The 144,179-nt window shown below is 37.3% G+C and overlaps 9 protein-coding genes across 11 annotated transcripts in view; 4 read left to right on the top strand and 5 right to left on the bottom strand.

Annotated features, from left to right (window-relative positions):
* Nucleotides 1-8,298, bottom strand: part of LOC114544411 (low-density lipoprotein receptor-related protein 4-like) — a 20,856-nt gene extending 12,558 nt beyond the window's left edge. Inside the window, exons 1-2 of the mRNA XM_028563064.1 lie at nucleotides 8,218-8,298; nucleotides 3,026-3,406 (exon numbers count right to left, since the gene is read on the bottom strand). Coding sequence (XP_028418865.1) covers nucleotides 3,026-3,371 — 346 coding nt within the window. The 5' untranslated portion in view covers nucleotides 3,372-3,406; nucleotides 8,218-8,298. The remainder of the gene's footprint in view (nucleotides 1-3,025; nucleotides 3,407-8,217) is intronic.
* A 17,286-nt stretch (nucleotides 8,299-25,584) lies between these two features.
* LOC114515528 lies at nucleotides 25,585-52,977 on the top strand. 2 transcript variants are annotated; one of them, XM_028534790.1, is made up of 12 exons: nucleotides 25,585-25,832; nucleotides 25,977-26,047; nucleotides 30,433-30,521; nucleotides 37,205-41,050; nucleotides 41,306-41,483; nucleotides 41,677-41,962; nucleotides 42,643-42,893; nucleotides 43,214-43,442; nucleotides 44,297-45,057; nucleotides 47,013-47,522; nucleotides 47,999-49,644; nucleotides 52,015-52,977. In XM_028534790.1, exons 4-12 carry the CDS (start codon nucleotides 37,254-37,256, stop codon nucleotides 52,490-52,492), a joined length of 8,136 nt encoding a protein of 2,711 aa, XP_028390591.1. In that variant the 5' UTR covers nucleotides 25,585-25,832; nucleotides 25,977-26,047; nucleotides 30,433-30,521; nucleotides 37,205-37,253; the 3' UTR covers nucleotides 52,493-52,977. The 2 variants fall into 2 exon arrangements, with proteins under 2 accessions (XP_028390591.1, XP_028390592.1); XM_028534791.1 differs by lacking the exon at nucleotides 25,977-26,047.
* Nucleotides 52,978-57,581: 4,604 nt separating this feature from the next.
* Nucleotides 57,582-60,890, top strand: LOC114515608 (arginine/serine-rich protein 1-like). 2 transcript variants are annotated; one of them, XM_028534896.1, is made up of 6 exons: nucleotides 57,582-57,862; nucleotides 57,939-57,998; nucleotides 58,108-58,161; nucleotides 58,977-59,036; nucleotides 59,136-59,189; nucleotides 60,112-60,890. In XM_028534896.1, exons 1-6 carry the CDS (start codon nucleotides 57,708-57,710, stop codon nucleotides 60,593-60,595), a joined length of 867 nt encoding a protein of 288 aa, XP_028390697.1. In that variant the 5' UTR covers nucleotides 57,582-57,707; the 3' UTR covers nucleotides 60,596-60,890. The 2 variants fall into 2 exon arrangements, with proteins under 2 accessions (XP_028390697.1, XP_028390696.1); XM_028534895.1 differs by having other exon boundaries at nucleotides 58,974-59,036; nucleotides 60,112-60,888.
* An 11,072-nt stretch (nucleotides 60,891-71,962) lies between these two features.
* On the top strand, nucleotides 71,963-91,960 carry LOC114544403 (adhesion G protein-coupled receptor E1-like). The gene is made up of 21 exons (XM_028563059.1): nucleotides 71,963-72,101; nucleotides 72,671-72,781; nucleotides 72,972-73,094; nucleotides 77,905-78,027; nucleotides 78,411-78,533; nucleotides 79,237-79,362; nucleotides 79,494-79,610; nucleotides 80,134-80,256; nucleotides 80,878-81,000; nucleotides 81,635-81,757; nucleotides 82,385-82,507; nucleotides 85,773-85,895; nucleotides 86,301-86,536; nucleotides 86,926-87,081; nucleotides 87,280-87,374; nucleotides 88,622-88,821; nucleotides 88,957-89,207; nucleotides 89,994-90,118; nucleotides 90,390-90,661; nucleotides 90,972-91,038; nucleotides 91,466-91,960. The coding sequence occupies exons 1-21, from the start codon at nucleotides 71,963-71,965 to the stop codon at nucleotides 91,917-91,919; spliced, it is 3,333 nt and encodes a 1,110-aa protein (XP_028418860.1). The 3' UTR covers nucleotides 91,920-91,960.
* A 1,806-nt stretch (nucleotides 91,961-93,766) lies between these two features.
* On the bottom strand, nucleotides 93,767-100,241 carry LOC114515583 (retinol dehydrogenase 8-like). The gene is made up of 3 exons (XM_028534868.1): nucleotides 99,915-100,241; nucleotides 96,172-96,445; nucleotides 93,767-94,714 (listed from the first exon to the last, which is right to left on the bottom strand). Exons 1-3 carry the CDS (start codon nucleotides 100,177-100,179, stop codon nucleotides 94,381-94,383), a joined length of 873 nt encoding a protein of 290 aa, XP_028390669.1. The 5' UTR covers nucleotides 100,180-100,241; the 3' UTR covers nucleotides 93,767-94,380.
* Nucleotides 100,242-108,178: 7,937 nt separating this feature from the next.
* Nucleotides 108,179-112,321, bottom strand: LOC114515606. The gene is made up of 2 exons (XM_028534893.1): nucleotides 112,256-112,321; nucleotides 108,179-110,273 (listed from the first exon to the last, which is right to left on the bottom strand). The coding sequence occupies exon 2, from the start codon at nucleotides 110,173-110,175 to the stop codon at nucleotides 108,514-108,516; it is 1,662 nt and encodes a 553-aa protein (XP_028390694.1). The 5' UTR covers nucleotides 110,176-110,273; nucleotides 112,256-112,321; the 3' UTR covers nucleotides 108,179-108,513.
* Nucleotides 112,322-115,593: 3,272 nt separating this feature from the next.
* Nucleotides 115,594-135,771, top strand: LOC114544937. Its single transcript, XM_028563415.1, has 3 exons — nucleotides 115,594-115,751; nucleotides 132,992-134,183; nucleotides 134,934-135,771. The coding sequence occupies exons 2-3, from the start codon at nucleotides 133,037-133,039 to the stop codon at nucleotides 134,990-134,992; spliced, it is 1,206 nt and encodes a 401-aa protein (XP_028419216.1). The 5' UTR covers nucleotides 115,594-115,751; nucleotides 132,992-133,036; the 3' UTR covers nucleotides 134,993-135,771.
* Nucleotides 130,394-133,007, bottom strand: LOC114544926. The gene has a single exon (XM_028563412.1). It carries the CDS (start codon nucleotides 132,035-132,037, stop codon nucleotides 130,409-130,411), a length of 1,629 nt encoding a protein of 542 aa, XP_028419213.1. The 5' UTR covers nucleotides 132,038-133,007; the 3' UTR covers nucleotides 130,394-130,408.
* Nucleotides 135,772-138,167: 2,396 nt separating the features above from the next.
* LOC114515662 (tumor necrosis factor receptor superfamily member 16-like) overlaps nucleotides 138,168-144,179 on the bottom strand; it is a 15,201-nt gene continuing 9,189 nt past the window's right edge. Inside the window, exons 6-9 of the mRNA XM_028534959.1 lie at nucleotides 141,851-142,028; nucleotides 140,339-140,542; nucleotides 139,023-139,561; nucleotides 138,168-138,343 (exon numbers count right to left, since the gene is read on the bottom strand). Coding sequence (XP_028390760.1) covers nucleotides 139,263-139,561; nucleotides 140,339-140,542; nucleotides 141,851-142,028 — 681 coding nt within the window. The 3' untranslated portion in view covers nucleotides 138,168-138,343; nucleotides 139,023-139,262. The remainder of the gene's footprint in view (nucleotides 138,344-139,022; nucleotides 139,562-140,338; nucleotides 140,543-141,850; nucleotides 142,029-144,179) is intronic.

Here is a 144,179-nt window from a genome sequence, read left to right as displayed (position 1 = left end):
CACAAAACGACACTGGCCTGTTACCAATTCAAAAGCAGGGTAGTAATAACTATGCACGTAATGCCAAGGCTGTTCAAGATTTGCTCACACATTATTTCATATCAGCTGAAGGAGAAGTGCCATGGCAATATGCTCATGTGCAAAATCTTGGTCAACATGAGGAATAAGAAAAAAACTGCTTACAATATAAAATATAATTTTAATTGTGTGAATCAATAAATAACAAATTTCATTAATGTAAAGAATTAATGTTTATATCAACTGTATAATAACAAAATTGTAAACAATTAACAAAAACACAAAGAATATGTTAAAAACAGATTATTAATTATGTTAAATATATGTGTTTGCTAACAGTACATGCTTGGTTCATACTTATTCATCTTCTTGCCATGATGGGGTTATTAAGACAGGATTGTTATTGTGAGATTGAGTAATCATTGAAGCCTGTGGGATCTGAGCTTGGCACAAGACCTTTTGAATTTCACTCATTGCAACTGCTTTGGCCTCAGGATCCAATAATCGAAGTTGAGCAGATACACTCTTACCAAAGGCATCTTCTGCACTAATTGGTGTTGTGATAACTGATTCTTTTGGATTTTTCGTACCAGATAGATATTCCAAAATTTTAACATCTATGGCTCTATCCACATGCTGTTGAGACATTGATGCATATGATCGTTTTCTAGTGGGCTTTTGAACAGTAGTATCTTCCACAACCATGTTGCTGGGTTTTTTGGATTGAGTAGAACCAGACAAATCTGTATTCTGAGATTCAACTTCCAACTGTTTTTCACATCCAAGTTGTGATGAATCTTCATTTGTCTTGTTTTGATTTAATGTGTCATTGATCTGTACAATTGGTAGTTGGAAATTACTCTCTGCATTCTTAGCTCTTATATTTACATAAGGTTTGAGAAAAGACATGGCATTGAGATAAGGATATTGAGGTGCTTCATCTACCCCCGAACCACTTTTCTTTGCAGTACCACTTAGTGCACGAACATAATTATCACGAATATTCTTCCATATTCTATCTTTATATTCGGATACTACAGATTTAATAAAGTAAAAGCTGGTCAGCTGTTATATTGAACCAAAATGCTCTGCATAATATTGAATTGGCACATATATGTATATATATATATAAAATATATATATATATATATATATATATATATATATATACATATATTGCATGCATTTATAATTACAGTTGAGGACCTTTCCCCTAGAATTTCCAGAGACCTGGTTTTTCATGGGTGTCCCTTGGGATATCCCATGCAACTTTTGGAAACTGCACCCCTTGAAATACATATAGTAAGTTGAATAAGTTTACCCCTTCCTTGGACTTTCCAAACCATTTAAGAGATATGAGCAATTATTGGCAACCCTTGGAAATATTTTTTACCCTTGCACCTAGAATTTCCAAGTGAAAATACATGATACCTGTTTACATGATACGGATACAAATACATATACATGATACGGATTAAAAATGTATGTGATTTATATAAATAGAGAATATTCTCATTACTGAGTGCAATTTTAAAAGCTTGCCTTGATTCTGGACTGTCAAGCAATATTTCAGGCAAAACATGATGCAATTTTTATATTGCATTAATACATTTGCACTCCACAGTAAATCATATAACAACAACAAAGCTCCCTAACATAAAAAAGACAGATTTTAATACCTGTGTAGCTGGTGTCGCTGTCTTTATTTACACATTCTGCGACCTCTTGCCAAGCATTTTCCTTAATGGTTTTGTTTTTGTAGTTATTATCCTTGGTATTCCATAATGCAGGATACTTTTGTACTTCTGAAATAAGTTTTTCTTCCACATTAGAATATTTTCCCATCTCGAACAGTTCAAAAGTCTGGAAACTTTCCAATTTTTAATATTATATTTAGCTATTTCTATATTTTATAAACTAAAAAAACACCGTTCACGTGATCTGACAATCACTTTCCATTGGATAACTGGCTTGCGTGTCTGGAACATTCGCGTAAAAGTTGAACACCGATCAACTCACGCGTTTACGCTTGCGGAGACCACGTACGTAAAACGTGCGTGCACGCACGTAGAAAAACGCAGAACTGGAAAGCAGCCTTAACTATAATATTACAGAGTAAAGTAAAAACGCTAATTCACATTCACTATCGCAATCCCTATTTAATACTCTCAAGTTGAGCGTTACTTCCAATCTGCCTTTAATTATCCGAATTCCTTACTTATTATTGATCCTCATGCAGTATTAATTTATACCTATGACGTTGGCACAATTTCCAACACACTTGTACAATTTTAAAATGTTAAACTCCCAGCCGCGGTGTGGATCGAGCGCCGTGTAAGAACTTGTAAGTCCCGGCCCTGGTAAGGTAGTGTAAACTTGCCGTTGTATTAGGTCGCTGATGTTTATTTTTTAACATAAATCAGATAAATGAATAATTTCTAAATTCTTGTGATGAAGCAAAAGATTCTGGCAATGGGAAATAGCATTAATTTGTTCCACTTTCCACCTGTCTCGAGTTTCTAACATTCCAAGGAACCTTTATGCCGTTGAACCATACATAATTATGTAGGTTAACAATTTGCCCCACAGAAAATGAGCTGATTCGGGTTAGTTTAAAAAAGAGGTGATGAAGAAAAAAGTAGCAAAAGTACCATATACATTAAATGTCTGGAATGCGTAAACATTTAAACGTCATTAGGCTATAACGTTTGTTTTATTAATGGTGAGCTATGTTAAACAACCAAGCTATAACCCATCCATGCACATCAATCATATACCATATGTTTGCAGTACACAAAGCAAATAGGGTTTTTATACTAACTGCACACATGCAGCTTGGATGAGATAAGTCATTCAAAAAGCAAAATCGTTACCGAAAATGAAAAATATACGGGGGGGGGTGACTGAAAGTCCGACAAGTTATAAAATGTTCTAATTTTAAACAAGACTGCATGTATAATTGGTAGGTAAAAACTGATTGACTGATGGCAGTCATTTTTTTGCTTACCATCATAGAAGCACATCTTTGAGTGCATACGCATTCTCTCCTGGAGATATTTTCTTTCTGTCGTACAACCAGGGGAATTATTCTCACGTCGACGTTCATTAAAATATTGTTGAGTTTCAAAGTTATATAGTTGACTTTCAGTAAAATATCGTTCAATATCATCCAAGTTTTTAAGACTTTCATTCACACATCTCTTTTCCCAGTTTTTCACGTCTTCTTTCAGTTTCTTCAATTGCTTGTCACAAATAGGAATATCTTCATTGCAATTAATCAGATTTCCACCAAAATATATCAAGATCTTTAAAGCGAACAACATTTTGGTTGAAACGAAAGCCATCTTATTCATTTCTGTTTATTCTCCCAGTAAAGTACACAGATTATCTGAAGAGAAATATATTAAATATGCAATTTTATTGTGAACAAAATTAATGACAGCTGAGACTCTGCAGAACTATTATACGCGATATCCCTGTAGTAATCAGATTTCTTCTCCAAAAAACTAAATAACCGGCAACTTGAACCTGCGACAGAACAGCGCAAATCGGCGTCATAATTGGCAATCCATTGTTATGCGTATGTGATTGCTTTGAAGTGTTACCAGTTAGTCCCTATTAAATCCATTCTGTATTTTCTGAATGGATATCTTCATCATTATAATTATATGAGTTTGGTATGTCTCAGCAGAGACGATCGAAGGGCTTTCCTTCGATAGTCTATGGTCGCCGACGCAATTTTCCGTTTCGTAAACCGCCAGTGTCACCAGTGACAATCAGTGTCACCACTATTAGCGTACGTCACATCCGATGAGTAACTACGTAAGTGTAATCTGCTATGCTGACAATCTCTGAATGTGTATGTTTTAAAATGGCGGTGGTAAATGATTTTGAAGAACTTTTTAACACGGTTATCAATGATATTGACCGTCAAACTTTGTCTAAGTCGCTATCGAAAGATCAGGAAAAAATCAGGAAGAGAGTGAAAGCGATGAAAAGGTTACCAGAATGCGGCGAATACTCGGTAGAAAGTTTCCATGCATCTGAAGGTAATAAATTCAAATTATATGTTTCCACACGGAATGTATCAGCCAATGATTTCGAAGAATGGATTTTGGAATTTCAGGAGATCAACAGTGTTACTTTAAAAGTTAAAGCTAAAAAGAAACCAAGCAAACCATACAAGTTGCAGAACTACTATCGTTGCCATCACAACATGCGGATTATCAGCCCACAAAAAGACCCCCAACGAAGGCTGCAGAGCAACCCAACAGCCAGAGTCAAGAACACAAATTGCCCCTTTCAGCTGGCTATGAAAATAGATGTATTTGGTAAGTGTTTCATAAGCGTTGAATGAGAACATAATCATTCGACTGAGAATTTGGAGGCTTTTAACTTCAAGGAACTCATCCGCCATGTTCACAAACATGCTAAAAGCGCGCGAGCCTTTGTTATTAATATTCTGTTTCGTATTCACCGGATGTGACGTACGCTAATAGTGGTGACACTGATTGTCAGTGGTGACACTGGCGGTTTACGAAACGGAAAATTGCATCGCCGACATAATTAATTTTCAACATATAACTCACTAATGACTTCAGTGGTGTCAGTTTAAATTTTCATGAACCTAATCCAATCCTAATTAAATCAATCTTAGTTTTGGTTAATCGAAATAAGTTGTGGTAACTGCTCCTTGCTTTTTCATTCTAATTTCAGCGGCGACTTCCTGCTTCTTTGTTTTTAAGAGCACTTTTTTCTGGCATACGTTACGTTAACAAAAAGTGTAATATTAATGCGTTTTATTATCCCTATTCTATAAAAAATATACCAATTTTATCAAACGCATGATGTACTTTCTTTACTTGCTAGCTCCCGTAGATGTTTAATGGAATATTTATCATATTCGCGGGTTAAGGACGCCCAATCAGCAATCGGGCCATCGGGCCTAATAGTGCCATATAAGGGCCCAAACGGGCCTAATAAAATGCCTGACACACGAAACGAGGAACGCAAGAAATGGAGTAAGATAGAAATATGTGTACCTCGACAGAGTAATGAACCAAAGGAATCCAATCTGGAGGAGTGTCTGGAAAATTTATTGAAGCGCCAAGAAGAGATGGAGAGAAACTTTAATGTTTACTTAAGCACTGAAAAATTAAAGCATGTGCAGTCTAGTCGTAAACGAAGAACCTCTCCCCCGTGGAAAACGAAGAAAGTACATAAGGAATGGTTAACGTTTTAGTTTGTGTGCATGTACTGCACTACGAAAAAGTACAGTTGAGCAGATGGGCACATGCTCATAACTGCTCATGAACAGATGCTCATCTGCTCATAAAACTGCATTGCTGCTCAATAACCAGGCATTTCTACACTGCCCGTCCAAAGGGAATGAGCTGCCAATTTTGCGGAAGGCATTTTAGCCGCAGCTATACAATCAGCGCAAACAAGAAACAGGAATACTGTCCACTACGAGAGCAAGAAAGAAACATGTCTCAAACAGACTCTGACAGCGAAGGTGGAGATTTCCTAGACGATGTCTTGACCACTCTCAGTCAGCAGTCCGAAAGTTCGACGACGACTGAATCAGAATCTGAAGAAAAAACGGATCCATGGATGCCGCCTATAGAAGAAGCACAGCAAAGAAGTAATAGAGCTTTCGAAGAAATGCAAGAAAGCCTTATAAACAGTGGTTCTGATGAGCACTTCGCGGAAGGGAAAGCTTTCCGAGCATCATGCCTAACCTTCAGAAAGAATTAGACTATATCGATATATCTATCAAACGTAGAATTGCATTGCAAGTTGCAAGAAAAATTGCACCGTGTAACATGCAGGGCCTTAAGTATAGGCCTAATTTCAAATAGCTCCACGCACATCTCTGACGCCAGCTGGTCATGAGGGAGAGGAAATTGTGTTTTGGACTTGTTTGTAATGTTCAATAAGGATATCTGGGATCTGTGAAACCTTTGGTCAACACTGTCGTTTAATTTAAATACCAGGCAATTTTTCTGATCATGAATATGTCACCCTTGGTAAAAAAGATTCGCGCAATATTTCTAAATGCACTATATTTTGAGATGAAGAATATTTCTATCGCTAAATCCCTGCAATTTGGATATTCAACATTTCGTCTCAATTTTTCGGATGAAGCGTTTTACAAAAACAAAATATTTGTGAGATTATTCAAGCATATTTTTTCTCAAGAAAGCGGGTCAGCTATAAGTATGGGCTTAATGTCAAGTAACTCCCCGCTAGTGAGTTAGAGGAAATTGCGTTTTGAACTTGTTTGTAGAATGTTCTTCAAGGATACCTGGGATTTGTGAAACCCAAACACTGTCGTTTAATTTAAATCCCTTGAAAAGGAAATCCCTTTTTTTGATCATGAGTATGTCACCTTTGGTATAAGAAAAAATCAGCGCGGTTCTGTATATATAAAATATATATATATATATATATATATATATATATATATATATATTTTATATATATATAGAACTTTAATGCACTATATTTTGAAATGAAGAATATTTCTTTTAAAGGGTCTTAATTCGAGTAATTGAAGTTATACACACTTCAAATTCAAGCCAGGAACAGTTGATGGAAAAATGAGTCAACTATAGGTCGTCCGGCAGGAATCCAACTTATATGTATACGCTTTTGCGATGCAGGTGCAATGCTCTTGCCACTGAGCTACAGAGGCAGCTGCATGACATGAGCAGTTTGGATTTACAACATTTCTGCTTAATTTATTTCGCCTAAAGCTTAATTGTTACTAAAACAAAATACTTGTGATATTATTCAAGCGCATTTACTGTTAGGACTTAGGAAAGCGGCTTAATGACAACTAACTCCTCTAAGTCAGAATATACCTGGTGTTCAAATGCTCTGTTTGGTTTCCTGAAGTATCTCGTTTAAATTTCATTGATTTCGATAAAAGATTGATGTGTTTTTTAGTACAGTTATAGACTTATGGTGTTGTCCAGAAATAAACTATAACACTGCGGCTGCGGTTCGGTTGCGTTCGACCGATAGAAACCGCTGACGACCGCAGGGAAAAAATACCTTCGCAGTTGCCGTTCGCTTGCGAACAAAATGCTATGAACAGCTGAGAATGACAACACAGTCGCCAAATCGAAAAACTCTTAAGTAATCTCTGTCAGACCGAGTTAGTCCGTGGTTTAACCTCCGTCTTACCACGGTTCGACCTCGGTCTGACCTATGTTAAACCGCGATTAGACCGAATCTTGACAAAGGTTAACCGCGGTTTTTGTTAGGCTAAATCAAAACCGTTTGTTTAAATATTGACAAGCTATTTCAAAGCGTATTATTTCAAAGAGCTTTCTTTGCCGACTAATCCCTATCCGTTTAAGCATTGTATTACTCCCTTCAGTTCAACACACCTGTCAAGCTATAGTTAAGTCTTATGTAGTCATTGCGTTATAGCATTACTTTCATGAGTTCCACTATCCCCAAAAATTGTCGCGGTTCTTCAGGCAATACTGTAAATATATTAAATATCATCCATGCAAAACAAGCAATACGATATTGCTCTATCGAGCAATACGAAATATTAAATTATTATCAGTATGTTAGCCTAAATGCGATGCATTCGTTTGAATGGAAAGCTACAATATTGAGAGCGTTTTTCAAAAGTTCAACCGTTTTGAAACTACTTATCTATATAATTTATAGCCTGAAAGTTTCAGGCTTTTCTAGTTAATATATATACGATCCAAATGCAGGCATATTGTTTTTATTTGGAAAGGCGAATACAATACATACAGGTTAACATGTAGGGTAACATTTCCTGCGTTGTTGGATGATATACTTTTAATTTTCCTGATAAAACTTTTTGAATATCACCACGAAATACGGCTCAACGGGTGCATGCAAGATTATACGGAATGTATATATTAAACAAACAAACGAAGCCCCTGACGATTTTATGCTGTTTTCTAAAGTATCCTTAAAACAATATATTTGATACGTAAAATACACATTTCTATGGCTTAGAAACGCAATGGAACAACAACTATGTATATACATTCATATATACATAAATATACATTCATGCATGGACTAAATTGACTTATAGCACAGTAAAAATAAAAATTCAATTCGTTAGCTATTCAAAAATAGCATTTCCTTTCGTTTTAAAAAAACTTAAACAGTTAGCTTACGAAAATTTTAAAAATATCCTACCTCAGCTGGCTATGGTGTTGCTTTCTGTGATAATTATATACAGTTTTCCTTCGTCTCTCAAATTTCGATGTCTGTTATGGATGTATATTCAAAAGGCGTATACTGGAATACTGAAGGTATACGTGCAGTTATATTTCATTAACTCCGCTTAATTAGACACGTTCTCAAGAGTAAAAGCGCTTTAATAATTGTAATAAAGATTTTTAAAAACTTTTTTTCGGGAAAACACTTAAACTATAAAGAAACAAAATTTCAAACGTTTTAACCGCCAGCACGCAAGCACCAATGCTTTTCCGTACTACTACATGTAAAGCAACATAAAGCACAAACTTATCGTCAAAGTGATTCAGGTTAGTAATAAGAGCAAAACAAGAATTAGAAATTAAAGATATTAACAACAAGTTTGAAAAGAAGCTTACGAGCAGTTTTCACCTGTCGTAATAACAATAAAGCGGCGCCTCATTTTCTTTAATCCCCGAGCCGGCGCGAAGCGCCGTGCGAGGGTACTAATTCCGCTGGGAGATTTATTACACCCGGGTATTGTGACAGAACATAACGGAATCCAAAGTTGCTCAAATTCTATGTCGTGGATCGTGGACGTTCAATGGTCATGGTACTTGTGCGCATGCGTGAAATGCGAACGAGTGTAGACTGGTAATCAACGAACGCTCTGATTGGCTAAGTCAGAAAGTTTGTAATTCAATGAGAACGTCAGCAATTTAACTGTCATTTCGTAAACATTTTTGTAAAAGCGTTTCATAAACTTTGTGCAAAGAAAGTAAAACGAGAAGAAACAAGATATATGAAGCATGACAGATAGCAAAGATGAACGTGGATACAGTCAAAACAAAGCCGTGTAAGAGGAATAATTCATAATCTGCAAGCTTATAAATGTTTTCAAAGACAAAGGGGACGTGTTTACTTTGTTTATCTTGTACTTGTTTCGCGGTAAGAATGAGCCGTATTTGTATACTTTTCAGCTTTGTATGCCGTTCATTTGTTAAATTTTCAGCTTTTTCTGCAAACGCATAAACCTGTGAAGGGCTATTACACCTTTGCTTTAACTTCAAAAAGTGTTTTTGAAAGTGTAATTTGAATTTTGGTATCAAAAATACACACTATATTTATAAAGTATACTGAAACTTTTAGCCGCCGGCGTTGACTGCAATTACAGAATAAAATAACTGCATTTGAAGTTTTTTCTTTGTCTGTGAAGATTTTGTACTGTCTTAATCGTTTGAAACTTCGATTTTAAACCGTTACTTAATTGCTGGCATGGTATAATGCAGCAAAATTGAACGGGCAATGTTTACACTAGCTTTGTGATTATTTTTGTATTGAATGATGGAAACTTTAAGACTGATTTGAGTTTTGTGTCAGTTTAGGTCAGGTTAACTCAGGAAATTGTGTACTTGGTTTGAAATAACGAGGGGTTGCTGCATGCATGTATTTCTAGTCAATAGGCTTATATTCCAGATGCAGTAATCGAACGTACGCAGTGGTAATGAAAACCCACAACGGGTTATCATTGGTAATATATATTGAGGCTATACTACAATAATCATTATAAATCGACTATAATATTCTTCCATGTTATACAGTTCAGTGGTGTAGACGTGTACTTTGGGCTCCGCTGAAAATATTGTGAATTCGCCAAGTAATTGCTGCTGTTAAAAAATTTCTAACTACAATTGGCTTAGTACATATTACGGTTTTAATTTGCCTACACCATGGCGAGTATAAATCAAAGCGAATCTTCGACTCAACCGACTATCAACAATCAACTCGTAGTCGAGGGATCAAAAATCAAATGGAATGGCTCCTTCGAAGATCTGAAAGCTTTTACCGAGCTGCGCTTGGGTTTAGGAGGCAACTGGACATCACCTGGTGGATCAACTAAGCTCTTTAGCAGCGATGAAATAACAATAAAATACTCGAAGAAATCGTTAGTATTGTCATTCGAAGGCGAAGCCTCTCTGAAAATCAAAGACCTAGTCAAAGACATATATCTAACTAATAAGGCAGCATCTGAGCACATAGCGGACGGTGAACCCTTGACCGAAACGAGAGAGACTGTGGAAAGCGATAGCGAATTACTCGAATCACAAACAGGCGGCGAAGCCATTGCAAAACATCAAAGCTTAAAGATCGGGAATTTGCATTTCATCTCGGAGTCAACAGACAGTAATTTGCATACAAACTCACGAGACTGTAACCTGAACACTGATAAAATACAGCTAAATGATGAAAACTACACAAGTAATTTAAATAGTACAAACTTCAACAAAAACCCAAAAGAACTTTACGAAATTGAATCTAAGCTAGAGAAATATACCCAGAGTGTTACTCAAAAACTAGAGGCTCTTGCTGATGAAATTTCAACAATTAAAGAAACTAAAGAGAACAAAGCATATGCTATCCTGGTCTTAGAGGACGTTGTTAACGAGTTAAGGAAGGAAAAACTGCAACTTAACCGGGAAAATAACGAGCTAAAAGAGAAAAATAGGAACTTGTTCCAATCTCTGTCCGAAGCTAGAGCTAAAGTACTGGACCTCCAGGAAGAGAAATCGAGTCTGATGACCTCACTGAAGCTGGTCCAACGTGAAAAAGTTCTACCGGCGGAGAGGGAGAGAATTAAAGAACTGGAAACTGAGAACGATAGTTTAAGAGCAGCTGCAAGATCCCTACAAGAAGACCTCAATGATGGAAGCAAAACACAGAAACGGGATTATACCAAAGTAAAGAGCTCTAGTAAAGATACATCTGAAAGCGTTTTTGAGTCAAAGAATCGGTACGAAGTCCTCAGCATCAGTGATCAAGAAGACGATGCCAATGATTCTGTGAGCAAAGTATCTTTAGACAAAACCTTGGAAACTGGTCATCGGAATGAGAACACTAACACAACTCATAAAGGCACAAAATCCAAGCGAAACATCCTACTAATTGGAGATTCAATGATCAAGGATATTAATCCTCACAAGATATCAAAAAGCTCAGTTCGAAAGTTAATATACCCTGGGAAAAGAGCTGAGGAAATAGCAAATGAATTCCAAAAAGCTCATGTGCATTCCTCTCCCACAGATGTTATCATACACGCTGGAACGAATAACTTAATACAGAACTCGAGTAAAGAATGCTGCGACAATATTAAGCATCTAAGCTCTACAGTACAAAACAAGTTTAAAGATGCCAGAATCGCAATATCTGGCCTAATATCGAGAGGAGATATTGACGTAGCAACAAAGATTCATGAAACCAATAAATTACTATACAATCTATGCAAGAAAAAAGGATATACATTCATCGCAAATAAGAACATAGACGAATCCTGCCTCAATGGCTCTAAGTTACACCTTAATACAAAGGGATCAGCGCTCCTGGCTGTCCATTTTATCAAATTTCTTCGGCGACTTTCACATCCAACTGTTGAGGATTTTCCGAAGGAACTTCATCATCTGGGGAGCTTCTGAGGATGATCATACCACAGACGCCAAGGAAAAGAATTCATCGTTAGACAAATCGTTATATAACGCGGAAAAGAGTACTTATGCCACAAATAACAATGATCTGGCGAACACGTCAATAATAGGTAGTGTGGACGACCAATCTGCTGTGCGGGAGTCTGAATCGGTGCTACCGAGTGTAAATCGTAAGTGTACTAATATTAATTATAAACCATTTGGCAAAGGTCTAGTTATGGCCTCACTAAATATTAATAGCCTTTTTGCGCATATTGATGAATTTCGAATATTTATGAAAGAATCTGATATTGATGTTATCTCAATTAACGAAACAAAGCTTGATTCTTTAATTGGAGATAACGAAGTCCATATACCCGGCTATGAAATAGTAAGGAAAGATAGGAGAACAAATGGGAGACATGGGGGTGGTGTTTGTTTCTATGTAAGATGCAACCTTAATTACAAAATTTGCGATGATTTAAGCTCTGACGATTTAGAATATTTAACAGTTGAAATAACTAAGCCTCGGTCTAAATCTCTTTTAATTAGCACTTGGTATCGACCTCCAGATCTGCCAACGTATTACTTTGATTATTTTGAGAAAATAATACAGAAGGTAGATTTGACGAATCATGACTACTTTCTATTAGGTGACATAAATGTGGACCTTATGCCGGGAGCAACATCAGCCAATGCTAATAAATTAAATGATATATTTGAAATTTTTGGCCTCACACAACTAATTAAAGAACCCACTAGAACTACACCATATTCCTCAACGCTAATTGATCTTTGCGTTACAAATGCCCCAACAAAGATCATAAACTCAGGTATAATTGATCTTTCCATAAGTGATCATGTTTTAGTTTATATGACACATAAGGTTCATTATAAGAAAGCGGAAGCGCGATTAGTTGAAATAAGGAGTATGAAAAATTTTCATAGAGGAAACTTTATAGGAGATTTAAAACAACAGCAATGGTTAGAATTAAATTTGTGCAATGAACCTAATGAAATGTGGGTAAGATGGAAAGTGGATGTTACTTAATTGCATTGATAAACATGCTCCACTCAGATAAAAAAGAATTGGGAAAAAGAAATCCCCTTGGATAACTAATCAATTAAAACAAAAAATGCGCCAGAGAGATTTTTTGAAAAAGAAAGCAAAAATGACTGGAGACACATTGATTTGGCAACAATATAAATCATTAAGGAACTCTACGAATAATGAAATTAAAAAAGTGAAAAGTCAATACTTTACTGATAACCTTGAGACCAACCAGAACAATCCAAAGTCAACTTGGAAACTTATTAATGAATTAAGCTCTCGTAATAATTCTAGTCATAAGACCATATCTAATATTACAATTGGCGAAGAAACAATAAATGCGCCTAAGGACATAGCCGAAATGTTTAATTCTCACTTTGCAAAAGTAGGTGAGAATTTAGCATCTGATATACCACCATCTGCTGTGGAACCGGAGGTTTATATTGAGCCAACTGAAACCACATTCTCATTGACCCCCCACAATAAATACAGTTTGTAGTAAATTAAGAACGATTAACGAAAAGAAAGCATCAGGTCTGGATAAAATACCCTGCAAACTTTTAAAACTTGCAGCTGAAATCGTTGCCCCATCATTAACTCTAATATTTGATAAGATTATAACTACTGGCATATTCCCAACGGAATGGAAGTTAGCAAGAGTTACGCCGATTTTTAAGAAAGGTAGAAAAGATGATATGGACAACTATCGACCAATATCCGTAATTTCATGTGTTGCTAAGATTTTTGAAAAACTGATTTTTGATCAGCTATATGAGTATTTAAATGCTAATAATTTGATATCCAAAATTCAATCCGGTTTTCGATCATTGCACAGTACATTAACTGCCTTATTAGAAGCAACGGACAAATGGTCAATCAACATAGATAATGGCCTACTCAATGGAGTGGTCTTTATCGACCTCAAAAAAGCATTTGATACCATTGATCACACCATTCTCTTACGGAAGTTAAGAATATATGGTGTTGACCAAAGCGGCATCAAACTCTTTGAATCATATCTAAGCAACCGTGGCCAAAGATGTTGCGTAAATGGTGAATTATCTGAGGCTGTTAAAATAAGTTGTGGTGTGCCTCAAGGTAGCAACTTGGGGCCACTATTGTTTTTAATTTACATTAACGATTTGCCTAATTGTCTGGAAAGAGCCTCTCCGAGAATGTTTGCTGATGATACCAATATAAGTATTGCGGCAAAATCTGTAACAGAGCTTGAATCAATAATTAACTCTGAATTGAAAAATCTTAATCAATGGCTCATAGCTAACAAACTGAGTCTAAATGTCGCTAAAACGGAATTTATGATAATTGGATCTCGTCAACGGTTAATGATACACAATAATGAACAAATAAACATTGAAATTGACGGGAAGATAATCAAGAGAGTTAAAGATACGAAATCATTAGGATTACAAATTGATGAGCACCTAGTATGGGCGCGACACGTTGAAGGCATTTCCAAAAAGGTTGCGTCGGCAATTGGTGCTCTTAAAAGGATACGCCAGTTCATAGATACAAGCACTGCCCTCAAAATTTACGGAGCTTTGATTCAACCGTATTTTGATTATTGTAGTTCAGTTTGGGATGGTTTGAATATCACGTTAAATGATAAATTGCAAAAACTGCAAAATAGAGCAGCGAGGGTAATCACCAAATCTGGATACGATGCAAGTTCCAGCGACCTTTTCACTAAACTAGGTTGGGACAATCTTTCGACACGCCGGAAAAAACACAAGGCTGTAATAATGTTCAAAATTCTTAACGATTTAACACCGAATTATCTCCGTAATTTATTTGAATTCCACAGCACAGGATACAATTTGAGAAACTCTGAAAATGCTTTATTTGTACCAAAACCGCGAACAAATTATGCTAAACGAAGTTTTAGTTATAGTGGCGCGGTGTTGTGGAATGAGTTACCTCAAAATGTACGAGCATTATGCTCTCTTAACCAATTTAAAAGGGAGATTGACAACATTTTTTCCCTATAAAACAGACTCTCGCACGGCAATCTTGTAAATCAGTTTATATATCTGTATTTTAAATTGTATTGTATTGTGTTGTATTTAGTAATTTTGTCCCTAAATATCTAATGAATGTATATAATTATAGCCCACTTTTTATACTGTAGATTTTACCGTGCTTAAATAAAGTTTTGATTGATTGATTGATTGAAGTTCGGGAATTTGAAAAGATTATATAATTTGATCGTAGATCGTATGCATGTCAAACATGTTTTGTTAATTTATGGGGGCATGAAATTCTAATCATCGATCAGGCATCCATCAAAGTCTTTCCTCGTTTTTGGTCTTTTTTACAGCGAATTACAGTTTTTAATCAATCCCAGTTCCAATACGAATGGAGCTAGACACGAGTTCTAAAATGGTTTTAGCACTAGATTTGTTGCCTGGTAGATCCATGCAATTTTGGTGACGCTTAACTTCCCTGTTAACTATCTCAATAAACGGTATCTAACCACCTTATTGAAGGCTAAAAATTTTTTTACAAACACTCCCTTAGTATTCAACACAGGAGCTTTAATTATGTAAAAGTTTCGATTAAAATATTCTGCGGGAAAATTGAAAACGTGTGCTACAACAAAATTATAGCTGTTGATTTAATAGTGCTAAATATATTTGGATTGAGACTGTGAGAGATATGGGATTTATAACGTAATGTCCAGTTAAAGTATGATGCTTATAGATATCACATAATATAGTTAACAGTTATTCTGCGAACTTGAGTCGTATATGAGCTGATAGCCGACGAGGCGCGTAGCGCCGAGTTGGCTATCGGCCATAAATGACGAGAGTGAGCTGCTTTAGAGCAAGTCAACTGCTTCCATCATCTTTAAAGTAAATGAAACACTCGGCTTTTTAAATCTTGTCTGTGATCCGTACGGATCGTGGTTCTCCAATTGATGCGTGTGTACTTGTGCATTTCGATTGCACTAACAGGGGTTTTATATCGCTGAGACGCCGGGTAAAAGCTTGCGCATGCGTGACCCTTGCTTCGCATATTTGTGCCTTAGCTTTATCAAAATAAGTACATAATTGCTCGTCCTTTTCCAAAATATCCCATATTTTTACACGTCTAGTGAGAGATTTAAACCCGTTTTCCACTAAACGAATGTATTCGCACGACGCGAAGCGATAACTGAGATCTGGTGATGTGATTGGCGTGCGAAAAAATTCGCAGCGAAAAAGTAGAATCGCTCGCGCCTTTTCATCTGTTCGCGCGAATACATTCGCCTAGTGGAGAACCGTCTTAAAATCTGAGCGTGTTTTAATTAGCAGAAATTGAACGAGTTATTCAATCTAATCCAGATTAAATGATTCAGTAAATGTTAATATTATAAAACGTTGAGATGCCCAACAGAAGCACCGGAAAGAAACGACAAGAGATCAAATTACTTGATCAGCATGCAAGCAATCGATTATAGGTATTAACAACGCTAGCAAAATGTGTTTAGCTCGAGCACTTGTACTTGCTATAGCAAAGCTTGAAAAGGACACTGAATCGATATCAATCTATTCAAAAATCGAGTATCAATTTTGCGATGCGCCGATGGGCAGTTGTTCATGAGCAGTCATGAGCACTACTCGTCCGCTTAAATGTTGTCACCGACATTACTTTCTAAATTGAACAAAATTAACTATAGGAGTTGGCGCCTAATGAACCGATTACAATTTTATGCGATGAGCAGACGAGCACATGCTCATAACTGCGATGAGCAGATGCGCGTTTGCTGATAAAACTGCATTCCTGTTCGATAGCAAAACATTCTCACACCTCCAGTGGTAAGGGAATGAGCTGTCAATTTTGCGATACTTTAGCAGCGGTTACAATCATCGCAGACACGAACAGGAATACTATACACTACGAGAAGAAGAAAGAAACATGTCTCAAACAGACTCGGATGGTCAAGAAAGAGATTTCCATGTCTTAACAACCTCCACTCTGCGATTTGAAAATTCGAAGGCGGCTGAATCAGAATCTGAAGAAGAAATGGATCCCTTGATACCATTATTAGAAGAAGCAAAACAAAGAAGTAACACAGCTTTTGAAGAAATGGGAAAAAGGTTTATAGGCATTGGTTTCAATGAGCACATGCACTGCTAAAGAGAGAGCTAACTTGAATGTTATGCCTAGACTCCAGAAAGAATTAGAAAATGTTTATTTAGGGCGGCTTTTGCGGATAAGACGAATAAAGGAAGACCCAGCACATAAGAAAATAATGCGTACAAAAGATGCGTTTATCCAAATGATGATTTTGACCCAGAAGAAGCAATAGAAGCTGCAGTTGATAAGAGAAAGTTTCTTATAAAAAGGTTTTTAAATCATCACGTGATTGAAGATGTGAAAGAAAATAAAGGCAGAGACGATGATGACGATGATGATGATGAAGATTAGAATTTAAAGTTAGCCAAATGGTTCACTAAACCTTTCTTAAGGAAACTATGCAAACGAGCGAAAAGCGATAATGGTTTAGAAGTAATTATATTTTATTGCTGCATGTAACTAATTTCCAGACACTTGAAGGACAGATATTGATAGTTAAAATCATCCATGTCTGAAATTTTCTTCTTCCCTATGCTAGTTCATACATTAATTTTAATTTATCATGCAAAATTTTCAATGCTCCAGAAATATCTTATGCAGCGGGAATGTCTTGTTATCGAAAAGTATAATGCAGTTTTATGAGCAGATGAGCATTGCTCGTGAGCAGTTATGAGCATGCGCTCGTCGCCTCATTGCATAAAACTGTACCCGGTTCATTCTCACGCTAGATGTCAACGTATACCACACAACAGAGTCGTATACGTAAGCATTGTTTAATTATCTTTCTACGTATACAATACTCACGCGATATGTTAACGTATACACCACATCAGTATACGTATGCATTGTTTAATTACGTTAATTACGTTACGTCGAATACGTTGACATTGTTTGATTATCCGCATCCTTTATGCGTATACATTGTCTATACCTGTGATATGCTAATAAAAGAAAAATGCATGAAGTGTAAGAAACACAATTAAAGTCTCGTTGTTCCCAAATAAATATCTCTCAAACGTAGAATTGCATTGCAAGTTGCAAGAAAAATTGCACCGTGTGACAGGGCCTTAAGTATGGGCCTAATTTCAACAACTCCACACACATCTCTGACGCCATGAGGTAGAGAAAATTGTGTTTTGAGCTTGTTTGTAATGTTCAATAAGGATATCTGGGATCTGTGAAACCCAATTGAACACTGTCGTTTAATTTCAATACCAGGCAATTTTTCTGATCATGAATATGTCACCTTTGGTAAAAAAGAATCGCGCAATATTTCTATTGCTATTTCTCTGCAGTTTGAATATATATTCAACATTTCGTCTCAATTTTTCGGATGAAGCGTTTTACAAAAACAAAATATTTGTGAGATTATTCAAGCACATTTAAGAAAGCGGTCCGGCTATAAGTATAGGCTTAATGTCAAGTAACTCCACGCTAGTAATAATTTTGAACTTGTTTGTAGAATGTTCTATAAGGATACCTGGGATTTGTGAAACCCAAACACTATCGTTTCATTTAAATCCCTGGAAAATTATTTTTCTGATCATGAGTATATGTCACCCTTGGTAAAAAAGAATCGCGCAATATTTCTTAATACACTATATTTTGAGATGAAGAAAATTTCTATCGCGAATTCTCTGCAATTTGGATATTCAACAATTCGTCTCAATTTTTCGGATAAAGCGTTTTACAAAAACAAAATATTTGTGAGATTATTCAAGTCACCCTTGGTGAGAAAAAATAGTGCGGTTCTGCAGTACATATATATTTCTTTAATGCACTATATTTTGAAATGAAGAATATTTCTATAGCTAATTCTTTGCAGGTTTTAAAGGATCTTAATTTGAGTAATTGCATAGAATTATACACACTTCAAATTCAAGCCAGGAACAGTTGATGGAAATATGAGTCAACTATAAGTCGTCCGGCAGGAATCCAAACTACGCTTTTGCGATGCAGATTATTATTATTATTATAACATATTTACAGAGGATGAAACAATTCAGTATAAATACTGCTATCAACTTGTGTCCTCTCTAACAGGTCTAAAATATATACGTATAAAACTATCTAAGGTATTGCGAATGTTAGAAATAATTTAAAATAATTTAAAAATGAAAAATATCTAATAAATAAAATTTTTGACAATGTATATATTAAACAAACAAACGAAGACCCCGACAATTTTATGATGTTTTCTAAAGTATCCTTAAAACAATATATTCGATACATAAAATACACATCTCTATGACTTAGAAACGCAATGGAACAACAACTATATATAAAATATACATTCATGCATGCACTAAATTGACTTATAGCACAATAAAAATAAAAATCTAATTCGTTAGCTATTTAAAAATAGCAGTTCCTTCCGTTTTAAAGAAACTTAAACAATTAGCCCACAAAAATTTTAAAAATATCCTACCTCAGCTGGCTATGGTGTTGCTTTCTGTGATAATTATAATACAGTTTTCCTTCGTCTCTCAAACTTCGATGTCTGTTATGGATGTATACAAAAGGCGTATTCTAGAATACTGAAGGTATACGTGTAGTTATTTTTCATTAACTACGCTTAATTAGACACGTTCTCAAGAGTAAAAACGCTTTAATAATTGTAATAAAGATTTTAAAAAACTTTTTTTCGGGAAAACACTTAAACTATAAAGAAACAAAATTTCAAACGTTTTAACCGCCAGCACGCAAGCACCAATGCTTTTCCGTAATACTGCATGTAAAGCAACATAAAGCACAAAGCTGTCGTCAAAGAGATTTAGGTTAGTATAAAAGCAAAACAAGAGTTAGAAATTAAAAATATTAACAACAAGTTTGAAAAGAAGCTTACGAGCAGTTTTCACCTGTCGTAATAACAATAATTATTCCTCTTCTTGAAGCGGCGCCTCGTTTTCTTTAATCAATAAGCTTATATTCCACATGCAGTCATCGAACGTACGCAGTGGAAATAAAAACCCACAACGGATTATCATTGGTAATATATATTGAGGCTATACTACAATAATCATTATAAATCAACTATAATATGCATTAGTGCGGGAATTTGAAAAGATTATATAATTTGATCGTAGATTGTATGCATGTCAAACATGTTTTGTTTATTGAGGCATGAAATTTTAATCATCGATCAGGCATCCATCAAAGTCTTTCCTCGTTTTTGGTCTTTTTTACAATATATTTGGATTGAGACTGTGAGAGATATGGGATTTATAACGTAATGTCCAGTTGAAGTATGATGCTTATAGATATCACATAATAATAGAAGTTATTAACGGCCGAAATGAATATTTGGGAGTTTGCTATAGAAAGACTAATTTGCGCTGTAATAAGCAAATTTCAATGTAAAATGTCGCATCAGTAAAAGCATCTCAGTATTTATCTCAGACAAAGGCTTGAAAGCAAGTCAACTGCTTCCATCATCTTGAAAGTAAATGAAACAATCTGCTCTTTAAATCTTGTCTGTGATCCGTACGGATCGTGGTTCTCCAATTGATGCGTGTGTACTTGTGCATTTCGATTGCACTAACACGGAGTTTTATATCGCTGAAACGCCGAGTAAAAGCTTGCGCATGCGTGACCCTTGCTTCGCATATTTGTGCCTGAGCTTTATCAAAATAAGTACATAATTACTCGTCCTTTTCCAAAATATCCCATATCTTTACACTTCTAGTGAGAGATTAAAACCCGTTTTCCACTAAGCGAATGTATTCGTGCGACGCGAAGCAATAACTGAGATCCGGTGATGTGATTGGCTTGCAAAAAATTCGCAGTGGAAAAGTAGAATCGCTCCCTACTTTTTATCTGTTCGCGCGAATACATTCGCCTATAGTGGAGAACCGGCTTAACATCTGAGCGTGTTTTAATTAGCAGAAATTGAAGGAGTTTTAGAAATTGAAGGATAAAGTTTTAATCTATTGTAATTGTGTGACGCCCCTCACGAAAACCATCGACAGATGATGAGAGCAGCGTGGTTAAATAAAGTTTTATTGATTGATTGATTGATTGATTGATTATCGTGTATTCCCACATGATGTTCACCTGGTAACCTCGTGTACCCCAGTATGACGTCATTGGGGGCAGCCCTTTGTTCGCTATATGGGGGGGTAATCTACTACTTCTTATCTCGTTTTAAAGCCCACACAGACCGGACGCGATTTGGCAAAACAGCGATTTTTGAAAGTTTTTCATTTTTCAAAAGCTAATAAAATTTAAACCATCATTATATTCTTGTAGATTACTTAACAATAATACATTTTGACTACTCTGGCGTCCATATATTCCAACTATTGCTTCCAGAAATTAATTTATGAGCTTGCAAAAACTGAAAATTCGCGTTGCGTTGCCGAATCGCGTCCGGTCTGCGTCGACCTTTAGGCATAGCAATATTAATACACGAACCATACGCACAACACGTTGAGTATTTTATGTCATATGAGATAAGAATTTTTATGAATAAATTCAATAAATTTGTACCTATATAGGGTGTATAAAAAAAGTAATTCAACTTCAACGAGATATTGTACGTGAAATTTTTACACATTATGAGAGATCAGGTTTCTATCGAATGACATGTCCTCAATACGAAATGGACATAAAATTAGCGAATACGAGATTGGCACAAGACACAAAATGTTAGTAAGATTAGCATATTTTCACTTCTGGGGTCGGTCATTCAATAGCCGGTTAGCTTAACCCTAGGTTAAAACAAATCATATGTAAAAGTTAAAATATTCAAGTTCAGTTAACATAATTTTGACATTTGGTATTGCTCTGGTCGTTTGGGCCCCGAGTACGTTGGGCCCTTCTCCAGCAGCGAACGCTTTCCTTGTTTTAAGGTGGCTCTGGACAGTTTTCAATAATTCCATTGTTCATCACTTTGACACGTTCAAACAACGCATTTTTGTGATTTATTCCAGAGATATTCGGGGTTTTATATATTTTGATGTCTCTACTTTTGAATCGTATTAGTTTTAGTAACAGATCGTCCGTTTGCTATGGCGACATACGTGTACAAAATTCACTCCAAAATGACCAATTGCCTCGGATAGTTGGAAAAGAAGCACGGTGACCCCCAATTTTTTTTCGTTCATTATTTTACTTGAAAGAAAAACTAACAATTGGCGAAATATAAAAAAATTCTGTAATGCCAAATTTTTGAAAAATGTAAAAATGACATTTTTTTCGATAATTTTTTTGCCATTATAGAATTTTTTTATATTTTGCTAATTGTTAGTTTTTCTTCCAAGTAAAATGATGCACGAAAAAAAAATGGGGGTCACCGTGCTTGTTTTCCAACTATCCGAGGAAATTGGCCATTTTGGAGTGAATTTTGTACACGTATGTCGCCATAGTAACGGGCGATTTGTTACTAAAACTAATACGATTCGAAAACAGAAACTTCAAAATATATAAAAACCTCAATATCTCTAGAATAAATCATAAAAATGCGTTGTTTGAACGTGTCAAAGTGATGAACGATGGAATTTTTAAAACCTGTATCGAGCCACCTTAAAGATTCCGGCTTTTTTCATCCCTTGTTTTAAAGATTCCGGCTTTTGTCGTTCATTGTTTTAAAGATTCCGGCTTTTTCCATTCCTTGTTTTATCGTTCCCCGTTCCCTTCCCCGTTCCCTTCCTCGATTCCCCGTTCCCGGTTTTAAAGATGGCGAAACACTGATGTTATCTTCGGTAGTTTCTCCCTCATGTGTTTCGCTATTGTTTGATGTTTGTTTGAGACAAAGGTGGAAATGCCCAGGCCTTCATCTAGGAGAAAGTTCAAACATCTTTAGAACCCTTCAAATTTCATTGCAGGGCTGCTTCAAACTTCATTTCTCTATAAAAAACTCGAATCAATTATATGAACAAAAAAGAGCACTTGAGTTCTTTTAATTGATATATTACCTGGATCAAACTAAAATCAATTATTTCAGCTGACGTACAACAAAATATTGTGTAAGCACCGTATTTTGCACTATGCCCCATGCTATCATGCCGTCCATCACCAGAAATAACCAAAGATTCCAATGCTTGATTCCGATCCAGAATCTTTCTTCGGTAATCTTCCCAGTGAAATATATACAGGGTGTCTCAAAAAAAAACGCAACCACTTAAATATGCAAGAATATTAATATTGTTCGGGTTTGCCCCACAGTTCAGCTAAAATGAGTTTTAGCATTTTAAATGAAGGATTAAGAGCCATTTTCAATTCCCAGAGGTGCTTATCTATTGCGCTTTAGAGCTGTATTAATGTTTTGCATATTTAAGTGGTTGCGTTTTTTTTGAGACACCATGTATAATTTTATATACATACCCCTTGGTGTCTATAGTAAGATTCATTGCACATTCCAACAAGTCCCATGTGTCGAAACATGTTGAGAACTTTAGTGGGTGATCCTCCAGATACAAGAATAGCGAAACTTAGCAGGAAATCGCAAGCGTTCGGTTTTGTCGTAGGCATCAGTGGTTGACTTCTCCATATATTTTTTTTTGCTATAAACGGAATTAGCACAAGTTGTGCTCACAATTAGCAGGGTTCCATGACTTCCATCCGTTGTGCATGGTTTCAACAAGAGGGTCATCTGCTTTGCAATAATGGCAAAACTTAAAAAGCAACAGCAACTGTGACAGGAAAAGATGTATTTAGGTTGCTGGCGTAGATTCTCAGTGGGATTATTAAACGTGAGGAGATTTATAGTTATATCAATATACGACCAATGCAAAATCACAGGATACTCCAACTTTGTACTAAGCTGACCTGCAAGCCGAATATTCAGTCTGTGCACTCTATATTTAAAATATACCTGGTGTCTTCGTCTCCTAATTCCGATTTTTCAGACTCGCTTTCATCTCCGCATTGGAAATCCTCGTCGCTGGTGTCCATATCATCTCCTGTCTCTTCAATACCCGGTTCGGGTTCTGGAAGTGTTGGGAGCATTTCAGCACGGCTTGGTTCTTCCACTTTAATTTTAGTGTATTGCACTGAACACCTACATAAATTGGAACGTTTGCACTTGATGAATAGATCATTACTTACAGTGCGCAGGGAAAGCCTATATATCCTTTATTTACAAAGGGGTATTACTATAATTGTACACTGATCTATTTCGCTAGAATATTTTTAATTGAATATACATATAGTCACAACATAATGCGTTTTATCAAGATTATTAACATTATATCTAGACTTGCTACATGTCGCCGGTTGTAGTACGTTTGCATAGTAAGTCTTCCGCTTTTCTTTTAGCAAGTACGCACAACCAACACAACCGTCTGTCCCAGTTGAAACGAGTTTGTCTAAAGCAAGAAGCCAAACAAAAATGTAGACACAACGGGGCCCGAAATGTTACACCGAAATATATTTGTTTGTTAAAACTTTATACGTACTTCGTTCGAAGAAGCGTTTTTTGGCAGTTCTTCTACAACATTTTGTGTTCAAATGGGTCTGTTTCGTGGCAAGGTTCATCCGACTCTTCGCCTTGGGTGGTCACAATTCCAGACAACGCGACGTATAATCGTATTTATGTATTCAAGTCGCCGACAGAAGAAAATTGCACTGTGTCTAAGAAACAGCAACCATAAAAATTATTCTTTACAATTAACAATCAACGATGTATGCGAACTTACCATTCTCCTAGCTCTCGCAGATGAAGGTCTGACCTCTGCAGTTACTGCGTGATACTTAGGGACTGCCACTACGCCAATTCATCGGTGGCTAACTGTGGTACTTTTCCAGAGAAACCAGAAAACATTTGTCGGTAAAATTTTTCGTGTCAAAATGCGCTGAGCAAATACTCAAATTGGGAGTCGGATCCCATTTTGGCCGCTTTAACCGCACGAAATAAATCCACTGCTTTCTTTTCTTTTTTGCTTCTTGCCTTTCGTCGCCAGAAAACGGTATAAAATGAAGGGAAATTCCTTTCTCTGCATTAGAGGTATTACGGAAACCCCCGACAATACATCTATGCGGCATATTTTTATTTGCGTGACTCTTTTGCGTCGTCACCTTTCTTACAACAACATCTGAATAATACACGCTAGTGACTTTTGTAATATGAATGAGTCAAACTGGTTCCTATTGTGACGTCACATCAATGATTTTGTACCAATCCTTTTTGCGCGTTTTTTTTTCCAAATTCTCTGTTTAAGTGGCAATAACTTCTAAACTAAAGTCGCAATTGCAATTCGGTTTTCGAACAGCATATACACTGCTAATAAAGATTCTAAAAACTTCCATACTTTTCTTATTTTTTTTCTCGCATAAATTTTCTAATTACAATCATTTGTCTATCAACGCACAGTAACAGACAAATCTGATTGGACGGAGCAGAATGGATAAATCTCGTATCTTTGTGCGCTCCAAAGGTATACGAATTCTAAACGACGCTCATTGGCTAATACAAGCTCTAAAAGGATACGACATTTTAGCCGGCATTTTTTACAAAATGGCGTCGAACAATCTGAGTGTAGATATAATTTCAGACGAAGAATTAGCGCAGAAAAGACAAGATTTGCTAAATAAGAACACGATAAAAAGTGAAAGCAGTGCAAAGAGAAAGTTTGAGGTGTATTTGAAAGCTTGCAAAGTAGAAAAGTCCAATCAGATTTGTCTATTACTGTGCGTTGATAGACAAAATCCTTGTTCCAAAGGTCTATCGGGGTATACGAGATTTATCCCTCTCAGCATGGTGGCAGAATTCGTATCCCTCTCAGCGCTTCGCGCTTCGAGGGATACAAATTCTGTCACCAGGCTTCGAGGGATAAATCTCGTATACCCCTCAGACATTTGGAATAAGTGTTAGTATTCATTGTATTCATGTTACCATCCCTATCGCCGAGGCGAGGGGTTGGTGCATGCATGTATTTCTAGTACCAGGATTATTGATGTGTTTTATATATGGTGAGGAATTAGAGTGCAATATCGTTGTAGTAAAACGCTTCGTGGATCGATATTTGGTACTGCATAAGATGTGAGGGACGATCGTGATGATCAATTCGAGATAGCCAAGGTTTTGATAGGTTTGTATGAATTTTTGAAGTTTTAGATAGCAATTTAGAATTTTGTGTACATGCATATATAATTATACTTATGTCAGCACCATGTCCAAGGTTGCCAGATTTGAGGTGATTGGTTAAGGTAATGTAGTATTGGTTTTTTCACAGGAGTGTGTCACAAGGTTCGCTTGGCATGTGTTGGTTAATTTTTGTTCTCACTTGTAACCCAGTGTGTCCCAGTAAGTTCTTTATATTTGTTATATTTACTTCTTTCATATTTACTCTTCGATGTTCTCAAGGTGGTATTCAGACACAATGTCAATTGTGGGTGTATATGCTTTTTTATATCTCTGTGTTCAGGGTGGTGTTCTCTGACTTCTCTCTGTGTTCAAGATTTGGGTAAAAACTCAGGGTTTCAGTTTATGGTTTGGGTTGTGGGATGTGGGGTTATTATTTTGGATTAGTGTGGTGTCTTGTGTTAAGTTTTGCTGTGATAAGTGTGTCTCTAAGGTTAGTCTTCTGTTGCTAAGCTGCAATTTGAAGTTCTTGCCATAGATTCCTCACCTAGCCTAACTGGGATAACTCGCTCCATGTAAACAGGCTCTAAGTAGGTTATATTATATATGCTTATGATAAATATAAATAAAAAATTCAAATACCAAGTTAACATATAATTTTATAATAATAATGGAAACTTCATTAATTCATTTGAAATCAATACATATACAATTGCATATCTCACTTGAAAAAGGTAACATGCAATTGGCTACTTGAATTGTGGAATATATGTGTACTTATATGTTTATATAAAGGAAAAGAAAAGGAAGATGTATCCTAATAAATTGTATACAAACTATATTTACAAAATTCATGAGAATGCTGATTAGTAATTTAATAACTGTGGATTAATCAGCTAATCCTTGTTTCTACAGCAAAATATATAATACGTAGACCTGGTAGAGATAGCCATAATTAGGTATTTCTTATGTTTCTCGTCAAATCCTAAGTCATCAATACTATTTCTACTACTACTACTAATAATAATAATATTATTAATAATTAAAAAAAACTTTATTTCAAAAGGGTATTTTCTACATTATTTACATCTTGACATGTATTTTACCAAATCGGCTAATGGCCCTCTTTAGTGTTCTCTCCAGAAAATTATAAGACTGCCGGGTTATACATAAGACTGAAAATTATAAGAAACACATGGGCAAATGACTACATGATTGCAAGCAATGCAGCTAAACTTATTTATATGGTCAACTTTACAATTTAAATCAATAAAAAATGATTAAGATTTTTCCTATAGGATATCATTGTAAAGTCTGGTCATGAATTAAATAAACTTGCTCCACTATTAACAGGGGCGTAACTAGAACGATAATTGGGGGGGGGGGTGAATATTCATATATTCAGTTCTGCCCGACGGATTTCTATTGTAAGCTATTGCAATTACAAAAGAAATCCGTAGGGCAGAACTGGATATATGAATATTCACCCCCCCTCCCAATTATCGTTCTAGTTACGCCACTGCCACTATATGATAACTTTGCCTTCACAGTTTCACTTTTAACGACCGAAATTACCAGGCCTGTCGGACATGATCTCGTGTTTATACTGGAAGTAAAATGTCGAAATCAGAACAAACTTCTGATATCACTTGGTTGAGAAGTTTCAAAGCTCTATTAAACCTTTTCTAAAATTAGTCTAGCCGATCTTTTTTGCATAAGCAATAGGTCATGAATTAGTTCGCGTTCCTTGCATTATCCCATATTGTACAACGATACGTCAAGTGGGGATAAATCAAAGAATAATAGAACTGAATTCGAAATTTAAAGGGTAGAATATATCGGATCCGTTTAAGCAAATAAATTCTAGAATTTCTGATATTATATATGAATTGAATTAATCTGATAATCCCAATTTAAGTTACAGTCAATAGTTGCCACAAGAAGTTTAGTCTTAGTGACCTCCTCTATAATCTTATTATCAAGTTAAATTTCAAGTGGAGTGGTGTCCGGAAATTTCCGCTTGCAATATATTTTATTTCATTTTTTCTTTAATTTAAAATCATATTATTTGTATTTGACTAATGGGCAACGTGGTATAAATCTAGGTTTATTTTTTGACTAATCGCATTTTCATCTTCTCCGCAAGAAGAAGAGGCAAATCATCAGCCAATAGAAATGGTGCGCTTACCTCTAAAGTCATAGCCATGTCATTTATAAATATTAAAATTAATAAAGGCCATAGAATAGATCCTTGGGGGATACCTACAACTTTTTGTTTGGGTTGGGATAACGCACCATTTATTTCCACTCTTTGAGTACGATTACATAAATATGATTGGAACCATTTTAAAACAGATAAAGAAATTCAATAATTAAATAACTTCTTTAATAGAAGTATATGATCGACTACATTAAAAGCTTTTGAGACGTCAATTAAAAGCATACCGTTCATACCACCTTTGCTGAGTTGTAGTATAGGAGTGATTCAAATACATACTAGTGTTAGAGTCGTTTCACAGGATTGTTGGTTATACTATTGTCTCTGCATGATTTACTCTCGGACTTAAGAGTTAATATATGTATAAAATCAGCACAAAGCGTTGTCTCAGTGACCCAACATCACCTTATGCGAATAATATGTAATATTATACACATATTATACACAGTTGAATCAGTACTTCTAACTTTTAGGAACGCTACATCGCTATAGAGAAACCAAAAATTTGGGGCCCCGCGCGAAGAAAATTTCGCGGGCCCCTTGGTGTGTAAATGCGACCCTGTTTTACGGCTACAACACGAACGGTCGCATTTATGTACATTCACAGTTGGAACGAGAAGCAAAAGCTGAATTTAGCGCATTAAACTTGGTTGAAGTTGATATTTGAAAATATTGTCAAAATATATGCAGCATGAAAAGATGAATAAATGAATAACAACACTGTTATGTTCAAAGGGTTATCATAAAATAACGTTAAGAATTCAAGCAATTTCATTGGGCGACAGCCATGATCTATATATAAGAGGACAGACGCACGGAATAACGTCACAAAGTCTATAGGACCTGTAAGGCTGTAAAGGAGTTTGTATGCATTTCATTTAGGACAGATTATCTCTACTGTTTTAGGGTAAAATGACCATGGCAGTTAACATGGCATATATGCCAAACTCTGAATCCGGGACGAAAGTTCTGAAAATGACCACACCTAGAAACTGCTTAGTCGACATAGCTCTATATCCTAAATTATCAAAGCTGTGCAGGCATTCTGGTCACTGGAAGGTAAAATTAACCTAAGTTTCATATTTTACAAGAAAATGAATGTTTACCGTCTCAGGTAAACCGCCAAAACACGATTTCAGCCATATTTTGCGAATTTTGTCATTTTTCGCCGTGCATCGCAAGCACTATCCAAATATTGTGCTTTACCACGATTCTAGTTGACTAAAGATCTATTCAACCAATTTAGATGGGTTTTGACGTAATGCCATTTAATATTTTTTTCAATTTTTTTTCGCTTGAAATTTCATCAATATATCTGCACGATAAATGCCACTTCTTCCCCATTTAGAAGTAAAAAACCTCCCCTCGTTCCTCAGGAGTGAAATTTAAGTGCGAATGTTTCAAAATAATTTAAAAGTCTAGCGAAAACTCCACGACAATTCCTAACATTTTCACGAATACGTCTCTGGTTTATTTTTCAAGCTTTAAGAAAGCGAGAACATACGATTTAAACGCGAAGTTTGTTAATTTTGTCATGAGAAATATCAACAGCAAAGCAGACAAACTTCACTTGGGCTGTTGACATTCGTCGTCCCCCCGTAATGCTGCCCCGCGAAAACTAGTCGCGGAGTTTGCAGGATACTCTGCCGTTTCTGTGTGTGGACATTTTCAGGACTTTCGTCCCCGATTCAGATTTTGGCAAATATGCCATGTTGGCTGCCATGTCCTTTTACCCTAAAACAGTTTATATAATTTCTCCTGAATGATATGCATACAAACTCCTTTACAGGTCCTAGACTATAAGAAAATTTAAACGAATTTGATCACTCATCGCTTGTTTATTTTTATCACATTTTAGCACGTGTCTTAGACTATGTGCACACGAGCGTCGTTTTCGAGCGTTTTCAAAATCGTTTTTATCCAGTTTATCGATTTGACGCCCTGTCCACACGATCCAAGGGAAAATATGCTTAATATGTTAAATTAGCTTCAACTTCTATTGTAAATTGACGGTGTTTGAAACCGTTTTGGCGTAAAAACGAAAATGAAAACGCTCGAAAACGTTACCGTGTGCACATAGTCTTAAGCTAGCTAAATAACATTTCTTCAATCCTGTTGAGTAGGTACGCGTGATATAACTAAAATTTGACGTTAAGTCCAAAGCAGCTCTTTGCAATGAGATGGACTTGGAATTACTTCTAGATATTTCACAATAATTGATTTCATTAAACTATTGTGAATAAAAATAATAATTTTAGCTGAAAATTATTTATGCGGGTTACTGTAGTTCAGAATAATTATATGTTATCAAGTGGTTCCAAGAAATCTTCGAAGGTTTCCAGGAATTACAAAGCACAATATTAATTCGGTTTCGCTTCTTTATTCTTAGCGGCTGTCTTAACCACGACGAAATAATCTAAAGGAGTACCGAAGATAGTGTTAAGCAATTGATTATGAAGGAAATACTGCTCTGAAAAGGTGAGCAGCAAAAGTTGAATACTAAAACGTAATATATTATTGGGGGCTTATGTGGCAATATCTAAGCAAATGTACGACATTGTTTTATCGCTCAAATGTATATGAATCTTCATGAAAGAGCACTGATACAACAATTCGAGGATAATTATTCAACTTATATTTAGTTAACATAGTTTTACGGTACGATCACATTTATGTACATACATTCACAGTCGGACCGAGAAGCAAAGGCTGAATTAAGCGCATTAAACTTTGTTGAAGTTGATATTTAAAAATATTCTCTTATTATTCGAACAAATATTTGTAATAAGTACTTTGGAAATCAAGCCGCTTAGCGAAAGAAGGTTCTACCATCGTTGTCTATTAAATATCAACTCAGAGTGAAACGCGCGGCTACGCGAGCCTCTGTGAATGAAGAAAATGACGGAAATAGTGTTGCCGTTTGTTTGAAGTTAAAAAAATTAACGATTCTGACGTGAGAATTAACCGTATTCTCGACGAAAGTCATACAGAAAAAACAAAAAGTAATATAATATCTAAAACTTTAATGTAATTTATTACAAAATTAACTATATACCTATTTAAAAGAATTCTAAGTAAAACTAGACCAAAATGAACTATTCTAATCACCATACATTTTCAGATGGACTGTTTAAACTCTTTTCGAAAGTCATAATGATTGTTGTTCTTCCTAATTTTTATAGAAAAGGAGTACTTTGCACGTTAAAATCTAAAAAACTTTAAAAAACCTCTGCAATCTTAACATTTAGTCCAAAATCGTCTACTATACTTCAAATTCTTTTCTATAAAAAGGTGATCTAGATCCCCTTACACTCGCATGTACCGATCTTAGAATTTCGAAAGAGATTCTGGTTCTCAACCAAGCTATGACAACTGCATAACGTTCATGATCTCTTTCTGCTAATTTCTGCGCCAGCTGAGTAAGAAACTTGTGGCATTCAGACCCCATTCCGCCATTGATTCCGAAAACAAGTGGGGTAAAGGAGCCCATTTCAACATCTAAAACTCTCTGTTGGTATTTTCTCTTCTTTTCGTTCTCATGTTCCTTAAAAATGTTCTGGGTTGGCCGGCCTTGGTTACAACGGGAGTTTACATGCGTTACTCTTACGTCAAAAAATGCAGTAGCTCCACGTAGCAGGAAACCGTCCGTCTTCATGTCCAATCTCGCTTCGGGACTTATATTGGCCGATCTCAGATCAAATCTCTCATTGTCGAGGGGTTGAAAATGAGGCTCAATTTCCACATTTTTACACTCTTTACCCAGTTGCGCTGTTAGCAAATTACGGATTCCATCGTGCCTTTGTGCCACGAACCCACCCTTTTTACAAGAGAGGGCATGATTGATGTTAAAGCGATCTCCACACGCACAATGACTTGGTAAATCGTTCAAAGTTAAATAATTTGTATCTCATTCGTAACGAGTCTCTGAATTCTTGCTTATTGAGGGCTAGACCTTGATCTTTGAGTGGGATCGCATTTAGCCAGGAACTCGCTCCTTTGTCTCGGGTTTGCTTTACCAAGAACAGTAGGTCTGGAGAAGTGTTGCATCAATGTTATCCATTCTTGACTTAAAAATTTCCGCTTTGTTTGCTTGCTGCATTCGCTTCAGATCATCTATAGACTGCTCTATCGGTTCCAGAGCCTCACTCTGCCGTTTAATTGAATTTACATGTTGATTAGTAAATAATTTTGAGGCTGCATACTGCAAGGGAGCTTCTATTCTCAAATTCAGTACGCCAAATCCCCCTTGAGCTGGCGTTAGGGCCACAAGTTCACGAAGTTCACTCGCAAGGGGTTCTTCTTCACCAAAAAACTGTGGTAAGAGAATGTCATTCAATGTTTCATGTATCGGTTCTACGTACTCTTCGAAGGCCTCAATTGTTCGCATGAAGTAGGTAAATTTTGATTTGTATGCTTTCGTAAGGGCAATGTAGGCTGCATGAGGTTGGCTTTTCACGATTTCCGTGAGTGATGAGATCTCTTGTACCCATCCTTGAATTTTTTCTCTACAATACTCATCTTTATATTCTTTTGATCCTATAACAGTACCCAAATGGCGTTTTCCTTCAGTTGTAATGTTAACTTCTTCTCCAAAGATCTGCTCTGCTTCTTTGGCCAGTTCTTGCGTCTTCACTATCAGCCAACACTTTGGACCATTTACTAGATAACCGTATTTCTTTCCTTCCTCTTCCAAGTGCCTATACCAATTATATAAATGTGTCAATCTTCCTCCTCCCGCTGAGTCATCGGCCAGCCATACTTGTTTGATTTCTGGTATGTTCAATCTCAAACTTTGATTCATTATAGCTGTGTTAATTGAGTACCAGGACATAGCTAGAGGATCCCCTTGGGTAGGGTACCTTCTTGCGACAAAATCTCACCTCCCCCACATATGAATAGCCTGGAGGGGCATCTGTTGGTGTTAATGATGTATATGGACATTCTGTTGCAGGTTATTCGAAGACCGCTCTATTCATTTGGTTAAAAGCATTGTTCGCATCAATTAATAGGATTCCATCAGTCCCTTCTTCCTCAAAGACATGGTTCATGGCATGTGTTGCTGCCTCGGCCCCAGCACTGTATCCTGCACAAACTTGCAATGGCCCCGCTGCTTCCTTTATCTCCTCTCTCAAGAATTAAGTTACTGTCTTACCGATTATTCTTCGCAGCACTTCCCCCACTCCAATTGGTCGAATTCCAGGTTGTTTATCTAGTGGAATTAGTCGACAGGATATGTAGCTTTCTAACAGGGATGCATGGTAACATAATTTCAACAGATTTTTGGTCATCGTTGATATTTCTTCTCATAAGATCTTACCTTCGTTACTGAAATTCTTTGAGCATAAAATTCGTCGATATATGTCTGCGTCCATACCAGACAGTCCAGCTGAGCCCTTGGTTTTAAAATCTGCGTCATAAATCATCTGCTCATTGATGAGGTCGAAAATATTGGACGCGATTCGATCTACGGACCATTTAGAAGGCATTTCCTCTACATCACTGGCTGCCGAGTGTTTCTCTTTCAAAGCTTCCAACGTTTCCGGCGAAAGATCTAGTAAACCCGGGGAGCTTTCTTTATCCAGAAATTTAATCGCCGCGGATAGTTTTCCTTGCATTACCAATCTGGCGAAAACTCTAGAGATATCATTCAGTGTGTGGGGTTTTCTTGATGATAAGAATCGATTATGTATAAATCTCACTTCTTTCATTAGTAGATTCAAGTCCCCTTGCTTCCATAGGGTTAATCTTCGTTTTATCGCTGTGCTGTGTTCTTTGCTCTTTGATGTTGCCGAGGGCTTTTGGAGAATCAAAGATGGAAGCACCATAAAGGCTTTTAATGCAATCGAATTGAGATCAAAATTGGAATTGAATTGCTTTAGCCAATAAGTCAACTCTGCAATGAAATCTTTTCCTGCTCTACCGGAGGGTATTTTAAAAATGTTCCTTCTAAAATGGACGATTTCGTCATAGATTTTACTAATCTGATCGCATAAACTTTGTTGACTAATAGAACCCCACATTTTTTCGACGATTTCAAACAAAAAAAGTTGACTAATGTTAAAATACGTTATACGGCAAATTTTTTACGCCTTCATCGAGTACTTTTACTGATTTATAGAAATACTTTTCTGAGCCTTTGTACAGTGTGTTTGGCCTCACAATATTTTTTCGGTGTAATATATCAAAGCCCTCGGAAAATATCATCACTTCGGGAAATATTTCGCCGAATCCCCTTCACTCCAGCTCTATAATTAATAAAGATTACTCAACAACTGAAAGCTATTCGACATATATTCGCAGTTTGCAGCGTGAACGTCCTGACAAAGATCTGTATTGGGCTTTCCAGGAACCTCAAATCGGTGAAATAGAATGCCATTTTGTAAAATAAAAATACAAATTCGTGTAAATGGAGCGATCGAGCCGTAGAATCCAACAGGTTTTTAAAAAAACATCCGTTGTCAAACATCCAGAAATTTTTCAATATTCCTTATTTACTTGAAAAGGATATATTTTCTCCTTTAAGTCAAATAAAGCAAACCAATAAGAAATCTTTATTTGTCTCTCAGAAGCCAATCGGAAAATTTTAAATTCGGCGAATGAGTCAGACCACCGCAAAGATAATCAGGCAATGATGAACCAGTATTAGCCCTCAGCCAGTCAATCGGTAACGCTTAAATGGCGCAGATAAGTCAGTCCCCCGCAAAGGTGAGTCAAAGTCCTTTAAAGCCAATCAAATGCCTAGAATCAGAAGTCAATGAGGCAAAATTCAAATGGGCTACCGCAATTATGACTCGTCGACTATGATTTGCCGAGGGCTCAAAAGTCAGTGACCAGCAACTGCATGAAGCTTAATAACTTATAACTGGACTGTTGACTTATCGCATGACGCCATTTTCCCGCTGACTGAAGTTTAAATATTTCGACCTGGACTTTGTGCAATTTTTACCATACTCCCCGTGACTCATCTGACAACGTCTAGATCCGCCCATAAGGCAACTTCCTACGTGCAGTCTTCCTACGTGCGCGGACACACTTAAAGGCCGGCCTCCACTTGCACGTGCTATCTCTGCGGCTGATTTGACGCATACTCGGTGACTCAAAACTGGTCGCTAAGCCGGTCGTTACGGCTAATTTTTTGTACATCTGACAGTAGAACTGTAGTCTACTTTCCAGGCGGCCGTCAACGCGGCAAGCCGTACGTGCAATTTCGGCGCGTACGTACGTGCAAGTGGAGGCCGGGTTTAAGGCCCTCTACGTGCGCGACCAATAACTGGCCTTGGGCGTAGGCTGACTAACATGGCCGGTACTTTTGTGCTGACGCCAGATATGGTCTCAAAAGGCCATGGTAATGACCAATTACCACCACGATACGTTGCTTTAAACGCGCAAAATGCTTCGCTCTTCGGCTTTTCTTAAGAAACTTTTTTCTCAATGGAATCTATTATCTTTTGACGTTTATGACGTTTAAGGAACAAAACGCTGCTTCTCTCAGTTTGTGCATGCCATTACTCCAATATCGACTGGCGCTTCTAAGATCATATTTGCTTACGGCATTTTTAAATACAAAAAATGTAGTCATAAAACATCTATTTTGCTTGAGCTTCATCTTATAATGACGGATCAGGATTTTATTTACATAAATTGTAAACACAGTCATTACAATGTAACTCATAAGTGGAGTTGTCTTTGGAATTCTTTGAATATTTTGTCCTAAATTACATGATTATTTAAAATTTAGTTCCAAGCATACCCAATTTTGGTGTGCAGTGATAACAGATTTGTCCTGCAATAAAAATAAAATGGCAGTAATAAAATTTATCGTAAATATTTAACTAGAAATACATGCATGCAGCAACCCCTCGCCTCGGTTAAACGAAATTAGTTAATGATTGTTAGAAATTTTATTTGGTTTGGGGGTTTTGGAGGGTACATGGTATGTGAGAAATAGAAATTGAGAAAAGTATGGAAATATTTTTCTGCACGTGGAAACACTTTAGTCATAGCAACTCGCAACGGCCGTATATTTTTAAAGAATCAAAGTTTACCCTCATATCTTTGTGAAAAAATGGCAAAAATACGACAAGATTCTTACCTTTTTCTGGAAGTTAAGTTACTCATCTATAGTCAGTGTTATGGTAAATTATTTTAATTATTAAATACCATGAAATATAACATCAGACGTCTCATACAACGTTTCGACTGGTTTTTGCACGGGAATGTTTTGATTTTGTTTTCTTTTTGTCATTATGAAAACGGACTTTATAAATAAAATTATATTGTCGTTTATCACATAACACATTCAGATTTATAATGAAATACATTTGAGAATATTAAAGTTGTGTTTGCCACAAAAGAATTACTTTTTAAAGCTGTGCCGGATGAAATATCAAGTGTAAAATCTTCCGACTTCATTAATATACACGGTGAATTGGGTCGAAAATTTGGTCTTGTTATTTGTTAAACCGTGAAAAGTGCTGACCTCATTCGAGTTTCCCTCTAATTTAGTAAAAATACATATATTCCATTTTTATAAAAATATAAATTTGTAAATTTCATCAAAATTTTTTTAAATGACAGTTATTCATTGACGTTTGAAAATACAAATTTTTGTCTCGACCAATCAAGAGCTTAGTAGTTCACACTGGCGCATGCGCAAAACGTAGAAGACCGTCCATGGCGTGAGGTCCATTGCATAATGGCGGACGACTTTGATTTCGCATTTGCACATCGTGGGTGTAAATATCCGAGCGGAATTAGTACCCTCGCACGGTGCTCCGCACCGGCTCGGAGATAATTGATAGAATGAGCCAAAATCTGGCAATTTCAAGTTCAAACTCTTTTCAGAGTGTACTCTCTGGTACGGCTTCATATCGCAATGTTCGATATTTTAATAAAGTGTTCACCAATCCTGCGCTTGCGTTTTCATTTTATTGCGTACCATCTCAGCTTTGTGATTTTGTGTTAACTCAAAGTGGATGGTATCTCTAAAAAAGAGGGTGACGAAAAGGAAAACCAAAGTACATTTATGTCCATCAAATTATTTGAATCCAACGAAAAATTATGACATTGAAATTGGCTAACTTGTTTCAAAACTTGTCTTTTGAAATACTCCTATGTACATAGAGAAACGTATTCAATTAATCCAATCTTCTTTTATATAGGATTCTTTCAGGCCCTTATCAGAAGTTTTCATGCGCTTTAACCGAGCTTATGGCATCGTCTTATCGCACAAGAGAGTTCACTCTCAACTGCGAAAAATGTTCAACAAAACTTGCAAAGAAAGAGATTCTAATGCTAGCGACAATGCCACCATCTCAGTATCATCTTTCTGTCAAAGAGGACATGGAGGTCGAAGCTTATAAAAAGGTTAGAAAGGTAGAAAATTCTGGATCGCGAAAAAGTAGGCGATACTGTCCATATTTAATATATTGCCGCGAGTGTGGGACTCATGTTGGTAATGTGACGCACCTGGCTTCAAAATTGTTAATTTGCTACAAAGTGGAAAATATCGATATCTCGAATGGCGTAGAAAACATAAAAATGGGGAAAGTTTCACGCATGATTGATACTTTTCAGTATTTAGGAATCGAAATGATTAAGTATCTCCCAGATGAAGTCACAGGCAAGTCACGGCAGATTTCGGTACCAATGAAATACTGCGACATTACAGGATTGACTGATACCTCAGAAGCGATTAACTGTTTGACAAGTCAGAATCCAAGAGGATACCAGCGTGAATTATTTCTGGCCGTCATGCGTGGGAATACGTTGATCTATCTTCCGACAGGATCCGGCAAGACTTTAGTTGCTGCGATGGTGTTCAGTTGCATGAAACAACTTAATCCCAGCAAGTTGATGGTGTTCCTCGTTGATCGCGTACCGCTAGCTTATCAACAAAGTGCATATTTTAAATCTCAGCTTCCTCATATGGAGGTCCGGACGTTGACAGGTGAAATGATTCCTTTTTTGAAGAAGAATGTGTATCAGGGTTTAGACGAAGGTACTGTCGATATCTTGGTTCTTACCCATCAAATATTACTGGATTCATTGGAAAGCTCCATAATCCTACTTTCCAATATTTCAGTTCTCGCGTTCGACGAAGCGCATCACTGCAATGGCAATCATCCTTACAATAAAATCTTGAATACATTTTACGACAACACACCTGATTCGTTCAAACCTCTTGTATTAGGATTAACCGCTTCTCCTGCTGGCGAAGTTACAAAAGAAAGAACAATTGAGAAGCTCCAAAAGTTAATGAAAAATCTACATTGCAAAATTGCGATGCCTATCAAATCAGGCGATTTGGTTGCCCATGTCCACACTCCAGATACGAAATACGAAGACGTAACTACCACTAACACCCGCCAAGTTATTTTCGAAAAGATCATCAAGGACCACATTGATCACATTGTAAGAAGCCATATCGAATCCAAACAGGGTTTTCAACAGTTACTTAAAGGGCTTCCACCATTTTCTAGTAATTTCAGAGGTGCTCTGAGAAATTTAATAGAAAGATGCCAAGGCGATAGTTCCACGATAACAGTCTTGATTGTAGCGGAGCACATAATGCATCTGCTGGGTGTTATTGAAGTGGGCCAAATACTCTCCTACAGGGACGCATTGACACACCTCAATTATTGCATAAACAACATCGTTCAAGGTATTTCTCCTACCCAAAGTGTCCTAAAAGATTTGTTTGGAACCGAGGGTCCGTTTCATGATCTGAGAAAACACACTGCCGAAAATGTCGATGATGACTGCCTTATGTCAGACCGATTCACACGCCTTGAGAATCAGTTACGTCAGTTCATTTCTCGAGTCAAAGAGGACCCATCTTCCAGGGGAATTATTTTTGTCTGTATGCGCAAAACTGCTTACAAACTCTGCCAGAAAATCCGAGAGAATGCAGAAGTATGCAAAATTTTGAATCCTGCTCCATTAGTTGGTCATGGAGATGGGAGTTATGATGGAATGGCGTGGAAAGACGATCAGGAAGTTTTATTGGAAGAATTTAAATCGGGAGAAGTTAAATTACTTGTCACTACAAGTGTCTTAGAAGAGGGATTAGATGTTCCAATCTGTAATTTTGTCGTCCGCTTTGAAGGGGCTGCAACATTGCGCGCGTTTGTACAGTCTCGCGGACGTGCCTCGCGCAGGCCTGGAAGTCACTTTGTTGTTATTTGCACTGAAAAAGAAAAGGATGAAGCAATACATTTACAAGAAAAAGAAGAAAACATGAGTGACGCAGTTGCGGATATTATGGACAAGGATAACTCTAAATCACAAGCAAGAGAATTCAAATGCGATATAAAACCGCCAGATTTTATCTTACATGGATTAAGTGGAAGCACAGATACTGAAACAAGCCCTAATTTTAAGCGATACTGTCCCGTTATCGACGTAGTTATTCTGATCTTTGAGAAACAGAAAGACAAAGGAAAAGAAATATCAAGCACTCTTACTAAGTTTCTGGAGAGTGAGTTCAATGTCGTCTCAACAAAATCCGATCTAAGATTCCCTGAAGAAGGACAGTCTGCCGAAATATCATTCATGGTACGGGAAAAGGACCACAGCAACCAAGAATTTAGATCAAAGAATGAGTTCATTTGTCATGTCTCGAACGTGTGGTGCAATATCCCAATAGCCTTGCCAATGGTTTGGCTGCATCCTTTACTGCCTCAAACTTCTCGCAAACACATCGAACAGCTTCATGTTCTTCCAGCGATGACTTTTTTTCTCGGTACCTTTGTCACTCGATCTCAGTTCCAATGCGAATGGCCCAATGATCCAGTATTCAAAGATGTAAAATTGCGTTTTGATCATATCTTCAAAATGTTAACGGTGTTCTTCGTATTTGAAAGACTCCATTTCAAGTTGGAAATTAGGTATGAAGAATTTGAAGATTTTCTTTTGGTCGATAGCAGCGGAACTAATGAAGAAATTATAAGAATTTTCTTCACGGTGAGACACCCTCCCAAGTTGTATCGATCTATTCAGAATGACGATGAGATTGACAATGGCAATGACAATGCTATCAATAATAACAATCCTGGAGATGAGGGTATTGATGTTAGCAACATGTCGGATAGCGACCCAGATGGATTTTCTACGGATGACGAGTATCCAGACATGGTAAGAAATTATCATGATCGCTCTGTACCAAGTTTTGCAGATGATGATAATTACTGGGAAAGAGTAGCTGATGTTGCAGTAGGTCAGGATGAAGAGTTTGAAGCGTGGAAACAGTGCTTTACATTCTGTTTCAATATTCCTCCCGAAGAGTACATACTTCTAAGATCATTGCTGAACACGCTTGATGCCAAGTTAGGGAAAAAAGCTTTTTATACCAAAGTAGAGAATTCTTATGGAAGCCTTCCAAGCATCGATATTTCTAACGTCATCAATTTTGATATCCGCTACACATTGGAGAGTATATTTCGATCGTACCCTTCGGTTCGTGGAAGACTCGATGATTGGGATCTTCTTGATGAACTATTACGTAATCGAGATCCGCATGTAGTTGCGACTTGCCTCGATAAGCTACGTAAAGCTCTCGAACGTGACTCTTTTTGTGACGCCCAGCAAACCCTACATAGGCTTCTGACTGAAAATAAGCAAAATGTGTACAGAAAACACCAAAATCAAGTTCCAGGTCATTGTGCTTTAATCAAACGAGTTATTATTACACCAACCAGGATTCTTGTGTATCCACCCGAAGTAATGGTGAAGAATCGCGTTCTGAGGCATTATGAATCGGACGACTTCCTTTGCGTTAGTGTACGAGAGGAGGATCTTTCCAAACTTTCAATGGGACGGGGTAGTATTGATCTATTGTTAGATTCGGTCAACGAAATTCTAAACAACGGCCTGAATATCGCAGGAAAGGCGTTCCAGTTCTTAGCCTCTTCTAACAGTCAGCTACGTAATCATAGTTGTTGGTTTGTTGGGCCCAGTTTTCAATCGGAGGATGTACGACGATGGATGGGAGACTTTAGTCATATAAGGTTAGAAAAAGTATTAAAGCATATAGGAATATGAGTTGTGTCATAAAAATTGATAACAGAGTCGGAGAGCTCGTAAATTATATAGCTGCTTGAGCAGTATTTCAACTGAGAATATGTTTGCATACATATCTTATTCTATATGAGAATGAAAAACTAACTGATAATATTTTTGCATACATATCTTATTCTATAAGAATGAAAAACTAACATGAAAAGAACCAAATATTGAACTATATTCTCAAAACTTGTTTATAGCTGTGTGGCGACTTATATGGCACGAATGGGGCAATGTTTTTCAACATCGGTGGACACCGTAAGTGTACAGACTCCGGAGGAGGAGATGTATGTGGAAGAAGATGACGTGAAGACAGCTGACAAAAAGTATACATTTTCTGATGGAATCGGTAGAATATCAGAAGAGATGGCTGCAGAGGTGTGCAAACAACTTTAATAAGAATATACTTACAGCATAGTTAACGTAACCATAAATTAGCTTTCAGCGGTAATTAGTTTAGACACTCAAATTGATAAACTCAGTCAACTGTATTACATGCAGTATCGGTGACACAATCAAATATATAATATGGTGATTTCAATCAAGTATATGCTTCTGTGATTGGTTTCAGGTTTCAAAAGAGTTGGGAAAAGCGTCTACACCATCTGCGTTTCAAATAAGGTTCGCTGGCTATAAAGGAGTTTTAGCTTGCGATCCTACTTTAGCTGGAAAGAAGGCATCCTTTCGCACTAGTATGAGAAAGTTTGAAAGTCATCACCGAAGACTTGAAGTGACGCACACATCTCGACCACAGGCTGTTTATCTCAACCACCAGATTATTATGCTCCTCTCCAATCTTGGTGTCCCTGATGAGGAATTTCTAGCTTTGCAAAAAGAAATGCTCGATAGACTGGCAGGTAAGTTTGGAGAAAGTGCTGCTTACAGTGTTGCTCATCGCCAGTGATTGTTGTATTTGTAGGAAACAATTAATGGTTTTTTGTAAAAACTCTATGTACGGACAGAAAAAAAAGTCGATAGTGAAATACTTTCTCTCCATTTCTTTAAGAGCGCAATCTTCTTTTAAATACAATATGTCTAAAATCCGTTTTTCGTCGAATGCCAAAGATATAAGAAAATAATTGCCCGAATCGCTATTGAAATTAATATGATTTATAAAATATTTACAAAACCTTCTACATATAATATAAAAATCACACTTTTTGGGTTCATTAAACTACAATTACAATTTGAATTATAGTAAGAATATAATTTTCGGAAATCCGTCCTCACCAATCCATCTTTGTTGCGAAAACAGTCTGGAAAGAATAGATTTAAAATGCTTAGAACTAAGCCAACGTTGTGTCCCCAGGGTGGGAATGAGATTTCCTATAGTCAATACTCGTTAATAAAACATGTTGAGCACAGAGCCCTAGTTGAATACTACATCTACATTTCGAAGCGTCATGTTCCACTTAGGCGCTAAGAAAAGTGCCGGGTATTCAGTCTGAACGCAGCCTGATACATGAACTGTGAGCTACATTATAACAATTAATCAAAATACGTTTTCAATTTTTTCACTCGCTTTTCTAATTTTCAGATATGTTGGTCAATGAAAGCGATGCAATCCCGGTATTAACAAACGGGACGAAAGGGTGTTTATCTTTTCACGCTTTGTCAAATGGTGGAGTCCAGTTGACAACTGAGCCGTTTTTTAAATCCCTCCTCGTGGCTATCTACAGAAATCGCATCCACGATCTCCTTTCCCGTGCTCGAATTCGTTTACCGTCCGATGAAGCACGTTTAATGATGGGTATAATGGATGAAGCAGCTTTATTACAACCAGGACAGGTGCGTTCTCTGAATCCAAACATTTCTTTTACCTATTTTTCATGTAGGTGGTAAGCTCTAGTTTGGAGACTCAGATATTTTAACAAAACAAAAAAAATGAAACCGCTTGGGCAACAAACGAGAATTGCTTTACATAACACTATACCTCACTTTGGCGAAGAGCGTTCTTTTGCCTTTTATTCGCTTGCTCAACAAATATGGGCGGGAAAAAGGAACTGGTAAATCTCATAACTTTACCAGTTTGGTATCAAGTTCTTGGTAGTTTTGTTTTTAGTTTTAGGAATCCCGTAACTTCTAACAGGTGTATAACTATTTTAAAGGTTTTCATTCAGTACTCTGCGGCTTCGGCGGAAGATGATGAAGGGAATGAATTTAATCTAAGCGACAAAAGAATTCTTACAGGCCCGGTTGTGGTCACCCGAAACCCATGTTTGCATCCAGGAGACGTTCGTCAGCTCCAAGCTGTGAATGTTCCAAGGCTTGGTCATCTTGTTGATTGCATCGTTTTCCCGCAACGTGGATCACGTCCTCACCCGAACGAAATGTCAGGTAAAGCAAAAATTATAGCACTGGCGTCAACCAATAATCTTTTAGTCATACAAACGATTTCTTCTAAAACATAACTACAAGGGTTTATACCGTCATCCGGTGCACACTCAAATGCGCGATATATGTCTTTCGGAATTTGGTCGCCAAGTAGTAACATGTACCAAACAATTCAACATCCTATCGGCAATTGTTTTAAATTTTTCGATCGAGAATTTCCATATGCGCGCGGTACGACATTTCCATATGCGGCTCATTAAAATAATGTTGTATTAAGAATTGTTGTCATAAAGGAATTTTTCTCAATTTATAAAAAAAATCGTTATAAAGAAAACAATAATAATTTTTATCAAGTAAATTTCGAGCTCTTTAATGATCGACAGGCGCTTAACAAACAAATGTTGAATAATTATTTTTTGTGACGATTGTCCATCAATTCGTTGGGTGTACATTCAGTTTTTATTAGTCGGATGTCCATTCAGTTTCTCCGGTAGGCAAAAAACTCGGTTCTGAAATAATCCCCCACCCCCCATTCGCCCATAATCAATGTTGCGAAGATTAAACACCTATGACAGAAGGGGGGAGGGGGTTCAATGTTGTGAAGATTAAACACCTATGACAGAAGGGGGGGGTGGCTTGAATAACTGATGATTTCTCGTTAGATAAAGTTTACACATAATTTCGCTTTAAATTACAAGTATCCCAACTACGTTTGAGACTGATTGTATCTCAGAGACAGTGACAAGTATCATCTTGTGTTATTTTTGGCAATCAACTTTGACAATTACATTACCCTACTATAATTAGGGTTGCTATGCTATTCATGGGAGTAACACCACTCTTAAACAAATTTATAGGCGGTGATTTGGACGGGGATCTTTACTTTGTATGCTGGAAACAGGGTCTGTTTCCAAGCAAGCCTGATTTTCCACCCATGGATTATACGGCACCGGAAAAGAAAGAGGAACCAGAAGAAATTACCTCGACTCACATGACAAAGTTTCTTATCGATTACATTCGGTCGGATCAACTAGGAGTAATCGATAACAAACACAAAGCATTAGCTGACCAAGAAGAACTCGGAGTTGAGTCTGACATTTGTCTACATTTGGCGGAGCTTCATTCGTTAGCGGTGGATGCTCCAAAAACTGGCAAGTGGCCTAAAATTCCGCAAACAAATGTGAAAAAGTATCCAGATTTTATGATGAAATCAGATAAACCAAACTATCCTTCCGAAAACGTGCTGGGAAAGCTTTTTAGGCGTTGCCAGAAGTTTAAAGACACAACATCAGAAAACTGCAGCCAAAAAATGCGAATAGATGAGTCTTTTCTACTACCAGGCAACGACAGGTATATCGTCAAAGCAAAGGAAGTGTACCAACAATACCGCGACAAGTTAGAGGCATTGATGCGACTGTACGGCGTTAATTCTGAAGGGGAAATCTTTACGGGTTGTTTCTTAAAGCTTCGAAATCGTCTGCAAAAGGAAAAAACCAATATTGCCGAAGTTGTCAGTAAGTTACTCCTTGAAATACGCTCTGAATTCCGACGTGAATTCTTTGAAGAGTTTGGCATGGATGAGCATCGTCTAACCCCGGATGCGAAATTATCAAATGAGGTATAATTTTTTTTGGAGGGGGGGTTATCAAATGAGGTATAATTTTTTTTTGGAGGAAGGGGGAAGGGGCTACAAATACAAAAAAAGTATACAAAATTTGCAAACTTTGCATTGCTCTATTTTCCTTTTTTTACAAAATTTTGCAAACAAAATTTTGCAATAATTTGTACTAGACTCGGTATATTCTTTCTAGCTGTGATTACTTTCTTGTTACCCAGATCTAAAATTAGTCTATAGAGCGCTCATGAGGTCCTTTGCCCATCATTAATGCTGCATGGCTCCTTCATGGCTCCTTATACAGAATGTTTTCAAGTCAAACTTGTGGCCTCATCCTACTTTTTTGGCCTCCCCTACCCAAAATTCTGGCTACACCTTTGACTAACACTAAAAGTACTTCACAGAATACACTTATAGCTAAATTATATTTTCGTCATTCTGATCACTAAGACCACAGGTAGCCCGCTATTGGATTTGCTTTTAGTTAAATATTAAATAAATTCTATGCAAAACGACATGAAGTGTCACCTTCCTTCATTCACAACATATTATCGCAGGCGCCAATTCGTGCGGTGCAGTGTAACCTTTATGTATATATTAATATAAGGTTGGCAACTCTTTGTCGTATTTTTACATTTACGAATTACATACACAAACTTACACATGAAAATACTCGTACTTAAACACAAAAATATACACAAAAAACTAAATCTATGTGGGAACTGACTCTCCTAAAACATTTCCGAAACATTTGTTTGTCTTTAAAGCCATTGCAAATATGTGAAATTTACGAAAATACAAACACTTTTTGGTTGAATTTTTTGAAAAGCCGTCGGGATCCCATCACCCTGCCCTACGTCACAGCAAACACGCAATATGATTGGCTTAGTTTTCAATTTTGAAATTTGTTTACGTTAACGGGACTCAACCAGCCAATCATATTGCGTGTTTGCTGTGACGTAGGGCAGGGTGATGGGATCCCAACGGCTTTTCAAAAAATTCAACCAAAAAGTGTTTGTATTTTCGTAAATTTCACATATTTGCAATGGCTTTAAAGACAAACAAATGTTTCGGAAATGTTTTAGGAGAGTCAGTTCCCACATAGATTTAGTTTTTTGTGTATATTTTTGTGTTTAAGTACGAGTATTTTCATGTGTAAGTTTGTGTATGTAATTCGTAAATGTGAAAATACGACAAAGAGTTGCCAACCTTATATTAATATATACATAAAGGTTACACTCAGGTTACACTGCACCGCACGAATTGGCGCCTGCGATAATATGTTGTGAATGAAGGAAGGTGACACTTCATGTCGTTTTGCATAGAATTTATTTAATATTTAACTAAAAGCAAATCCAATAGCGGGCTACCTGTGCTAAGACGAAAACTTAGACTACCTCCTTGGCGCATAGCAATGCTTGGCGGTATCGTAAACATTGTTTGTCTTAATATTTGCATTTCTAACCTCCTGCCAGCAGGGCCGTAGCTAGAAGCTTAATTGGGGGGGTGCATATTCATATATTCGTCTTATGCCCGAATGATTTCTTTTGTATGCTATTGTTCCTATGGTATATAAACATGAATATATGAATATACACCCTCCCCCCAATTAAGCGGTCTAGCTACGGCCCTGCCTGCCAGTCTTGGGAGTGCGTTAAACAATACTCTTAAAACAATAAAAAAGTACATCGTCTATAGAAATTTTAAGAAGTTAAATGAAGATGAATTTTTAAATCCTTTGAAGTCTGAAATCCCTTGGGATACTGCCTTTGTTTTCAAAGACGTTTGTTATACTGTATAATTGCATGGTATCACCTCTTTAATCAGCCGATTAACACCGACTGCTATTGATTAAAAAACGTTTTAAGAACGAGACGCAGCCTACTACAACCACTAAACGTAGAATTTTGTGTGGTTAGCAAAACTTTCTTATCCTTACTCGTCTTATTCGCACTCAGGTTTATCTGAAAGCATCCGCCTGGTACGCAGCCACGTACACACATGAGGAAAACTGGGAACAACTCCAGAAAAAACGTTTTCTTGGCTTACCCTGGATTGTTGACGATGTAATGTCGGCTATGATTACTCAGCATCAGTCTCATTCTCTTGCTCAAAACCTAAATATTGAAGCGGCAATCGGTCAGAGTCTTGTGCGATTGTTCGAAGAAGAAAAGGAACAGCTACTGGAACAGACGAAGGAATCCATTCGAATGAAGAATGCGATTGTTGCTTATCTTCAGACACTTAATCCAGATCTTGTCATTTACTTCACGGGTGCGACAAGAACCATGCTTTTCCAGACAAAGTCACCTGTCGAATTCTGTGCACTTCCAAAAAGTCTAACAGGAATTGACGCTGGGTTTGATAGTGAAATTGGGCTAAAAACTCTTCAACCAATAGTGCGCCATTTGAGAGCTAAAAAAGGCCCTTTTCACGAAGTTTTTCTACTTAACAAAGAACAATTTCCGGTAAGAATAAATTTATATTTCACTATTAACTTAATAACTTTCTTTCCTGGAAAATTCAATGAATAAAATATCTTGACTTATCATCGAAAGTCGTTCATATAAAAGAAAGTCGTCGTTCAAATAAAAGAAAACTAAAGCGTGAAACGTCAAATAGCGCAAAACACGTGATACATATTTGAAGCAAGGTTTATTAATTAAATATTTATTTGAAAAGCTTTCGTCGTTGGACTATACCTGCTTAAAATATTACAGAGCAAAATATATTAGTAACGCGAGCTTGAACGTAATACTAATTTATACAAAATTTTCCAAATTCGCACACTGATATTTTTCACACTTTACAATTTTCGCTACAAATTTTCCCGTTTTACTAATTTTGGGGTGCTCTTTCCAGCAGTATACCTCAGAATTGACGAATTTCCTAGTTCAAGATTTAGTACATTGAGACTGTTTTAAACGTTTGTGTTTTCTTTCAGCTTATCAGTTGTAAGGCGTCCACTGAAAAGCTGAAGAATGAAAATTGGCGTTCCCTTAATCTGGCTTGTGAACTCAGCTCCTCTAAAATTGGTCTTCTGGTTGGCATGGGAATCTATAACTTCATTGAGAAATATCCTCAATTTTTGTTAATATTCCGTGTTATTCAGAAATGGTGTCATGGGACAGGGCTCTACCAAAATAGCGCAAATCCCGAAAATATTTCTAACACGTTGATTATTCTCTTCATCACTCAATGCCTCGATCGGGCTGATATTGAAAATTTTGAAGCAGACGAGCTTTTTCAAAAGTTACGGCGCCTTCAACGTGGAGAAGACACTGATGTCAACTTGTGTACGACTTTTGAAAAAATTGGAACCATCGTGGGGAAGCAAAACGAAAACCAGTTAAATGTTACGAAACTCGGTGAAATGTTATTATTGCTGTTTCGGATTCATGAGATGTCAATGGACATTAGTATTTCGGAACCATTCTCTAGCATTCTTACTCGAAAAAGTATTTCTCAGTTGATTCAAGATGACCGCAATGAACTCTTTCGAGATCATATGCAAAGAGCCTATCAACTGTTAAGGCAGTATGGTGATGTAAAAATCATGCTATCGTGCTGCAGTTCAGAAGAATACAATGTCATCTTTTTATCGCCAATTCTTTCCTTTTCTCTATCCGGTATCGAGAAAAGCAAAGCGAAAGAAATTTCAAGAAGCTGTGGCGCAAAAAGTGTCATCATTCGATCAACTAACACTCGCTCCAAGAAATTCTCGACTTTGGAAGTCAAGGGAAATGAGCCAGCAATACGGGCGGTGCGACGCGAGTTAGAGAAAATGACTGTCCAAGCAGCTGGAGATAAATGGTCTCTCATGAGTGGAAGTTTTGTCGATGGTTCTCATTTAATGCTCTTTGAAGGTAGCAAAAGTGTAAAAGATATCGTGACGCTAACACCATATATTGGACCTTGCAATCAGACGCATGACGGTCTAGCTCGTCATCTCGCTTTTGTAGGAAATCCCGCAATCGCAAATGTAACCAACGACTACATGTTCAATCGCTTTACAGAACGATTTCTACAGCAGTTCCGTTTGTTTCAAAGAGATTTCGATCCCGAGTTACACGGCATTTTTGAATTAGCGGTTCACTTTGGTAGAAAGTATTTGTTTAGTATACCCCATTCATTGCTGGAAGATAGCGAGTCTGTATCCATTGAAATGCTCAAGACTAACAAATTCAAAAAAGGAATCCAGCGAAAATCACGACGTGTGCCAACAGAAATTAACTATGTCGATCAGGAAACGGAGCGTCAGTTGCGGAGGAAAAAAAGGCCAAATAAGCCAATACCCATCGAAGAGAAGAAAAACAAACGAAAACATGGTAAACCTCCGAGAAGTTCATTCTACACAGTTATCCATTCTCCAGACAGGATCAAAGATTTTCTGCGATTTCATGGGTTTCAGACAGAAAACGCTGACTTGATCACGGAAACCTGTTCAGTAAACATCTATCGCGAGGATGTCGAATTTTACGTCAGATTTGATAACGCATTTAGATTTGTTGATGTGAGATTTCCTAATCTTCGCTGGTGCGTTACGGATGTAAAACGAAAATGGAAACGTCCGCAATCCGACAGAAACAGGTATAGTAATTTTAGAATAATCTTAGAAGAAAGTACATACAGTGGCGTAGCCAGCCTGATGATTTTGTCCTGCTATGTAAATTTCGAGTTATTATAGTTATTCATGTCTTTAGAAATCAATTGTTTTCACAGTCAGTGAACACGAAAATATTAGCATAGCGGGACAAATCGACAGGCTGCTTACGCTGCTGAGTACATATCAGAAAGAGTTAGACGGTACAGGTTTTTTTATCCCTATTATTACTAGAAATACATACATGCAGAAACCCCTTGCCTCGGTTTAACGAAATTAGATAAGTATGGAGATGATAACATGATAGTTATGTGAAGGGTACGTGGTATGTGAGAAAAGAAGTATAGAAATATTTTTTTGGCAGTGGAAGCGCAGTAGTCATGGCAACTCGCAACGGCCGTATATTTTCCAAGTTTATTCTTATAAAAAATCGCTAGTTCAAGCTGGAGCGGCTGGAGCCTCTCGAGAAATCTTACTGGGGGGATATCTTACTTAAACCCCTAGGAATTTTCCAGAAGGTAATAATTGCATCAGCCGGCAATGTGGAATCTTTGAAAAGGCATCCTTATATACATATGAACCGGGTTATTAATATTAGTGAATATAATAATGTATCAAACAAGTCGGAAAAGCAATTGCGAAATACAGAATTGCGATCTGCAACCACTACTTCTGTATCCTTTTTATGCATGCAGACTTTTTAGATCGGCTTAAATGAGGTATATAATTAAGATAGCCTAGCCAATAGGAAATGCAATTAGGTTTTCACACTTCTGTGTTATCTAATTAAAGCATGCGGCATGGAACTTTACACTAAACATACCCAATACAGTTATAAAGTCATAAAATACCTGTCAGCTTGTTCATTTTATCACTAGCTTTTCTACCCACAACAGGTCATAACAATTGGTAAATATTTTCTCCGCCTATCGGCCATATAAACCACGACTACCGAAGCAACTATATATCAAGAGGAAAATTCCTATTTAATTGTATATAATGTCAGAAGGTGTTGCTATCTACAGGGTGTCCCAAAAAACCCGAAAACTATTGTAATCACTCATTGTTAAAATTTGAATGCAACTCAGTGAAATGCTAAATGCTTTGTGTTGCTAGAGAAAGGGGACATGTCGAAGGTCATGGTGATTGAGATGCACATTTAAATATTGTCAATAAATATCATTTTCGCGTACGAGCAAATTTTACTGCATCATATGCATGCAAAAAAATGCTTATGGCGAACATTTACACACCTGTGGGTCCCAACAGAGTGCTTAGGCATTCAAACTCTAACAATTACATTGTTATGCGTGATTTCAAAGGTTTTCGTTTTTTTGGGACACCCTGTAGATATCATGTATTTAAAGTTTGAGCTCCCCCCCAGAAGAAAACAAAGCTCTATGCCTATTATATCTATGCTCTGTATCTATTATTTACTCTGGTCAAGAGATTAGTAGTTCGCAATGGCGCATGCGCTCAACGTAGAAGACCAGGGCACTTTGTGTATTCTGCAATATGATCTGCATTTTATACAAACAATGAAAATTTCATTTCGGATTCGATCACTTTTGAGTTCGCTGAAAAGCCAAAAAAATTGCATGCGCTCGAAGAATTTCGCTTTACTTCATGAAAATGTGGGTGAAACATTTCCTGGCTATTCGTCTTAAAATCTATCAATTATAAAGACGCACTTTTAGACTGGACGCGATTCGCTTACTAGTAAAGTACCATTTAAATAACAACAGGGAAGTTTGCTTCAGCACTGCTGTCAGTTGACTTGACACATGCTTCAAGGCACCTTCAATCAATTTGGCTAAATTCTAACTAGTACTATTAATTCCAAAAAGTGAGAGCAACATTGCTGGATTATTTTGTATAATAATATAGCATGATGAAATCCTACACCTTTTGTAGTGCTTTGTCCCAATCCTTTTGGACATATTTTTCAATAAGAGCATGATATTTTTTTCACAACACAGTCTTGCCAGACTTTTATTAAATACTGTTACTTTTGGCTGTATTTTAGTTTTTTATTTGCTGCAACGCTGTTTTAATTTGTATGCAAATAACGCGGAGCAATATTGTACAGGGCCAGTTGTATTTAACTGTGGTAGTTACAGGGGCCAGTTGTATTTAACTGTAATTAATTGCCAGATTTGACAATCAGAGTGGTGTGTTTCTGAGTTAAGTAGGATTTCACTATACAAAATGCAGTTACCTAGAGAGTTTTATTCAACTGGCCCCTGTAGTATAATTGATGAAATATATATTATTTTTACTCCTTTCAACCAATTAGCTTGCAGTAGTTTATCATGCTAACAATGTACTGATTAAATTATTCTTATTCATTTTTCTAGGCCCCATGCTGATAGCGAGATAGCAGCTGAAGTCTCTCTCGAGGGCAATGAAATTGACATGCGTTTCTTACTGCAATCTCATGCTACCTTGCAGTCGGACAAGATATTTGACACACATTACAAGGAGTATGTCGACATACTCAAGGCAGGAACAAATGCTGAGAAGCCATTTACAGTTAAAGAAAATCTTTGGAAGGATGTCAGAATGATTCGACTTTCCAAGTGTAAAGTATTCAAATTATGCGAGGACGTTCAGGATGATTTCTTATCCAACTTAGCAGTTTATCTCCAAGAAATCAAGGAACTCTCAAGGCCGGGTGAGAAACCTGGTGATTTCAAAACCGAATACAGCCGGTGGGAAGTGTCTTTTAGGATAGCGCCTCCTGAGAATTTTGAAAAAAAAGCGTCGCTTAGGAAGTTTCTACGCCGGTTGTGGGACTTCGCTTTTGCGTTATCAAATTCCGCCTCCGAGTTTTGAACACCCCCCATCGGATGCCGCAAATGTGTCTATAATCAGGTTGACATAATATTGTTACGTAAATTTTATTTAGAAATAGAGCGATTAATAAACCTAAACAAGAGAGGATTTTCTCTGGATAAAATGGCATTAATCAAGTTTTAGTTTGAACAGATTGTTTTGTTTGTACGCAAATAACTTTCCGCCATTTTGTTAAATTGATTAATTTAGTTTGTTTTCGTTAAGGGTACAATTTCAGCGGAGGAATTGATGCGCCATGACAGAGCGCCTCATTTTAGACTTCTACTTAGTCACTCAAGTCACTCAACTTTAATACGAGTGGATTTCCAGGAGGGCTGTGTTAATAATAATTAACCCCCGGATAGGCCTGTTAATTATTAAAAATAGAATAATATTTACAAAATATAATAAATACGATGAACTATAGGCATGCAAGTTAATCATTTTGTATTTCTATATGAATGTAAGTTAATAATTTTATATTGCAGTACAACGCTTAAAGTGGCTAGCTGTAGTAGCTTTTTTGGCTTCTGTCGAGAGACTATTCCGCAGATTTGATGCATTATAATTAAAACTCTGTTTTAAGAAATTGGTCTTTAGTTTTGGCAATTTTAAATCAGTTTTACAGTTTTGCAGATGATAATATCCCTCTAAATCTCGGAGTCTTATAAAGTTATCGGTCATTCATCGTTGAGGGTAACACCAAAGGTTTTTACAAAACTTACAACTTCAGTTTTTTTGTGGTTAATAGGAATCGGATGAAGAGAGATATTTCTATATTTGCCTTTCATATATAAGAAGTAATTTCTTAACTCCCTTTTCCTAATTTATTTCAGCCATATTATTATTATATTTAACCAGGATACCCACATCACCTAAAGTGTTTTTTAGTGGGGTCCTGCATGATACAATCATATTACTAATATAATAATTTAAACGTAACTTCTATCATATAGTAATTTTAAAGGAGCTGTGCCATCTCGTGCGCATCTTTCCTGCGCATTACAAAAATGATCGGAAATCGTTCGGAACAAATGCCGCCATACGGATGAGTGAAGCAAAACAATATCGGGAGAATCAATTCCATATATTTGCATATAAGAAAGCACGTTTTTGAAATAATGTAACTGCAAGATGAGTTGTCGTCATGGATTACAAAAGCTGCATGTATGGCCCACACTGATGCACTTATAGGACGCATATAAGTGCTATATAAGCGTGCTATAAGTGCATCATGCAGTGTGGGCCATACGTGTAATACGTGTAAGTCGAATTGTCATATGACTCGGAATACGTGTATGTCGAATTGTCACCTGACTCGGAATACGTGTAAGTCGAATTGTCACCTGACTCGCGACATTCGACTTACACGTATTCCTATAGTCCGCAGGGGACAAATTGAGTTATGCCATTCGTGCAATTCGTTATGCCATTAGAGCATCTTCATGTACATGAAAATTTTGCAGTTTTGAAGTATTCTTAAAATAAAGTGAGAAGAGAGCAAAACGGCTATGAAACCTCGAAAGAGATATCGGCATATCGATATTTGATAGGTCATGAAAGTCAGTTATATTAATGAAATTTCAAGACAAAGGTTATAGTAATTTTAGTCCATTATATAACTAAGATAATATGAAACGTATGAGTGCTGCTATCTGTATACTGCCTTACTCTTTTACCTTTAATAGCTATCTATATCTCGTTATTTCTGGTTATAAGTCAACGCTATCGCCAACGATTTAAGTTACCTTTCTATTGCATGCCAGCTACTGCCGGCTTCGTATATAGTTGGTCCTTGTTTTTAAATTATCTTAATTCGTCAGTTTTATTCCTTGTTTCATGTTAGGATGTAACTGAATTTTTCCAGTGGCGTAGCCAGCTTCGCGATATGATTCCACAGTTCCACTAAGTAAATTTTATAGACATAAATGCAAATATAATTATTTCTATATAGCAACGGATTTTATCGGGTAAAATCGAGTTACAGTTTTACGCCCTTTTATATGTTTTGAACATCTGGATTTTATCATGGCACATTATCGTGAGTTCCTGAGCTTAACCTGAGCAAGATCATGCGCTTTCAGAACCCTTCGCAATTTAGCTACGGTTGCAGCGATACCACTATGTTATTTTTCATGTGCATGATGAGTGATAAGTTTTGAGATCCGTGTTCATAAGGTAGTGAATGTACGTAGGATGCATTTTATCATAGGACACCAATGCTTTATCTACTCGGCCCCCAACTCTGAGGACACCTTCGTCATCTATGAAATGGCTGAATTGCCGTATAAACATATCTTGCTTACAAATAACTATAACCGAAATTCGGAACCCTAATATATTTTGCTTACAGATGTAGAGGGTTCCGAAATTCGAACGCGCTATGTTAAGTACATCGCAGATCGTTGACTCGTTTTTTTTCTAAAAAATATTTTTCATGCAGACAGTCTAATCTTGTCTTTAGAAAATGCAATTTTGGCTAAATCCATGGTTTTGGTTAATTTCACTAATCTGGTTAATTTCTGCGGATAATCATAAGTTTGGAATTTTTCAAATTTCTTTGGAACACGTTCAGTAGCTCTTGTGCACGTATTGAAATTAAACCCAGCCATTGTTCGGGTAAATACATTCAAACAAGACACTCCTGCTGAATATTATACAGCTATCTCTTTGTACCGAGTGTCACAAAAGGCTGTGCAGTGTTAATACCATGCTTAGAAATCAAGAACTATTAATGTTTTACTTCAACGTATTTTATTTCCCTTTGAAAAGTCAATTAAAAAAGTGACAAAGGACAGTGAATGGCACTTGTAGTGTGTTGTAGTGATAAATTATACTGTCAATTACGTCATACTGTGTATGTTCGATTTTTGACTAAGACTGTCAAATGCAGGCCCAATGAATGATATAGTTGATTCGGCCTGTACAGTTCATGGTAATTTTTATCAGGGTAATGATGTAATATTTAATATGAATGATGGTAAACAGTGCATGTGTAGCTATGTCATTGTACGCAATTGTTTACAAAAAAAATTAAATCAGTAAATATTAGAATCGGTCAATTCTAAACACAATTTCAATAAGTAGAAACAGTTTGTATAGTATTTTCAGCCGAAGTGTAAATAAAAGTTATTCATTGCTAGCTGATGTCCTCGAGTTTGTGAAGAGATTTGTTCCACTGATCTCAGATCAGTCGTGAGTTTCAAAGCCTTTTAGATTCACAGGCTACCCACATGTACGCTATACGTACCTCTTTTTATTATTAAGAGTGAAGAGATCAGTCAGAGTTAAGTATCAGATGTTTTGGGCGAAGTTGGAAAGTCGACAACTTGTTTTATTTTAAACTGTCGTTTAATAGATGAGATATCCACGCAGTTAAAATCTCCTACTAAAAGAAAAGAACAATTGGGGGTCACCCTTTGAGGTTGATATATCGCTCCAGGAGCAATTCAAGGTATTCCACGTGGGAGTCTTTCTAAAAGAATTTTAAGCCAAAGTACCTTAAAAGTTAAGCCGATTAAAAGGTTTTAAGCCGATTGAAAGGTTTTAAGACAATTCAAAGGTATCAAGCCGATTTAAATGACTTTTTTGTATTAATCCGATTCAAAGGTATTAAGCCCACAACAATGTGTCTCTTCTTAGATAAATACACGAACTCTGCCATGAGGTGATTGAATGCGATCTTTACGAATTTCTTTGTAGCCTGGAATATGAATGGTGTTATCTGTCATGGAGCCAGGTTTGGAATTGTTCAAATTTCTTTCGAACACGTTCAGTAGCTGTTGTGCACGTATTGAAAATAAACCTGCCATTTGTTTGCGTATTGAACCCAGCTATGGTGCGGGTATATACATTCTGGTAAACATATCAAGCCGATTCAAAGGTATTAAGCCGACAACAATAGGGCCATTTATACGAGTGAAAATAAGCCGCGGCCTAAATAAGCCGCGGCTTAAATACGTCGCAAAGAACTCGTATAAACGGTCTATTTTCAATTAGCCGCGGCATATTTAAGCCTAGGCTCCAACCCTGGGATTATTTTAGCCGCGGCTTGCGAACAAAATGACCGTTTATACGGGCCCTTCACGACTTATTTAAGCCGCGGCTTATTTAGACCGCAACTTATTTTCACTCGTATAAATGGCCCTAATGTATCTCTTCTTAGATAAATGCACAAACTCTGCCATGAGGGGATTGAATGCGATCTTTACGAATTTCTTTGTAGCCTGGAATATGAATGGAGTTATCCGTCATGGAGGCCTTTTCATGCAGTGATGCACATGCACCAAGTCTAGATTAAGGTCACAGACAGGGCTATAATCACATTGCGTTTGTTACCATCAAACAGAGGGGAAATAATTGCCTCTGTTACTAGTAGAAACCCTTTCATACGTAATAGTGATTAAATTTCTGTGTTGTTCGTATCGACCACAACATATCGATTTTCTAAGTTTACTGTTCCGAGTAGTTATTCGTACAGTTATTGTAGCCATTAAACATAGATAGTACGTCTAGAAACTGTAACCATAAGCTTGGTTTTAAAGGAATGAGACTTAAGCTTGTTTACATTTTACGAGTCTGTTTTACAACTACATTTTACAACTCCACAGAGTCATATGATGAAGTAAACATTTGCGAATCATCTGTGTATGGACAGGACACTGTCGATTTCAAGCAGTTTGGCAGAACATTGATCATATAGATTAAAAACAATAGGGGTCCAAGTATTGACCTTTGGGGAACCCCACATTTTATTTGGCCTTTTGCAAAAGAAACCATTATTTTGGCATTGCTTGTATCGGTCTTTTAAGTATGATTGAAACTGAGTTCAACTTCAGAAATCCATATCTCAGTTTCTCAAGCAGAATATCATGATTTAGCGAATCAGTCATCTGGGGGACCTTCCTATTTTTTTTAATCTCTCCGACAAACCTGTCTCAGTAGAGCAAGGCTTTCATGATGAGAGAATATCATTACCTTTTCTAAACATGGTTCCATTGGTAATATTTACACATAGGGTTTTCGTTGCTTTGCTTGGGGATGTTAATTGTCTGGCATATTAATGATAATTTTTTTACGTCAAATATTAAATATATTATATATCAACACCTCGAAGAAATTTGCGTTAGACCTCATATAGGGTTACCTCTCATTAAAAACGAAAGCTAACTAAGATCTGCTCACTTTCCTTTGGTGTCTTTCGCATAAGAAAATCATGAGAGTTGATTTCAAAATTTTGGTTCTCGCGTTTATCGCAATCTACTTGATCGTCGACACTGACGCATGGTTTGGAAGTCGCCGTAGCAGTGGAAGAAGTAGCAGTGGAAGAAGCAGCAGTGGAAGAAGCAGCAGTCGTTCATCTTCTATCAGGTAGCGAAAAGAATTATCAGGCATTCGAAGGTTTTAGGTAATTTTAACACTTTCTATTCTCTTTCTCTTTCAACAGAAGGAGCAGAGGCTGGTCCAGCAGAACACATTCGAGAAGCAGTAGCAGATCCTCCCCAAGGTATCGGATAGGCTTCCTCGATCGGTTTAATTTTCTATCCTAGTTTGCTGGACAGACGTATTCACTAATTCTGCATGTAAAACAAGGTACATTCTTGTGTCTATTTCAGACGCAGTTTCTGGGGTGGTGGACGTCGTTTAAGCTCTACTCGCTCCTCATCAAGGTATGCGGTAAAACACATACAAAAAGCAAATCATCATCATCATCTTTCTTTAAAACACAAAAAAGTGCTCTACAATAGAGACGTGTATCTTTAGATACCTGATAATTAAAAAACGTATATATCAAACTATTTACAAAATACTACATAATTTATACACGCAAAGAAAATTAACTTCGAATATAGTTTAAGGAGATTTTACGGCTAAACTTGGCGAAAGATTTAGCTCTAGTGAGTTTTACGGGCATGTCGTTTTATTGGATAGCGCCTCTATAGGAAAAGCTCTTTTTTAAGGATTCGGATAAGGTCTTGGAAAAAAATGTTTGTGAGTAGATTCTCGCAAGTTGCGTCCATGCATCATAATTAAACAAGTAAATTTTCAAGACAAGTAAATAGGAACAATTTTATTGACTGTTTCGTACATAAATGTGTTAAGCTGTTGAGTTCTTCTGGTTTCAAGATTGGTCCAATTCAATGATGATAAAATATCTGAGGACCTGCTATTATAATCGGTTCCGGTGATTATTCTTGCAGCTCTAATTTGTAAGCACTGTAGTTTTTGTCCAAGCTCCTTACCCACGCTATCCCAAACAATGCTTCGGCAATCAAATAGTGGCTGTATAAAGGAATTTTATATCAAGACGGGGGTTGAATGAGGTAGTAATGGCTTTAGCCTTCGCAAGACTCCAATCACCTTGGAGATTTTGGAGATTATAATAGAAACATGACACTCTTCTATCAGGTAGCGAGAAGAATTACCAGGCATTCGAAGGTTTAAGCTATTTTTAACACTCTCTATTCTCTTTCTCTTTCAGCAGAAGGAGCGGAGGCTGGCCCAGCAGAACACATTCGAGAAGCAGTAGCAGATCATCGTCAAGGTATCGAAAAAGGCTTCTTCGATTTATTTTCTATTCTACTTGACAGACATATTCACGAAGTCTGCTTGTAAAACAAGTTACATTTTACGTCTATTTCAGACGCAGATTTTGGGGTGGTGTACGTCGTTTAGGCTCTATTCGCTCCCCATCAAGGTATGCGGTAAAACACATACAAAAAAAAACATTAAACGGTGTTCCAAGCAGTACGAGGAACATTGCTCGATAGAGAGTAAGACGGCGTTTCATTGATGTATTAAGAAAGGTTGTGTTGCGACTTTCTACGGGAAAACATACGTTAACGCTTTTCTGTTCGGTGAAAAATTTCACCCTCAAAAAAAGTTCATTATGCCATGATGGCTGGCTTATCAATCAAAGATGGCTGGCTTATCATTATTGAATTATATAAGGCACGACACAAAATTTTGAAATTAAGACAACTTCTATCCTACATATTCCAATTGCGCAGCTTGATTTATGACGGGCAGAAACTCAGTGCTGTTATGACAATATTTTCATATTTTATATCACCTTTAACAGGTTCCCCAATAACATCATTTTAGCAACTAACCATTATATTCCTATACATTATACTACTAACCATTGCATTTTTGCGGCAGTCACTTATTATCGGTTTCATAAGGCAGCTCAAAATAGGAAGCGTATATATTATCACTCAAATAAACATTTAATTAATAATACGATGCGTATATAAACTGTTGGCGGAACGTAGAAAAGTCCAAGGTAAGTAATTCGATCATCAAAGCGTTGCGAAACAGCCATTCTAATGATGCAGAGGTTGGAAAACAGTAGGCAACATCCTAGGAAACGACAATTTTAAATGTTGTACTTTTGCTATATGTAATTTACAATAAAAATTAAAGGCCATTATTGCTGAAGGTTAAATGCAAATCACCATGTCGCAAATTTCTGGTAATGTATAAAAGTTCGCTTTTTAGTCTCGACCTTCGCTTGCAAAATACAAACAAGCCACTTTTGTTAAATCCTCAAGAATGTCCTATATAAAAGGCAAAGATTAGGTAGTATGTCCTATATTATTGTTTTCTATATTTTACAGTAATAAAAAGAGCATTCCTCATGACATTAAGACGAAAAGCGGCCTTACAAAGCTTTTCAACAAGAAGGTAGTGAGCGTTCAACCAGTAGAGCAGCCATTAGGAGCTCTTAACAACGGGAAAATCGGTAAGGGTTTTGTCAAACTTGCAAATAAAATGGGAATAAAAACATCCATTTCGGGACAAAAAAGTCGCGCAACTCATTCCGGCGTTGTTGTTACGACAAGCGATAAAAAGAAGTATTTGGTGCACAAAGGAAAAAAGTTTGGAAAATCAAGCCAAACAGTCGTAGTTGATGCAAAACATATGAGCAAATCTTGGGAAAATGTGGGCAAGAGCGTAAGCGGGAACGGGAACAACGTGGGCTCATTCGTTAAGGCTGGAGGGGCAGACTACAATTTATGGGGTAAGAACTGTCACGACGCAACTAAAGACATGACAAAGCTTGGGAAACGGAAGAAGCGTTCAATGTGTATCAGCGGTTAAAAATACAAGTGGCAGAAGAAATCGAAAAACTAACATGCAAACGAAAATTCGGAAAATAGCAGTTTTGTAATTAGAAATAAACCAAGCTAGAGAAGATAGAATGCATTATTCTATATAAATTAACATAATTCTGTTAATTATGTAATATCACTTCTTATACGAATTTTAACATTGTAATAATAATATTAATAATACTTATTTCAATAGCGCTTATTCCAGAATGGTCCACGAGCGCCTTACAAATTTAGATTCGATAAAATTGAGTTAACAATTTCTAGTTTACAAATTATGATATAAACCTATATAATAAATAAATAAAATCACTACATTTTCGTAAAATAGAATACAGTTACCTACTAAGTATGTTCAGCATTAAAAATATGCTCTTTTAAATAGCTCAGTTTTAAGAGCTGCTCTATATGTTCCAACAACCTCAGCTCTAACGGAAACAAGTTCCAAAGATTAGGGGCACAGACCGAAGAGGCCCTATAGCCATACGTTACGCCTGTAAGATTGGGCCTTGAGTAAAAATTTGTTTACTGGTCTAAGATTCCTTCCCGGTCTATAAAGTTCTAGAAGTTCATTTAGGTAGTCAGGTGCCACTCCGTGCCCAACCTTATAGGCATAAAAGGAAAATTTTATATTTAATACGCCACTCCACTGGTAACCATGCAGTGCAATTCCATCAACACCGGAGTAATAATGATCATAATTATTTATGAGTCCGCGACACTAGACTTGCAGCAGAGTTAAGGACGTATTGTAAGCGCTCTGTCTTATACTTGGGTAACCCATAAAAAACTGCATTACAATGATCTACTTTATAGATGTCACAAGCGCGTGAACCAGAGTCTTTGCAGTGTCCAAATTTAGAAACTCCCTTATGCGTGAAATTGCCTTAATAGAATAGAAACCTAATTTAAAAGAAAACTGGCAATGTGTCTGTTTAAGCTAACATGAAGATAAAAACTTACACCAATGTTTTTTGCATGTTCAGAGGACTTAAGTTGTACACTGGCAACTTGCATACTGTCCAGATATGGAGCACGACGGTGTTTAGCATAAAAGACTAAGATCATTTTTAACCCCTCAAATAGTGCTAATTTAATTCCAACGAGGTGTTTTTTGATCCCAATATTGGGGTTAAAGTTGTTCAAAATTTTTAATACCCTTAAAAACCCTTTCATAGGGTATTAAAATTACACCTTGAAAATAACAGTGCATCGTTAAGCTGCAGGTTATTATAGAGCGTCCATACATTTATGTCACTTAAACACGCCTCCAACTTTTTAAATCGGGGACCGCTGGGCAGTGGCGCATGGGTACAGCTGTAAAAAACTAGAGTCTAGAGATTCAGAAAGTGCATCTATTTGATACGGCATGCTGCTGTAGTATACTCAACCATGCTCCGCGCGGCTTTATATTCATGCTAATTTATTATATCATGGACACAATACCACGAAAATGTGCTTTAATTTTAAGGAAAGATCAGTTTTCTTTGATTACAAGATAGGTTAGGGTGTTTTTCAGAAATTACAACCTCTGTCGGGCACCATATGAAAGCATGTATCTTGATATCCATGAACTATGACGGTGTTTAATCAGCTTGCAAATAACGGAATGAATTGGGATTAAAATCATTGACGAATAATCGCAGAAACAATCGATACGCAGTTATATTTGTGAAGTATATTATGTAATGTAATGCAATTTGGCCGTACGTATTTTGGCATAATAAGAATATATTAATAGTTATTATCATTGACGAATAATCGCAGAAACAATCGATACACAGTTATATTTGTGAAGTATATTATGTAATGTAATGCGATTTGGCCGTATTTCGGCATAATAAGAATAGTTTAATAATTATTATACTGATGATGTAGTACGTGTTTGAACATTAACTACTCCAAACTCTTTTTCGAACAAAATTTCAACACAATATAAGTCAATAACAATTCTTTTAAGAGTTACAAATGCCTAAATATTCAAACGTTTAAAATAACCGTCACTTTCAGGAAGAGTGGGGCTGTTCTGCAAGTGATTTTATATATACTAACCTGCGTAGACGCGGTTTGTCGGAGCTGGAAAGCGGAAAGGTGAACATGGAGTCACGTTACCAACTGTGACAAACATTTACACTAGCTGCCTCCGATAATGCCATAGCAAGCGAGCTATTAAAAAAAATATATGGATAAAAATAATGCAAAAGTTATAGAAACGAAGGTAAGAGACATATTAATCATTATTAATGACCTATTCCTTAGTGTATTGGATAAATATGCTCCCATAAGGTCCGTTAAGATGAAAACGAAACCCTTACCTTTTTTTACGCAAGAAATAAGGTCATTAATTAAAGAGAGGGACTTATTGCACAGGATAGCTCGCCAAGCCTCGCAACCCAGGGACTGGCTTGTTCTTAAAGATATTAAGATCAAAGTTAAACAAGAATTACGAGTTGCAGAACAACAATATGTTCAGGAACAAATCTTATTAAATCAGAACGCACCACGTTGTATTTGCAAAATTATTCGCAGATGTATTCCTACTAAAACAAACGGTAAACCATGCTATACAAAACCTACTTCTGCATTGTGTAAAGAATTTAATAACCATTTTATATCGGTAGGAGAAACAACAGCTAAATCTGCACAGAAACTGGCAGATGACTATAGTTTAATAATGGAATCCACAGAATACACTCAACCCGAGTGCACAAGTGATTCTTCATTAACCCAGTTTTCGTTTAACCCAGTATCTTGCACCAAATTCGAACAAGTGATTAAGAATATGCCATGTAATAAAACACCGGGTTGTGATAAGATTTCTATAAATGTTCTGAAAGACTGTTATCCACATATCCTACAAACTGTAACAGGCCTTGTCAACGCTAGTTTTAGTCAAGAGGTTTTCCCACAACAGTGGAAGAAAGCAGAGGTAATACCACAATATAAAGAAGGCGATCATGAAATGGCAGGAAATAACAGACCTATCTCACTGTTACCTGTGTTGTCAAAACTTACTGAACGTGTAGCCCTGGAACAATTCTCTAACTATTTGATTGACACTGATAAGTTTACTAGTCACCAAAGCGGTAACCGCCAGTATCATTCCACTGAAACCTTGCAGCTCTTTATGACAGACCACATATATCAGTCTATAGATAGTAGGAAGGTAACAGCTGTTATATTACTTGATCTAACCAAGGCGTTTGACAGTATCAGTCACACTATCCTCTTGGAAAAACTTCGAACTTTTGGAACAAACCCTTCGGCCATTGCTTGGTTCAAAAGTTATCTTAGTGATCGTTCTCAATCGGTTAAAATAGGACAACATCTATCCAAACCTCAGTATGTTACACATGGTGTCCCTCAGGGATCAATTTTAGGCCCGTTACTGTTTAATTTATATGTAAATGAAATCAGTAGCATATGTCGGAATTGTAAAATTGAATCGTATGTGGATGATTCAAAACTTTTCTTGTCGTTCCTAATTAGTGAAGTCTCTGAAGGAATGGACAAGCTAAATGCAGATCTAAGAAGGGTGGCCGCTTGGTGCTGTTCTAACTGTCTGTTAATTAATCCAGGAAAAACTAAATTTCTGCTATTTGGTTCTAAGCAAACTCTTGCCAGAATGGATATACCAACAGTGCATTTTTTAGGAGAAGAATTAATACCAGTATCCCATGCAAAAGACTTTGGAGTAATATTAGACACGAGTCTTTCCTTTACGGAACATACGGAGAATCTCGCATCTAAACTGATGGGGTCATTGTGCCAGATTAGCAGAGTGAAACATCTTTTTGATAAGAAAACATTGACCTCAGTCATAAATTCGCTCGTTTTTAGCAAATTATACTATTGCTCGACCGTTTGGGCGGGTACATTCAAAGGCAATATAAAGAAACTACAACTGGCTCAAAATTTCGCAGCCAGGATAGTTTCTGGAAAGAGGAAGTACGATAACATATCATCTACAATTAAAGACCTTGGATGGTTATCAGTCGAAGACATGCTTGCATATCGGGACGCCCAAATGGTGTATAAGATCATAAATGGTAGAGTACCACCGTATTTATGCAATTTTTTAAAGAGACGTTCAGATGTTCACGCTCGTTGTACTCGCTATCGAAGCAATCTCGATATACCAAAATGCAATACGAGTTCAGCCCAACGATCTTTCAGATACAGAGCTATTAAACTCTGGAACACCATACCAAACGTTGTTAAAGAGAGCCAGACACTGAACTCATTTAAACGATCATTGAAGGACTGGCTCTTAAATAGATAATTTGCAGCATTTTTAATAATTTATATACTTAAGTATCATGGATTCTAATTGTTTAACTTTTTAACTATGTAAACTAGTCTTATTCTAACATGTAATTAGACCTGAAAAGCCCTGAGGGGAGGATCTAAATAAATTTGTATTGTATTGTATTGTATTGTATTGTATTGTATTGTATTGTATTGTATTGTATTGTATTGTATTGTATTGTATTGTATTGTATTGTATTGTATTGTATTGTATTGTTTATTGTATTGTATTGTATTGTATTGTATTGTATGTGTATTGTATTGTATTGTATTGTATTGTATTGTATTGTATTGTATTGTATTGTATTGTATTGTATTGTATTGTATTGTATTGTATTGTGTTGTGTTGTGTTGTGTTGTGTTGTTTGTGTTGTATTGTATTGTATTGTATTGTATTGTATTGTATTGTAGTATTTGTTTTGTATTGTATTGTATTGTATTGTATTGTATTGTAGTGTATTGTATGTATTGTATTGTATTGTATTGTATTGTATTGTATTGTATTGTATTGTATTGTATTGTATTGTATTGTATTGTATTGTATTGTATTGTATTGTATTGTATTGTATTGTAGTATTGTATTGTATGTATTGTATTGTATTGTATTGTATTGTATTGTATTGTATTGTATTGTATTGTATTGTATTGTATTGTATTGTATTGTATTGTATTGTATTGTATTGTATTGTATTGTATTGTATGTATTGTATTGTATTGTATTGTATTGTATTGTATTGTATTGTATTGTATTGTATTGTTGACATGACTCAAATAACAAACGCCTCACCAGATATAGCAATGAACAAGTCATCAAATTTGCAAATCTCCCTTTCTCCAACTTTGTCGCAAACTTGTATACACTAAAAATAGGAATAGCCATAAAATTTACCCTGATCCTTTGTATCACGAATATGTGAATATGCTCTCCCCCCCAATTATTGCTGTAAGTAAAATGATAATGCATACTCGCTGAAATATGAGAAAATCATAAAGTTACCGAGCCACTTTTAATAAAAATATTTTCGGATGTATGCCTGCCTTTACTTCTTTTAGGATCGTCGCATGCTTTTAGTCTATTCCAATGAGTGATCTTACGTACGCCGATTTTCAGTACCGTTTCAGTACAATATTTGAAAACTAAGCGACTAAACGCAAATCCCAGCGGTGAATTTTTTGATATGATTATAAAAAAACTAAAAAACTAGGCCCCCTTTGCTTTATACACGACCGTGGTTTTAGTTTTGAAATACGATTCTACAACGGAAGTAGTGAAAATCTGCGCGTTCTGATTGGCTTAGTGGCAAAATATGTCAAAAACGAAATTCACCCAAAAAATGTATGGAACAATAATTGATGCAAATCATGTTTATGCCTCGTTATTTCAAAAACTTCGCGGCCTAAATGTTTGCGAAGGATAATTTTATCTGTGTTGTTTGACGTCACGACCGTAAGATCAAAGTTTTCAAAAAACTTGCTTTTATCATGCATTATTACATAACGTCTCACTTCGCATCATCAAAATACACCTTGCCCACTCGTTTTTAAATACCTCGCCTTTATTGTCTTTTTTGCGTCTGTTCTAATAGAGAGCGTCGCGCATAGCTGTCGTCTCCATCAAGATTAGGCTGTTTGTTTATTTGACAGTCCACGAATACTTACGACGGTTTACGACGACACCACATTGCATGTTATTGTATGAATGTATTTTTCTAGATAATCGATATTTCCGCTACGTTCGGTAGCGAAAATTCATTGCTTTTCTTCTCTTCCAAGGAAATTAAGGTACAGTATTATCTTATATTTACTGTAAGCTTTTCTCATATACCAGAATGCACCGCAGGTTGTGGTTATCGCCTTGAGGATTGACTTTGGCAACTCAAACTAATAATGTTCTTTACATATCTTTGCTTTGCTCGATTCTTGATATTTTTGTCTCTTTCAATTTTAGGTCCTCCCATATAACTGAGTCGTGCAGAGAGAATTTTCGTGAAATATCTGAGTGAATTATCGTGAAATATCTCAGTGAATTATCGTGAAATATTTCATATCGGAATATCTCACTGAATTATCGTGTAATATCTGAGTTAATTATCGTGAAATATCTGAGTGAATCATCGTGAAACATCTGAGTGAGTTATCGTGAAATATCTGAATGAATTATCGTGTAATATCTGAATGAATTATCGTGAAATATCTGAATGAATTATCGTGTAATATCTGAATGAATTATCGTGTAATATCTGAATGAATTATCGTGTAATATCTGAATGAATTATCGTGTAATATCTGAATGAATTATCGTGAAATATCTGAGTGAATTATCGTGTATATTATCGGAGTGAATTATCGTGAAATATGTTAGTGAATTATCGTGAAATATCTGAAAGAATTATCGTGAAATATCTAAGGGAATCATCGTGAAATATCTGAGTGAATTATCGTGAAGTATAGGCTGGAACTCATCAGTATTGGATATTATTCTACTGCATGGAAATAGTCTTTATACATTAATTTTTAAGTAATTCATGTTAATAAAAACTTACAACTATTAACTGATGTACCTGACTGAATAGTTTCTCTTGATGAAGTAATTACTTTTATATAATAACTATAGTGAAACACGCAATGTGATTGGTCAATAGCCGTGCAGGATCAGACAATCCTGCACGCGTTTTAGACAATCCTGCACGCGAAATTTAATTTTAATAAAGTTAACCGTTGTTTCACTACAGTTATTTTATAAAACAATTACCAAATGATTTTCCGTGCAGGATTGCGTGATCCATGCACTTGGGATGTTGCTCGACTTTCGGAAAGCGTGAAAATACACTCGCCTACGGCTCGTGTATTTTCACGCTTTCCGAAAGTCTCGCAACATCCCGCGTGCATGGATCACGCAATCCTGCACGGAAAATCATTTGGTATTCCTTTAATACCGTTTACAATATAGTGAGTCATTTGCGTTATTTATGATCTATTTACTTCTCTCAGGTATAACGCTACAAAAATTTTCGTATAGTAGACCATGGAGATTTTTTGTTATTTCAAATAGGCAACATCGTTTATATTTAAGAGTTTTTCACATCACGTTACACACATACTTATGTTAGTCAACCTCTGCTTAGGTTGACCCCGCCAAGAGCAGTCCGTCCCATGGACCTTTTAACATGGTTATGTAATGATTACGTAACACAATTTTTAGATATTCTTATCACTACAAACAACGTAATTATTTGAACTCCATCACATCGTATCATGATAACACAAAGAACGCATGCATGGAACAATAACTACAGGAAATCATGTTTATGCCCCCTAAGAGATTGCTTTTATCATGCATTGTTACAAAACGTCTCACTTCGCATCATCAAAATACATCTTGCCCACACCTTTTTAATTCGCCTTTATTGCATTCTTTTCGCCCGCTCCATAACGTCATACTTCTTAGTATCGTACCATCTTCAATCCTTTTTATATGGATATATGTAATGGTTACGTAACACAATTTTTAGATATCTTATCGCTAGACTGAACGACGAAAATAAATATGAGCTACGGACATGGTCCGTTTATTCGACTTCCTGTAAAAGTTCAAGTACACAAGCTCTTGAAACGATACCACGTGAGCTCCGATCACTTCGGATGTTTGTCTGACGTTGGTCGTGCATGGCTTTTCTTATAATGAGTAACAGGGAAATCACATTATTACGCACGATAGGACATATACCAATTTAAATATATTATCTACAAACCTAGCCAATAGTATTTAGCAACCTTACCCAGTCACGGAAACAAATTTTCCTCTCATTTACTCGAGCTCTAATTTATTGCGGGACTTCAATTCCACTTGTTTAGTTTACACTGACTGTATAGCATTTAAATATAGTCCTGATCTTTTCCGCAGTTTGCTGTACCTAAAGTTCGTTGTTCTCTTTCATTGTTCCAGTCTTGGCAAGAGTGATTGAAGGTATTTTATGACAGAATACGGATTACTTAATTATATAACATTTTAATGTTCATAATGTAACTTAGATTCCAACTCTTACCCATTAATGAGTTATAGTGTTATTTTGATTTGTCATTCCCACTATTTCACTTTGAAAATATGAGACACGTTAGACTTAAACTGACTATGGCCTGTATTTTAAAAGCTCACTCATACTCAAACTCATTGAGTAGGAGATCTCAATCTTCTCATATCTTTTCCATAGCGGTATTTTCAGTCAAACAACAGCTTGTTTTTTAATGTTTTATCTTAAATCTTCTCATTGTTAAGAAAGAACTTTCTCTCTGATCAGCTAGTAATAACAAAATTTCTATGTCAGACTCAGAGAGTGTGAATTTGAGTGAGCTTTTTGAATACAGTGGTATAACAACCGCTTAAAATAGAGAAAATCATTTCTGGACTTTCCGACTTAGGATTCTTCTTCTTGCAGAAGAGTTAGTGCGAATTTTCATGCTAACTCTCCTGACGAAGGCCCGTAGTTCAAAACGTCGGGAAGTGTGTTTTGTGTGATTTTATTTATTGCCTTATTGCATTATATCTGAAATAAAAAGGCAACGGCCATTAATTTTATAAAAATATGGCGCAACGTCCATTATAAAAGGCATCGACCGTTCTAGAAAATGGCAACGACTGTCTCAAATGACAACGTCCGTTTACGAAAGGGTTAATATGATTTAATATTCATTGATACTACATAGGAATATATCGTCTGATGGGTTTCAAGTGCATTGAAGGGTTAAAAGAAAAGCTTACACAGTAGGCAGCCGAGTTATCTTTATAACTTTAATGCCTCATGAATATAATATTTTTACAACCAAGGAACGACGTGGCAATTTAACCATGCGAGGTTACTTATTCCGCTCGGAAATTAGGAATTAAAACTTGGTATTGTGACAAAACATAACCGAATAACCTAACCTAAAGTCGTGGAATGTCATTGATTTTGGATGGTTTTATTATGCGTTTGCGCCAAATGTTGGAGCCTGAAGATTGAGGATCAGCAACCGCTTGATTACAAAAATGCACGAGTGCAATCGAGAATACACCTTAAAAAAAGTTTCAAATATAGCGGAAAGTATAGAATTTCCTGACTCAAGTTTCTCTAGAAACGCACGTTTAAATGCAAATCGGCTATATACAAATTAGCATGACAATCTTACCACGGAATTTAGCCACCCACCATGTGACTAAAATGCATGGCCTATGACTATTTGAGCTCAGTTTATGTAAAGTAATTTTTAGTTCAATTCCCGTTCCATTTGAAACAAATTCATTTTCCTAAAGGTTTTAGAAATGATGTTGGTCTATGCCCTGATGATGTTGACTGCTTTTGGAAAAACGTGTGGAGACTTTCGTGTCCCTGTTTTGAGTGCACCGATTGGTACTTTTAATCTACCATCTTTACAAATATTTTCAAATGAAAGTCCAGAATTTTACGCAAAAGTGACGACATATGGTGTTTGGCAGGCGCCAAGATCTTCAATATACGTGATCATTCCATTTAAAGTAATAGTAGACTCCAGTCTTTTTACAATGTTTTTCGATGCCAATGTTCTGCATAGACGAGATCAACTCACAATTGCTATGCTTGAGCAGAAAAAGTTATATAATTGCACAACTTGTTATCTTTTGAACGATACGGATCTTGCAAATTATACTGATCTTACCTTGACGCAATTACAAAATGTGCAGTCTTTAACAATCGGACAAATTCACACATATAGTGTTGAAACAATGGAAAAAAAGTTTTGTTTCAACATGACAGCCTTGGAACAAAAGCTGAATCTGTCTTCGTTACGTGTACTTAATGATCAATGGTCGACTTTATTTGTACCAAATATCGTTGCCGCGGCTGTGATATGCCGTGATAACCAACTTGCTCTAAGTATTGATGAAATGATAGAACTATTGTACGCAAATAATGATGCATATTATGAATACAATATGGATCAACTTGAGACAATTTTTTTTCCGGCATTTGATGACTTAGTTGCACGCAAGAATCAATTCGACAATCAAACTTTCTCTTTCGCTATTTCTGGAATGAATACTTCCCAATGGCAGTCTCATACCATGGCTTATTATGCAGATGCTATAAGCAAGTTTTCAGTGCGCCAACTAGAGATATTGTACAGATGGGAATCGGCACAGCTTTTCGCGATAGAAAATTTAAAGTTGTACAGTTATTTCTCTTTTTGCCAATCACTTCGAACTAACGTCACTGCCTTTGATTTATGTATTGAAATCTTTGGATATCAGACTACACTTCCAAAATGTAACATTGCTTTTGTCTTGTCTCGATCTTTGGCTGAAGATATCGCCAGATTCAACCTTACTACGATCACAAATAGAAGTGTATTGGGCATTTTAAGAAAGGCAAGTGGCATCAGTAGCTGGTTTAATTTCTATCAGTTGCTTTTTTCGATTTCGGAAGGCATTTGGATGGAGTCTCCTCTTCTTAGACAAATTCAAATTGCACGAAATCTAAGCAATGCTCAAATCCTTACTTATTCCATTCCTCAAATTACCGACGAAATAAGAAGTTTGAATAAATCTGGTAGTCTAAGCTTAATCTTGAAAAGCAATTATCAACAATATCTTTCACACTTATTGCAAACGTATGGCTTAACGAAATCCAGTCTCGCCCTCTTAACAGGACAAACCGAAGCCCAAATTAACAATTTAACAATACAAGAGGCTCATAAACTTGTATTTGAGGCATTATATGTCCAATACAATATTGTCGAGTTTTTAAGCAAAGTAAATGAATCAGGCGTGGACAGTTTTGTAGCCATCAATCTCCCCTCTTTTGAATGGCACCGGCTGGTAAGAGCAGCTATCGAGAGTTCATTTGATCAACTATCGTTAGCTTTCACAGTCAATCTTACAGCAGAAACTTTTGGTGTTGCAGTTATTACCCTTGCAGACGGAACTTCTTCAATTGAGGTTCAAACTGGCAACGTTTCCAGTACTTTTGTAATCACAGCCACTCGTTTGGCGTCCTGCTTAGGTACTACAACAACAAACCTTTACCAAAGCACTATGCTTGAATACCAAGCTCTGTATCAAAACTCAGTAGTGCCACTCATGAATAAGAAAATCGTTTTGGAAACGGAAAAGTTCTCAATTTTGTTAGAGCGACTTGGAATAACATTCGGTAGTATCGATGAAGAAACGGTTGGTGAGACACTCAAGAATCAAGTTGGACTGACAGCAGAGCAGTTACGTTGTCTGTATGGATGGTCATTTGAATTTACATCTTTCCTGTTCGGCATAAGTTGGAAAAATGTTAGCTCGTCTCGCCTTTGTGATAATTTCATCTCCTGGCCCCTTTATCGGATTGCTCTTGCGCTGAATTATTCCACGCCTACGTTATGTAGTAGGTGGAATAAACATTAAAAGTAAAATTTAAATTTTATTTAATAATTGCCCAGTCAGCAGGGCAGTAACTAGAACGATAATTGGGGGCGTGTTTATTCATATATTCAGTTCTGCCCGACGGATTTCTTTTGTAAGTGCAATAGCTCACAATGGAAATCCGTCGGGCAGAACTGAATATATGAATAAACACCCCCCAATTATCGTTCTAGTTACGGCCCTGCCAGTCAGTGTACGGCTTGTCGTCTTGTCTTGGGGCAACGAGGAGGCATTACCATAATTGAACTAGGACGATATAAAATTGTTTCTTAATAGTAATATGTGTTGCATCATCGGGCATTAAAATTTCAATTGTTAACAATTTTTTTACAGAGTTATGTACGACAAATCCTTGTGATGCGAATGCAAACTGTACCAACACAGTTGGTTCATATGTGTGTTTTTGCCATTCTGGTTTCACTGGTAATGGAATCAATTGTTCCGGTAAGACGCCCAATTAGAAAAAAATATATTCTTTTTATGTTAGTGCATTTTGCTATTGCCTCTACATGCCTTTCACTTTACCTTCTCTGGTACTTCTCCCTATCGCTTCTTCTTCGTTTGTTTGCAATCTTTCTTGATCAAGTTTTCCAGGTTCTGTACAATAATTAAATCTAAACTACAATCTTCGTAGATACCGATGAATGCGCAATTAGCGCGAATGATTGCAGTCCGAATGCTAACTGTGCAAACACCGTTGGATCTTTTACGTGTCAATGTAAGGCAGGCTATACTGGTAACGGGACATCGTGCACTGGTACGTACATTTCACTCAAGGGAATGGGGAACGAGACAGGGTTGCATTCCGGGGGAGGTCATGTGCTTTTAATTAATATTTTTAATCATGATGCCAAAATTTTCCATTCGGGTACAAGAATATTCTTTTTTCTCCCGTCTGACTCACAAAATACTTTACTCTCCCATACCGGCATACTCAATTACAGTTTTGTACGGGAGATGGAATCATGTGTACTGGTGTTTAAAATGTGTCCTCGCTGATAAAGGCGGAATACCCGCGAACAGAACACGCCTTGCAAAAAACTCATCACATTTTTATGGTGTGAAAAAGCAGGAAACTTGAAGGTGGTTTCCGCTTTTTCAACAATTTCCGGAGCCAATTAGACCTAAACTTATATTATGAAATGACTGAAAACTCAAATCAGTCTATTAAAATATTATATTTTATCGAGTATATTACAGCTAATGTTTCCATCATTCGGTACAAAACTCCTGAAAAGTGTGTTTTCAACGTCCCCAGCGTGAAATTTTTAGGTCAGATTGGGGGACTGATGGCATAAAACCAGACCCAGAGAGAATACAAGCAATCCAGAAAATGCAACCACCAACCAACCTACATGAGGTCCGTTCCTTCCTGGCAGGGGCAATTCTAACCTTGTATAACCCCTATGGAAGAAACAAAAATACTGAACGTTACTCCATCGTGGGAGTAGTGGCGATATCGAGGATTATGTGCGACAATCTTCGAGCCCCTTTCCATTGCTGTCAGAGCAAAGAGCATACTCAGTTTTAGAGACAAGTCCTTGAGATTCGTATTAGAGTTTTAAACTAACGATTCTAGAAAAGATAGTCCCACCTCTACGTGCCACGTGCTAGAATGTGAATGTGACTGGCCACTCAACGAGGCTGCACTTACCCTTGAAAATATTAGGCAGATTTGTTGTCAAAGAGGTCACTGGAGTGTGACTTACTGGAGTAAAGGTTTTATGTTGATTAGTAATAAATTATTAATGATGGAAGGTATATAAACTACATAACGTCATACGAACGCATGACTTCTCAATGCGTTCGTATGACGTTACTGATATAGTGAGTCAATGATTGTTGCTGGCAAAGAAAGAAAGGTTTTTGGAAAGGTTATCAGCGGTGCAGGCGATACAGAAGGTCAGCATGAGTGGGGTGGCTTTAAAGTTGGTGTTGGCTTCGCTTTCCAAAAATGTCGCCATTGCCAGTGCCAATTTGAAGCAATGCAGGAAAAGTTTTACGAGGAAGATTTCATCCTTAGAACGAAGGAAACATATGAGAGACATTGCCCAGAAATTGCTGTAGCACCAAATGATATAGTTAAGAATGATCTAAGCATTTCGTATGGTATTAACTACAAGAGTTCCTTGTGTGACTTACAGGATTTTGATATTACTGTGCAACTACCACAGGACATAATGCACACATTGCTGGAAGGTGTAGTTCAGTACGAATTACGTGACATATTACTCCACTACATTGATGTTGGGCAGTTTACACTCCAGCAGATTAATGCGTCTATTACCAATTTGGAGTATGGCTGTAGTGAGGTCTCAAACAAACCTGGTCCCTTAAAGGAAACTGTTTTTGGGGTGATGAAAGTTATAAACTTAAGTACAACGCCTCTCAAGCAAGATTGTTTTTAAGGTTATTACCTTTCATCTCAGCAGTTTGGTTGACAAAGAGAAATTTTTATTGCCTTTTGACAGAGCTGATCTCCAACTGAAAGGAACTATGGTGTCCTTTCACTTGCCAATGAATCTTTAAGGAAATCCTTTCGAGCACAGCTAGATACTTTTGGAATGCAACCTGGTTTTCACCTGGAACATTTGTATAAAGCCACCTGGGTAATGTGTTATAGCGCAAAATTTTGTAAGAATGGTGTGGTTGCTTGTGATGTTGATGGGACACTCGTGTTACCTGTCTTTGGCAAGATCAGGGAAATCTGGGTAATTAGTGACTTTGTAAATTTTGAGTGCATGTTGTTTGATACCACTCCTTCAGCGAAGACTACCAAGCCTATCATGTGAAGGAAAGTGTAAATGGGGCTAGTCATGTTATATGTCCTTATGAGAACCTTGTTGATTACAATGTTTTTCATGTACATAAAAATTCTTGCAAGGACATGCACATTTCTGTAAAGTATGATATCACAGCATGATGGCACAGCATGGTACGATGGCACAGCATGTAAAAGGCTGCAACCCTTTGAAATCGTAGACTACCATGGTGTACTGAGTTCATGTACAGTACAAGACTATTAAGAATTTTATTGATGTATTAAGGATGTTACACATGTGGTATGAGTGAATTATGAATTATACTGTTTATATCATTTCAGTCAATTTTACCTGCTCATTGTGATTGATAATCCATTAAGTTGCAATACACCCAGGGGCCAATTGTATAAAAGTTAGTTAACTTTTAATTGTAGTTAAGGACAGAATTGTCCCAGCAGATTCGTGTATTTTTGAGTTAATTAGGATTAAACTATAGACAATAGTAGACAATATTTCTCGCAATTGGAAAGGTCGCTGTCAACCGACGGTGCGGCAGGACAAAGATCTAAGTAAAAAGAACGATTCAAAAACCATGCAAGAGAAAAATAAAACGAGGGAGGTTTATTCGACCAAATCAATTCCCAGTCACGTGTGAAAAACTTTGTTTCAGAACAGTTAAAAAACGTGTCGGGAAAATTTAAAGGCCCGCAATAAAAAACAATACTGGCGATGGAGAAGAGAGAGTAAGCTAAGTGGTGGTGGTCCTTCATCACCGAAACAAGACGATGAAGCTGCTGCTTTTGCTTTTACGATTCTGGCGCAAATAAACAGCTTAACTATGATGTTTTTTTGTGACCACATTCCCGCTGTATCTGAATCATTATTTTGATCACAAATATATACAATTGACTATAACTGAGTGTAGCTCAAGGGACGTATGCCTGTCACTCACACTTCACTCAAAATCTGAGCCTCATTTCAGTCATTTGAGTGTGAGTAGTTTCTACCGATTACTCTGGCTAGGTCCCGTATTGCAACCTCCTGTATATACAGGATGTTCTGGCATTCTTTCTTTACCCTTCGGACTTAGTCCCGGGGAAGAGCAAGAGTCATAGTCTGAGAATTTATCAAGAAACCCAAGAACTCCATCTTTCTTGATGGGACAACATTGGATTTTAAAGTTTTATCAAGAAATTTAGGGCTTCCAGATTGCAAACGGTTTGAACATGCCTTTGGCTAGAGCTTCTGTCTCGGCCATAAAAGGTATATGTCGTTCAGGTAGATAATTAGTCCAATATCCTGTTTCCTCAGCTGGGACACTACAGTTTTCATAAGTTTTGTGAATACTTTTGAGGCACTGAAAAAGCCGAACGGTAGACATTCAAATTTGACTATTGTCCCTTTCCAACTGAAGCGAAAGAATTTTTGATGGTTTCTCCATATTATTATTTTTATATGAAAAAAATCCTCCTTCCTTAGAAGGTCCCGTAGCATGTGAATCCCATCCATTTTGAAATGTTTGTAAGGGATCTACTGATTTAATGGGCGTAGGTGACAACTGGTCGTTGACTTCCGCCCTTTTTTGGGACCAAGAAAATAGTGCTTACGAACCCCTGTTCTTGTTGCTAGGGATGAACGATATGTATAGCTTCTTTTTCTAGCCTCTGGGTGATCTCTAGGTCTATTAAGACACTTTGGTCCTGGGTGTGAACCAGTTGTAGGGGAGGGGCCTGCTGGCAGAGTACACCTAAGAGGTCGATATGATGACCCTGATGATTCGAGAACCCAAGGATCGTCGGTTATTAAAGCCCACTGTGGGTGAAAATGCCTTAAACGCCAAACTGCTACTAAACTTTACGTTTAATTTCACGTACTTCACAATCTTAACGTGTGCAGCAATTTCGCTTAATTAAAAATGTTCTACATAAAACTCGTGATGTTCAGCTGTGATGCAAGAAAGCTATAGGCTATTTCTCGTGTATTTAGCAAATTCAGCTTTTCCGTATGTGCTTCACGTTCGCCGCATTCTTTCATGCGACTTTCAAGCATTCAATTTTATATGGTTAAATCGAATATAATTCCACTGAATATACCTATACATATATATTATTGGAATGCGGCGAACGTGAAGCACATACGGAAAAGCTGAATTTGCTTCATTGCTAAATACACGAGAAATAGCCTATAGCTTTCTTGCATCACAGCTGAACATCACGAGTTTTATGTAGAACATTTTTATTTAAGCGAAATTGCTGCACACGTTAAGATTGTGAAGTACGTGAAACGTAAAGTTTAGTAGCAGTTTGGCGTTTAAGGCATTTTCACCCACAGTGGGCTTTAATAACCGACGACCCTTGGGTTCTCGAATCATTTCAGGGTCATCAAATCGACCTTTTAGGTGTACTCTGGCAGCAGGCCCCTCCCCTACAACTGGTTCACACCCAGGATCAAAGTGTCTTAATAGACATAGAGATCATAGATAATAGACATATATAATTATATATATATAATTATAAAATATATGTAGTGACTGATGTAGTATTACCATGATCTATAAGGGTCTATGCTTTAGTCATTACACAAGTGAAAAGTATGTGAAAATCAATAAGCATAAACCATTTTCTTCACCAATTTGAGGTCAGCCATCACGACGAAAGCCTCGCTGACGTTATAATCAAGAGTTCTACTGACTTTTCGCACTTAAACCCAAACGACTGCATAAGGGAGGCATTATTTTTTGTCTCATTAGCACTGTCTAGACTATTTTTCTATTGAAGACAATTGAAAATACTTCTTGTTTTATAGACATCAATGAATGTATTCTTGGAAACGACAATTGTCATGCGAACGCCACGTGCTCTGACACTATTGGTTCTTTTGCATGTCAGTGCAATATTGGATTCGAAGGCAATGGGTCATCCTGCAAAGGTAAAAAAAAATTCATAAAGATCATAGTAAACCTTTTATTCTGAATCTCGTTTCATTTTTTTATTTCTTCAGCAAATTACCCTTTAGTGTCTTGAACAAAATATTTTTCGTCTTGAACAAAAAATGTTTTAATTTAATATACCTCAAGTTCAAATTCCAAATGAAACGCGTAATAACTATATTTCTTCCATGTGTTTATTATTGAACGATAGTACATACCGACTGGTATATAGTAGTCATTATGACGTTCTAACGGGCATCTATAAGTGGTATGCTGCGTTATGACTTCACTTTTAACTTGGACTCTCAATGCGAAAGTACAATTATTTAACTATACTATTTCATGCCTGCGTGATGCACGTGAGTGATTACATATTTTTCAGATATCAACGAATGCGATTCGGGATTACATAATTGCCATCTTAATGCGAGTTGTTTTAACAACCTTGGGTCATTCTCTTGTGCTTGTAAAACTGGATATGTTGGGAATGGCACAAAATGTGAAGGTAATTCCGTGAAAATCTCTTACCGATGCGTGTATATATAATCATACAGTACTGTCTAGAAATAACCTAACACCGCGGTTGCAGTTGCGGTTGGGTTGCGATGGATGGACTTTTTTAAGGTATTCTTGATTCGGCCTAGGGAGACTTAGGTCTGTTGCAGAGTTTCGGAGGTGATAATTAGTTTGATCTATTCCTCTTCTCACGAAAGACTCCCGAAGACCCGGCGCAGTTTGGTCATTAATTAAGTATCTTGTCGTGCAATCAACCTATATAGAATCTCAGCGGAAACAATGATCAACAGTGTGATGTATACTGATGTATACTAGATAACAATAAGAACTTTCGTGACCTAGAGAGCTGTCGAATTTGTTTGGAAAACTCGGCGGAATATAAAATGAGGAAAACAAAGAATACACGTTTACATGAAAGTCTATGTTAATGGGTAAAACTTCGCTGGATATTCAGTTTATATATGGAGCGGAAAAAATTGCGCACATATAGGCATCAAAGACGACTATTGCGCGCGAAGAACAATTTTTATTGACACCCGGAGTGCAAATGAGAAATTAACGTTGTTCGCCATAATTTCTTCCTAATGAATACAAATATTCCACTTTTCCGCGCCTATGTCTTCATATATATAGAGATAAAATATTTTTGCCACCGTTGGACACCTGTTCTTTACTTAATTGTTCACTCGTAGACTATGATGAATGTACATATGGACTAAACAACTGTGACAATAGGATTGCAACTTGTACAAATACGCCCGGATTGTTCCAGTGTAAATGTAAAGCAGGTTTTCACGGAGACGGGATAAACTGCACTGGTACGTGTGATAATGCATCCTTATATTGAAATAGATAGCTTATATAACCTCAAAAATAACATCATGAGAAGATAGATCTACATATACTTAAACATATCGACATCATATTCAAACATATTTCTTTCTTACAGATATCAATGAATGTGAAACTGACAACTGTCATGCAAACGCCACGTGTACGAATTCTATTGGTTCGTTTACATGTCAGTGCAATACGGGATTCGACGGCGATGGGTTAAGTTGTACAGGTAAAATAAAGGGGGCATGAAAAAGCAGAATTTTTTAAGATTACTATCCATTCATCAAAATATTCGTGCAAGTATGGACACTTTACCATATGCGGGCAGATCTAACAATAAAACAAAAAGCAAGATTTACCTTTAAAAAAGGAGAGGTTTGTATAAGGGTCATTTTGAATTACTTGACTTTAATTTTTTTTAATTAATATTTCAAAATACAAATTTATATCTTCGTTCGAGTGTAAATGTAAAGCAGGTTTTAACGGAGACGGGATAAACTGCACTGGTACGAGTAATAATGCTTATCTTGAAGATAATAACTTATAATTATAACCTTAAAAATAACATCTTTAGAAAATAGATCTACATATACTTAAATACAACATGTACAATTCTATATATTGTACTTTTTATCAAAATTTATTCATTTTGATTGGGTTACTGAAAATGTAAACAATCTTGCTGATTGGTCTAAAACGAAATCCTCGCTTGATATATCGGCATTATATTCAAACATACTTCTTTCTTACAGACATCAATGATTGTGTTCTTGAAACTGACAACTGTCATGCAAACGCAACATGTACGGATACTATTGGTTCGTTTACATGTCAGTGCAATACGGGATTCGAAGGCAATGGGTTAAATTGTACAGGTAAAATACAGGGTGCATGAAAAGCAGAATTTTTTAACAATGCTATACAGTTATCAAAATATTTCTGCATGTTTGGACACTACCATCTGTTGGTCAATCTAACAATAAAACAAAAAGCAAGATTTAACCTTAAAAAGGAGAGGTTTGTATAAGGGTTATTTTGAATTACTTGAATCTAATTGTTTTGAAGGGTATTTGTATTTCAAAATACAAATTTACAAATTCGTTCGAGTGTAAATGTAAAGCAGGTTTTAACGGATAGGGAAAAACTGCCCTGGTAGGTGTGATGATAATGCTTATCTGGAGCTTGATAACTTATATACCCTCAAAAATAACTTCTTTAGAGAATAGATTTACATAATTATACTTAAACATTTCACCAAACAAGGATAAACTTCGTTTTAAACTAATTGCGTTATTTGTTTACATTTTTCATGCATTAGCATTCAGAATGCCTAAACTTTTAATACTTCATGATCAATGGTATATATTCTGCTTTTTATCAAAATTTATGCATTCTGATTGCGTTACTGAAAATGTAAACAATCCTGCTGATTGGTCTAAAACGAAATCCCCGCTTGTTATATCGAAATTATATTCAAACATACTTCTTTCTTACAGACATCAATGAATGTGCTCTTGAAACTGACCACTGTCATGCAAACGCCACATGTACGGATACTATTGGTTCGTTTACATGTCAGTGCAATACGGGATTCGAAGGCAATGGGTTAAATTGTACAGGTAAAATACAGGGTGCATTAAAAAGTAGAATTTTCTAACATAGCTGTACAGTTATCAAAATATTTCTGCATGTTTGGACACTTTACCATCTGTTGGTCGATCTAACAATAAAACAAAAAGCAAGATTAAACCTTAAAAAAGGAGAGGTTTGTTTAAGGGTCATTTTGAATTACTTGAATCTAATTGTTTTGAAGGGTATTTAGATTTCAAAATACAAATTTACAAATTCGTTCGAGTTTAAATGTAAAGCAGGTTTTAACGGATAGGGAAAAACCGCACTGGTAGGTGTGATGATAATGCTTATCTGGAGCTTGATAACTTATGTACCCTCAAAAATAACTTCTTTAGAGAATAGATCTACATAATTATACTTAAACATTTCACCAAACAAGGATAAACTTCGTTTTAAACTAATTGCGTTATTTGTTTACATTTTTCATGCATTAGCATTCAGAATGCCTAAACTTTTAATACTTCATGTACAATGGTAGGCTATATATTGTGCTTTTTATCAAAATTTATGCATTCTGATGGATTGCGTTACTGAAAATGTAAACAATCTTGCTGATTGGTCTAAAACGAAATCCCCGCTTGTTATATCGGTATTATATTCAAACATACTTCTTTCTTACAGACATCAATGAATGTGTTCTTGAAACTGACAACTGTCATGCAAACGCCACATGTACGGATACTATTGGTTCGTTTACATGTCAGTGCAATACGGGATTCGAAGGCAATGGGTTAAATTGTACAGGTAAAATACAGGGTGCATTAAAAAGTAGAATATTTTAACATAGCTGTACAGTTATCAAAATATTTGTGCATGTTTGGACACCTTACCATCTGTTGCTCGATCTATCAATAAAACAAAAAGCAAGATTAAACCTTAAAAAAGGAGAGGTTTGTATAAGGGTCAATTTGAATTACTTGACTTTAATTGTTTTGAAGAGGATTTGTATTTCAAAATACAAATTTACAACTTCGTTCGAATGTAAATGTAAAGTAAATTTTAACGGAGACGGGATAAACTAACTGCACTGGTACATGTGAAAATGCTTATCTTGAGCCCGATAGCTTATATACCCTCAAAAATAACATCTTTAGAAAAAAGATCTACATAATTATACTTAAACATATCACCAAACGAGGATGAACTTCCTTTTAAACTATTCGCCATATTTCTTTACATTTTTCAGGCATGGCCATTCAGAATGCCTAAACTTTTAATACTTCATGTACAATGGTATATATTGTACTTTTTATCAAAATTTATGCATTCTGATTGGGTTACTGAAAATGTAAACAATCCTGCTGATTGGTCTAAAACGAAATCGCCGCTTGTTATATCGACATTATATTCAAACATACTTCTTTCTTACAGACATCAATGAATGTGTTCTTGAAACTGACAACTGTCATGCAAACGCCACATGTACGGATACTATTGGTTCGTTTACATGTCAGTGCAATACGGGATTCGAAGGCAATGGGTTAAATTGTACAGGTAAAATACAGGGTGCATGAAAAAGTAGAATTTTTTAACATAGCTATACAGTTATCAAAATAATTCGGCATGTTTGGACACTTTACCATCTGTTGGTCGATCTAAAGCAAGATTAAACCTTAAAAAAGGGGAGGTTTGTATAAGGGTCATTTTGAATTACTTGAATCTAATTGTTTTGAAGAGGATTTGTATTTCAAAATACAAATTTACAAATTCGTTCGAGTGTAAATGTAAAGCAGGTTTTAACGCAGACGAGATAAACTGCACTGGTACGTGTGATAATGCCTATCTTATTTGATGGTGGATTTGTATTTCAAATACAAATTTTCAACTTCAAAAACTCTTTTGAAAGCAATTATGCTGTTATGAAACCTTCCACAGTCGGTTAAATGTTCTTGCAAAAGGAAATGCTAAGCTTACTATAAATCAGGAGCGGACTGGCATATATATACACTTACCGGCAAAAATCATATAGGAGGCTGCAGTTCAAACAGCAACAGTCACTGAGAATGAGGCGCGCCTGGAAATTTTTCCAGGTATCGCTGCTGTGGGCCTGTTCTCCACTGATATAAATAATCTTCATCCTAGTACAGCAAATACGTACGAAATAAAAAAGATAGTACGTACACGTCTTCAAAACACTTCGTAGCTCACCGTATATAGATTTTATATCGTTCCTCTTTGATCAATCTATGCTCGTTGTTTATTTTATTTTACAAATGTTTTTACAAAGTAGTTTTCAAAATGATCGTGAAATAATCGGCCGACATTCTTTTGGAAATTCAAAATTTCTAGGTTAGCTAATCACTTATCGGTGTAGCTAATCAGGGTGTTGCTGATTAATGGCCAGTCATGCTCGTTTATATTTCAAGCATGCGCATAACTAACTGATAATTATTACTTTTTTGTAACAGAGCGCTTACATACCGGGCGGAAAAACGCGCTTACAAAGGGCTGATCGATGTTTGATGCGACAAAGGACAGGCGCGAGCGTATTTTTTCAACAATTTTGGCAAGGGGTGTGATTTTGTAGTGTTGTTTTTGTGAGGCTCTCGCTTCGGATTTATGCGAATCTTCAAATATTTTTTTACTGAATATTTCAAAGCAGTATTTCCTTTAACGTCTGAGAGGTTGACACTTTCATCAGAATTTTGTTACCAGGTTTTATTGTGGATATGTTTCGTCAAAAGTAGGGTATGATGAGACACGAAATTCAACAAGGCATATGACAGACTACTCACTGTCCCACATATATATATTTTAGGTATGTTAAGCTTATTATTGTACTTTGTTTGTTTGTCTATTGAGATTCTCATAGAAATCCGGCGGAATTGAAGTTTTTTAACTGCTTTGGTCTGAATTCATGCACTATTTTCGGTAAATTTTTCATGTTTAGATTCATCCAGTGATGAAATTTAAACGATTAAAATGTCTACCGTCAACATTTATTAAGTGTTTGTGAAAAATTAATATAGATCACCTTTCGAGAATTTTTAACGTTTTTCCTCTAAATATCAGTGGAAAGGAACCACCCCCCCGGTAACATAATTTTGTTAATGAAAAACCAAACTTGGCCTAGGTATACCAGATAAGTCTTAAAGTGCCTATATCACTTGTGGGATCTTTACGGATTTGAATAGAGCTTAAAAAAATAGTTTATAAGTTCTACAACCCTTTTTGATATAATTAAATAGTTTCGAAAATACGTCGGTTGGGGGGACTGGGACTCAGGAATGATTTGCAAACACGCCGTCTTTTATAATGTAAACATGAAGAGTTTCACTGGCGATACAGTTTGCGCTTTTCAAAAAAAAAATGCGGGAACGGTGCGTTGTGTATGGCTGTTGAAACTGGGCGAGTTTTTCTCAAAATATTTTACGTTATTGGAAGATCGAAGTAAAATTACAAGAACTCGGTTCCTGAGTCCCAGGCCGCCGAGCACGACGGAAATTTAGGCAAATCGTCATGTTTAGATGTAAATATTTCCGAAACTATTTAATTATATCAAAAAGGGTTGTGGAACTTGTAAACTAATTTTTCAAGCTCTATTCAAATCCGTAAAGATCCCACAAGTGATATAGGCACTTTAACTATCTCTAGGAACACAAAAAATTGCCAAATTCTGCAAAATATCCTGAAAAACAGAAATTTTACATTTGGGACATTTTTTTTGATACACCCTGTATTGTCTTTCTTTTCCTTAATTCATACTTTCCTTTCCACACCAGTAAACTGACTCCCACTATTCAAAGACCAAAAGTGCTGAAGAACTTTTTGCAATAATTGCTCAGATAATTGAAGAAAATTTTTTCCTGGCTAAAGACATCATAACCAATACGTTTTTCCCACGACTGTTTTATTGCGTAATGGTAAAAACTGCTTGACCTTGCCATACCAAATTCCCTCTCCATAATCACTTCTTTTTTCTGTTGCGTTTTTGCAACGACAGACTTTCTTAACGACAGACTTGCTTTTATCTAATACTGCTTCCAGTGCCAATGATAAAATAACTCATTCGTTTGAAAATGTATGTTATATGTCATATGTTGCTTTCAGTATAAGTGTTTGCAAAAATGAGACCAAATTTTCGCTGTAACAATACTTAAGGATATACTACGGAAATCATCATCGAAGTCATCAACTGGTAGTCAACTGACTTTTAGAATCATCATGTGAACTGAGTTCGTTAATAACTAGAACAGTGCTTGTCTCGATCGCCATCTTCATTTGACTTTCCCACACGACGTCAGCCCGCAGACAACGCGCGCAAGTATCACACATCGATCGGCGCGCGAAGCGCTGAGAGGGATATGAATTCTGCCACCAGGCTGAGAGGGATAAATCTCGTATACCCCGATAGACCTTTGGAACAAGGATTTTGTCTATCAACGCACAGTAATAGAAAAATCTGATTGGACTTTTCCACTCTGCAAGCTTTCAAATACACCTCAAACTTTCTCTTTACACTGCTCTCACTTTTTAGCGTGTTCTTATTAAGCAAATCTTGTCTTTTCTGCGCTAATTCTTCGTCTGAAATTATATCTACACTCAGATTGTTCGACGCCATTTTGAAAAAATGCCGGCAAAAATGTCGTATCCTTTTAGAGCTTGTATTAGCCAATGAGCGTCGTTTAGAATTCGTATACCTTTGGAGCGCACAAAGATACGAGATTTATCCATTCTGCTTCGTCCAATCAGATTTGTCTATTACTGTGCGTAGACAAAGGGGTGTATCCCTAAATCAGCTGTTTTTATCTCTCTTTAGATATTGATGAATGTGCCACAAAAGGCCACACATGTAGTAAAGATGGTATCTGTTACAATAATATTGGAAGTTATACTTGCAGGTGTCATGTTGGCTTCAGTGGTGATGGAAAGAAATGCACTGGTATAACATAATTTTGGGTCATTTCATAATATAAGTTTGCTCATGCAAATAAGTTTGTTTATGCATGGTTAGCTCAGGAAATGGTGTAAAAATAGCAAGGGGTTGCCTCATGCATGTATTTTCTAGTATATACGTGATGATACTCATGATGGGTTAGGTGACATTAACTTTATTGCCTCAGGGACGATATTACATGTGTCACGAGTGAGCGCTGCCAACTCGTGGTACTCCCCATATATTGTGGCAATAAAACCGATATCATGTCATGATATGCCTATATGACGTATTTGCATGTGCCCTTATTTAGCAAATATATCTGATCATATTTTGGAAGTATTATAAGTGAGTTGTTGCAGAGATATTATGTATATATAATTAGTTATGATTATTTACTTTTCGACCAAGGCCCTTGTCCAAGTGAAACAGTTGGCACAGTTGATAGTTATGGAATCTTCTCGTGGCCTGAAACTCCAGTTGGGACACGTTCCTCACTTGCCTGCCCATACAATAATGAGTCTTTCGCGATCCGCGAATGTCTGTATACCAACAAAACGAATAGTGGAAACGCTTGGGGTCCAACCGTTGCCACTGATTGTAATTTTCAAGACGTCAGAAGCAAAGATCTGTTTCTTTTGGCGCAGGTAATTTTTTTTTATTTTGTGCGCAGGTAGCAATTTATTTTTTTATGTAGACACTTCTCAACGTTTCGACCTGAGGGCGTTCGTAAGGAGAGCTCCTACTAACTCTTCATTCCATAACTCGCCATTCTCCTACTAACTCTCCTGACGAAGGCTCTCAGGTCGACACGTCGAGAAGTGTTTTGGGCAGTTGTTATGCCACATTTGATGCTACGTAGAATATAGTTGAGTATATTTTACCCGCTCAAATTTTTTTCAAACATGATTGCAAAAATATAGTAGACGAAGGAGCCTGAACTGCTGAACTACGCCTATGGATGCCCTTAGCAAAAAAATATTTATGGACTTTTATATTTTTCTCAATTTATATGAATTATGCATATTTATTTTAGGAAGACGTCAATATTAATAATTTGGTAAATATTTCGCGAGACGTGAGGAATCTGTCATCGGTTAATCCTACTGACAGTACGCTAAAATCTGGAGATATTAGTAATATCGCTACGGTATTGGAGAAAATTGTTGCAGTCAAAGTAAAATCAAATGAGGTTTGTTATATCATCTGAGAGTATCTCCAATCATTTTATGGATTTTGTGTTACTTCATAGTCAGCAAACCTACAATCTACGCTTTTCTTATGTATAAGTTGTCCCATTGAATAGGAGTTAATTTGTATCATCAAACACTGTATAATAAAAATTATCATACATTTATACAAACAAACCTATAAATCAACATTGCTATAGATTTCTGACGATTTTCTCACCACGGTGGACAATATCCTCGATAACAGAGTGGAGGATATATTTGAAAGTCAACAGAAAAAAAACACTTCTTCAAGGTACATAAGTAACCAAAAATTATACTCAAGAACTTTAAAACTTACTTTACAAGTCTTGATAACATTAGGTCTATTTTTCCCTGTCACTTAGCAAGTGATTATTAGTAAAAAAATATTAGTAATACGAATAGGCAGTTACCATGGTCACGAATACCAGACACAGCCAATGATGGGAAATGGCACTAAACGTCAGAACTAAAAAAATATATTTGCTGGTAGGTTGCGCGCACGATGTCTGTAGTTACTAGGAATGCAAGTTTTGCAGTTAAAAAAGGGAAAATAAAAAAGACGATGAACGTTTACGTTAAATTGCGGGTCGTAGTATCGTGACAATCAATATTTTTAATATACACTAGCGGTTAAAAAGAATTGATTATAGGAGAAGCGAATAAAGGAGTGGGCTTCATAAGCATTTTGGACAATTCTTTCAATCCAAGCACTTCATTTTTGAGATGCATGCAACCTGTCATACCTCCAAGATAATCAAGCAATGTTTCCAGGAAGAGGGATCGACACAAATAGATTGGCCTGCACAATCAAAGACTAATCTAGTGTATATTTACTCGTATGTGCTGTTAGAGGGACAGTTACGTTCATTTGAAAGCACTTTTTTTAGCAGTTTTTTTACCTCTAGTATATTTTTAAAACGTACAATGAAACAATGAAGCATGGCAGTTTCATGCAAAAAAATACTCAAGATTGAGAAAAATCTTTGCAGACTGTAGTGGCGTAGCCAGTCTAACCATTTAGTCCTGCTATGTAAATTTCAATTTACTATCATTCTTCACCTATTCGGAAACTCATTGTTTTTCGCAATTCTTGTGATATTACGTATCTAAACAAGGGTTCCATGCCTACGTTATGCAGCGAATACTAGAAGATTTAATATGCATGTCAATCAAAAATAGTATTCAACTGACTGATTATCCAATCTTTTCATCCAATTCCACTGTGAAAACGTTCGACTAAAACAGGCCTTTTTTCAATATCATTGAACAAATGAGTTAAATTAAGACAAGCATTTAGGAGCCTACTAATCAACATTTGCCATTCAAATGTTTATGCAATAAATTAGAAAACATTTTCGGTACTGATACTAATTAGCCTCTCTCATATATGAGGAATATTTGAGACCGTTTTAGGAATAATTTAGGACTAAAAGATAAAGACGTGCAACCGCTGTGAGCCTGTGATGAAGTCGTACGCTTACGTCATATACAACTGAATTGATCCCTTTTTATCTACAGGATTGTCCAATCTTTGAATAATTTCGCAGAATCATTGATTATCAGTTATGACAGAACGTTTCAAAAAGTTAAAAGGAATTATGCTCTAAATCTGCAAGCAATACAACAGCGAAACTTCAGTGGGATAACATTTTCCGGGATAGTGAGAAAAGAAGAAGCATTCTTGGAGAATAACAGCATTTCTATCGTATATAATGCTTGTTTGTCATGCAGTTTCTCAACATCACTCGTTGTTCCACGAACAATATTCAGCGAATTACTAAAAAATTCCAAAAATCAAACGTTTGTTTTCGTCTTCTATAAAGAAAATAAATTCTTCAGAGTTTCTTTGGAAGATGCGATCGAGCGTTTGAATAGTTTTGTGATTGCTGGAAGCATTAAGGGATTATCAGTTGCAAATCTACAGACGCCAGTTAAAATTGCTTTTGAAAAGGTTTCCAGAGGAGACACGAACAGTACTTTGTGTTCTTACTGGGATTTTAGTATAGGGAATTGGTCTCATGAAGGTTGTTCGTTTCAACGCATTCTTGATGATAACAGAATCCTTTGTCATTGTAACCATTTTACGAACTTTGCAATGCTAATGGTAAGCCGTTTACACAGTATTTCTATACGACTTTTTCTGTAACATTACCGAGTGTCCGTCTTACCGCGTAAATAAACAATAATTATTGACCGAGATTGGCTGATTAGGTGATTACGATTAACTTAAATAACAAATTTTTCGCCTGCTGTATTCAAACCCAGTAGTGCAGGTAGCCTGGGCGATGATTTACTTTACGGCTACGCGATTCCCACCCTGGATTTTAATTGGGGTTATGGCAAACGAGTTTGGTGACCCCCAATTTTCTTTTCATCAAAAGTTGACACTATATAGATGCTTTATTAAATAAATTCTAAAATAGGCGTTTATATCAAAGAGCCAAAATAATTGTTTTTGAAACAGGAAAGGTCGCTTTTAAAACTTCTATCCATTAATAAGACAGATCTATATAAGACAGATATATTATATATATATATATATTATATATATATATATATATATATATATATATATATATATATAAATCGATGAAACTGTATTTGACGGCCATATCGAAACATCTCTGGTGCTAAAGCAACGATGGGGCATGAGTACGAACTTGGGGGTATTTTAACGCATAATTATATATGCCATTGGCCAATAAAAACACGAATATTTTTCCAAGGTAACTGTGATTGATTTACTGGGACTTGTTAATGAGTGTTACAAACAATATACTACATATGCATGCATGATATTTTGTATCAATTACCCATGCCTTAAATGTGCAAGGACAGTAACTTCTCCGCTATAACAGTGGAATGAAGTATTTCTTCTGCCTCTTTACAGGACATCAACCCACGTGCAGATGCCACTACTATTCATTATAGAATACTTGGAGTGACCAGCTCTATCGGATGCGCGCTCTCGTTGGCTGGACTTCTTTTGACGATTGTGACGATGCTCTTGTCGAGGTACTGTAAAAGAAAAATTTAATTTTACTTTATAGTTAACATATCCTGAAGCAGGACAAGGGACAGAAATAAATGGAGTGTGATTTAAAACTTTATACATATATTTGCAAGCACATCGAGTTAAGCTTTTGCATTTTTGTTCTTTACAAAAGAATGCGGCTATTACGATTTTACTTTGAGATGTAGTGCACATTTACTTCCACAGGCACATACCTCAATCATCAAATTAAAAAACATCGTATTTGATATTTCACTATATCTTGTATTTTAGGGAGCAACGTAAACAACTTCCAAGCCAAATTTTGTTGAACTTTTGCATTGCTTTGTCACTAATGATTATGGTACTTCTGGTGTCGGACAATATGCTTAAAAAATCGACATTTACCGCTTGTCGAGCAGCGGCGATCGCCTTACATTACTTCTTCTTATCAGCGTTCTTGTGGATGGCAGTGGAAGGGTTTACCATGTATCTAAAAATCATTAAGATATTCTCTGCCTCGTCCAACTCTAAGTTCTTGCTGAAGTGCTGTCTTTTTGCCTGGGGTAAGTCTGCAGAACCTATTGCCTCATAAGGCTGGAACTGGTTGCTTAGTGCTAATAATAATAACAATAATAATAATAAAGAAATAACAAATGTTTGACGACATTTACCTTTTCTTCGTTCGTCTGAATAGAAGACAATTCCAACAATATCAATAAACTACCACAACTAACAAAGCATGAAAAACGTCTTTAAATCGTTTTACTTTCTGCTGTTGTCATGTCCAGCGGTTTAATTATTACAATCTTTTTAACTTAACAGTGATTTCTTTGCCCGTCTTCCCTCTTTAGTATTCTCGTCTTTTTATTTCAGGAATCCCTGCTTTAATTGTAGTGATTACAATACTTGCCGCTATTGATAAATATGGGGATACAAATTAGTAAGTAGAATAGTTTACTCATTTAGTACAGCTCGCTGGATGTTTTGTAAAAAAATCCATGAAATAGTATGGAGTTTATAATAACCATAACAACTGCCAATATTAATAAAGTATGGAAACATATTTGTGTAGCATACTGATCTCTATTGCATAGATTTTTGAAAAATTTTCCGGGTTAAAACAATACAGCACGATCGCGGGTGCTTCCCAATTAAATTCTATGAGTATGTTAAGCAAAACCCAACTTGGACAACTACCTTCTCAAATCCTAAGAGCAAAAATAATTTTGATCATGCTGACTTTTCAGGTGATATTCAGATTTAGATACGAACCTTATTTAACTAGTAGATCATCTAAACATGAATTTAGAACAGCCTCAAAATCCATGGGACGTTTTTGAATAACTGCTTTATATTACTCTTTTTAGTTGTCGACTACAAGGAATACCATTCATTGTAGCATTTCTAGCTCCAGCTGTTATTATCTTCGTTGGTAACATCATATTCTTTGCTTTTATCATTCATTCATTGCGCACTTCTGGTAACAATATTACCTCAACCCGTAAAAGGTCTGGTTACCAGCAAGCTAGGCAAGGAATTGCAATCACGGTTCTACTTGGCTTAACGTGGCTTTTTGGCATTCTGGCAATTGGTGATGCTAAGCTACCAATTCAGTATTTGTTTTGCATTTTCAACTCACTCCAGGGATGGTTCGTGTTCATCTTCTTCGTTCTTATACCTGCAAGAAAAGAGCAGCTGCGTAAACGTCGCCAGAAAAATAATAATGTCCACCTGCAAGGTTTTAAACTCCGAGCGGCAGCAGAAGGAAACCATCAGAATGGTCATACCAATAATGCCATAACAGATACGCACACCACTTGAACAAATATTCCTAGTCGTGTCCCTTGGTTTACATTTTGTTATCCTACATTTTTTAACTAATTGATTTTACTGTAGTTGTAAGACTCTACAGGGTGTATCAGAAAAAGTGCACAATTTTGAAATATTTATTAAACTATGTATATTGAAAATGAATTTTCATTTTATGGAATGAAGGTTTAGCTCTTTATTTCCGAAAATTTGATGAGAAATAAGTTCGCCACGCAAATTTATAACGCGTGAACCTGGGTTTTTTTGTCTCAACTCATAGCTTACGCTAAAGACCACTGTTAGCGTTGTCACCCAAGCAATCATTCATTCATAAGATAATTCAAGCATTAAGGTGGAGTTTTGTAAAAATTCTAGATAGCCGGTTTGTTGTACCGAATTAAACATCAATATTGTGGACTAAAGATGAATAATACTTTTGATTATACAGTACGTTACGCATGAGAAAGAAAGCCGCTGCTATACAGGCAATGAGGTTTCAACAATCAGGTTTGAAATCATTTCGTGAATTCTTCGGCGAATTTTTTTAATCTTTCTCCGAATGCTTTGCAAGTTATTTAGTATAAACCACCCAACAATTTAGAGATCTATCGATAGGATTCTTTTTAATTTCGTAAAACCATGATTTTACACTTTAATTTTATTTGTATTGATAACTTTTTCTTAAAATTGTCCTGTCAATCACTAACCATCTGGTGAAACGCTCAGTGGAAAAAGAAGAGATTTCACCGAAGAGTTTGTGAAATATCGTAATCGTAATGTAATGATAATTGGTGGCCATATTCAATAGTTTCTTATTTCGAACATAGTATTCAATGCGTTAAAACTAATTTTGATCTATAGTTTACAATGTTGGTGCTTTCCTACATCCTCAAACCTGCACGTTAAAAAATTCTAAAAACCCTAGGGAGCTCGCCTAAAAAGTCGCGGAAGCGCAAGCCATGAGTTGAGACCAAAAATAACCAAGTTTACGCATCTGCATGGCGTACCTATTTTTCATCAATTTCTCTTAAATTTCCATATTTTGTAAACAAAAAGCTAAACCTCCATTACTTAAAATCAAAATTCATTTTTAACAAGTTATCCATGCTTGCACAAGCCATTCAAAGTCAGGTTTTTAAAAACCCCTCTCCCGTTTTTTGAGGTTAAACTTCTTGTTTGTTTTTAGTCTTACATTGAGTTGACGATGCTTAAATACCCAAATTTGCACGATTCTATGAAATATTTTGATAACTTTATAGTTTACTAAATATTTTTTTCTATTATCTATTTCTATTATCTATTTTTTTCGGATACACCCTGTATAGTAGGTAGAAAAATGCCCCGTGTATTCTTAAAGCTCACCCCATCTAAAACTCAACTGGATACGAGACCTGGATCACATCATAGCGATTCCTCTGCGGCATTTCCACTCGAGTATAAGAGCTGGACTTTCAAATGTTTGACTTAAATCTTTCCATTGAATAAGAAATTACTATGTCATTGATCGGCGATATTGCACAATTTCTTTGTCGCACTTAATAAGTGTACGTGTGAGTGACCTTTTTGATACAGGCGTTAAAATGGATTACGTACACTCTTATAAGGCCTTACATGCAAATTAATAACTTTATAGTTAATGAATGCATAGCACGATGAGCAATTCTAATTAAATATGTTGTAAAAAGCATGCATTATTATTAGCGTTCTAGAATTACTGCATACTGTGTTGTTTGTGCTTTTAGCCGGAGAAAGTTTACAAATGAAAGTAGATGCGCGCAGCCGTTTAGTTTCTATCGCGCAGAATATGCGTGCAGTCGTTTAGCTTGTCGTTTGCCAGAAAACAGTCCCACCCGCAGCTAATGTTAAGTAGTCGAAGTTAGCGCAAAGAAACAGGAAGTTTAATGAGTGGCTGAACGCCAGTAAGATGGTCACAAATATGTCACATGCGACGACGATTTATTTCAATTGCCCAAAATGGCCGCGTGGGAGAATAATTTAAAACCGAATTTAAAACTCTCGCTTTAGCTCGAGCTCGAGTAATAAAAGTCTGACAGGACTGTATTTTTGCAAGAAACTATCGTCTTTAAATTGAAAATTACGCCCTAAAAGTTTGCAATAAAGCGCTGCGAAGTTTTAATATTCTAATAATAAATTAAATGTTCCATGTTGCTCGTACATTTAGGGATTGATAGTACTCGTACTATTTGAGATTAAACACTAAAAGCGAACGCTGTTCAGTTGGACAAAAGAAAAAAATCTGAAGAATTATGTTACGCTTCTATAAACACAGGCAAAGAGACATTAGAACATGATGGAAAACATTAATTAATACAGTGATGTTGTTTCGAAATTACCAGAAAGGTCTTGATTTACTCCTTCAAATCTTTATTTTACTGCACTTATAATTAACGAATTTTCCAATTTAAATTATATGTAGTATAGTTATAACTAAATAACTGAAGACGACGCAGTTTCACTCCTTTTTTGAAGAAAAAAATCTTTGGGTGGTTTCCTGAATCATGTTATCTCCAGTTATATCAACGTATTTCTTCTTCATAACTTCTTCGTAAGCCTCATTTGTTAAGTAGTGAAGATGTGGCTTTTCGTCTTCTATTGCTTCAAGGATACACTTTGCGACATCATCTCCACTTTGGCCAGCTTTAATTCGGCTTTGTTGAAATGCTTCTATCACTTTCATAATAAGACCTTTAGTTTCGTCGTCGCCGTTCTCTAAGCCGTCTATTCCTTTCGACTGTACTGTGCCACCAAACGCAGTCGCCACAGGACCAGGCTCAATCAATGAAACGCTGAAATATAATACCATGTATTTAAAAAAAAATCAGTTTAATGGTTAACAGGCCAACAGTAAAACTCGATGAGCTAAATATGGCTTTCATAGAGATATTAGCAAAGTGAAGTCAAAAGGACAATATAAAAAGTAGAAGCGTTTGCAAACAAGGGGGAACGTCGTTTTAGACCAGCAAGTTTGGTTATATTTTCAATAGCCTAATCAGAATATACAAATTTCGACCACTTCCGGTAAAAGATACATTATTTACTATTTCACATGAAGTATTAAAAAATTAGGCGTTCTGATTTGGCTTTGCCTGAAAAACGTAAACAAATATGCCGATTAGTTTAAAACAAAATTCCATTTTGTTTTCTGCCAAATTACTTTGACGACGATAATCATACTGACTACAGCTGATGCCATCCACTTGAGGTCGAATGGTTCAATAAAATACGAATGGCTATTCCGTTTCTTTTTTGGATCTTCAGCTTTGCACAATATGGAATATAGCCTTTCAATTTGTCGTTACCAGTTGCTCAATTAGGTTTTAGATCTAGTGCTTTCAATGCGCATGAACGTAGTGAAGGAAGGGCTTACAAACATTTTGTAATATAATGAGTAAACTGACATGAACCAAGCGAATATATCTCAACAATTTTTGGTGCACCTACGAATGTTGGGTCATATGATAAAACCAAAAACGTTCTCATACTCATGTTTAACGGGACTTTGTATCAATAATGGGCTTCTGTGCCTTGGTCATTTTCACTAATGGGTCGTGAATGTAATCTTTGTGTGGTGATTACTTTTCATTAATCAAACCAGAGTAGCGATGATTGTACACCTGATTGCCGTGAACTTAATAATTTTAATTACAGGTGCAATGCGTGAACAAGCGTGGTCGCAATTAACCATTTTAATCCAATTGTTGCAATTGTTTTACTGCAAGACATACCGAAAATACCAGTAAGTTGAAATTTGGAAAAGATCTCTTTGGTGAAAAAACATAGCACGATGAGTCTTAAGGCCCGTTCACATCATCACCTTTTTCGGATCCAATTCACTTCTGACATATGGAATGTAGTTTGCTATTGATAAAGCAGTACTCCATTGCATGACTTTAGTTAATTTGCTGTCCATATATGTTGCAAGTTAACAGACTATAAAACATCTATTATAAATGGATCTGACAAATTGAATCGTATGTACAGACCTTTGGATTTTATATTAATTGTTGATCGTATATAAAAAATATTTCTGTTTTCGCAGTAAGTATTTCAATGGCGTGCATACTTCAACGACTTTAAACTTTAGTATTACTAACTTCATGTTAAACAACATGCTGGGAAATTACGCTAGCAAAGAAATGGCAGTAATGATTTTGGATAAAGTGGAAACATACAGTCATCGATGAATATAATAAACGAATGTCTTTGTTCAGGCTAACAATAAATCTGAAATCACTATACTCACTGAATGTTAAATTGTGCAAGTTCTGGTGCAAGAGATTCGCTCAAACCGTAAACGGCGAACTTCGTCGAACAGTAAACAGCATTAAGAGGAACACCTATGAGACCACCAATGGAACTGACCGTGATAATATGCCCACTCTTTCGCTTCTTCATGGACGGCAGTACCGTACGTATCGCATGAATCACGCCGTAAACATTCGTCTCAAAAACATCCTTAATTTTATCCATTTGTTGGTACTCCAGGGCACCAAACGCACCAATTCCAGCATTGTTAACTAAATGTTCAAGAAAATTGTGTTGAGGAATTACACCTGGGTATTGCGACAGATCATTAGCAAAATCCAACATTGGACAGCGGACGGTCACAAAGGTTGTAATAAAGGTTCCCATAAATGTTATCAGCTGGAAATAATACAAATACGTAAATATCGATCACGTGATTGTACTGCATACGTTGATTACTCCGGCGTGAGCGACGGAGTTGAAAAAACGTCTTGGTTTGGTGTTGTTTTGTTGTTTATTTTTATACTAGTATTTGAAATGTGTAGATAACCGTATTTATCTACGTCACAGTTTTGTCTCTCAAGAGTTGTGGTGCACCGCTTTGGCTAATTTTCCGATGCGCGATTTGATTTCGCTCGCATGATACGGCATTCCTCCAAGAGGAAGAAATAAACCATTCTTTTGATGCTGTTCGATTAAGTTTAGATTTAATTGCATGGGGTAAGAATATATGTATTTAATAGATGTAGATTCTGGTCCTATTTTAATAATATCGCTGCTATTTCGCCGTTTAACAAGATGATGTGGTCGTGTATGGGCGCATTGACACGTCGCAGTTTGCACAGGATTGAAGATTCAATATAACTATATAAGCGCGGATTCCAAAGGCAAAGTGTAAGACAAAGTGAACGTATCATGCGGTTTATTTACATTATTTTTTGATCAATTGAACTTTTATACTTTTTAAAGTAAGATGTGTTTCTGAATTTCGCGATCGAACAACATTTAGTTTGGCAAGGCATCTAAATGAGTATGAGCTGTATTGTTTACGTTCAGATACAGTATTGCAAGCAAGGATAGTGCTAAGTTTGTACAAATTTACAACGAAAGCACTAGTTTGGATAAATCATACTCAAAAGTACTTAAATTACGTTTGCCGCGATACTCCGATTATTGCTGCTTGCCCTTAGGCAGCACACTATTCTTGACCCAACATTACCGCAGAGGAGCAATGTGGTAAACTGAATCACAAGAATGACATAGTTACTTCATTGTTTGGTACGAACTTGGCAAAAGAGCCAAAGATTTGTTAAATAAGACAAGTAAATAAGGGCCTTAATCTTCTGACAAAAAATCGCTATAAACCAATATCAAATTCACCCCCATGAATGACTGAGTCGTTTTGACCAGGAATGATTGAGTCGTTCACTCATCACAATATCGATAAAAATATCAATAAAAACGACCATATATCGGTAAGGAATTTAAATTATCAATGCCTCTTAATATTCAAGCATATATTTGGTACAAACTTCCCTTGAAACAGCTACATGCATGGTATAGACAACATAACCAGGAAGCAGCGTGGCAGCGTCTTCAAACAACTTAGCATGAATACTAATTCTCCTGACGAAGGCCCTCAGGTCGAAACGTCGAAAAGTGTTTTGTCTATTTTAGGCAGTTGTTATACCACATTTGATGCTATAGACAATATAGCTAGATACATACTGTAGGTTGGCTATAATTCTACGTAAATGACATATTTTTCGCGAAAACTTTCCTATGTCTTGTCGACTATTTATATTTATTGACTAACTAGTTTTTTTCGTGCGGGCTTGCAATACTGGCAGCCAACCACCCGGCGAACATTACAGAGGGGGCTGAAACCTCAAGTTTTCTCGTTCAACTCGGTGCAAACTAAAGTGGAGCCTGAATTAAAAGAACGGGAACTCGGAATTAAACCTAACATTGTGTTTGATCAGCTCACCGAATCAAGCGGCAATTTTTCCACAATAGACAGTTCCATACGACCATAGAAATAAACGCAGCCTAAAATTAGATATCTGAAGGATTCAATTTCAAAAATTTTTGCAGTTTTGACCAGCTGTCAGGTGGACATTCATATGCCCTAAAAGTTTAGGTTCGTACTCCTATATACTTGTGAAATATATAAGCTTGATACTGTTTTATAATATTACTAGGCTTCTATCCATCAAATACAAGCACTACAAAAGTCAGTCCCATTAAACTCACTGTAGGACACTCCAGAACACATAGCATGGCGCCGCTGTACTTAAACTGTTCAGGTTTTGGGAGAGTTAGGCCATTTTCACTACTTCTAAGATAATGAATATTTTTCACATTCCTTTTGAAGAGTTTAAAAGTTTAAAAAGATTCCTTTAGACCTGGGTTAGCACTTCATACATAAATATGGCTTTGGAATTTTTCTTCTGTTATTGCATGAGTGTTTCCCAGGACAGCTAGGTCATTAAAAATGTTTAGTGACCTATCATCATATCATTTAGTATTAGTTACTGTATTATATTTCTACTCCTAAGCTTTCAAAATGAATGGATTTCAAAGTGTATAACAATGATAGTTTGAATTATATTATATAGCCAGCCAGATGAAGCTTCTTGGCCTAGTTTTATCTTGGCAGAGACCAGAGAGTGGGTAAAAACTGGAAAAGTTAACTGTAACTTCAAAACTTTATATAGATATTAGTTGACATAATGCTAATTTTTGCTACATCCTTTGCTTAGATCTCTCCCCAGAGTCGTACAGCGGTAAACAATTAATGAAAAGAGTAAGGCATTTGACCACTACCATAGAGAAATAATTAGGGGTATGGGGAACAAATGAGGATTCGTAGGGTGTCATATATGGGGCCAACCTTTTTTTAGCTAACTGATTCACATATTATTCCAGGTTTGTTCCTTACTCCCCTTTCCCATAACTGTATACTTGATTCTATTTATTTTAATATACTGTATCAGCCTAACCAATTGAAATATAATAAAATTCTGTATCTAAATCACATTGGTGTACAAAGTTGGTTAACATTGAGTGAGGAGGAGCATGTTTTGTGAGGCACCGCCATCTAGATTTTTGGAAACAGCCTCTGTAAGCATGATCGAATAACCAATTTTAAGAAATAATCTGGCATTATTAACTATTTGAGAAATTTATTTGAATTTCATGCTCTATTTTTTTTAACAATGCTCTATTTTTTTAACCAAACACTTGACCAACTTTTAAACATTGCTGAGTATTGTTTGTCATATCCCCATACCCCCCCTTGGTTAGTGACATCATTAGCATAGAATCAAGTAATACAAGCAGTGGATGTAAACGGGGTGAGAGATTATTATGTGGTACTTAAGACCTAAAAGCTGCATATTTTCACATGGTTCTTGGAGTTACCTGTGTTCTTATTTGGCATATTCGCTTAGTTTCAAGCAGTTGGCTTTTATTAATCTAATAATCTGAAACTAATATATCCACACTCATGTTGCACAGGAATGATCAATTAATGATACAAAAATGTAGATATATTTGCCACCAAGCGCTGCAATTAGCCAGCACATATCATTAAAAGTATCTCCTCTTGTTGTACGTTAACCTCTATACTTAGACAAAGGGAACTGTCCGATACTGGCAGTCTGCCCTGAACGCGCAACATCTCAAATACATAAAGAGTCAGGATATTAGATCTACGTATAAAAAAATTTATAACATTACCTAAGACATCGACTCTTCCATCAGTATCCAGAACATGCTTGACAGCTGCGTTCACTGAACATTCTGACTTAACATCCATCTCAAGGATAAACAGTGTTTTATCGACACAATCCCCGGCTTTTGTAACCAACCCATCCTTCTTAGTAAGGTTTCTCATGCAAGCGTAAACTTTAAATTTCTTGTCCGCATTCTTAGCGAGAAGAACTGCAGTGTCTAAGCCGATTCCAGTGGAACATCCAGTTATGATTACAACACGTTGCGCCATATTTGATATTTAGTCTTTTGGAATTTTGTGTAAGACTAAAATTTCGAAATTATGTGGATACCTAATACCTATCCAAACATAATTTGTGACTTTGCGCAATAATGCCAAAATTGCCAATAACTCCTCCCACATCCGGGCTGAGAAAAGTTGCGGGTATGGGTGCCACGGGTTGCTAATTCGGGTTGTTGATACGGGTTGCGGATGCGGATGCTGAATGATGAAATGAACGATGCAAATGCAAATGAAATTTGATGACGATCTAGGCGATGAAGATAAATTAGTTAATGTTACACGGAACAACTTCCAACATCAACCCGCAACGCAACAATGTTTCGAGAAAAAGGTTTACGCTTCGAACATGGTGCATAATATATCATACTAGACATACATGCAACCCTCGCCATTTCAAACGAAGCAAATAATTTTCTGAGCTAGCTACACCAAAGGTTATAATGAATTGACTCGAATGAGTCGATAGAAGATATTTCTATCAGTCTGTAAGAAAATAGTAAAAGTGGAGTAAATATTGCACGTTATTCTGCTGCATTATTAAAGCAGACAGTCTATGGCCCCTCGCAGATTAAGTAAATGTTAAATACCGTTAGAAGCTTCAACCATCAAAACGGTCTAAGCGTCAACTGTTATGTCTCGAATATTAAATCAGTAATTTCCCTCGGCGACATTTGTTTCGCCACAATTCGAAATTTAATTTTGAAAACCCCTCAGTTTAAAGCGACTCATAGCCGGTTATATATATCTTTGCAAAATTACATGCTCGAACGGCGAATACGGAATAAACGAAATAGACACCTACTTACAGATTATGAATCGTTCTTTGGTCACGGCCTTGTCTTTATCCTTCACATTTTATTTTCAATAAATTTCACAAAACATTTTTAAAAATAGTTGACAAAATGACAGTTAAGTTGATGACATTCTCGTTTTGTTTAATAGAATTTATAAAAACTTTTTGTCTTAGCTAATCAGCGGGATGTTGTTTGCTGATTATCAGTCTTTACTCGTATACATGACCATTGAACGTGGTCCAAGACCAAGGCATGACCAATCGGTCCATGGCTTAGAATTTCGCAACTTTGGACAATATCCTGTCGCAATACGCGGGTGTAATTCCTAATTTCCTTGCGCGTTAGGTAAATCGTTTTAGGACGTTTCTCGCTAGAAAAAAATATGCCTTTTAAATCATTTTAGTTTATACAGTAATAGTAGCTTTCAAATCCTTTTGCTTGATTTTAAATATCGTATAGGAATTTTTGAACAGAATAAATGGACCTCACTAATCACTATAAGCCATGTTACACCGTGCAATTTTTTTTGCAATTTGCAATGCAATTCTACGTCTAAGGGATGTAAATTATTTAAGAGTCTTGCGGAAGAAAAGTGCATGAAGTGTAATAAACACAAAAGTTTCGCTTTCCGAACTATACATCTCTCAAAAGTAGAATTGACCAAGCTCATTATTGTCAGTAAGACATGTTTACAAATTTTATTGTACACAAAAATCTTGAATTGTACACAAAAATCTTAACTCGAAATAACGAAATACTGACTGTAACTGATTATTTCCAAACTCCCACGCGTTTTTTTATAGCTGTATATAAAGGCGGAAAATTTTTTCCTATTCTTAATTAAGCACCTTAAACACGATTTCCATTCTCAAGTGCTTTTATGAAGTGCTCACAAAACTGTTTTTTTAATTCAAGCACTTTTCAAGAGGTTTAACTCACTCCCCGTCGGGTCAATATTGCTCCCGACAATATTGTTGGGAGTAAGCAAAACATTAAATATCTCAGCAGGTATTTTGGCTAAAGACCCCAGAATACCACCAAACGATAGAGCTTGAAAAGATGATTTAAATAGTATTTTCAAACCCGCATATAGTAATAAACTGCATTTGTATTATAAGTCAAAACATGAGTCAAAAGAATAGTTTGCTTTGTTATCTCAAATTACTTACCCATAGCAACCATATGCTTTAGAAATCCAGTTTTTTCAAGCTTTTTGGAGTAAAATCTTGCAATGTTTATCTTCAACGTTTAGACGTTTCCGTACACAAAACGTCTAAATATCTCACACTTACCTCTTTTAGTTAGTAAAGTGTAAGAATGTAGCTCAAAGATTGGTACATTCCATAAAGTGAGCAATATCTGGTGCTGTCAGAATATTTTACCATTTTTGCGTTGCTGCACCTTTCAATAAACATGAGCTGGATATGTTTAGAAAAATAGGAGAAAACAGTTTAGCGAGGCAATTGACAAAAGCTCCGTCGCCCCGATTACAAGGTTCACGTATCTTTCACGGAGTTACTCGAAACCAAGGCGAAGCGTTGCGTCGAAGCCTTGCCTTTTAACCCGGAGGGGTAAAATCGAGCGAAATTAAAGCAATTTTGCTAGACAAATACGGTAAAGAGTACGAAATTATCAAGTTTTACGTGAAAGAAATCCTAGACCTGCCCATTGTGACGGGAACCAACCCTCGTAAGATCGCGGAATTTCATGAGAAACTTTCGAACTCAGTCCAAGCGCTTCAAACGATGAAGAAATTGCATGAAGTTAACGGAAATGTTTCGATGACACTTGACAAATTACCTGGTATCAGGGGGGACTTAGTCCGAACAGATCCCGCTTGGGAGTCATGGGATTTTACTAAGTTAGTCGAAGCTCTTATGCAATGGGTTAAACGAAACCCTGCCTTCTAACGAAAGGGAACGGGAAGAGAACACTCGTAAGAAACTGTTTAACGCACGGGGGGATGATGCTAGAGTAAGAGGATGCATGCGTATATTGCAGGGACATCGGTAATGCAATGCGAGACAATCGTTGAGACGAGCGACCGAAAGAAGATTCTTGCAAAAAAGGGGTTGTGTTTCAACTGCGCTATGAAACGGCACCGAGCAGCAAATTGCCCCAGCAAGTCATCCTGCCAACATTGCGAGCGATGACGAAATATTTCCAGTGGTAGTTGTGAAAGTAAATGGCGTTATGTGTCGGGCATTGATAGACTATGGCGCCGGGAGCTCCTACGCGTCGGCGAATTTACTTCATACGATTGGCAAAACCCCAAGCGAAGTTAAAATGCAGCGCATCGACATGCTCATGGCCTCGAAAACAACACGCGTAGAAATATACGACGTCTAAGTATGTTCCTTGGACGGAAGCTTCAAAATAAACGTGAAACTCTTGAAAGTTAGCAAACCCGAGTTGTTGCTTGTACAAAATCCAAACTACAAGCAATTATTACGCAGGTACGACCACCTGCAAGGCGTTACTATGGACGACGACGACACGAAACCACAACTCCCTATACATTTGGTCCTGGGAAACGGCGAGTACGCGCGCATCAAGCCCAGCAGTAAACCGTTAATCGGGAGAGATGCTGAGCCCGTGGCTGAGAATACGAAGTTCGGGTGGGTGATAATGAGCCCTGGGATGGAATTCGAGCGTAGTAGGATGCTTTTGACCCAGACTTCGCAATCGGACTTCGACCGGCTTTGCATATTGGACGTGCTTGGGCTAGCAGATTCCACAGAAAGCGACCAAAATCTCGTCTATGAAGATTCAAGGAGCAATTGTGTCGAAGTCCATCTGGTTACTTCGAAGCTAGCCATCCTTGGAGAGCGAACCACCCTCCATTACCGACTAACGAGACCGGGAGTCGCCGACGATTGGCCACATTAGTGAGGAAGTTAAAGAGAGATGGTAATTACGAACAATACAACAAAATTATCAATGAACAACTCCAACAGGGAATCATCGAAAAGGCCCCAATCGAGCCGACGGGCAAGGAGCATTACCTTCCTTACAAAGCGGTTGTAAAGAAGTCGACGGAAACGACAAAGCTACACATCGTCTACGACGCCTCAGCGAAGGAAGAGAGAGATCAACCGTCCATTAACAAGTGCCTTAACCCTGGTCCACAACTGCAGAATCTCTTATGGGAAATCCTTGTTCGAGCACGATTCTATCCAGTCCTGTTAACGAGTGACATTGAAAAGGCATTTCTTCAGGTGCGAATAAAAGCTGAGGAACGAGACGCCCTGCGATTCCTGTGGCAGAGTCCTGGAAGTGATGAAGTAACGGTATACCGGTTTACACGGGCGCTGTTCGGTTTGACATGTTCTCCGTTTTTACTCGGAGGAGTCATCAATGAGCATTTAAAGCACTGGGAAACGAAATATCCGAAATTGGGCGAAGAAATTGTGACAACTTGTACGTTGATGATTTGGTTACGGGGGGAGAGGACGTGGAATCAGTGAGAACAAAAAGATCGCAGGCACTCGAGGTGTTCGAAGACGCGACATTTAATCTTCATAAATGGCACTCGAACGATTCCACCTTCGAGAACCACGACTACCTAATCCATCCAAAGAAGATTTGACCCACGCTAAACAACAGTTGGGATCACTCGAATGCGAAACGAAAATCTTAGGACTGCCGTGGAATAAAGCAGAAGATACCTTGGCCGTTCCTTCCTCGCCACAAAACAACATTTCTACGAAACGTGAAGCTCTGTCGGAACTTCCTAGAGTTTATGATCCACTTGGGTTAGTGTCTCCCTGTACATTGATTGCAAAGATGCTGTATCCTGAGATGTGCGAAGCGAAACTCCCATGAGATGGCAAGCCCAACGACCGATTTAAGCAACGGTGGAAAGAATGGGGAGCCCTAATCTCGGAGAAATTTACCATACCTCGCACCTTGGCCCCAGCCCGCTAATCCATTTCAGCCGTTACCCTTCACGCCTTTGGTGATGCGAGCACATCTGGTGTGTCGTCAGCCGTGTACGCAATAGTACAACCGAAGGGGAGATCAAAACTCAATGTCTTGTTTGCACAAAATCTCGCTTGGATAAGCAAAACCTGACCATACCTCGCCTCGAGCTAGTCGTAGCGCACACGGCAGCCAATCTTGTGTCAAATGTCGAAAAGGCTATCAGCAACTGTGACAAGATTGTTGAAACCCATTGTTGGAGTGACTCCACCGTCGCTCTTCATTGGATAAATGGAAGCGGAGAATACCGACAGTTTGTAGCGAATCGCGTCAAGAAAATTCGAGATCACGATCAAATTCAATGGCATAACGTACCGACAAAGAAGAACCCCGCGGACATCGGCAGTCGCGGTGTAAGTACGGTCAACAATGACGTGTGGGTAAACGGTCCAGAATGGCTAAGCGACCCCAATAACTGGCCTACGCCTACAGTTATCGAATCCAATATCAAACACCGAAGCGAAAGTTGTGAAGAAAATTCTTGGAAAAGTGATGGCGAAAGATGGCGATAGAATGAATGACCTCCTCGAAGCGCGCAACCTACGTAAAGGCGATTCTCCATTACGCACGCTCCGCCCGCGCGGGCGAGGCGCGCTTTGTTTTTCAGGCCGGTCACGTTCTCACGGTCTCATGGGCAGATTTTCAAAAGCCGCTTCGCCCGCGCGGGTGAAGCGAACGGTAATGGAGAATAGCCTTAAGGTCCTTCGCGTCGGAGCGTGGATACGATGGTTCATCAGAAACTCGAATGCCCCGTCGATGAACGCGAGTCCGGCCCTCTTGAGACAAGTGAAATTCAGCGCCAGTATCTATGGTGGACCCGAAGAGCGCAGCAAGATGCCGTAACTATACCGACGAGTTCGACACAGTAAGCGTTCAATTAAACTTGCAACCCAACGCCGAAGGGATCCTCGAATGCCGTGGGAGAATCGAGGGAGATTATCCTGTGTTATTTCCCCACCATCATGCCTTCACTCAGAAGCTGGTTAAAGACGCTTTTCGACACTTCACGGCGGGGTTAGCATGACGATGGCGAAAGTCAGAGATACGTATTGGGTGCCCAAACTCCGACAGCTGGTGAAACGGGTACGGAGCAACTGTTGGGGTTGTAAACGGTTTCGAGTGAAATCCTACGAGAACCCTCCACCTGGAAATCTCCCAGTCACCCGAACGCAAGGATCCACGCCAGTAATCGGTGTCGATTTCGTCGGTCCGATCCGGTATCGAACGAAGGGGAAAGCAACGAAGAAGGCGTACATTATATGGAGTTGAATGAGTTACTTTCCAGTCTCAAGCGATTCATAGCGCGACGCGGACGGCCAAAATTGATCTATTCCGACAATGGCGCAACGTTCAAGGCGGCGGGGAAGTGGCTGCGACGTGTCCATGCCGCGTGATGAGAAATTCAATTCATTTCTTTCCGACCGAATGATCAAATGGAGGTGCAACTTGAGTCGAGCACCTTGGTGGGGAGGGCAATTTGAACGGCTCATCGGGTTGTTCAAACGTGCCTTCTACAAAGTTATGGGCAACGGTATCCTCACATTCGCGGAATTGGAGAATGTCGTCCTAGACGTCGAGGTAGCGCTCAACAACCGCCCTTTGACCTACCTAGAGGATGACGTGGAACTTCCAGCCTTGACGCCCAATTCCATGTTGAACATTAACCCAGTGAGTCAAGTACCCGAGCTAAAAGCGAAGCAGTTGGAAGAAACGGATCTTCGGAAGCGAGCAAAAATGTTGAAGATGTGCAAACGGAGCTATGTGGCGCTGTTAGTCTCGTGAGTACGTTAAAAGTTTACGCGAACGTCACGTCAACGCAGCAGGGAAACAAGCGACATGTCCGAGGAAAGGAACAGCAGTCATCGTGGAGGGTGAAAACAAGAATCGGAACACCTGGAAACTAGGGATAGTCTCAGAGATTATTAAAGGCAAAGGCGTCGTGCGGGGTGCCAAGTTGAGAACAGCTAATGGCGAGTTGGAACGTGCTGTGCAGCAGTTGTACCCCCTCGAGCTGTCCTGTGACGACACCAATTTCCGGAAACCCAACCCAAATGCCCCAACCTTCCCACCTAGAGCCATCAGAGACGCGGCGGTCGCTGCAAGGCTACGGATACAGACCACAGCAGAAGATGATAGTAATGAACTTGACATTTGAGCTAACGTTAAAACATTCAGATATATGCATGGAAATATCACTAGAAAATTAATTTTATAGCATTTAGGGAACATTGGAACGAAGTCTCAATTGAACATATATCTTCTCTCGGAGCTATATGGGGGAGTGTGTTGGAGACTGACAGATATTGATTAAGTAATTCGATTAGGGGTTAATTGTGGGGAAATTAGGTTAGTTATTTGAATCCAATCAAACGTGTTAGTGTGATTGTGACCACGATGGTGAAAGGGTGTGTGTAAGACTGTGATTATTGTGAGACGTGCGATTAAACTTTATTAAATCTCTTTATTATTGTTAACCTGGGACTTGTCGAGGACTACGTAGTTTTGGGGGCAAACATTCTCGACAGTATTTAGAAAAGCAGCAAATTCAGCTTTGCCGTATGTGTTTCACATTCGGCGTATAAAATTTAGTACTTGAACGGCTGAGGGTGTTTGCAATGGTTTTATGGCATGTTCGTGATACCCATGCATGAGTATGTGTCAAATTTGAATCCAGAACTGAATAAAGGCACTATAGTTGTCAACAATGTGATAAAACAATTAGAGTTTTTTGTGATATGCAGAGTTATCAAGGTCGATGTACGCGTTGTCAGCCAAGCCAAAGGCGAGGCTGATAACGCTTACCGAGACCTTGATAACTCTGCATATCACAAAAACCGAATTCAATAATTGTTTTGTTACACATTTGAAGAAAAGTAAACATAGTATTAACGAATGAAAAACCTTATTTGATAGCAACATCCAAAAATACATCAATTATTAATACATAATAAATTCAAGTGCAATGAACAAGTTACTGGAAGTTAACAGTTAAATTATGACGATAAGGCATAGTAAATTTAATAATTATATCATTTGAGAATCTATCCATATCTTTTTGCTACGTTTGTAAACGTTTGTTTTCCTTTGATTGTATCAGAAATGAATACCGCTTGTTAACCACCACAGGCTCACTTGCAGATAACTCAGTTATCTGCTAGCAGATAACTGAATTTTGCGTGATTGCGCGATTGATCTGTCAACTATTAGCCAATCAAATTGCTTTTACTACTATAATGTATAATAATTTGTGATATTATCCGTCGGGCGATAAAACTGATATCACCTAAGGTGATAACTATATACTAAAATAAGCGGCGGCCAAGCAAGCCACCAACATACGCAGAAAGCAGATTTTTTCGGCCTTATCACATGCCTAGTTTCTATTTTGGGCTTTTTTTAGCTTATGTTTTCTATTAATTTTCCTAATTAGTTGCTGAAGGCGAAGTGAATATAAGCATAATCACAGAGCATGAGGTAATATCTAACAGTTCAAAAATGGCCTATAAAAAAATCAAAAATCACATAATAACTAGTACTGCTTGAATAGTCAAATCTCGCAGAAATATTCCCGTGCTGTACCACCCTTTCCGTTTAAGAAATTTTTAAAGTTAGGCAAGCAAGCGTTATGTCCTTTTATCTTACACTCCATCGTTTCTCTCCCTCCGTGTAATGAATGTCCGAGAAATTTATCTTCTCCATAGGTATCAATTAAATATCTAAACAACGCTCTACTATAATTAATCCATCTGCCATTAGTCTTGATCTTCATCAGTTCAGGTATTGGACCTTGGCGCGAAAATATCGTCGCAATCCCACCCGAAAGATCACCGACATTCTTTGGCGTACAGAAAACATGCACTTGCTCTGGGTTTGATATCAAACGGACGACATATCCTTTTTGTTCTTTAAATGGCTGAAACAACTCGTATATTTGTTGTACAGTTAATCCAAACACCTGTACGTCGATGTCTCCTGAATCCCATGGTAGTACGGAATGCATTTTAATCGCACCAATGCTAACACCGCCATCAATCAAGTAACTGACGTTATGTCGTTCCAAGTGGTCGGTAACTTCGAATAATGTTGTTACGAGATATTGATATAAATAAGGATAAGCATAAAGACCTTTATATGCCCAGTGCCCACCACCGAGCAAAAGCTCGTGCGAGTTTCGTTCAATACACAAACCTTTGCCGCTCAAAGGACTTGATGGGCTGCAAAGTTCGATTAATTTCCCCTCGATATCTTTAAAAATTAACACCTTGTGTTTCACTGCAAACGAAACGAGTTCTTCAGCTACCGCGCGTGAAGTCCATAGTTGATACAAGCTTTTGTATTGACTTTGTAAGAACATCATGCTGGGTCTTGTTCCGGTTGTCAGATTATAACCTTTAGCACGGTAAAAGAAATCTTTCAGGGCTGTGATATCGTTCATTTTCGGGTCAAATAACAAAGAAATATTTTGTATACTGCTTGTTCTTGCCATAAATGAGGATGATATCCCATCACAAATCATAATATTGTCTAAAAAGCGAACATACTCATAACTTTCGGAGAAGGTCCACCGACATAGTCTATAGCGGCTGCATTGCACATATAGTTTGTTTCCAGCGAGATACGAACCGCCTATAACATCTAGACCGGGGTATTTTTCCAAAGCATTCCATAAAGAAGCGACGTCCTCTTGCGCACGGTCTGAAGGCATCACTTTCGGCTCCAAGAATAGAAAGTACTTTGTATTTACTTTCTTGATTATGTTATTTAAGCTCGTGGCAAGATTGTTGTCCGTATGATCGTTCCAAAAGAAAGCAGATTTTGGGAACATAATCTGAAGTTGTTTTACTCGTCTGCTTGATGGCAGTACTCCCTTTTCGTCGTAGATGATTATAGACAGTTTCTCGGAAGCGAAGGCAACTCGATCTGACTCTGTCGACGTCCTATCCAGCCCACTTGAATCGTTTAAAGATTGATGTATTTTCTGCGGTGCTTTTGCCACGTTTATTATAGTGCTACTTGCATTTATTTCTTCTTTGTCGTTCATAACTTGCTTGCTTTTGTTCGGATCTGCCAAAGCTGCACGCTTCATGTTAGAATATTCCAAGGTTTTTATTTTTACTCGTAGCACGGAATTTTCGTTGTACAAGTATAACAAGACTACAAGTAGAAGCGAGGTAAGAGCTTTCGATCGAGTAATTCGTGGACAGCGCATGGTGAGCTGAGGAATCCAGTCGTCGTGCCACTACAATAAGCGTCTTGTACAAGTTGAAGCTCCCTGGCGGGTGTACATCCAAGTCAAAGGCGAATTACCTAAATAAGATTATTATAATTATCTTGTACAGGTAATTTGTACACGTAAATAAAATACACACTAGAGTTCGGTAATTTGTTTTTAAAATTCACAAAACTTAATAACCAAGGTGAAGTTGGCACAACATTCAACACGAATATACCACAGTAGCCCAAATGGGTTGCCCAAACGTAATTCAACACGAATATACCACAGTAGCCCAAACGTAATTGTGACCAATTTTATATTGCGATCTGTAACACTACTTCTAGAAATAATTAAAAGGCTATCTGCAAAGGGTTAAAAGGGTCTTAATTTCGAGTGATATTATGCAGACTTCAAACTCAAGCCAGGAACAGTTGATGGAAGCTGTTCAACTGCTCAACTGTTCCTGGCTTGAATTTGAAGTGTGTATAATACCACTCGAAATTAAGACCCTTTAAACCTCTAGAATATTCCTGCATCGAGTGAAGTGCCAAGAATCATCATTGATTTATCTGCAAAGGGTGTCATATCTTTCTTAATAGACTTATTATCCTGAATCCTGAACTAAATTTAGTTATGCATACGATGCAAATTTCATGTTGTTATCATTATTATTCATTTTTTTTAGAAATTCATTGTTTTCACTGCACAATGAAAATATTGGCATAGCGATTAGGAATTTTGAAAACCTTTTTTAAACCTTTTTCACTGTTGTCGCACATAAATTAAACCCGACAATATTGTTGGGAATAAGCAAAACATTAAATATCTCAGCAAGTATTTGGGCTAAAGACCCCGGAATACCACCAAACGATAGAGCTTGAAAAGACGATTTAAATAGTATTTTCAAACCCGCATATAGTAATAAACTGCGTTTTTATTATAAGTCAAAACATGAGTCAAAATAATAGGTTGCTTTGTTATCTCAAATTACTCACCCTTGGCAACCATATACTTTAGAAATTCCGTATTTTCTCACTTTTTTGGTCTCTGTTGTCTTTAAAATGTCTGAATTTTACATGTTATCATTCTGTTATAATTCTGAGTAATTTTTAGGGTAGGATGTGCAAAAGAATTGGAGAAATAGCGTTTTATAAGTTCTCAGCGATAATTGTTGCTAAGCGCGCGCTTACTGCGTTCTCGGAATGTTGTCATGCGGTTGTAAAAAGGCAACGCCCTCACCCTAGGGTAAATTTGACCCCAAAATTCGGTAAAATTGGACCAAGGGGTCAGTTTTTTTGCTTTTTTCGCCCGAAAATTTTTTCGATATTTGTAGTATTGTGAAATAGTATTCCCGGTGAGGGTAAATCAGTTATGATTTTTGGCACTTCACTCGATGCATGCAGTTAAATTCTAGAGGCTTAAAGGGTCTTAATTTCGAGTGGAATTATACACACTTCAAATTTAAGCCAGCAACAGTTGATGAAAAATGAGTCAACTATAGATCCTCCGGCAGGAATCGAGCCTACGCTTTTGCGATGTCTGGGTGGCCTGAGTCGGTGAAAAAAGTTACTTTGCAACTTCGGAAATACTCGATCTTTAGAGAAGAATTGACCGTACAGAATGGCATTATACTCCAGGGTGATCATTTGGTAATACCGCGATCTCTACGTCAGGAGTTTGTGAAAAAAATCCACTCAAACCATTTAGGAACACAAGCATGTCTTAGACGAGCTAGAGAGCTTGAGAAGTGTATTGGTATTGGCAGAACATGTGCAAATAAATCGTACAGGGGCCGGTTGTATCAAGCCCGTTTAGCTTAAACCGTTGTTAAGTTCAAAATAGAAAGCACGTCTATCGTTTTACTCCACAAGCAGACTAAATGTTTTTAACCTTAATACAAAGATACTGTTTACAACTACATACCTTTAGTGCATATTATTCAAGTTCACTCATTCAAGAGAGATGTAAGAGCGTTATTTAATTTTGACTTATCCACCGTTTAAGCTAAACGGGCTTGATACAACCGGCCCCAGTACATTTCAGAGTGTTCCGTTTGTAAGGTATATATACTCACAGGAGCAGCAGAAAGAACCCATGGTTGCACATTCCGTTCCTTCAAGACTTTGGGAGGTAACTGGAACTGATTTGCTCGTCGAGATTATCTGGTCACCGTAGAATTGCAACAAGTTAGAGATGGTAATAGCTACTTAAAAATATTTTAATGGTTTGTGTCGTAACCAGGGTATGTATATATAGGGTGTTGAGCATTTACGACGCGCATTTAGATTCTGTTGATATGAAGTCGAAAAAATGTACTATTGCGTGCAATTCTACGCAATTCGCTTCGTCCTTCAGATCGGATCCGCTTGGTCAGGTTAGCGTGAAATACGGACCTGAAAATCTAAGTAAGTAATGATAGACCTCACGCTCTCGAAGCATTGAGGGATTCCTTATTTAGGAACACCGCAACGAACGCAGCGTTTGTTTGAAATGATCAATCCTTCTTAGCCCAAGTTGGTAAAATGGAACAGCGAACAATTAGACCACCAACCACGACGTTTGTTTGAAATAACAAGTCCTTTCTATTCCAAGTTTGTTCCTGACGGAAAAATTTGCAACGACAAAAATTGGAGTTCGACAGAACTAGAAATATCTGGTGACATTATAGAGCAACGCTGAACGCTGCGCGGATCTGTATTTCGTAGAACGTTGGTAGGAACTTTGATAATCGGTAGCATCATTTACAGTCGCCGTGAGTTTGCGACACTTTCTGAATCCTTTCGTCAAACATGTGGAATACTGTTTAAGGTATTTTAATAATATGCAAGCTTGTTTTATCCAGGTTATCCTCGATCCTATGCCAATCAGCTTGATGATAGTTTGGCAGACTGTGCTGTAGTTCTTATCTATAAATTGAAATTAGTTCCCATAGGGCATTATATATTTTTTTAACTTAAAATATCCTTGTTAGAAAGACCTTTTTGTTGGTTCAGGTAAACTTAAATATTAGACTCTTGATTTATTAATAAATACGATTTTCATAGAAAAAGTGCCGTTTTCAATTAAAAAAAACTATTATCTACAAACGGAAACAGCATAGAGAAGGCAGGGCGTGTGAAAATCACCCTGGTTTAGTTATCGTTTGCAATGCGGGGGAAATCCGTTCTCGGCAGATCATCTTCAACATCACAGCATGTGGTTGTTTGAATAAAAAATACTACTCACGAGACCTGATTTTGATCAAAGATTAGGTTCGATTTGCCGAAAACGAAGAGGATAAGTCGCGTTCTAAATTATTATGAAACGACAGTTGAAACTGATGTTAAAGGTACTTCTGGATGGATGCCACCGGAAGTAATTGAAGTAATAGACAAAGTTGAAAAAGGTCGTTTCAAAAAGAAATCAGATGTCCACGTCGCGATTATGATTGCTTTCTTCATCTTAACCAAAGATGAACATCCTTTTGGTTCTTTGTTAGAACGATTGAAAAATAATTCAGGGGATAATCCTGTCAATTTGGAGAAACTTTGTGACCCCGAAGCTCGTAGGTTTGTGTCGTGGCTGATTAGTCACAAGATTGATGATAGACCTTATGCTGACGAATCATTGAGGAGTTCTTTTTTCATCCTTACAAAAAAGACACACCGAAGACATGGGAGGCCACGACCACCGTTATACCGTTAGAAATCTGAACGTAAGTAAAAAGACTTTGTGGACTTTGCCATTTCATATTCCTAAATCTAAAAACCGGTTTCGTTTCTGTTGTTCAAGAGTTAATCAGCATTTATCGTATGATTGGTGAATAACGCAATCACGTTTATCTCTTTCTTTTTAACAGGGACATGGGAAATCTCCGGTCGGAAATAATATCATTGCCCGGCGCTTGAGGATTATTACTTGGGCTAACGTAGGTTGCGTGCTAAATGGGCTCCTTTTTCCTTTTTCTTAGCGAGTTTACGAGAGTCACGCGTGAGCGAGAGTCACGCGGAAGACTTAGAACAAATGGAAATCGCTCTAGACAGGGCCGTAGCTAGACCGCTTAATTGGGGGGGGTGTATATTCATATATTCATGTTTATATCCCGTTGGAGCAATAGCGTACAAAAGAAATCAGTCGGGCATAGGACGAATGTATGAATATACACCCCCCCCTCCAATTAAGCTTCTAGCTACGGTCCAGGTTCTAGGATCGTTTTTCGCGCTGGTGTCACGAACATGCCATAACACCAAAAATGAGGCGATGCAAGCTCAAGCGAAATTACTGTAGTCCGAGTGAACGTCTTGTTACATTACATTTTTCGACATTTTTATTATAATATATCCGACTATCGTTTGCTATCCAGAGGTTCGGTCCTCGATTTCAGCTGTTTATTTTTTCAGCTCCGTGTAATTGCCCAATTTTCACTGATCTTATAATCATGTCTACGCGATGATCTATAGATTAACAACTGCAGGAAGTTTCACTGAGAAAAGTCAGCCTTTCAAACTGAAAAAGACAATTAGCATGCATGCATGGCACGCATGATGTTCATAAAACATTTGTAGTTAATATTACACACATGCATATATTTCTAGAGCTATATAATGTTTTTATAATTAAAACAAAAAGTAACACCCAGTGTAACACCCTATAGCTGCATTGTTTTTCCGAAAGTTTAACTGAATTACTGAAATCTCGATTATGTACAAAACAGCTATTTATGTGTCAGATCAGAGGATAAATCATTTACGATTTTTTGGCATTTCACTCGATGTAGGTAATTTCTAAATGTTTTTAAAGGGTCTTAATTTCGAGTGGAAGCCTACGCTTATCCGATGCCGGTGCAGTCAAATCTCAAGAGCAGTGCACCGGCATCGCATAAAAGCGCAGACTCGATTCCTGCCGGAGGACCGATAGTTAACTAACAGTTTCTCAACTGTTCCTGGCTTGAATTGAGTTGTGTATGATTGCAATCGAAATTAAAACCCTTTAAAAACCTTCAGTTTATATATCACCCGTATCTCAGCATTAGTATAGGTCCTGATTAGAAACTACTTTGTTGTTGATGGGAATCAAGTCGTGTAATGCATTACCAACTGAAGATCTAAATAGGCCGGGATGCTGGACATCAAACGTTTATTCTTGTATTTCAATCCTGCATGGAAAATTTATTCAAACATATGCTCATTAAAATATGTATTAAAAATGCTCAAGCATAATATAGCATTAACTGCGGCCTGCGAAATTACAATATTACAATAACACAATCAGTAAATATGCAGGCCCTTTGTATCAGCTTATAATAAGCCGGCATTCTATTCTTAAGCGTACGCATTAACGCAATATAAATAGGGCCAGGAAACAATCAATATTTATTTCAACAAAAGTGAAACCGATGAAAAGAAATATTGCAACTAAACCGGCTTTCGCAGGACAGCTGGTTTGTATATAATATAAATATAGTTGCTAGTTTGCACTCCCATGCATTACTTTCAAGGAAATATGGCAGATAGTGGTATTAATATATCATAAGGAGTATTTACAGTCTGGTTGGCTTGGGTATTTGACGGTCGCGACGCTTGTACAAAAAGGTACAGCTAGTGTATAAAATATCAATTCTAACTTTATATTTATTGCCATTGAGAAATCTGCACGTTATTTATTGTATTTTTTTTTATACCGTTTTGATTTGCCGGTTGTATGTTTTAATATATTATTCACTATTTTTCTTATGTTACTTATTTTTCGCCTTGCAATCGTCTGCGGTTTCTACCGTTCGATAGCAACCGAACCGCAACATAAGCGAAGCCGAACCGCAACCGCAGTGTTAGGTTATTAATCTCTGGACAATATTATAAATTATTTAGCCGAAATTGTGAGCCTCGTATTTCTTTAAACTGCATCTTTAAAATTATTTTTTAACTTTTGCTTATCACTCGTTTAAGCTGAACGCCTTCCGAACAACCGCCCAACTAAGGTAATATAAATTGTTACATGCATGATACCGTATCGTGTAATTATGATTATAATAGCGTTATATACTTTAATACTATAACTATATATATATTTAATTTTCGATGCACTTTAGAAAACTTATAGATTTAGTTATTTACATGCATGAGTAAGCAAAAAGTTATCCACACCTTATCCCACAAATGCATAACAAGGTATCAACTACAAACCAGCCGGATAGCATGTGCTACAACGCACTGTATTGCGTAGGGGAAATGACTTGTTGTTTTAAGGTCTGTTCACACGATCCAATTTTTTTGACTGACGTCTGACGTATAAAATATAGTCGGCTATTGGTGAAGCCGTAGTACATTGGCTTCAGTGGATTTGCTGCTGATATGCATTACATAACAACAGTTTATAAAACATCCATCAGAAGTGAATTGGATCCAACTTGGGACCAAACTGATTTATCAGGAAAATGGAAAAAAGATGGAATCGAGTTAAATTTAGCTATACCTGCGCGATAAAATACATTACCCGCACCTTCTCCGCGCCACTTGCGCTGAATTTACTATATTCCCGAATATAATTATCGCATCGTCAGCGCTGATCTTGTCAACACTCACCAGCTTGTCAATATAATGAGAATATAAAGTCCATCTTCGAGCGAACCGTATGTTCTGTTTATTATATGGGCAAAAATGAAAAGTAACTCAATACACTCAGACAGTCAGACTGCAATTGTTGACAAAAATAAAACAAAGTGGGAAAACTCGCGACGGTCGCACGAGAAAACATTCACACGCGTTGAATAATTATTTTTTTCATATTTTATGTCACTATAGTGAAATATTGCGCCTCATTGGCGCAATAGGCCTAGATGATGATGATAGTGAAATATGAAAAATATAAGTGTTTTATTTTCCGATAAAATATATACCCATGTTCTTATAATAAATAGAGAATATTATACGGTTGCGCAGAAAAGTGAGTGTTGAAAAGAATATTAATTGCTAACGAGTGTGCGCAGCGAACCAGTTAGTAATATTTTTTTCTATACCAGAAATAAATCCATATTTCCAAGCAACCATGTAATATATATTTTATATGAACATATTAAATTATAAGCAAATGACAATTTGTAAATACGGTATATAAATACGGTATGAAATGAACGAATGGAAACTGTAAGCTAGAAAGAACATTCACAAATTGACAAAGCGTTAGCAAACATAGTTAGAATAATACTAGAATATGTAGCTAAATCCTAAACTTAGCTAATCGTGCCATGAAACAACGCTAGCTTTTGACGAAGTAGACGGCAATATTTCGTGGCGACGTTGAATGGCTTCCATTTTATTTGCGTGACACTTGTTTCAAGTCTCCCGACGAATGTTCTGCAAAATTTACAGGCGTATGTGCGGAGGTACAGGATAAAATGGCAGAAATATGATATTTTTAAGCGGTTATACGTGTGTTTAAATACGATTTTTCTAGCTTGGTGGCGTAAAACTCTATATAACACTCATGTTCATACAATAAAAACTAACACTTCTCCGATATGTTGACAAATCAAAAATTCATTGCGCCTTATTTAACTGAGAAATCTGCAGCTCGATCTAAGAGTAGTACAGTATATTAAATGACAGATCAGAGGCAAAGCATTGTTGTAGCAAAAAATCGAGATTCTTGGCGTCAAAAATATAAATAAATTATAGATGTGCTGCCTTGCTCACTTGCTCACTCGCAGTGCCGGTAATTAAGGTAAAATTAGAAAGCATGTATTAATATTTTTTTTAAATGACCTTCGCCGCAGCTGAAAATTTGTCAAGTTTAAATGCGAAACACCGGTCACTGAGTTTTTGTTGAATATTTTTGGGGAAATAAATCTAGAGAATAACTGAATAACTGAGATTCACACACTAGTGTATAAGCAATATATATGCATGGATATAATATTAATTACGGAACAAGATGATAATGAAGCGTTTGTGTAGTTTTGATTAACTGGGTGTCAGTAAAAATTCTATCCAATGGCAAGAAGAGCTTTTAAGAGTTTGTTTGTATACGAGATGATTTCGCTAGGGGGCAATTCAATATCGTCAATATGCGAAGAAGTACAATTATTACTATTATATACACTGCATTTCAAACTCGGAACGAATTTGTTGGTGTCTTCCTGTTTTGAAAACGAGCATATTTTGTAAGTATATATTGGTTTTTAGCCATCTTTCTACATCTATGTAGCCGTATAAGCTATAAAACATCAAACGCTAAAAAATCGGATATGGCTACATGAGAGGACGTCTTGTTTCCTTTGAGATTTTGAATGCAGATCAATGGCCTAAGTTATACTGTGATGTCCGCTAGTCTCAATAAATTAAGGCAGAGAACGGACCTTGCTTTATTTTAGTTTAGTTTAATAGTTAAACACAGCCACTGAGATCGTGTTCTTGATTTTACATTTCAATTCACATAACGTAGTCACTTATTTGTGTTTTCAGCTCCTAAAGAATACATAGCTTCTCATGTTTTCTCGTTATATTCAGTTTATACATGCAGGCATGGTTTACACTATATAAATTATATAGCTTGAAAATCTAGGGAATCCCCGATTCATAGGGCATGCAAGCTCGAAGCGATGCCGCCAAAAAAGTTTTTTTTTAGATACGGTTATAGTCTAGCCCAAAGTTCGTGGAGGCTAATGACAAAAAAATTAATTACAAAGTATTTTTGTTAGGCCATTACATACACAGCTTAATTGCGATCTTGATAAAATGATAATAAAGCTTTATTTAGCAGATGGTGAGATTTTGTTGGAAAATTAAAATTTTCCCAAAGCAAATTTGGTCCAGACTATCACTCAAGGGATAGCAAGTTAGGGACAACTGTAATATTGTATTATAGAAATTATACTGAAATATATTTAGAGCTACATATATATGTAGATTTATCCGGTTTAAGGCATCAAAATAATGTGAAGCATGCATGTTCATAATAAAGTAGATTTGGAATAATTTGCATCCTTTATTAATTTCAGTTGCCTTCAAATCCCTTAGTTTGTTTGCCGAAGAAATAAAATACGTCTTTAATTTTCTATGTAGCAGTAAAAACATCTGGACTACCTTAAATGTCTTCAAAATTAAATCGAACAGGAAATGAATGGTAAACTTTGAGACAATATTCATCCAGTCCTTCGCATGCACTTCAAAGCATTCTCTTCGCACCAGAGGTTGTGTCACAGCGGGGTTGGGCCCCTTCGCGGAATTGTACCCGCAAACTTGATTCAGATAAAAAAATATAAGGCGTCCGTTTAAAATATATCTTGTTTTTCATGTGCTGAACTCAATTCCTGCCATTTTGCACATCATTAGCGCCGCATAGGCCTTTCGCACCGTTGAAAAGTTTTGAAATTCAGAAAAAATTTGAGGTTAATTTTTATTAAGCTTGGTATCTCTTTGAGGCAATAATTTTGATGAGCTGCTAGCTAATTCTCAGGATCACAAAACAGTATTCCTAGCATAGGCAGTCCCTGGAGCATGGGTTGATTATGCCCTGAATTACGGAAGGAAGGTCCCCTACTCTACAACACCCGGACACTTATTTTCAGAGAGGTTTGCAAAGCATTTAGCGACAAATACATGCCCGACGTCATGACCTGTCCGACTACAACAGAAGATATCATTAGATGATGGTATTGGAATGAGTTGTAACGAGCCGAGCTTACTTTACACACACAAACACACAACAGGTCTAAATCCAACTCTGTTATTCAATAGTTTACATTTGTTATTTATACTCTCGTTCTATAGGGCGTGTACGCTTCCTTTACTTATCTAAAATTGATTGTTATTTTTTAAAATTGATGGTTATTTTTATATTAATCTCGGAAGCACTTGCAATGGTACGTCCGCGGCAAGCTACCTTTCCTTATTCCATTAGTGTTTGTCTGTATACTATTTTTAATGTTAATCTATTTTCTGATATCCGTTACACCATCCTCCTCCTTATGTTCTCGTCCCGAGGACATGCTTTCAATCAAATCCATATCTTAATGGCGGATTAATGTGTTGTCTAAGTCTGGCAGGTCGAGCACGAGGAACTTCGTAAATTCCGTCATGTTGGGGTGTAACATCAACCACCTTGAACTCACCTACTTCCCTACTAGGGCAAACTGGTTCGCCCTCTTGAAACGGGATAAAACTGCGTTTTAAATGGTCGTGGTGAACGACCATCACCTTCCCTCCCTTTGAAATAATTCGATAGTCTACCTCCATCCGTTTTAAGATTATATAAGGCCCCACCCATCTAGGTCCGAACTTCCAGCCTTTCGGTCTTCTCAACATGACTGTTTCGCCCGACTCGAAAGGCCGCCAGGTATTTGTCGGTTGATTGAGCCTTGCCTGTTTTTTCGCACAAGTCCCAATCATCTCGCCTATTTGAAACAAATGAGGAAAGCATAGCCTGAATTGTGCGGTTTTGGCGCTCTGTCTGTCCGTCACACTGAGGATGGTAGCTAGTAGTGCGCGTTTTCGTAATACCCATAAAATTACACACTTCATGGAGCAGCGTGCTCTCAAAATTTCTGCCTTGGTCTGAATGCAAGACTGCTGGGGGGCCAAACCTGGAGAAAATGCGACTGACTAGGAGTGGCGCAACTGTGCTGGCTTTTTGATCGGGTGTTGCAAACGCTTCACACCACTTGGTGAAATGATCGACAACAACTAAAATGTGTTTGTTCCTCCAACTGGTCTCTGGCAATGGTCCCATGTAATCCATTGCCCAGAAAGTGAAAGGTTGACCGACTGAAATGTGGCCTACTGGCGCCGAATTTTTGCTATTTGGGGAGTTCTTTTGGTTACAAACGTTGCACGTTTGGATATGTTCGGAAACCGTTTGGCGAATACCAGGCCAGTAAAATTTTCTTCGGACGCGTTCCTCTGTGCGAGTGATACCTAAATGTCCCCCGAGTGGCCCATCATGCAGGGTTTTCAGGATGTTTGCTTGGAGGTTGGAGGGAATCAATATGACATTGTTCGGATGGTTTTCCGATGCTTGTCGGTTACCAAGAGCTCTATAGAGAATGCCATCATGCAGAAAATATTGGTCATAGTGCCGAAGCCAACGCTTTAGCGCAGGGTCTTGAGCGCGATTCAAAGTTGGTTTAGGCAAATTGCGCCGTTTCATGTCTAATATAGTTGCTAAGTGTGGGTCATTGCGTTGATTATCTCTGAGATTCATGGTTGGGTTTAATGTGATTGCATTAACTAGTTGCGTCTTTTGAGCGGAAGGGGAGGTGTCGTGACAAAGGCTATTCGGAAGTTTAACTAAAGTACCGTCTGGATTCATTATAAGTGGCTTACTGCTCTCTAACTTAACAAACGCAGTGCGTCCCCCAGGTAATTTAACACGTATTGTTGAAACAAATGTTGTTTGGTGTGCAGCCTGTTGGCTTGAGGTGGACGCTGATAAAGTAGGTTTAACAAGGCGAGAGAGCGCATCTGCGTTATTATGAATACGACCCGCACGATGAACGACTGAAAAATTAAACTCCTGTAAATCCATAATCCACCGCGCTAGACGACCTTTGGCCTCCATAGTATGCAGCTAACGTAAGGCATTATGATCAGTAATTAACTTAAAATGGCGACCTAGAAGATATACGCGAAAATGAGCTGTGCCAAAGACAACAGCTAATGCTTCTTTTTCGGTGGTTGAGTATTTCTGTTCGCGAGGTGAGGGTTCTTGACGCATACGCAATGACTTTTTCGTTTCCTAAATCGTCAAGTTGCGATAGAACTGCGCCGACACCGTAATCAGACGCATTGGTTTGCAAGACGAATTCCCTGCCAAAGTCAGGGTAGGCCAGAATTGGAGAGCTGCATAATAATTGTTTTAATCGTTGAAACGCCTGTTCGCATGCAGCACTCCAAATAAAGTTCGCTGCTTTTTGCGTTAATTGTAGTAACGGCGCCGCAATGGATGAGAAACCGGGAATAAACTTACGGTAGTAACCTGCAAGTCCTAAAAAGCTGCGTACATCTTTGACGTTGCGTGGGCTGGTAATGTTGTTGACAGCTTCAATTTTCGCGGGATCAGGCATGATACCAGCTTCGGAAACTAAATGTCCTAAGAATGTAACTTTGCGCGCCGCAATTGTACATTTCTCAAGTTTTACGCGGAGACCATGAGAACGCAATCTCTCTAAAACCGTCTTAAGCCGAGTGTAATGTTCACAAAAATCGCGACCAAATACGATGACATCGTCTAAGTAGCATAAGCAGATTACGTAAGAAAGACCACTAAGGGCAAGATCCATGGCTCTTTGAAACGTTGTCGGCGCGTTAACAAGACCAAATGGCATTCTATTAAATTCAAATAAACCGCGTTGTGTGACAAAAGCAGTTTTATGACGATCTTTTTCGTTCACAGAAATCTGGCAGTAGGCACTTTTTAAGTCTAATGTTGAAAAATATTGCGCGTGTCCTAATGAATCCAAAATATCATCAATGCGAGGCAAAGGGTGCGCGTGGCCAACAGTGACAGAGTTGAGTTTTCTATAGTCGACACAGAAGCGCATTTCGCCGTCTTTCTTTTTAACCATATAATAGGACTAGACCAGGGACTAGTCGACTCGCGTATTATGCCTTTTTCGAGCATTTCAGCAATCTGACGCTCAGATTCCTCACGATGAGCAAACGGAATGCGGCGAGGGTGTTGCTTAATTGGTGTAGAATTTCCGGTGTTAATTTCATGTGTCAAAATGTTGGTGTGCCCTAGATTATTATCAAAAACGTCGGAAAACTCAAGTAACAAACTCCTTAGCTTGGCCCTATCTTCCCCTTGTAAAGACGAGTCAATTATAGACTCGATGTTATCTGATATAACGTTCGATGGTGACTTATGCCCAACCGCCCCGCAAATGTTGGTTCGAGACAGGCACGACTCAATCAAAGGACAAAATTCTGCTAAATTTTCACCTGCAGTCAATTCAATCGGGCTATTAGACGTATTGAGAACACGGAAAGGCACAAGTCTGTTGTCAGGCTTTACGACAACACGTGCAATACTAAACCCTTGTCTAGCGGCGTTGCTGCCGCCAGAACGTGGCTCTATTAAACCTATGCTACTGTTGGCACGTTTGGCCAATTTCCCCTCTAAAATAATTTCCTTTCGTGGTGGAATCATTACGCTCTCAACCAAAGAAACACCGGTGTTCCCTTGAAAACGGGATTGACACAACAAACGTCCGACGTTCGAATCCGCCTGCACATGTGGTGGACTCGACTCAATGACTCCTGTTCGATCTGCCTTCGTAGACGATTGCAAAGGGGTTATGGGGGTAGCCCCATGTTTGCCCACTAACATATAATTACCTAGGTTAACATCTTTACATATAGATAAATTATTTTGGCTGATAAAATCCCAGCCAAGAACACAGTCATATGGTATATTATTACTAACTAAAAATTTGCCGTTAAAACATGCACGAGATCCTAAGAATTTGACAGTACTAGATAAATGTCCTTGAATATTTACAGGGTGTCCGGTAATGGATACACATTTCTCCTTCTTGCTTTTGTTCAATTTTTGCTCATCAAAGTCAATTGTTCTCTGAACCGCCTTACTAAGAAATGATTTCATTGATCCTGAGTCAATGAGAGCACTAACACGAACTTGGTCCACAAAACAGTCAACAAATGGGTGGATAACTGTACAATTATCAATAATATTTGTACTTACGACAGGATGGGCGCGATTTCCACCGACTTTCCGTCCATCCCTTAGTAGTTTAAATGACGCGATGAGCGGCATTCTCGTGCGATGTGACCAGGTTTCCCACAATGGTAGCAAGTGATCGTTCGACGCGCACTGAACGGTCGCCTTTGCGTACAATCTCGAGCGAAATGTCCTGGTAAACCACATTAATAACAGGTACCAGTGGACGAAGGCCGAGGGGAGGGATTCGCAGAGGTCTCTGTACGGTGCAGGCGGTTCTCGAGTGCTTGTTGTTTCTCGGCGATGCCAGCAACCATGGTGAGAATCTCTTTCAACAGTGGATCAGGTGGATGTGGTGGGTGAGCAATAGCGTCGATGTGAACACGAGGAGTCTCTGGCACGGTTGGTAGGCCAAGCGCACGAAATCGTTGTGTGAATTCAACCATTTGAGCTAAAGTAGGCGTAGGGTTGTGTTCCAGCATTTTTAACTTCAGGGTCGGTGGTAGACCTTTCGAGAACTGCCTCGTCAACAACGCGGACTTAGCATCATCGGAAAGAGATGGGTCAGCTTTTGAAAGGATATTCTCTAATTCCCATTTGTATACGGCCGGATCCTCCTCGGGTCGCAGGGTTCGCAATTCGAAATCAGCGAAGAAATTTTCGCGTTTAGCTTCGGGACAGAGCGCTCGTCGCATCGACTTCACGGCATCATTGTAAGTCCGCCTCTCAGCCACAGGAATAGCATGGAAGTTACTTGCGGCTCGACCACGTAAGAAAGCGGGAAGTTTGAGGATCTTTACATCGCTTTCCTCGGTGACTTTCCAACCGTTCGCGGTGCAACAGGCATCAAACTCTCGTAACCAAGCGTCGAAATCACCATCATCAAATTTTCCCGGAAGAATTGCTGTCCACATTATGAACTTTTCCGCTGCCACCAGTTGTAACGAGCCGAGCTTACTTTACACACACAAACAGACAACAGGTCTAAATCCAACTCTGTTATTCAATAGTTTACATTTGTTATTTATACTCTCGTTCTATAGGGCGTGTACGCTTCCTTTACTTATCTAAAATGCTATATTTATATATATATATTGATGGTTATTTTTATATTAATCTCGGAAGCACTTGCAATGGTACGTCCGCGGCAAGCTACCTTTCCTTATTCCATTAGTGTTTGTCTGTATACTATTTTTAATGTTAATCTATTTTCTGATATCCGTTACAGAGTCATCGTGCGTTATAGCTCAGTGGTGCAAGCGCTCGGCAACAATTAGCTCTTAATATTTATTAAGCTTTTCTCTATTACGCTGTATGGTCCGTTCGCATGCCATTCAGCTTGTATGCAAATTAACCCATTTCAAGTCACATTGTCTGAAATGGTTTAGTTTTATTGCCAATTCTATGGTTACAACATCTGAAATGGGTTAATTTCACTAAGCTATATTAAAATTCCTGGAGGACCGGCTCTCGGCCCGAAGTTGAAGCCACTAAGATGACGGAATTTGTGCTTTGCTAACGCCACTTAGTTCCTTTTGCTCATGGTAGTTACCACTGACCATATCGCGATATCGAAAGTGCAAAAACTGCGTCGTCACCCTCCCGATTTTTATGAAAATATTTTCGGCTTTCGGTATATATTTTTTTGTATTTCATCTAAAAAGGATAAAAGTGTTCTTCGTGCTTACTTAAATGTGTAACTAAATTAGTTACAAACTTCCGGCCGTAATACAAAAGTATACAAAATTCGTCAACTTCGCATGTCTATATTTTCCGTAAATTACAACAACTCACAGCCAAACTTGGCAGTTTCACTAATTTTAGTAAGCTCTTTCATAAAATGTCCTTTTTATTGCCGAGGTAAGAAATTAGTCTAAAGCGCAAGTCGTCCATTCGTCAGTTGCCCAGCATCTTGCCTGAACTTTGGCCTCTTTTCCTTTGGATTATGCATAGATATAAAGTCCTGAAGACATTCAAGAGAACATCATTAATAATTGCTAATTTCAGTAATATTTCACGTCTTCACTTCAGGGTTCAGAAAAGCCTAATTGATATCCATAAACATCCAGTTGTCCTCAAAATATCCTCACAATAGTGACAAAAAAGTTCAAGCATTTGTTAAATCTCATATAGTAGGAATGTATAAATAATGAAAATATCATTAAGAAAATAAAAAATAAACCGGTCAGTAATAGTGTCAGTATTAAAATCTGTAGTTTTGCCAACATTTCTTTGACGTTTTAATTTGTATTTGTTCTCGCATTGGCAAAAACAGCGTCTACGACTTATGAATATCTCAAAAAACACTTTATTGCAGGTCAGGGCGAAAAATATGTCATGGAAAACAACAACAAGATTTCACTGCGAAAAAAATATAAAAACAAGGGGGAGCAGTTGTTTATAAAATCCAGGGGGGGAGAATGCTGCTGTAGCGAGCTCAGAATTGAGTCTGCATGGTCAGTGATAAATACATGGCCAAAAGGCGAAATCCACCATATTTGTGGCTTCAAAAGCATGGCGGCGAAATACCGAAAAATAACGAGCAAGTCCTCCAGGAATTTCAATATAGCTCGTGGTTAATTTGCATGCAAGCCGAAACGTTCTATTGCCGGAGTGCTTAAGGTAAAATGGCTGTCTACTTATACTTTGCACGGAATACGGTCGGTGGTTAGGGACCAATTTTCAAGGAACGCAACTTTGGGAATATCCAGCGCTTTCTCTCACTCCGGTTTGACGTACTGTAGCGCGCAAGCCAACTTATCTTTTTAAAACACCGTTCTCAGCTTAACTTGTAATCAGCATTAACACACTTTTTTTACACACACCTAATTTTATATATCCTATTTACAATTCTAATTGTCATTCTGCATGCATGAATAAGCGAGACCATTAAGTTAAAGTTGCATTGTCACACTGCCTCCCCTCTTACAACTATTCGTCCCGAATAGGTGGTCAGTCTCATTTAGTATTCAGTTTAGTCACTTCAGATAACGCCAAAGTCTGTTTCTGTGAACCACACGCGGTTTTTCCCGAACCGATTTTCGCACTCTATAGAGCAATTCATTTATTCGCTTCAAAACCAAATAAGGTCCGTCCCAATCACATGCTAGTTTCGGTGATATTCCCTTCTTGCGTTTTGGATTAAATAGCCAAACTTAATCACCAGATTCAAAGATCTCATTGGATGCACCAACATCTTTTTTTCATTCTATCACTTGCGACTCGGATTCTCATTCGAGCAAATTCGTGCGTATTTTCCATTCTCCTTTGTAGGTTTGCCACATATTCATCAATATCTGTTGGTTGAGTGTCGGGCGGTCTGCCAAATAATAGATCAATAGGTAGATTTAGCTCACGTCCAAACATTAAATTGGCTGGTGTCTGTCTTGTACTCTCGTGGACAGCGGAACGATAAGACATCAATAGCAACGGTATATGGTCATCCCAGTCCCTCTGGTGCCGCTCCACAAAGATTGCTAACTGGTTCTCTAATGTTCTGTTGAATCTCTCCACCATACCATCCGATTGTGGGTGAAGAGCTGTTGTTCTTGTCTTCTCAATCCCCAGCAACTTGCATACTTCCGAGAATACGGCGGACTCAAAATTTCGACCCTGATCTGAATGGAGTTGAAGTGGAACACCAAACCTTGAAATAAATTCGTTCACGAGCACTTCAGCTACTACGACGGCTTGTTGGTTCTCTAAGGGATACGCCTCCACCCACTTCGAGAAATAATCACCTATAATCAGAAGGTACTTGTTCCCTCTTGTCGAAGTTGGTAAAGGTCCAAGTACGTCAACAGCCACTCTCTCCATCGGGGCCCCCACATTAAACTGTTTCATAGGTCCTTTGGGTTTTCTTGTGGGGCCTTTTCTCGAAGCACACCTTTCGCATCTTCGGCACCAATCCTCAACATCTCTTCTGCAACCCGGCCAGAAGAATCTTTCTCTAATTTTTCCAAGCGTTTTAGCAATTCCGAAATGTCCTCCACTTTTACTGTCATGGAGTTGCTCTAATGTACTGTTTCGAAGGTTTTTCGGTACAATCAGTTGTCTTAACGGACTGTTTGGAGACCCTGTTTCCAGGATACGATATAGCCTTCCTTGAATCAGTTCTAGAGACTCCCATTGTCCCCAGTATACCTTCACTGCTGGACTATACGACGACACGTCTTCCCATGAGGGTTTAGCATTAGTTTCCTCCATCCATGTAACTATAATCCGTATATCAGGATCTTCCAATTGAGCTTCTCTCGCGAAAGGAAGTTCGACAGGTTGGTCTGGCGAATCTGTAGACACAGTTCGTATCCTATTAATTTCCTGTTCACAGCTACTACACGCGGAATCTTCTTTGGTATTTGACTCGCGTATTTCCCTTCGTTCACAATACCGGCATCAGGTTTTACCACACGGTCTTCTCGATAGCGCGTCAGCATTATTATGCATGTTCCCTTTTCGATATTTCATTTCAAAGTTATATTGGCCGAGTTTTTGCACCCATCTGGCCATCTGTCCTTCCGGATTCTTAAAATTCAGCAGCCATTGAAGAGAAGAATGGTCTGTACGAACAAGAAATCGGCTTCCATAAAGGTAGGCGTGGAAATGTTCGACAGCTTGAACCACGGCTAACAGTTCCCTCCTAGTCACGCAATATTGCCTTTCTGGTCGACTTAATGTTCTGCTGAAGTAAGCTACTGGATGTTCCACTCCTGCCACGATTTGTGATAATACTGCTCCGATCGAAACTTCACTGGCATCCGCATCAATAATGAAAGGTTTGCTCACATCGGGATAGATGAGGGTTGGAGATCGAGTTAAATGTTCCTTGAGGTATTCGAAGGCCCTTGCACATTCCTCGTCCCAGCAAAAGGTCACATTCTTCTGCGTCAATGAATGCAATGGTTTTGCAATCTTTGCGAAATCCGGTACGAAACGTCTGTAGTATGAACAAAGTCCGAGAAAACTACGAAGTTCGTTGACATTGGTTGGGCAAGGCCAAGATTTAATCACGTTTACCTTCTCCGGATCCGTCTTTATTCCGTCTCCCGACACCACATATCCCAGATACGTAACTTGAGTTTGAAACAGGACGCACTTTTAGGGTTCAACTTGAGATTAGCGCTGCGTAATCTCTGTAACACCAGTTGTAAATTGGCTAGTTGATCATCGAAATCTCTTCCAAGTACGATTATATCATCCAAATACACCAGACACGTTTCCCATGGCAACTTTGCAAGGGCTGTTTCCATCAATCGTTCAAATGTCGCCGGGGCGTTGCATAGTCCGAAAGGCATCACGGTGAATTGCCAGAGACCTTTCCCAAATGAAAACGCTGTCTTTGCCTTTGAAGCAGGATCGAGTTCTACTTGCCAGTACCCGCTTTTCAAGTCCAACGTAGAGAACCAACGGGAACCATTCAAAGTGTCTAATATAGTGTCAACCCGAGGGAGTGGAAAGGAATCTTTGCGCGTGACGTCATTAAGTCGGCGATAATCGACGCAAAACCGGGTACTTCCGTCTTTTTTTCGCACCAAGACTACAGGCGAACTCCACGGACCTGTCGATGGTTCAATTATACCATGTCGCTGCATATCGTCCACAGCCTGCTCCGCTTCTTCTCTTTTGGCAATGGGGATTCTTCTAGGCACCTGTTTAATTGGAACTGCGTCGCCGGTGTCTATTTCGTGCTGGACGTTCTTTGCACGACCAATGTCGTCTGCTCCCTTCGAAAATACATCCTGATAGTTGATAAGAACTTGTGAAACTTTATTTAATTGTTCTTCGCTTAGTTCCTTTGAAGTTTTCTCGAGCAAAGGTTTCAAATGTGCTTGTAGAAGCACATCTGACGATTGTTCACTGTCTTTATCTGCGCGAGGTCGTAGGGTTACACTAGAAACCGGTTCACAAACTGCAAGTTCTAGTCCCTTTCTCAACTTTTGTCTTCCAGGAGTGAGATTCGCCACGCGAACAGGGATATATTCTCTTTCTAAATCAACTAGAGTTCGTCCAATCATGATCCCGCTATTTCGATTACCAAAGCTAGGTGGTCCTACTGTTCCCCAACACGAACACGAACTAGGAATGTCTACTTTAACTGGAATAACCATCTCAGTGTGTCCTGGAACTTTAACTGTTCGGTCCAAGATTAATCGGAAACATTTCATCTGTTCTCCTGCTGAATGCATAGGAATCTCGGTTTTTCCAATGTGAAGCACTTGGTTAGGGTAATCGATTACACAACCGTTTCTTTTCAGGAAATCCGCGCCCAGTATACAGTCTTCTTGTATGTGTGCAATCCATACCGTCTGTGACGAAGTTTCTTCACCCAATCCTATCTGTACAGTTGTTTTTCCAACCACGGAAATTTTCTGTCCATCTAGACCTTTAAGTGTTTCACCATCAGCTACGTCTTCCAGTTTACCACGCTGCACCACATCATACAAGCGCGAACACAAAATAGTTACATCTGCACCAGTGTCTATTGTAAACTTGCAAGGAACGTTTTGAATAACGCCGTCTACAATGAGTGAACCACCACACACCTTTACTTCGACGTTTTCACTGGGGGCTTCTTCTAAAACTTTCTCGGTCGGCCCATGCCCCTCTCGGACGACCACCTGTCGTTTCCCTGATGCTTAATGTTTCGGTCACCTTGACTGGTTTCTGCTCCTTCTCTGCCCACCTCAGTTTCCTTCTTGAATTCCTTTTTGATTTCTTCCTGTTTCACGAGACAATCATTCTGTAAATGACCCAGCTGACCACAGTTCCAACATCTCATCGGGCGCGGGCGCCCAGACGTTCGTGGAGGCGATTGACGACGATTCTGGTTTTTCATCTCTTTCAGCAACTGATCCACTAATTTCTCAAGTCGCTCGATGCTGGATGTTTCTTCACTCGTCTTAGGCGCAATACGGGAAGTCTCCTCAACTTGGCGCACATTCCACGAAGAGCCACTACGCTGCCATCTTTGACGGTGTCGTGAAGCTTGGTGAAAGGACTCTAACTCCATGGCGTTTTGAAGAGCTACTTGTAACGATGATGGTCGTAGCTGGCGAATTCTTAATCGCATATCATCGTCGGGCAACGCATCGATAAAGTTATCTCTGGCAATGACGTCTTGCAGGTCTGTCGAAGCGTCAGGATATGCAGTTCTTGTTAAAGTCTCCACGCTTTCCGCCAATTCAGCCATAGACTCTTCCCTGTTCTTTCCCCGACATTTTAATTTGGCTCGCGCCAACTCCGATTGGTGGGCCATCCCAAAGCAGGTTGTTAAAGTACTGACCAACGTTCTGTAATCCCGTCGTTCGCGATCAGATAAATTGCTCAGCACCAAAGCAGCTTTTCCAACTAGAGCCGTGGCCAGGAAAACTGCTTTGTCATCTTCATTCCACCCATTAATTTCTGCCGCTATGTCGAACTGGGCTTGAAATACTTCCCATGACGAGTCCCCATCGAACTTCGGTGCCGTTTGAATGGGTTTCTGTTTTCTCTGCTTTGAATCACTCGATGCGGTCGTCCGTTTGTCCAAACAAGAGTCAACAGCAGCGCTGGGTGGTAGTTGTGTACGGAACATATATGGCTTCTCAGATTTCATTTCTGTAGACTGGGCTTTGGGAACCTTTGGGACTTTCTTTGCGTTGATTGGGGTCTGCGATAAACGAATTTCACTCATTTCATCGATTTTGCATTGCAAACTAGTTTCGCTTGATTGCACTCTTTTATCGAGCTTCTCAACAACGTCAAGCAACTGTTCAAAACTCTCAGCAAAGCTAACACGAAGGCTTTGAACTTCCTCGTTAGACGTTTCTACTCGACGCCCTATCTCTTGATAACACCCCGTTCTGGTTCTTTGCAAGTCCTCCGTTAATTTGCCAATTTTCTCTTCGAGAACATGGTAATTGGTCTCCAAGTCGAGTTGACTTAGCCGGTTTTCTGTCTCACGGGCTTCTAACAGTTTTATTCGTTCAACTAGCTGTTGATTTTCGCCACAAATTCGCTCGTATTTTTCTTTAAGATTGGTCTCACTTTGCTTTATATCGTTTAGGCCGTTTTTCACTGCTTGTAAACTCTCAACGAAGTGAATTTGCTCGTCAATGTATTCGATAGGTCGTGAGCTTGTTTCACGATCAACCAAGCGTTCGCTGATATTCTCGCTTTCCGTAGGAACTTCGATTCTTTCCCTGCGTTGGCTTCGCGTCTCCATTCCTGATTTAGTCTTCAAAGTAACACTTAAATAACCATTTCCTGCTACCAAATTGTAGCGCGCAAGCCAACTTATCTTTTTAAAACACCGTTCTCAGCTTAACTTGTAATCAGCATTAACACACTTTTTTTACACACACCTAATTTTATATATCCTATTTACAATTCTAATTGTCATTCTGCATGCATGAATAAGTGAGACCATTAAGTTAAAGTTGCATTGTCACAGTACTATTGTTAGTATCCTCGCTTTTCTACTAGCGATAGAGCGTATGGTTGCTACGCTATATGCAGGTAACCTATTAAAGACAAATTGCATCACATATTACGAGTAACACGAGAAGTGCAACTTTCCGAACAAATTTTCCCAAAGTGTAAACGTCATCTACACGCCATCACGCTTGCTGGGAACGTGTCTGCTTGTAAATTTCTGATCATTTCTACCGTTATTGCAATAATTTGTTGATATTATCCCAACAAAGTTATGGGCTATGGCAATAGCAAGGTTCAGATTTGAATTCCAGCGCTACTTGTACTACTATACCACCGCTACTTTTGGTTGACCTTTTGCGTTCATGATTGGTGAATCTGATGGAGTCATCACATTTGACTCGGTTGTAGGTGCTCGTTTAGGATGCAAACTCTAAAGTCTCAGCAAGACTACCTAGTAATCGTCTGCACCAATAAGTGAAATTTTAAACGACTTTGCACCCAACTTTACAAACTTTTTTGCGTAAAAGTTATGTCACAATGTAAGAGCTTGGGGTTTCTCTACATCGACGTATATAGCTACATATTTCCAACAGTGATAGGTTATTGTTAAATGCAGTTGTTTTCCGGCAACTTCTCAGTTTTTTTCAAATATAGTGAAATTATCTTTTGAACTAAATTCACGCTTTAAACTTAGTTTAAAAATTTTTTGTTAGCAATGCTGTCTCTTCTCTTTTCTTTTCAGATTTATTGAGAAATTCACTGTAACCTACACCGAAGTGAAAGTAATATGGATGTTTCACCTGGTTTTCAAGGCAGCAGTGATGCAGAACACCCGAAAGCTGTCATAAAGAAGCAGGATCGACGATTACAGTTGGCGAAGTTAGCCATCATCGCTTTCGTTTCCATAGGAACCGTCGTACTAATCATCATTGATGTCATCCAGACCGGCAAATCCTTTCAAAAGAAACAAGAGCTGACTCATAAAATCCAAGGGAGTATTGATACAGCATTGGTTATCCACAACTTGCAAAAGGAAAGAGGAATGACAGCTTTACAGTTGGGTTTCAGGCAATTGAATTTTAAAGACAAACGAATAAAATTGCGCGAAATTAGACTCAAAACGAATGAAAGCATTGCTATACTAGAGAAAAGGGATGACGATGAGTACAGTACGCTGGCCGAAGGGAAAATACCATTTCCAAACGTTTTGGAAGAATTCCGACGTAAAATTGATAACGGTCAAACAAGTGCTTTCGACCAATTACTAACATACCGAAGATGGATAACAAAGCTCATTTCAACACTAACTGAATATACAAAATCCAGAAACTTGGAGGATTATGCAAACTTGGTTTACGCATACGAGATGGTGATTCTTAGCAAGGAAGAGGCAGGAATGGAACGAGCTGTTGGTGGTTTAAATTTCATTCAAGGAAGCGATTATACATGTATCAACACAACATTGTATACAGAAAAACGTGTTCTGGCTGAAAAATATCTTGAAGCTGGATTTCTGTTTTCCAGCGAGTTGAGAAACACATATTTTTCGTTATTTGCCAACACTTCGCACTGGATGGAAAAGATTGCAAAGAAAAGAAAGATTTTATCGAGCACATATAACTCTTCTGATCTGGAAGCTTACGAATGGTTTGACTTGATGACGAGGTATGGTGACTTGATATTGAAATTACAACTGCGACAGGCTGACTTCATTGAAGCGAAGGTGCAAGAGAAAATGTATGAAAGCACATATCAACTAGTGATTCGTTCGCTGCTTCTGTGTTTCACCTTGATTATCACACCGTGTATTATTATATCGTTAGCGAGGGTTCAGAAACGTTTTTATGAATACACGTTGTCGTTGTATGATAAAGTTGAATTGGAGCAAGGAAGAACTGACTTCCTAATGAGAGAAAACGCCAGACATGTAGAAAGTAAGTTATGTTCTTATTAAAGTTGCTATAGCATGGTTGCGGATTTTGAATGTATCAAAAGTTTAAGGATGTTAAAAAAACTTTGCAAATATACATGGATTTTGATAGATTTATAACTTTAAACCATAGGTAAGGTACCCGAAAATGTGTTTTGTCACAGCATTAAGTCATTCAGCATATTGATTCGTTATAATTTGCATTACACGAAGTAGGGCACGTAATCATATATGCACGCAAATAATACACGCCTAGAAACGATCAGGTTGATGCAATATTGATATGAACAGGATGGAACCAGTGGCGTATTCATGTTAACAGACCTGTAAAAACAATGGATTTGAAAAGAAATTAATCTGGCACAACATGAATATATAAATATGTGCCCATTTATCGTCTCCCGTACGCCACTGCATGGAAAAATGTTGTGCTGCCCACACTGTTCAGAGTTGTTATCAATACAAAAGTGTGAACAATAATGACAGCACACCATTGCTCCATTCTGAGTTTTCAGACGTGTAAAACATGATTGACCAGTTATGTATGAAATATCCTTTCTTCGCCATTATTGTCTACAAAATTGAAGCCAATGCGCATGCTCAGAGTATTATTTACAGCTGAGCAACGTTTTCAACAATGCCCACAATCATGAATGAATGCATGAATATGTCTATTTCACGAGGGAAAACACATCACTCTCAAAGTTCAAGCCAAAAAGTTTCCCACCATGTATAACTGTACTTTTATTTTCAGATTTGGCTGAAAAGTGGAAAGGTTTCTCTCACGATGAAGCAAGCAAGTCAGACAAATGAATTATAAATTCTTCTAATGAACCAATGTTAGTTGTTTTCATTGTTGATGTAATGAATTCTAAATCATAAAAATATCGTAGGATTAGCATACGTAATATTATGCGATGGCGTGCAACATCTCATGGTTATTTGTTTATTACTAGCTTGAGAAAATCGTAAAAATTTTACTGAAGCTTTAGCCTTTGCTGCAAGCCAGTATTTTTCTTTACCTTCTGTTAGTCTATTTGTCTTTTTAAGTTCCTCCAGTCAAGGGTGCATTCCATTTTAAAATTTGGAGGAGGGAGGACTTTCAAAATGATTAATGTTATATTAACTGAATTAATGCGGTGTGTATTATATTCAGTCATAAGAGAGCAAATATGTATACCATTGCAAGTGGCCAACGATCGGGTCGAGCAGCCAATCCAGTAATGCACTGCGAAAATAGATTGTGTAGTTTAAATATTTTACTATTAAGTATTTTACTATTATGTTAACATTAAATATGCGGGAATAATTAGATATTTGTCCCGGCCCCCACCCAAAAAAACTGGGATGACGCACCACCAGCAGCCTCCCATCCTCCCAGGATTGACGGCCTTGTCATGAATACACAAATGCATGAATGCCTGGCTCGAAATTAATCGTGTTCCACCTATGTTAATTAAACTAAATTTAGTTATTTTAATTAAATTTACTTAATATTGATCACAAATAAAAATAGAGAACGTAAACCTGGTCCTGTGCAACAGAGATTTCTCTTTCAACAGGGAGGTTTTTAATCGCTTAAACGTTCTTTTGTTAACATGTACATATATTCTAAAGCAAGTTTCACCAGGGTGAAGATGATTGTTTTTCGTGATACATTTTAGGATTTTTTTTTTGGCAATATTTACGAAATGTTCTCAAAAAGTTGCCTTTTACTAATAAAATTATCTTCAGTAATCCGATGCCCGCAGACTTAGAAATTCGCCAACTGAATTCACTGTAGAATATTTCAGAAAGGTGAAATTATTTGTCACTTCCCAAATGCGTTATTAATGTACAACAAACCATATTCCACAAAATGAAAATCAGTAGGACAAAATGAAGGATAATCGCCGTCAACTTATTATATAATCATTGACAACACCAATAACCATAAATCCAGAATTCAGAAACTGGACTGATCTGTTGGAATAGAGTTTCTTTGTCGTTGCGCAGGTGCGCACATTAGTTAATGCTCGGGAACTGGTACACGGAAATGGTAAATCCAATAAAGACATGATGATTACAACAAATCCCAAGTTTGAGATACTAAGCATGCCCTCGTCGGAATCATTATGCTGTTATTAGGATCATCTTCCCTTGCTGATACCACAACAAAATAATGTACCGCATACATAATGTATCAACTGAATGTATCATAAAATGAACCAACGCTGGCATCACGAATAGTGTAAGAATTGTAAAGGAGTTTACATCCATTTCGTTCAGAACAGATTATCTCAACTGCATGTTTTAGGCTAAAACAGCCGTGGCCATCAACCTGGCAAAGGTATTGGATCGCAGCTTGCATCATAACGTGCCGGCAAAACCATGACCACACAATATACCAGATGTTGATATATCGTGTGTGTCAATATATTGAATTCAAAGACTTTCATGTTAAGTCGAATATTTTATTAGCATATTTCTTACACATTTTCTAATCAAAATGTTCCTTTATTTTAATTCACAAGCATCAATAAATAATTTTGACGTAATTAATTAATTACAGGCGCTAAAATCAAAGTATAATCATACAACTTGGTTTTGAAGATAAATTCAAAAGCATATTAAATAATCAAGACCAATTTATATTCTACAGTTTCCCGCAGTGAAAATTTTTGCAACTATTTTGACAAAATTGTTCTAATTAAACCGAAATGATAAAAAACTATACCCTCTTTAAGGTTTTTCGAATGATTCGTATAGACTGGCTTTAATTAAAATATTTTAAATTTTTAATACATATATTAATATACTGCTAAAAAATAAATCTTATAGCTATTTCAAAACATGACTTAATGATAAACATGAGCAAACGAAAACTAGGTTTTTCGACCACAGGTCAACCTTGTATATCTATATTGTTCCGCAACTTTATAAAAATATCCTTTGGTCTGAGATACCCAAAAATAGATTTTACCTTCTAATTTTGTATGTAAGATGAATGACCTCAAAATAAGGACAGACCCTAATAAATTTCGCAGAATTATTAAAAGGTCGTTCTTACAGAAAAAAAGTTGTTTTTAAAATTAGACTAGGCTATGAAGCTATACTCACATACGTACAAAAGGAAACTGATATTTTTCCCTTCCAGTAATAATCGCATGCAAAATTAAGAAGCTCTTTAAACATACCGAAACAGTGTGCTTTATCACATAATTTTGGTCACCAATTGGCTCAATTTATTTAGTCCTATTTTATGCACTATCCTGTCCTTATTTTCAGATCAGTGGCGGTAAAGATTTGCATGTAATTGACATGGTCGTGCATGGTATTTCACTTAATCCACAGAATTAAGCCGAGCGACTTCGGATCGAACTTTATATAAGTTAAAAATATATTTCGATTCATTACTGAAAACATCCTCCTGAATAATACAAAAATTAGGAATCCCAAGATAGCTTATATTTTCTGAAACAGTTACATATCACTTCAAAAGACGAAGTATAACAAAAAAAATTAACGATTTTTAGGATTTTTTGTTCCCACAATAACAGTTTATGATAAGTATATTTTGGCTGTATATAGGAAATTAAGCGGTATTTTTTATGAATTTTGGACTTATTTTCATGGAAAAAGTATTATAATTATTTGATTTATTTTGATCCAAAACTAATCTCGCGTCATTTAACAAAAAAAATCATGGTATGTATAATTAACACTTATTTACTACGAACGAAGGAAACGTTATGTTTTGTGGACCCGAGACCTGTCGATATTTCACGAGACGAAGCCGAGTGTAATATCGATGGTCGAGGGTCCACAAAACATAACGTTTTCTGAGTTCTCAGTTTACATTACACTTGTCAAAGAAAGACCAAACTACAACGTAAACAACGAAATATCTATTCATAATTTCAAATGGATAAAAGTTGTTATTTCCCATGAGATAACACGTTATCTCACTCTGCAGGGGGTCGTGCTGGCGACATCAAAATTTCGTCACTCCGCGTGATTCGCTCTCGACCAATGAAACGCTACGAACACCAAACTTTGACAAGTGATATATAATAATATAAATGCGTTGCATGGAATAGAATGCTTGAATCAAACGTACTGTTTGCATGTTTTCATGATAATGAAATGAAATGTTTTAAACATCAATGCTAAATAACGTAGCTACTTAAGGTGGCTCCCTACAGTTTTGAGAATATTGAAAACTATTGATTTAAATTGAAATTTTTGGCAGGAAATTTCTTGCTAAACGAAATAAAACTTTCCAGATATATTAACCAACATTCTAACAGTCAGAAATTCCCCATAAGCATGACGTCATTACTGTTGTTATGGTAACAATGGCGATTCAATATGGCCGACATTTTACCTTATCACGCATTTTACTCGAAAACAAGTTCGGTTACCCCAATTTTTTATTTTATAAAAAGTTTTCTTACAAAAAAATGGAAAATTTGAACGAATTAAAAAAAATTCTATAGAGCCAAAATTATTAAAAATTAAAAAACGTAATTTTTCGTTATAGAAATTTTTTGGCTCTATAGAATTTTTTTTAACTCGTTCAAATTTTCCATTTTTTTGTAAGAAAACTTTTTATAAAATAAAAAATTGGGGTAACCGAACTTGTTTTCGAGTAAAATGCGTTAATAGGTAAAATGTCGGCCATATTGAATCGCCATTGTTACCATAACAACAATAATGACGTCATGCTTATGGTCAATTTCTGACTGTTAGAATGTTGGTTAATATATCTGGGAAATTTCTTTTCCTTAGCAAGAAATCTCGTGCTAAAATTTCAAATCAAAACAATAAGTTTTCAAAATTTTTAAAAATTTTAGGGAGCCACCTTAAATGCAAAGCATTGCTAAGAAATAAAATATTACCTGATGTATCAAAAATTCAGGTATCATTAATAAAAGCTGTGCACCCAACCCTGTCCACCCTGTGCACCTTTTGAACCAAATACCAGCCCCAAATATGTTTTTCAACTCAATATAAAATATTCATAACTCAGAAATTTTCTTTACCAACAATAATATACCATATTAAACGGAAAATATGTCTAAACTCTCTGTAACTCTCACCATTAGACTGTAGTTTCTTCGCTTTCAAATTCCACGTTTTCCTCTAGAAATCTGCAGGCATCATCCCTTCCGTTCTTTCTCAGAGCCTCGTACAGTTTATCGACAGTGGCGTCGTTTGATGTACCCCAAGAGTGAAGCATTTCTTTACACGAAGTTTCAATGTTAGCTTCAAAATTAAGAATACTGAGGTAGGATACACCAAGTTCAGCTGCAACAGCTCTCCAGTTATTTTGCGTCTTTGGGTTTAACAGTGCGTGAAGACCCAATATAATTCTTGCAGGCTGTTCGCGAAGTAACAAACCTTGAAACAGGAAAAATATAATACGACGTTAAAATAGGCTGGCGATACAAAGCCTTGCAGCTTTTAAACAAAAACAATGGCAGTAATACACTTCATTTCATGCATTATAGTTTCCCCAAACAAAATTCAGGTCAAAAGATATTGCATGCATGGATGGAAACATTTTGTTTTTCATGTTAGCAACCTTAAAAGCCACAAAGGAAACACACATACAGTACTGTCCAGAAATAACCTAACACTACGGTTGCGGTTCTGCTGCGGTTAGATTGCGGAAGACCGATAAAAACCGCAAACTACCGTAAGGAAAAAAAACGATTGCGGTGCCCTTCGCTTCCGAACGGTTATTCCTTCGGTTCCGAACGGAATGTTATGAACAGCTGAGAACGACAACACAATAATCATATCGAAAACAATATAGAAATTTCTGTCAGACCGAGTTAAACCGTCTCACGTGGTTCGACCGTCGGTTCAACCGCAATCAGACCGAGGTTTCACCTTGGTTAACCACGGTTTTTATTAGGTTATTTTTAGACAGTACTGTTTTTATTGGCATCTTGAAACATCTCCGTATACCGCAAGTAAATTGCATGATTTCATTAAAAAGGTAACCTATATGTACACTTAAACGACCAAAAAACTGCCCCGAATAGATAATGAATCACCAGTCTTCTTTATCACCAGAATTTCTTATTTCTTTATAATTCTATATACCCTAATTGTGATCTTTTATTCTAAAATTACGCTTTGCATGTGATATATCACAAAAAAATTCCAAACCTCCAAACGAAGTAGTTCTGCCTCGAGATTCTGTGATGATATTAAATCCATAACCTGCTCGATATGGGCATGTTTCTTGCTTCCTTTTGCAGTAGAGTAGAATTAGGCAGACAATAAGAGTCAGTGCTATCAGCGTCACAATTATTACGATTAATATGGGCTCAAATTTACTTGGTTTCGTGGAATCCTCATGAATATGTTTTTCTAAAAAGACGGATAAATTGGTTAATATACGAGAGGCGATTTCAGTAAATCTCTAACTTAGATACGCTGACAAAAATGCATAATATAGATTTAAACTGACGAATTCATGAACAAAGTTCAAGAAGTCACAAATTTTACAAAAGTGCACGAGGAGTGTAGTAGAGGAAAATTTCCAAACGTAGACAGTCAATTGCACCTGTGATTTCATTTCGTTCCTGTATCATACACGTGATGCTAACATCCTGAAGATATTAGAAGGCCACAGCGCTGATTAAGGATACTCTTCCGAACGTTCTATCTATCGTTCTAACGTTAGATAAAATCGAATGTGCCAAATGATATGTACTACGATTCGTCGAAACAATTTTGCGCATGATTCGTAGTCAGGAAGTTTATTTTGACAGAGGTGACGTAATAGCCTCGTTATGATGCATATATTAGTCGGTGCACTGATAGCCGTGCGCTTGTGTTCTATGACTTGCGATTAAGAAATACTCTTCCGAACGTTCTATCGTTCGAACGTTAGATAAAATCGAATGTAGCAAATGATATGTACTTCAAAAATATTCGTCAAAACAATTTTGCGCAGGATTTTTTCGACGCTGACGAAGCGAAAGGCTTATATTGAACTTTTAATTCTTTCGCGCATTTAAAATTAAATTTTGCTCTAATCAAACATTAATTGACAACAATACAATTAAAAGAGAAGAGTGTAAGATATAATTACATAACTAAATGCATTATAATTAACGACTAGAGTAAATAGAGACAATCAGAGGTTGCATTCGCTGATTCCTTTTTAAACAATTATGCAAAGCCAAATTATTTAAATCGCGTAAATCTAACGGCAAAGAATTCCATAGTTTAGCCCTATCATAACTAAAACCTTTTTTTTAATTTTTCTGTTCTAGGTTTTGGTAACTGTAATGAGGTTGAGGAGCCCCTCAAGTATAATCCATAACATTGTGTTTAGGGGCAAATAATTCAGTCAGGGGGCTTGGAGCTGAATCATGTAAAACTTTAAACATTGTTATCGCTTTTGACTTAGTACGTTGGGTCCAAGTCCAATTCGTTTAATGTTTGAGAAGCAAGAGTGTCATTCGTCATGTTCGTTTGTACTCTCGCTGCTCTATTCTGAAGTCTTTGAAGCCTTTGAGATAGACCCGAACCTAGTGTATCCCATACCTCACTGCAGTATAATAATAATCAAAGGAATATAAATAGAGATCAATGTATCCCTATTAACACAATTCTTAATTCGTTTTAAAATACATTTATCTTTAAGTATTGTAAAATTAAAATAGCTACCTTCTGTTTTCAAATTAGGTGTGCTTTCCTCAAAGGTTTGTCGTTGTGGGGTCGTGGGGAAAAAATCGCGAGAGCAGACAGCATCATTTGTTGAGGAGCACTGCTTTTCATACAGTACACAATCTCTGCACCTAACGCACTGCTCATAGCAATTGTCCGTTTTGTTAGAGAAATAACCCTGCAAAAAGAATAAAAGATAAGTGCATGGGGTTTCATGCGAAGCAACAGTTGTTGCATTGACTCAATGGAGTAATATCATCGCTTATCGTTTCACCCATGCAAAAGGCGATGAAACACCATTCTTAGACAAGAAAACGATTTTAATCGAGTCAATGGCAACATGTAAAAAATCGAAATTAAATGTGTATAATATGGAAGGCTACGAGAACGAAGAATTGATCAGGATCGCATTTCCACCGTATCTACGGTGAGTCTTAAGGCGATCCTTCATTACCGTCCGTTTCTCCCGCACGCGCCAAGCGGCCATGCGCTCGTGACGGGCCTCAAAAACAAAGCGCGCTGGAGAATCGCCTTTAAACCGGAATTGCCTTTAAACCAGCGTTTAAAACATAAACGTATGTATATATCATACGAATTGCTCAGACTGGGTCGTTTATGATTTTCTACAATGAAAAAAAGCTAAAATGCATGCAATAATATGATTATAATATTCTTGCATAGTTGCATTGTGACAATCGATAAGTAATTTAGCTTGTAGGTACACCACGTAGCTTCTTAATACTGCAAAGCTTTCGGTCCGTTAACCCGGGCCGTCATCAGTGCAATTACCTCGTTATAGTCGTGATTTGTTAGCTCTCGCCATTAATTAAACGACTTTCACTTACCAAATAATTATGAAAAAGAAATAGTTCTAATTAATTTGCATCTTTGACAAGTATTTAGCTAGCATACATTGAAAAGACCACGCCACGTACTATTTAGCGGCTTACCCTTTTGGGCGATAGTTTGATGTTTATAGATTTCAAAAGATTCACTCATATTACGAGAGACGGTATACTTATCATTCGCTAAAATGCTTGCATCTTTCCATTTAATGCGATGGTCCACGCATGGTGAGCTACAGCAGACTTATCCAGTTTACCTTTCTCGCAGTTCGTCTTATGTTCTTTTAGACGTATTGAGAGATTTCTACCGGTCTCTCCAATGTAAACCAAACCACATTCACATGAAATGCGGTACACACCAGGTTTCTGAAGTTCATCGACGCCATCCTTGTGCGTGTAAAGAGCGCGAAATAATTTGTTATTGCTTGAATAGTATATCTTGTATTCCAACTTCTTTTAAAATCCGAACGATTTTATACGAAGCTGGACCAATATATATGGTAAACAGACAGAGGATAGATATTCAGTGTCTTGTTTATAATTATGTCTTTGCTGTTTGTTCATACCATGATCTATGAATTTCTTACGAAAACCATTCATGTGTAGAACATTTTTCAAATGCTGTAACTCTGAGTCAATGCTATATTTGAATCACAAATGGTTTTAGCACAGTTGATTAATGTTTCGCATTACCGATCTTTTAATGCTAGGATGGTGAAATGAATTATAATTCAGATACATGTCAGTGTGTGTTGGTTTTCTATAAACTTTATGACCCAAAGTCCTGTCCTCTTTTATATCATATTTGATATCTAAGAAAGATATAGAGTTATCTTTCTGTATGTATAGCATTAATATGATCTCAAAATTTATTCAAATTTTCTAAACCATGCAACCAGACACTTAATGTGTCATCTACATATCTAAACCAGAAACCAGGTTTTAAACATGCTGTAGCTAGAGCTTTCTTTTCAAATTCTTCCATGAATAAGTTGGCCATAACTGGTGATAAAGGACTACCCATACGGGCACCATGTGTTTGCTCGTAGGATTTTTCCCGCCACTGAAAACTAGTTGCATTTAAGCACAATTTCGATAGTTTATATATACTTTCGGGAGAAAGGCTAGACCTTTTAGACAGCGTATCATCTGAAAGCAGCCTGTCTTTCGCAATGTTACACGCCTCATCTATCGGCACATTAGTAAATAAACTAACTATTTAGCTATAGATTGTAAGTCGGTGAACCTTGAGATGCAACTATAGGCCTAAGAGGTACACCTGATTTATGTATTTTGGGTAAACCATAAAATTTAGGACACACACTACTTGAAGGTCTCAAGTAATCATGAAGCTTTTGAGACAAAATACCTGATTTTCTAATTCAAATAGTTTAGAACATACTTTACGTTCAAAATTGCCTGTAGGATCTCGTTTTAGCTCTTTACTTTCATATTCTAAACGACTTAATAAAACCGTGGCGTTT

The sequence above is a fragment of the Dendronephthya gigantea genome, unplaced genomic scaffold (genome assembly GCF_004324835.1).
Source record: "Dendronephthya gigantea isolate DGI-Jeju-01 unplaced genomic scaffold, DenGig_1.0 000004F, whole genome shotgun sequence".
NCBI classification, from domain to species: domain Eukaryota; kingdom Metazoa; phylum Cnidaria; class Anthozoa; order Malacalcyonacea; family Nephtheidae; genus Dendronephthya; species Dendronephthya gigantea.
The sequence above is the reverse complement of the archived record's forward strand: the minus strand, read 5'-3'. Positions and strand labels throughout refer to the sequence as shown.

Excerpts from the sequence above, each read along its gene's own strand:
- LOC114515583 (XM_028534868.1), bottom strand. The coding sequence starts at position 100,179 with ATGGCGCAACGTGTTGTAATCATAACTGGATGTTCCACTGGAATCGGC. Across the intron at positions 96,446-99,914 it reads TGGAAGAGTCGATGTCTTAG|TTAACAATGCTGGAATTGGT; the intron begins GTAATGTTATAA and ends TTGAACATTTAG. Across the intron at positions 94,715-96,171 it reads CTTGCACAATTTAACATTCA|CGTTTCATTGATTGAGCCTG; the intron begins GTGAGTATAGTG and ends ATTATATTTCAG.
- LOC114544926 (XM_028563412.1), bottom strand. The coding sequence starts at position 132,037 with ATGGAGACGCGAAGCCAACGCAGGGAAAGAATCGAAGTTCCTACGGAA.
- LOC114544403 (XM_028563059.1), top strand. The coding sequence starts at position 71,963 with ATGCTTGAATACCAAGCTCTGTATCAAAACTCAGTAGTGCCACTCATG. Across the intron at positions 72,102-72,670 it reads TATCGATGAAGAAACGGTTG|AGTTATGTACGACAAATCCT; the intron begins GTGAGACACTCA and ends ATTTTTTTACAG. Across the intron at positions 87,375-88,621 it reads AAAAAAAACACTTCTTCAAG|GATTGTCCAATCTTTGAATA; the intron begins GTACATAAGTAA and ends TTTTATCTACAG.
- LOC114515608 (XM_028534895.1), top strand. The coding sequence starts at position 57,708 with ATGAGAGTTGATTTCAAAATTTTGGTTCTCGCGTTTATCGCAATCTAC. Across the intron at positions 57,999-58,107 it reads AGTAGCAGATCCTCCCCAAG|ACGCAGTTTCTGGGGTGGTG; the intron begins GTATCGGATAGG and ends TGTCTATTTCAG. Across the intron at positions 59,037-59,135 it reads AGTAGCAGATCATCGTCAAG|ACGCAGATTTTGGGGTGGTG; the intron begins GTATCGAAAAAG and ends CGTCTATTTCAG.
- LOC114515528 (XM_028534791.1), top strand. The coding sequence starts at position 37,254 with ATGGCATCGTCTTATCGCACAAGAGAGTTCACTCTCAACTGCGAAAAA. Across the intron at positions 41,963-42,642 it reads AATGCTCGATAGACTGGCAG|ATATGTTGGTCAATGAAAGC; the intron begins GTAAGTTTGGAG and ends TCTAATTTTCAG. Across the intron at positions 43,443-44,296 it reads TCACCCGAACGAAATGTCAG|GCGGTGATTTGGACGGGGAT; the intron begins GTAAAGCAAAAA and ends ACAAATTTATAG.
- LOC114544937 (XM_028563415.1), top strand. The coding sequence starts at position 133,037 with ATGGATGTTTCACCTGGTTTTCAAGGCAGCAGTGATGCAGAACACCCG. Across the intron at positions 134,184-134,933 it reads AAACGCCAGACATGTAGAAA|ATTTGGCTGAAAAGTGGAAA; the intron begins GTAAGTTATGTT and ends TTTTATTTTCAG.
- LOC114515606 (XM_028534893.1), bottom strand. The coding sequence starts at position 110,175 with ATGCGCTGTCCACGAATTACTCGATCGAAAGCTCTTACCTCGCTTCTA.